This window comes from Leuresthes tenuis, unplaced genomic scaffold, assembly GCF_036924035.1.
Source record: "Leuresthes tenuis unplaced genomic scaffold, fLeuTen1.0.hap1 SCAF_19, whole genome shotgun sequence".
In the NCBI taxonomy this organism is placed as follows: Eukaryota; Metazoa; Chordata; class Actinopteri; order Atheriniformes; family Atherinopsidae; genus Leuresthes; species Leuresthes tenuis.
The window spans coordinates 27,578,989-27,705,178 of NW_027325373.1; the positions used below are offsets into that span (position 1 = coordinate 27,578,989).

Sequence of the window (126,190 nt, forward strand, 5' to 3'; positions counted from 1 at the left end):
AAAGTACATAGAGTTTTCTATTTAACTCACAGCATTTTCTGATTCTGTGTCTGCTAGCCTCTTGTTTAATGTAGTTTTCTGCTCTGACAGTCGAATCGAATCCATCTGCAAAACATATATCACACACACAAAAATCAAGAGTTACTTGAATCATGAAAAAAAAACATATGTGTTCACGACAAAACTAGACTAGTTCATTCTTAGATGCACACTAATATTTGAACAATTGACCTAATTCTGTGTAAGAAAATAATCTTATAGCTTTGCAGATAGGGCATTTAATTTAAATTCCTTTTACATGTTACAGAAGAAAGTCTGATAAATAACCATTCCCACATTACATACCCCTTTGCCACTGCATAGTTTGTGGTCAACCTAAGCCTTTATTATATCTTTATCAGTCAAAATATTAAACATTACTCAGGTTTCTCTTCACTAAGGGTGACTGCAGCTCAGGTCAGGACTGCAGTTATCTGTCATTCGTAAGGTCAGTATTTGTTATAGTTTTCTTTGAGTACCCAGACCTGATTGATGCGACATGGCACTTGAAGGGTCACCAATGTGAAATATGGCTCCAGTAGGTTCATAGGAAAACATTTGAAATGTCAACAAAGCACCAGTATGTCTGGACTTTTCCTATAGAAGTATTGCGGTGAAAACAACACAACCTGAGAGTATAAACAGGACCTGGTTTCTTTGTTTGGGGTCTTATATCCGACAAATGCGAGCTGTATGACCCTGTGTACACAGTATTAAAGAATATTTTCCATTAAAGACTCATTGATTCCAGCCTCATCTATTTTGACCCTTGGTCCTGGTGCCAACAGAATGACCCTCCTAACAAGTTCGATCCTCTAATTTCCTGCATCACATGTGGAAGTATCCTTGGGCAAGACACTGAACCCCATATTGTCTCTTTGAATGCATGTGATAGAGAAAACTAATTGTGTAGCCTATAACACTGCATAGATTAAAAAGTGCTGAATGAATGTGTATGTTAATGTGGCTTTTGTAGTGTAAAAGCACTTTCAGCAATCAACTAGACAACTAGCCCTATATAAATACAGTCCATTTTGGCACTCTGGAAAAGTTCTCTAAAGAGCTGTTCCAAAGTTTTGAAGAAAGTGATACGAGAGACCTACATAAGACCTACTTTCCTAATGCTGGAGTAGGAGATGGAATGAAGGCAAAGCATGGACTGAAGGTCACTTTCAGCTTCACAAATACTGTAGCGAACTCAAGTGTGGATCGAATGTGGAACCTAATCTTTGGGAGGCCCCATCAACATTCCTGTGTGTTATTGTTGATTCAAAGACACAGATGGGGGATTTCCACACCAGGAAGACACACAGTGGGTTTACATGATGAGATTAACTTGATTATATTATGCATTGGGTTATGCTCCTTATCTCCTTATCTGAGCAAGGGTAATTATCCTTTGTTACATGGCGAATCACTGGCACAAAGCATGCAATGCCACAGTAGCTAAGTGGCGCTGTACCCATTTTAACTATCGCTAATAGAGTCACTTCCTGTTGACGTCTTCACCACCAACAACAAACAAACTAAGGCATTCGAGAAAGATGGCGAACGAAGAGCAAGATGAAGCTACGTCCCTCTACATTTCTGGTGAGCTGGTTATGGCACAAACGCGATGCACAACGGCGCATTCTCCATCGCGTTGTTTATTTCTTTCTGACGGCGGCAACAACAACAGTAACATCGTCGTCTAATACTCCGGCACTGGTTTGTTTGTATTTTGGTGTTTGTTTATCTTTCAGAACCTAGGGGGGCATGTTGGGACCCGCCTCTACGTGGACCCCTGGGTTCCCGTTCTTCAGTTGGCACACTTGTTGTTTTATTAATCTCATCATCTGCCTGTACTTAAGGAATAGCTTCTGAACCCAGTCTCCCAGGCTTCCTACCCAAGCTCATGCTTGGCAGGGAAGTTCACCAACCACAAAAAATTCAGGCTGGCACTGCAGAGCTCAAGTCTGATCAAATGTATGTAGCTCCTGTACAATCTGAAGAAAGGACTTGAAAAGTATAAGATACTGCAAGAGGACTTGTCCGCACTGCAAAAGAACTGAGCCCCAGGCTTCAGGCAACTTGGAAAGTTTTATTCATTGTTTTGGTATACCATGGTCCTGTCCTTTGTGAAATTCAAGGATCAAAGTGCAGCAAGATAATACACCATGATAGGCTAAAACCATTCAACAGTGAAGTAATTCCAGTTTGGGTGAAACGTGAAAGGACAAAACAATGTTTTGTTGGTTCCCAAGCTGGCACTACAAGCAGACAAGGCTGAGGATCCAGCAGGCGCCTCTCTGCAGCCATTTGATGAAATGGAGACATCTTTGTCTGAGGCCCTAGGATGGCAGCAAGGACAAAGTTGACAAGTCAAAGACATTCCAGATAAGATTGTTAAAACAAGAAAATTGCAGAAGCTCCGAATATTTTGTACATATTTTGTGCATATTTTGTATATTGTTGAGAAACTATACTGCTTGTGTGAGTTCTCTTGGAGGAGTTGTTTACAAACGGAAGCAGCTTTTTGAGCTTTCCAAAAGCCAAGTAATATACAAGAAACTATTCCTTGCTGAACTGAAGAGAAGGGCTGGAGCAAGACGGAGAAATAGACAGAGAAGGTTTAAACAATCTCTTCTCATAATGGGTAAGTTAGCAAATGAGATAGATGAGCTAGGCGCGCTTGTGAGGACACAGCAGAAAAATTATGAGGATTCCTGCTGACCTTTCACCAGAAATTGGCTTCAGGAGTATATACCAGCTCTTCGACTATACTGACAGAAAGAAACATCAGAAGTAGTGGGAAATGTATATATGGAGGTATTATAGTGCTAGTTAACAAAAGACTGTGTAACCCTGGACATGTCACTCTGATGGGAGAAGATCTATGCCTGGGACATTGAGCTGATAGCTGTGAGTTTCTGTGCATATAATCCACTGAGAGAGTTCACCTGTGTCAAGTACCAACACATATTTTACCCTGTGCTGCTGTCTCCACTATTTGTGATGTCAGCAACTTAACTATGGCCAGGTTACAAACACAGCACCCTAATGCATTCGTGGCAGTGTCTGGAGATTTTAACTACGTCTTCCTCTCTGCTACAACAGTTTTCCACCTGCTCTACCACAGAAAATAAAACTTCAAATTTGTTCTATGCAAATGTGAGAGATACATGCAGCTCTTCTACTCATTCTCCCTGAAGAAAATTTGACCATCCATGAAGAAAATCAGACTTTTTGCCTCTACCTATATATCGATTGTTTAACCGGTGATCAAAACACTTTTGGAGAGATAGCTTCAGAACAACACTCATGCAACAACACTCCCTATCTGCCTCCAGCTACATGGATCTTACACATTCCCTGGAGCCACAGCTTTCCTGTCACAGCTCCACAGTGTCACCTGCACATCAGGCATGGATCTTAACATAGCCTCACCAACATCTCCCATTTGGGTCTCCAACAGTGAGGTGAAGAGTCCCTAAAAATAAAGGGGACTCTATTTTCAATCCAGGTGCTTGCCTCCACAAGCGCCTTGATTACTGACTACCTGACAAACAGACCACTATTTGTGAGACTGAAGGGTTGTGTGTTTAAGAAGGTGGTCAGGAGCACCACAGGAGATTTAAGTCTCTTGGCTTCTCTTCTCTCTGTACACCTTCCACTAGAACTCAGTCTTGTCATCTTCAGAAATAGTCAGAAGGCTCTTCAATTGTGGGTGTGTTATAAGCCTCTTTCACACATTGGCTGCACCTTATCGGCAGAGAAACGGCATCTTGGTTAACCCACTACTGTAATTCAAAATTCACACATACCAACCAAATTTCACCACAAAAGTCAAGTTGTTGTCGTGGATTCAGCAGAGTGACGAAAACATTGTTTCTTAAGAGTTCCGCAGTGCTGGCTTGACGTGAATAGGCACATGAGGCAGGATTGTTTCGCATCTGTTACTACTCTCCGACGACTGCTCAGAGCCATATCAGTGGCGGATCAACTCTGACCCCCTGTTCTACCTCTGTACTTCACACATTATACATTGCAAAATAAAGGCACAGTCTTGGCGTGAAAAGTTATATGTGAAATATGCAAGTGATGGACGAGAGGCTGAGCACAGGGAACAACTCAACCACTATGTGCCATGGTATGGGACCAATCACCTCATCTTGAAAGTAAACTAGACAAAGGAGATTATTGTGGATTTAGTAGGACCAGGAACAAGCGAAACACAATTTTTATCCTCGGGGTAGAGGAGGTCAAGAACAACAAATATGAGTGTTTACTTGGACAACAGACCCGGTAGCAGCGCTGAGATTGAAAAGTGGCCAGTGGTATGCCACTTTTGCTGTAGTAGCAACACTTTTCACCTTGATCCAATGCAGTTTCCTGTTTGGAAAACCTGGATCCTTGGATATGGATTTCACTTTGACACCTACCCACACATTCTGGAGACCAAGCCATACAGTATGACAACACTACTCCCCTAACGAGCAGCTTTCTGTCACGGTTTATTTTCCTGTTTTATTTTGAAAATTCACTAATCTTGTCCTCTCGTTTCAAGTGACTTGCCCTTCCTCCCGTGTCAAGCGTCTGATTGTCTTCCCTAATTCCAAGTGTTTTCACCTGTTCCCCTTGGTCCCTCGTGTGCTCAAATAGTCTGCGTTTCCCTTGTCTTGTGCCAGTATGTTGTCTCTGTTCGAGCGTCATTACCAGCCACCTTGTCTTGTCTCCACAGATTCCACGAGCTTGCAGCGAGCGACTCTCCTGCAGTGCAATCTTGCTTTGTAATTTATTCCACAGCCATAGCCTTAGATATTTATTATAACGGTAAGTTTCATAGCTTTGTTTTTCCTCCATTTTTTAGGAGTGATTTTTCATTCTTACTTGTTATAGTCGCCTCCGTTAAAGGAGAGCTTTTAGTTAAAGTTAAAGTTTCATAGAGCCTCTGTTCTTGTAAAGAGTGCCTTTGTTTTATTCCGCCTCACTTTGAGAGCGTGACTTTGTTTTGTTAAGAGTTCATAGCTTTTGGTTTTCCTCCCGTTGTGGAGAGATTTTACGTTTGTTAATTTTCATAGCCGCGCTCCTCCTCCACCTTAGTTACGCAGGAGAGCATTTAGGAGTTTTGTAGCCTTTTCGTTTGCATTGCTGGGAGAGCACCCTGCAGTGCCGTGTTCTGTCTTGTGTTTGGTTATTTAAATAAACCACCTTGAAACCACGACCCTGCACCTGCGTCCTGAATCCCTCTCTGGTAACTGACACTTTCCACAGAGGGACAGCAATGAGCCTTGCAAAAACAGGATAGGAAGGGCTTAAAAGCATGTCAAAAAGCCTAAGGTCTTCCCCTGTCCTCTAAACTCTCCAGATACCAATCTGAAGGGATCTGATATCGTCTGTGGGAAGCAAGCCCAATATACAAAGACCCTCCACACATACCACAGGTCCCAAAGCATTCTTTGTTTAAGTCCTGGTACAAAACACCCGAAGACACCTTCAAATGTTCCTTGACCATCCCTTGACTGGTCGAAGCTCCTTTGGCAGGATGTAGAGAGCACACTCGATATTAGGCAGATGGTCATAATGTTATGATTGAATGGTGTCATCAACTTGTGTTTCTCTTTTTCCTTTTTTTTCATCCACAGCAGATATATTTGGCCTGGTTGTCATGATCCATGTTGTATTGATGTTTTTTGATTGTTTTACATGCTGTTTCTTGTTTGGGATCTGTTACTTCCTAACTTGTTTCCTCAGTCTCTCTTCAGCCAGTCATCAGCTGCATACCCTTCACCTGTGTTCACTTATCTTCAGCTTCACTCATTCACCAATCACTCTCCCCACAGTATTTAGTCTCCCTGTTGTTTCACAGCATTTGTCAGATCCTCACCGTTACTCTCTGTTATAATGCCCGAACGGCCATGGAGACAATAAGGAGAATTCCAAGATTGATGATCCAGATACATTTATTTTTCTTACCAATAATTCCCAATACCTACATCAACACAGACATTTTCAGACTGACTACCTATATACCTCCTGGCCCAGATAATGAGCTGGACTATACCATTTAACCCAGGTAAAATCAGAGACACACACATACATACCTATATCTACAGCAATATTTACATAACTCATCACTAGAAAATATATATAATCTTAACCACCATCAACACACCCACAGTAAACCTAATAAACACCCACATATATTTTACATCAGTTAAATGCATATTTACACACCATGAAACTCCCCTCTATCTATTTCCCACTTGTCCTACTTCCTCCCGGATCTAATAAGGTGTGCGTGCCCCCCAGGGAATTCTTTTGCCCAAACTTCTTGGGAGACAGGACGACAAGCAGAGGTAAGTTTATGCTAATCCACAATCAGTACAACTAATACGCATTGCGTTAGCCTTTATTCACTTCTACCGCTATCGGTTTATCAATACACGGTGTCTCATTCACAGGTGAACTACGAGGTGTGTCAGCCCCGTGTCCCTCCCCGTGATGTGATTATTTCCGGCCTGTAATGTACCACGCTAAATCAATAAATACATTTTCACCTGTGTGTTCCGTCTGTGCAATCTTCAAACTAGTGAATTGTTCAAGAGTCTTTTAAGTAACACTCATCTGGTGAGCTAGTGATGGCGGTGCGTCGTCACACTCTCCCTCATGCTCCTCCTAGTTCCTTGTTTCTATTTGGTCAGTCTGTTCGTTCTTGTTATTCAGTGTTTTGATTTTGTTTTCCGTGATTTAGTTTTATGTATTTCCAGCTTTGCCGCACCTTTATTTCAAAATAAATAGTTTTGTTTCATTTTTGCCTCCTGGCCGTCGTCTGTGTCTGCACCTGGGTCCTCCCTCGTCTCCACCATTGAAACGTTACGCTGCTGTTATGATGCTTGTTGACCCCTCTTTCCTGTCCTCTCAAGCTGTTCTTGCTCAGGATGGAGATTGAATAGACTAAAAGATTCAACGCAGTCCATTGCTTTCCTTACTGAGGCAACTAGTGGTCAAATGATGACACTCAGCTAAAAATGTCATCATTCGTCAGATTTGGCTGGGGTCCAAGAGAGAAAATTCTTGACATTGTTTAGGCAAAGTTACTGGCAGACGCAACATTAACCTTCTTGACCTCCAACTGGGGTAACCGATTGTCATTACTGCCAATGTGAAAAAGAATCTTACTGTATGTATGTTTATTCAGGGCCAGCAGTTTCAAAGAGGATTCCACCTCACCAACGCTCCTGGAATTCAGTCTCAGGTCTCAAAAGGGGGGGTGGAGGGCTCATGCCCTAGCTGGATCTGTTGCTGCTAGGGTCTAGCTGGGCTGCATAGGTCCTGCTGGGACTGGGGGGCAATCCAGAGCACTGGTGGAAACACACTAGCACCAGCTGTGATCCTGCCCGTCACTGGCTGTGGTCACTGGTTGATGAGTTGCTGAGTTAGTGTTGAAGGTCAACATCACTGTTTTATGTCTGACTGCTGAACAGCTTTATTTCGAGTGGATATGGGGGTTACTTACAGACCACAGCACAAACTTCCACACATTCATCTATACGCACCACAGTATCCCTGACACACACACCTGTCATTATCTGTCTTCTCTCTCTTGTCTTTATCTCTCCTGCCCTTTTGTGTTCTCCTGTTGGCGATTCTAGTCCTCTCTGACTAAATCAAGGTTTTGTGAATGTTTGGTTCACCCCGGAGCTCCGCCAGCTCAAAGCCACTAGTTTGTCAGCTTGATCCTCTTCCCACCTCCCTTGTCAAAGCCTGTCTGCCGTCCATTTCTCCCATGATCACCAACATAATTAACTCCTCCCTCACCACTGGTACTATACCCCCCACTCTCAAACTGGCTGCCATCACACCCATCCTGAAAAAACTTGGTGCTGACTCAGCTGTCCTTAACCATTACTGGCTCATCTCCAACCTCCCCTTCATCCCCAGAACACTTGAAAGGGTAGTGCCAATTACAATTACAATTACAGTCCCACCTTGACACTAACAACCTCCATGAACCCTTCCAATCCAGCTTCCGTCCAAAACATAGCACTGAAACAGCTCTGGTCAAAATCACAAACAACGTCCTCCGTGCAGCTGATTCCTGACTACTTACCATTCTCATCCTTCTCGACCTCAGCGCAGCATCTGATACCTCTGCTCCTGGAATGCCTGGCTGGCATTGGAATCACTGGTGCTGCACTATCCTGGTTCACTTCATACCTCACTGACCGCCAACAATTCGTGCAACTAAAGAACCACAAGTCTGGGTGTTTGGGTGTTTCACTGGATGTGCCCCAGGGGTCAGTCTTGGGTCCCCTCCTTTTCACCATTTACCTCCTCCCCCTGGGCACACTCCGTGGTCACCATAGGGTCCATTTTCATTGTTACGTTGACGACACACAGGTCTACATCTCCTCTAAACCGACCACTGCCATCCCTCCTACCTCCCTCATCACCTGCCTTGATGACATCCGGAGCTGGATGAGCAGGAACTTCCTAAAGCTAAACGGCAATAAAAACAAGGCCCTGTTCATCGGCTCCAAATCCATCATCACCAAATCACAACACCCTGCAGCTCCACCCATCATTGTCGACAGATTCCTTGTACCCTTCTCCCCCCAAGTCAAGAGCCTCGGCGTCATTCTGGACAGCATCCTTTCATTTGCACCCCGTATTCAAAACATCACCCACACTGCATTCTTCCACCTATCCAGAACCCAATCCTGCACCGAAATCCTGGTCCACCCACTTGTCACATCCTGCATTGACTACTGCAATGCCCTCCTCACCAAACTCCCCACCAAATTCATCAACAGACTGCAAATCATTCAGAACTCAGCCACCCGGATCATCACCTATCAAAATCATTGGACCACATCACCCGTTCTCATCCAACTTCACTGGCACATAATATTGCATCGACTACAAAAACCTTCTCCTCATCTATAAAGCTCTCTATAATGCAGTAGAACACATATTTTTATATATATATATATATATATATATAAAAATACAAATAAATTAGGAGGTGTTCAGTGGAAAAATTAGGTTTTTATTCTGAGAATTTTGAGAATAACACATTTTAGGCATTTCATTTTGATACCATGAAACTGCCATATTCTTTCTTAAGGTTATCAAACAGCAAGAATATCATACTGGCCCATGGCAAAGTGGAAACTGAAAAAACATGGGTCCATGTTGCAAACATGATCTATCAACTGCTATAAAAGAATGTTTGAAGCGAATTGTTAAAGAATATTGCTTTTTATTCATCAAGTCCATGCCTTAAAATATTTAAATTAGTCATAAAAGCCCTAAAAAGTAACAAAGTAAATAATTCTTTAAAATATATTTATAATTTTTGTCTATGATTGTATCTTAATTTTCATTCTTCATGTAGAGAAAATACATTAAAACAATTTCATCAAAATTTTCAGGTATGTTTTTCATCTATTTTAGCACAGTTGTACATACTGTACATAAGTTGATAAATCAGTTCCTTGTAAATGGCCTAGTCAAGATGTAACTATAATATGCATGGAAAGTGGTGTTTACTCAGTCTGACTAATAACATATGTGTGTCTGCATGTAGAGAATCACTTTTCATGATTTCTTTGTGAAAATCCTGAACATTCAGTTTATTATTCACTTTCCAAACTGTCCAACAAAACATTCATCTTATATACACAACACTTGGCTTACATACCACTAGGGACCAAAGGATGTGCAGTGTCCAGTTATAAGATTATGGATGAGTGGCCAATATGCAGTATTTTGAGTTTGCATACAGTACCTGGGATTCATATAGCTCTCTAAGAAGGTTCGGCAGAGTTTGGTTTGCTGACTCAAATGTCTCCAATTTCTGAAACAAATAGCTTCTTTTTATTGACCAAGACCAAAAATGCAGTGTGTGGGAGCTTCTTCAATAGAAAATAAATTGAGGGACAAACTGGCATGCAGTGTGTTATTTCTTCTGAAGCAGACTGAATCTTACAGGACAGATAAAGATAACAGATAAGTTAGTACTCACACTTCCACTTCCACTACCAATAGTGCAAGGTTTGGAAACAGATTCTTGGACAGCTGAGACTTGGTGAGCAGCTATGGCTCTGTAAACCTCAGGTTCCATCAGTTTCCTCAGCAAAGCATCTTTTTGCTGTTGCAAACTTTCCCTGTATAATCCATAAAGACAAGAAATAAACAAAAATGTTACAATCATCATACCAGGTTAGATACAATGGCTTTCATTTAGTTTTTCTTTTTCTTTATTTAGGGGGGTATTACTGAAGTCCTAGAAAGATAATACATAAGAAAAAATGTTTCCAGTGGGTAGACTATTTGTAGCGTGGATGGTTGTGTCTCGTTTGTCTCTGTGTGGCCCTCTGATGGACTAGCGACTTATCCAGGGTGTACCCTGCCTCTCGCCCAATGACAGTTGGGATAGGATCCACAACCCCTGTGACCCTGAGTTGGATTAAACACGTACAGAAAATGGGTGGATGGATGGATAGACTCTTTGTTAAAAATCTGAACATATGAGAAGTGGGACACTTAAGAGTTTGGAAGCTGTAACTTGCAATGTTTCTCGAGTAAAACTTTTAAAAAAACAACAGAAAGAATAAAGGTTCAGTGCTAAATATATACTACTATACTACTAAATATCTTCAACAATGAAATCAGGTTCAAGTAATGAAGATTTACTTTGCTCCAAATAAAACATGAGTAGAAAAATGTATTAAATTCTGTTGGACAGACGATCTGTCAGACATAAAACACAAAAGGAAATATGGTTCCAGAAAGCTTGACTCAATTATATATAATCATATATAATCATTTAATAAAACAAAAAAAGTTAAATAAACATTTTCTTTAACAGTATCTGCAGTTTTAAATCACACTTCTTTGCCTGGCCAAATGTTGGTGCTCAACTGAACTAAATAGAATCAAATTATGAAATTGTTTGAAACTATTTGGTGTCATATTTACTTTTTGCAGTCGGTACCCCCAAGCATCTTTTCTATGGATTGGCTTAACAGTGAATTCTCCCTCTCTGTCTCCTCCAGGTCCTTTGTCAAAAAAGCCAGCTCATCTACCTGCTCAACAATGACTCGTCGAGAGACACTCAGCTGTTCGGAAGTCATCTTGTCATGTGCATGTATGTAAAAGAGACCCCCCAGTGAGTAAAGCAGACTACATCTCTCCACAGTGAAAACAGCCAATTAAAATACCTCATTTTTAGGGAGCTAACTGCAGTCGGTGTGTTACTATTCCTCTTCTCATAATGACTCATTTGTCCTTGTGGTTCTTCCCCATTCTCTGATGTGAGATCAGTCAGTCGCACCACAGATTGGCAGTATCCACATTCTGGTTCTGTATTCTCAAGGCGGTATGTTGGCCCCTTGGTGCAAAATAAAGTCTTATTAACAGTTCAGCTATTTCACAGAGCTCCAGAGTCTTTTAAAATCTTGATGGATTAAACTTGAGTGCAGTTATCCTATATAATGCGTTACCTTCCATTTGTATGAAGCTTCCCTTGTGGAGGCCTTTCCTGATGGGATCCAAGGCACATGTGATTTGACCGTAGCAGTGGGACAAAGGTTGATCTTTGTCTTCCCCTTTAAAAAACAGGCATATCATTCCAGCCTGTGTGCCCTATCTATGCTGTAAAGCATTATACTGTACGAGAATCCATGTGTATTATTAAATTAGGCAAAATTAAACTTTTCATTTTTAACCAAATTATCAATGATAATAATACTGAATACAATCAAAGAACCATCTTTAAAAGGTGCACATTAAAATAAAAATAAAAAAATCTAACAGACTGAAACCATAAAAAACTACATGAAAGAAAATTCAAATATATGGAAATTAAGCTTGATGTCAAACCTGAGGTGTCATGGAAGGACTTGTCTTTTGACTCCAGACTGATGTGGCTCCATTGATGTGCACATGTATCGGAGGAGAACTTGTCTGGGTTCTTATTACTTTCCTCTGTGAAACAGGTGATAACTGTCACCAACCAATACAAATGCCCACATCAGAATTTACAATATCAGTTTTTTGAAGGTTGTGTCATAAAAATGTTTAAAACATAAAAAAATAAACTGCAGCTAACAACCCTGTTGGGAAAAAGCAATACCTATGACGTTAAAAAAGCACCAAGGTATTATGTAACTGAGATATACCACTAAAGCTAATCTGGGTGGACCTGATCTTACTGTAATACCACTTCATACTACTAGATGGGAAAGGAGTCATTGTAATTGTAATTGTCATTGTATTTTTCACTGTAGGACTAATCTCTCCTGGAGCCAACAGAAGAAGAAGAGGAAATGTAGCCGGTGTTGCAAGTAGCAAAACAACAAACTACCACTAACAGAAGATAGAGATGAGGAGAAATTATTTTTAATTTAATTATTTTTCTGTAATTACAACAATAGCAGAAACTTCTGGCAAGTGAACATTACCTTCACTACTATCTCTCAGGAAGAAACTGAGTTCAGCAGCAAAGACACGTAATGATAAAAAAAAGAGTTCAAACAAAAGTAAATATTGATCCTGGTTTCCTTTGCAGTAGATAGCTTTTAGGCAGAAAAGGAGTGAAATCTGATGCAGAACTTGCCACTTGTGTTCCTGAAAGGTAGAATTGGGGTTTGTATTGTTAAAGTTGTGGATGTAACTTATGTTGTACATAATGACATGCCTCTTCAATGTCGCATGGAGGTCTAAGTCAACGAAGTGAAGTGGCATACCAGTCCCATTTTTAAGAAAGGGGACTGGAAAATGTGTTCCAACTACAGGGGGATCCCACTACTCAGCTTCCCTGGGACAATTTATTTCAGGGTGTTGGAGAGGAGGCTCAGACCAATTGTCGAACCATGGATTTAGAAAGAGCAGTGTGGTTTTCACCCAGGTCATGGAACAGTGGACCAGATCCTTACCCTTGCAAAGTTGCTGAGTGGGTCATGGGAATTTGACCAGTCTGCAAGTGTTTTATAGACTTGGAAGAGACTCATTACCTCCTTCCCCAAGGGAATCTGTGGGGGGTGCTGAGGCAGTATGGGGTACCTGAGCCACTTTTAGAAGCTATCCAGTCCCTATACAACCAAGGCAAGAGCTGTGTCCGCATTCTTGGCACTAAGTTGAACTTGTTTACAGTGCGGATTGGACTCCACCAGAGCTGCCCCTTGTCACTGATTCTGTTTGTGATTTTCATGGACAGGATCTCAAGGCGTAGTCGTGAAGAGAAGGGTGTCTGGTTTGGGAACCTCGGGGTTGCATCTCTACTTTTTGCAGATGTTGTGGTTCTGTTGGCTTCCTCAAGGCAAGATCCTTGGCACTCACTGGAGTGGTCCGCAGCTGAGTATTGAAAAATCTGAAGCCATGGTTCACAATCGGAAAAAGGTGGAATGTTCTCTCTAGGTTGGGGATGATTCCCTACCTCAGGCAGAGGAGTTTGTATTGGGGCTTTGTATTGGGGCTTTGTATTGGGGCTTTGTATTGGGGCTTTGTCAGCAGTAATGAGAGTGCTTCTCTAGTCCGTTTCTCTAGGGAGCTGAGCCGGAAGTCAAAACTTTCAGTTTACTGGTCTTTCTTTGTTCTAACCCTTACCTACAGTCACGAGATCTGGGTAGTGACCAAAAAAACTAGATTACAGATACAAGTGGCTGAAATGGGTTTCCATCTGAGGATGGCTCAGTCTGAGGAACTTGGCCATCCGGGATGCATCCAAAACATAAAACAGCAGTTTATTAAAATTTTATGGCCATAAAATTTAAGAAATTCAAGTATTTACTAACTGTATTCACCTTCTTAAAAAAAAAAGTGAAAGAGTTTAGGACGTTCACAATTTCTGTGATAGTGCCATGATATGAGCACAGTAAATTGAGATCAAAGGTCAGCACTAAAACAAATATTTGTGAGAGTGCTGTAAAGCATTATCGCAATTTTTTTCCTGTTTCCCTTTTTTGTTATTATTGTAAGAATGCTGTAAAGCATTCCAGCTTTGACTTTTGGTGTTTTACTTTTATACTTTTTAAAATATTTAACATTTTATTCAAATTTCAACCCATCCTCCGCTTTTCAACCTAACTACTTCTGCATACTTTCATCGATTAACTATTTTGGTCTCAAAACATCTTTCAGGAGATTCCAGCTTTGAGTTTTGGTGTTTCTAACTTTTACACTTTTGAAAAAATTTTGTCTTTTCAACTAACTACTTCTAGTACTACTTCTATGTCTTAAAGACAAAGACCTGGATGACTCAGAACTGTCTGCTTCTAAATTCAGACAAAACTGAAGTTGTTCTCTTTGGACCTGAGCGCTTGTCAAGGACTTGGAAAGGTAGGACCCAGATGCAGCTCTCTTGGTTCACAAAAAGGTTTATTCCAAACAAAAACAGGGAGCACAGCAGGAACAAAAGGCGCGGCAGAGCCGGATTTAAAAAATACACAAGACTATGAGGCAGGAAAACCAGACTTATTTTTTGTGCAGCAAAGCATGGAGGGATAGTGAGGATTCTGCAATGAATGAAAGTAAACCAGGAAGCTAAATACTGTGAGGGGAGTGATCAGTGACATGAGGTGCAGCTGTGAACAATTAACCAGGTGACTTGAGTGAACTGAACGTGACAGGGGAAAAACATGACTAGAACATAACCTGAAAACATGATTAAACATAAACTGTGACATGACAAACTATTGCAGAACAGACTGTGACAGCGCTTCAGGGAGAAATTGTCTAGTTATATAGTTACTCTAGATGGTATTTCCTTGGCTTCTAGTTCTACTGTGAGGAACCTTGGAGTTATTTTCTTTCCTTCTTCTTTCTATTTCCTTCTTTCACCTTTGTAATATTGCTAAAATCAGGAACATCCTGTCTCAGGGTGATGCAGAGAAACTAGTTCATGCATTTGTTACTTCAAGATTGGACTACTGTAATTCCTTATTATTGGGCTGTCCCACATATTCTCTGAAAAGCCTCCAGCTGATCCAAAATGCTGCAGCCAGAGTTCTGATGAGAACTAACAGGAGAGATCATGTTTCTCCAGTTTTAGCTTCTCTTCATTGGCTCCCTGTTAAATTCAGAATAGAATTTAAGATTCTTCTTCTCACATATAAAGCTCTTAATGACTGAGCTCCATCATATCTTAAAGATCTCATTGTAAGATATTTTCCCAACAGAGCACTTTGCTCCCAAACTGCAGGTTTACTTGTGGTTCCTAGAATTTTTAAAAGTAGAATGGGAGGCAGAGATTAGGCTTAAAACTTTTCTTTTTGATAAAGCTTATAGTTAGGGATGGCTCAGGTAATCCTGAAACATCCCATAGTTAAGCTGCTATAGGCTTAGACTGCTGGGGGACCTCATCTGTCACACCTTTCCTCACTTTGCTCTCTTTTTCCCCCTGTTTAATTTCTCAATTGATTTTATGTCCATGTGACATTATTGTGGTTATTAACTTGTGTTTCCCTGTTCCAACAGATATCCTTTGAATGGCGTTATGGTGTTTTTCCCTCCTCTTTTCCCTCTTTTCTGTCTTCTCAAACCCCAGCTGGTCGAGGCGGATGGCCACCCTTCCTGAGTCTGGTTCTGCCAGAGGTTTCTTCCTGTTAAAAGGGAGTCGTTCCTTTCCACAGTCCCTCAGGCTCAGGACGGGAGATTGGACTGAAGACAAGTTTCGGTGCAAACTGTTGGTTTCCTTAGCTAGGATATTATTTTTTGAATTGGCTCTATATGAATGAATTTGATTATTTTGAAATTAATTGATTGGATTTCATTGGATTATGATTACAATGAATTGAATTCCAATTGGCTTGAATTGGACTATATTATTTAAGTGCCTTGAGATGACAATTGTATAAATAAATTGAATTGAATTCTACATACTTTCAGCTAGAGACACCATTAAAATGTTTCACAAGACATTCAGCTATTACCAAATGGTTCACTTTTTTCAAATATTAAGCCAATTTTGAAATGTGTCAGCTTCAAAAACATGAAAAATACTTTAGTCCCTTTCTTCAAATCTTCCGTTTTTTCCAACAGGTTTAGATTATTCCACTATTGTTATCTCAACTTCAAATTCCTTCAACCAAGACTTCAGCTACTGGTTTTTCAACAATTGAAAGTTTTTCCCCTTTTTAGCATTGTCAGCTATCCCCATTCAACTTCATCAGCATTCTCACTGCTGTTTCACAGCTTTTTCCAGTTAATATATATATTACAAAAACTGCTTCAGATACTTTGTCTATTGCAATCTTGTCATAATGTTACATGAAAATGATGCAATTTAGTAGAGTTAATATTATTATTTTATTATGCTTTATTACCATGTTATCACAGGCTACTTATCCTCATCATCCTGTCCTCATATTTCTCCACATGAATCACAGTTAATAGGACTGAATTAAAATACTCGAATGTTGCAATAAAAGCTGCAGCCCCAAAGAATTGTGAGACGAAATTATCTCAGGGAGATGGCGGTGAAGTCTCATTGAACATGGTACAAGATCCTCAACTGAGAAGACAGCATACTTCACTCAGTGTCAGGATTTAGGTTTTGTTTCATGTCTTGTCACTTCCTGTTTTATTTTGAATGTTAACGTCTCCTCTCGTTTCAGATAACTTGCCCTTCCTCCCGTGTCCTTTGTCTGCGTGTCTCCCCTGATTACCCAAGTGTTTCCACCTGTTCCCCTTGGATCCTCATGTGTATATAGTCTTTGTCTTCCCTTGTCTCATTGCCAGTGTGTCATACTTTCAGTCTTACACTCTAGCCTCTGAACCGCAAGCTTTTAAAATCCTGTGAATTTGAATCTTTAAAATCTGTCTTGTCGAGCATATCTCCTTCAGAGTTTTGTTTCTGGCTGAAGTTTTTGATTAGTATTCCAGTTTAGCCGTTTGTAACATTTTGTAGCCGTCTTGGTTTCCTCCATTTTTCGAGTGACCTTTTGTTTGTAACTTTGATAGCACCTCCGTTATAGGAGTAGTTGCGTGATCTCGTTCCTTTGTTTAATTCTTTAGATGCTCCATTAGACGGAGAGTTTTTCTTTGTTACGCCTCGTTTAAAGAGAGCAACGAAATTTAAGTTATAATCTTTTATAGTCTTTCGTTTTCCTCCTGGAGTGGATGTTTAGTTTGATAAAGTTTTATACCAGCACTTGGCTCTGCTTTAGTGATTGAGATCTGTGCCTTAGAAGTTTCATAATTCTTATTTTCTCTGTTGGAAGCATTTATTAAGAAGTTAAAGAAATAAATCTTCTTATTTTGAAATTGATCCTGCGCCTGTGTCCTGCCGGTTCTTGACAGTACACTCTGGCCAGTAAGGATGCAGCAGGATCAGAACGCCACAGAAAGGATCTAGCCAACAATGGAACCAGCATGGCTCTCCAGAGCCGATTCAGAGATTTGACCCATCGTGTGGCCGAGGGGGCCAACAAGTACGTCCAGTGGAAGACCGCTGGTTCTGTCCTGGACATGTTTCGGACAGGGCTGGTTCAGGCAAACGTCGCACTCTGGGGAGTTTGGGACTTGACTCAGGAAGAGTATTTAGTGGCTTTAATAGACCTATTCGGAGCGAACTCGACCGAGGTATCGGTCGCGCTTCAGGAGACATTCATTTCTCTTTTTGCCTCCCCAGTGACTGCTCCTGTGACGTTTTCTCCACCAGTCTACCTTCACGTCCAAGCCGAACTCCACCAAAGCACAGCCCGCTGACTCCGCCAAGACTCCACCGGCCTTCTTCCAGCCGGTCTTCACCTCGTCCGAGCCGGCCTTTCCGCCGGGCTCCTCCTCCAAGCCTGCGACCACGACCATAGCTCCTGTTGCCACGACCATAGCTCCTGTTGCCACGACCATAGTTCCCACCCACCCACCCCAATTCGGGGACGTCTGGATGCCGTTCCTCAAGGAGGAAGCTGTGGGTGTCGCCGGTGGTGGGCCGGGTGGGCACAGTTTCCTTCTCGCCTGTGCCTATGGAAGCCCAGGTGGGCTCATCGTTGTCTTTGCCCGCACTTATGGAAGCCCAGGTGGGCGCAGGCTTGTCCTCGCCCTCGGCCACGGAGGCCCAAGGGGGCGCAGCCTTGTCCTCGCTGTCGCCTGCAGAAACTCAGGTGAGCGCACCGTCACTAGTGGGAGTCCAGGTGGACTCATGCCTGTTCTCCCTGCCACCAGGGGGTGTCTGGACTATTACAGAAAGAACTTCACCGCGCATCGCTGCCCTGAAGGGACTGGGTCACCAGAAGTCGGGACCCGGCCCTTCAGAGCCCCTTCCTCCCACCCTCTGTTGATGTCTGGAAGCCTTGAGGGGAGGTTCTGTCAGGATTTAGTTTTTTTTTTTTTAATGTCTTGTCACTTCCTCTTTTATTTTGAATGTTAACTTCTCCCCTCGTTTCAGATAACTTGCCCTTCCTCCCGTGGGTTTACATGACGAGATTAACTCGATTATAGCTATAGTTGGGTTATGCTCTATATCTGACCAAGGGTAATTATCCTTTGTTACATGGCGGTGAATGTATCGAATCACTGGCACAAAGCATGCAATACCATAAGTGGTGCTGTACCCATGTCAACTATCGCTAATAGAGCCACTTCCGGTTGACATCTTCACCACCACCAACAACAAAACTAAGGCATTTGAGAAAGATGGCGAACGAAGGGCAAGATGAAGCATGAGCTGGTTATGGCACAAACGTGATGCACAACAGCATGTTCTCCATCACGTTGTTTGTTTCTTTCTGATGTCGGCGACAACAACAGTAATATCATTTCCTTCGACTTCCGGGTGACGATAGCAGGAAAAAATCTCAAGCATGCGCAGAACGCCTGATCCTATCCACTTTCATCTCCAGGCACATTAAGTGGGCAATCGGATCGAGTTACTTAATTCGATTGCAAATAACCTGATCTGATTCAATTTCTTGTCAGATTAAGCTTGTTACATTAGCTGAATAACTCAATCTTATTGTAATTTAGCCATTAATCCGATCCGATTGTCCGCATGTAACCGCACTGATTGAAAAGCCCAAATCTGAAGAATACAAAGAAATCTTTGGATTACCAAGGTGAGATTTTCAGCAGAGTCCTCCTGAAAGTCATTTACGATCTAACTTGTGAGTTTGATGCTCGTGACGAGCATTTTCAGGCCATTGACTGGCAGCTGAAAGAAAACAGAGGCTGTTGTCAACATTAAAGAGATGGCCGTGCTTTTATTGATGTACGGCGTGTAACTGAATAACCAAGAGAAAAAAAAATCATTGTTTTAATTCAAAGGTATACTCAGCCTCAGCGGCTTGTTACAGTTTCCACATGTACTTAAGCAATTTTTAGGATCAATACTTTTGACTGAAGCTAGTAGATATTTTGTTCTCACAGCATCTTGCTCTGTATACATAATTATAGGCATTGAGCCTTAAAGATATTACTTTCTTATTTTTGGTGGTTGTTAATTTATTTGAAAGTCATTCTATGACAATACTCCTGCACCAGTTCTAAGGATTGTTTAAGCTACTCTAATGCTATTGTCTTTACTTGCGCTAAATGTTAGAGGTTTAAGAAATAGCACTAAGCACAAGGCTATTTTTCTTTACTTTAAGGAGTAACGCAGAGTTCATTTTCTTTTCTTGCAAGGGACTCACTCCACCGACAGTGATGTTACTCTTTGGAAATCTCAGTGGGAAAAGTAGCTGCCTATTTTTTTTTTTTCACATTGTACCCCACATTCAGCAGGTGTTGCCATTTCTTAGAACTATCATGATGGCTAGGTTTTTGAGCATAATGTAGGTCACTGGCTTTCTGTTATTGTTGAAATGAATGACTGTAAATTTATTTTGGTGAATATTTATGGCTTTAACAACTATGCAAGTTAGGCACTATGATCAACCATTATAGAGTATCTACTTTACTGATCGTTGCTGTTGGCAGAGACTTTTGATTTTTACCCAGACAAATGGCAAGATAGATTGTCCTCTCAGTTCCATGTATTGTTTTTCAGTCCTGCAATCTCTGACTTTCAAATATATCTTGATCTTTTTATAATTTGGCAAAAAATGTAACACAACATAACATAAAAAAATATGAAATTTGTCCCTCCCCTCTAACAGACCATTGAGCTCTTTCTGTCTCAGTTTCTACTAGCACTGATCAACCAGAACCAAGACATCTTCATTGAAAATTTACCAGGATCCTTTTTAAAAACCACCTTCTGTTGTACAATTCTATCCCTTGTAGAAGGTCAGATTGCTTAAGGATTCAACTTCTATTCAAAGTAAACACAAGAAACTTCCTACAAAAGAAAATGGACGAGGCTCAGTGAATAATTCCCTAAATTCGACAATTAACCTTCTAATACTGGCTCAGTACCCAATAAAGAACCTCCTGAACCCTATAATCCCTATAGAGACCAGTGAGCAGTGCTGACCAACGTGTCATTGGGGTCATCAGGTGGGAACGTCCGTTCATCGTGATTATTTATTAATTAATTTAGCCTTTATTTATTCATAAATAAATAGAAGTGGTTTAAATTTAATGCTTGAAGAATTGCCATTTAAGAAGGCAAGAAACTTGCAAATTTGAGAAGACAAAAACAATTGGATATAATTTCCAAAATAATTTTTTTGTTATCAGTCTTTTCTTGGCAAAGAAGATCAATTTGAACTCTCTGTTACAGTCAAAGCTTGATGAGCTTTACACTTAAAAAGCTAATGGTGCATTCATTTGCTCAAGGGCCTGATGGATTGAAGAGTGTGAGAAAAACTCTTCGTATTTCTTTAATTTGAAAAAAACTAGGCAGGGCAAAAAGGTGATTAATAAACTTTTTATTGAAGATCAGGACAAGATTGCTAATCATATCACTGGTTTTTACAGTTCTACTTGTAGATGGAGTTTTTATACAAATACAATGAAAGCCTTTTTAAATAAAAGAAAAAATTAAAGACCAGACAGAAAATTGCTGAAAGCTTCAAAGCTCAAAGAGATTTGATTAGTTTGACTAATACTAATTTGGAAAAGCCTCATTATGACTTCACTGATTGTAAAATTTTACAATTATGTTTGGACTAAAATCAGTGATTTAATTTTTCAGGCTTTTATAGACTGCATTGGAAAAATGCAGTTTTAATGTATGTAATGTACATAATGTATGTATTTAATCTATGCTGTCACTGTAGCCGAATCCTTGCTTTTTCTTCCGGTCACAGTTAACAACAGTAAACGATGGCAACCGAGGTGGAGCAGCTGTATTTGCAGCTGGAACTCATCAATACTGAGGAACTAATGCTTAAATTGCAAATGTTGATGCGCAGGCGACAGAGAAGACGTTTGCGGTGGTGGTCTGTAAGACCGGCTGAGGCTGGGAACGCCACGCATGGCATACATCAATACGTGCGTCTCCACGATGCCTCGATGGGCATTACTTTTATTGTTCAAAAGTGTTACCGTGGCAACGCTAGGCCGAAAACCGGAAAAAGGGTCAAATTTGCGCGCTTATCGCTCGGCTATACTTTACCGTAGAGACATCGTTCAAACTTTCAAAGACTCAGGCTGATGGGTACTAAGCGCCCGTACAACCCCATTATGCAAATTATTACGCTTTTTGAGATTTTGAACTTTTGATTTTTAAAAACCGTCATTTTGACTTTGGCCACTTGTTGCTAGACAACAGGTTGTCATAGAGACATCATTAATATATTCCACGACTCGCCCCACTGTGGTCTACAACATATTCAAATCTTATGAAGCTGTGATAAAAAAATTATATTTAATTTTTTTTTTTTGTCAAGTCATCCCAATGCATTTCTATGAGGATTCTGAACATTTTGTTCCCACGAAAATGAAAAAAATTAATCTGTTAATTCGGCCCGAACCGAAACTCGCAACCCACGTAATGCATACGTCATTACGTGCATCTCCATCGTGCCTCGATGGGCCTTACTCTTCTCAATCAAAAGCGTTTCCATGGTAACGGTAGAAGCCAGGAAGCGAAGAAATTTGGACGCTTATTGCCTGGCCGAACTTTATCGTGGAGACATCATTCGTGCGTTCAAACACTTGGGTCGCTTCGTACTAAATGGTCATTAAGCCTCGTTACGCTAGGTGCTCCGGTTTTTTCAAAGTTTAAATTTCTAAAAAACTGTAAATCTGATTTTGGACCCTTGTTGCTAGGCAACAGGTCATTGTAGAAAAATCATTAAAATGTTCCCCAACCCGAAAAATTTCTGTGAAATTTAACGTTAAAATTTGCCCAACCGTTAACATGAGGCTTGTTACCGTGGCAACACAAATCCTATGCATTCCTAAGGGAGAGCCTCAGAGTGAATGCAATATAACCAGAGCCACCTCAGACATAACCAGAACCAACTTAGACAGAACCAGCAGATGCTAACATCATGCTAAAATGCTAACATACTAGCATCATTAGCATTTTGCAGGGAAGCCTAAAATGCTAATGTTACATCACGTATCCATCCATCCATCCATCATCTGCCGCTTATCCGGGGGTCGGGTCGCGGGGGCAGCAGCTTGAGCAGAGAAACCCAGACGTCTCTGTCCCCAGCCACTTCCTCCAGCTCTTCCGGGGGGACCCCGAGGCGTTCCCAGGCCAGCCGAGAGACATAGTCTCTGCAACTTGTCCTGGGTCTCCCCCGGGGTCTCCTCCCAGTGGGACGTGCCCGGAACACCTCCCCAGGGAGGCGTCCAGGGGGCATCCTAACCAGATTCCCGAGCCACCTCATCTGACTCCTCTCAATGCGGAGGAGCAGCGGTTCTACTCCGAGCCCCTCCCGGATGACTGAGCTTCTCACCCTATCTCTAAAGGAGAGCCCAGACACCCTGCGGAGGAAACCCATTTCGGCCGCTTGTATTCACGATCTTGTTCTTTCGGTCACTACCCACAACTCGTGACCATAGGTGAGGATGGGAACGTAGATTGACCAGTAAGTAGAGAGCTTCGCCTTCTGGCTCAGCTCCCTCTTCACAACGACGGGTCGGTGCAGAGCCCGCAACACTGCAGACGCCGCACCGATCCGTCCGTCAATCTCCCGCTCCATTCGTCCCTCACTCATGAACAAGACCCCGAGATACTTGAACTCCTCCACTTGGGGAAGGATCTCATTCCCGACCCGGAGAGAGCATGCCACCCTTTTCCGGCTGAGAACCATGGTCTCGGATTTGGAGGTGCTGATTCTCATCCCAGCCGCTTCACACTCGGCTGCGAATCGCTCCAGTGAGAGCTGAAGGTCGGGGCCTGACGACGCTAACAGAACCACATCATCTGCAAAAAGCAGAGACCCGATTCTGAGGTCGCCAAATCGGACACCTTCAATGCCCTGGCTCCGCCTAGAAATTCTGTCCATAAAAGTTAGGAAAAGAATCGGTGACAAAGGGCAGCCCTGACGGAGTCCAACTATCACCGGAAACGTATCCGACTTACTGCCGGCAATGCGGACCAAACTCTGGCACCGGTCATACAGAGACCGAACGGCCCCAATCAAGGGGTCCGGCACTCCATATTCCCGGAGCACCCCCCACAGGACTCCACGAGGGACACGGTCGAACGCTTTCTCCAAGTCCACAAAACACATGTAGACTGGTTGGGTGAACTCCCATGCACCCTCCAGGATCCTGCCGAGGGTATAGAGCTGGTCCACTGTTCCACGGCCAGGACGAAAGCCACACTGCATCTCCTGAATCCAAGGCTCGATTATCCGACGGATCCTCCTCTCCAACACCCCCGAATAGACCTTACCAGGGAGGCTGAGGAGTGTGATACCCCTATAGTTGGAACACACCCTCCGGTCCACCCACCGACTCACAACTTCCCTAGTTGAGGTCAGCAAAGCCCCGTCCCCACTGTAAACAGTGTTGACTGTGAGCCGCTTCCCCCCCCTGAGACGCCGGATGGTGGACCAGAATCTCTTCGAGGCCGTCCGGAAATCGCTCTCCATGGTCTCACCGAACTCCTCCCAGGCCCGAGTTTTTGCCTCAGCAACCGCCGAAGCCGTGGCCCGTCTGGCCTGTCGGTACCTATCAGCTGCTTCCAGGGTCCCACTGGCCAAAAAGGCTTGATAGAACTCCTTCTTCAGCTTGACGGCTTCCCTCACCACTGGTGTCCACCAGCAGGTTCGAGGGTTGCCGCCACGACAGGCACCGACCACCTTACGGCCACAACTCCAATCAGCTGCCTCGGCAATGGAGTCACGGAACATGGCCCATTCGGACTCAATGTCCCCCACCTCCCCCGGGATATGGTTGAAGCTCTGCCGGAGGTGGGAGTTAAAGCTCCTTCTGACGGGGGATTCTGACAAACGCTCCCAGCAGACCCTCACAATACGTTTGGGCCTGCCAGGTCTGATCGGCATCCTCCCCCACCAGCAGAGCCAACTCACCACCAGGTGGTGATCAGTTGACAGCTCCGCCCCTCTCTTCACCCAAGTGTCCAGGACATACGGCCGCAAGTCCGATGATACAACCACAAAGTCGATCATCGAACTGCAGCCAAGGGTGTCCTGGTGCCAAGTGCACATATGGACACCCTTATGCCTGAACATGGTGTTCGTTATGGACAGTCCATGACTGGCACAGAAGTCCAACAACATAACACCACTCTGGTTCAGATCGGGGGGGCCGTTCCTCCCAATCACACCCCTCCAGGTCTCACTGTCATTGCCCACGTGAGCATTGAAGTCCCCCAGCAGAACGAGGGAGTCTCCGGTAGGAGCACTCTCCAGTGCCTCCCCCAGAGACTCCAAAAAGGGTGGGTACTCTGAACTGCTGTTTGGCGCATAGGCACAAACAGGACTCGTCCCCCCACCCGAAGGCGGAGGGAGGCTACCCTCTCGTTCACTGGGGTAAACCCCAATGTACTGGCACACAGCCGGGGGGCAATAAGTATGCCCACACCTGCTCTGCGCCTCTCACCACGGGCAACTCCAGAGTGGAAGAGAGTCCAACCCCTCTCAAGAGGACTGGTTCCAGAGCCCAAGCCGTGCGTCGAGGTGAGTCCGACTATATCTAGCCGGAACCGCTCAGCCTCGCGCACCAGCTCCGGCTTCTTCCCCAACAGAGAGGTGACATTCCACGTCCCAAGAGCTAGCTTCAGTAGCCAAGGATCAGACCGCCAAGGCCTCCGCCTTTGGCTGCTACCCAGCTCACATAGCACCCGACCCCCTTGGCCCCTCGCACGGGTGGTGAGCCCGTCGGAAGGGGGACCCACGTCATCGTTTCGGGCTATGCCCGACCGAGCCCCATGGGCACAGGCCCGGCCACCAGGCGCCCGCTGCCGGGCCCCACCCCCGGGCCTGGCTCCGGGGGGAGGCCCCGGTGTCCAATATCCGGGCAAGGGATCACGAGGTCCAAATTTTTTTGTTCATCATAGGGAGTCTTTTGAGCTGTTCTTTGTCTGGTCCCTCATCTAGGATCTGTTTGCCTTGGGTGACCCTACCAGGGGCTTGAAGCCCCGGGCAACATAGCTCCCAGACTCATTGGGGCACGCAAACTCCCCCACCACGATAAGGTGACAGCTCAGGGGGGACTACAAAAAGGGTGGGTACTCTGAACTGCTGTTTGGCGCATAGGCACAAACAACAGTCAGGACTCGTCCCCCCACCCGAAGGCGGAGGGAGGCTACCCTCTCGTTCACTGGGGTAAACCCCAATGTACTGGCACACAGCCGGGGGGCAATAAGTATGCCCACACCTGCTCTGCGCCTCTCACCACGGGCAATTCCAGAGTGGAAGAGAGTCCAACCCCTCTCAAGAGGACTGGTTCCAGAGCCCAAGCCGTGCGTCGAGGTGAGTCTACTTCACGTAGACATGCTCTATTAGCTGATGATATGAGGTTATTATGACGATTTTTGGAGGACTTTTGCTCGGCCGCAGTATAACGTAGAGACATCGTTCAAATGTTCAAACACACGGGACGCTTTGGACTACAACATGTTAGCGTCTTGTTATGCTGGCTACTACGGTTTTTGAGATGTGACACTTTAAATTGGTCATAATTTTAATGCTAATGATTGACATGCTGATTTTGGAGAGGCTTTTCTCGGCCAAACTTTATCGTACAGACATCGTTCAAACTTTTAAAGACTCGGGAAGGTTTGGACTACAACATCCTAAAGTCTCATTGGGGTGGCATTTACAATTTTTGAGAATTTTCTACGTTAATTCTATCGTAACTTTAACGCTAATGAACACACATGCTGATTTCGGAAGCCTTTTGCTCGGCCATAGTTTATCGTACACACATCGTTCAAACATTTAAAGACTCGGGACGATTTGGACAACAACATATTGTAACCTCATAATCAAAGCAGCAAGGGGGCAGAAATGGGCAGTAGGGCATGCCCATATCAAAATTTCCACACATTTTCTAGTTATTGTTGTTATTGTTCTAATATACAATCATTGTAAACATTAAAAAATATATATATATTTTTGAGCTACTTGACTAATTTTGAATTTCCCCCACTGGGGGATGAATAAAATATTTTTCCATTCTATTTCTATTCTATCCTATTAATAATGTTGATTGTACATTGCAACACTGTTAAGAGGCAGGATCCAATCCAATCCAAGTTAGAAGTTAAGAATCACAACCCTGTCTGTCATAGTTTATGTTTTAATATTCTTTTTCTATTTTCAGGTCATTTGTTATTTTTTCAGTTTTCCAAGATTGTGACTCAAGCTGGAAACTAAATGCTGTGGGGAAGTGATTGGTGATGATGTGCAGCTGTGAAACGGAAAACAGGTGACACGAGTGAAGCTAACGTGACAGGGGAAAAAACATGACCTGAAACTTAAAAACATAACAAATGACTTGAAAATAAGAATATTAAAACATAAACTGTGACACTGTCAAGATAATGATAATTTAGTTGGCTCAGATAGTTTACTAGATTTGAATTATACACAAATGCAGAATTGTACAGTACTTGATACCTTTGTCCACATTTAGATTGCAAAAAACAACATACTTTTAGGTGCGGATATTGATACAACTCCATCTCCTCAAAGTATAAATAATAATTACTGTAATCATGATGACACAACATCTCTATGAAGCCCAATCTATGCCCAAGCATAAGGTTTTTGTTTTGTACACAGGCCAGATCGTGTTTAATTTCTCAAGTAGCCTAAATATGGTCAGGTTTATATAGGTCAATCATCACTACAATTATTCGTTGTTCACTTGCTAAATAAATGTGTCACGCCTACCTAGTTAAACAGGGATAAAAGGCAAAGAATTTAAATTCTGAGATCATTTTAATTAATAGATAAATAGGCTATTTAACTGTACTGTAGTCTATATGTAGGTGAGAGATAACAGGGAACACAAAAAGTATAATCGAAATGCATTAAATCAGCCAAGTTGTTGAAATCGACACAAAGGATCATTTTAGGATTTCATTTAAAATGATTACAGAATCGGAAAACAACTTAAACGTTGTGAGTGAAAGGCGGAACCAAAGGGTCAACAGACGAGCAAAGACTACACTTCACTGGGATTAACCTTAATAGCAAACCTTGAAAGCTGCGTTTGTAGCCTTCCTACAATTAAGGAACAAATTTTTCAACTTACCATGAGAGAAACTAAAAGAGAAACTCGTCTAAATCATAAAGAATATTTAGTTAGCACGACAGTATAGATTCTTTAACGGGTTTAGGAGCTGAGTTAACGTAAGAAAAAAAAAAAGAAGTCGGTTGGAATGAAAGCTAGATAAACTTCCAGAGGTAGTAAAGCAAACGTCTTTGTGGTTGGTCAGTCTCGAGCATGTGACGTAATTCTCCCCCAGTAATTGGACCAGAGTCAAGCGTCTCATGTCCCTTAGCAACACACTTCGTGTTTGCTGTGGTGGTATAATAGATATGGAGGACTGAAATGACCATAATCCAGTATAAATACAAAAATATATAAATGGCTAAATACATATGTTTATATGATAATAAACGTTATGTCATGTTCTAATTTTATCTTAAACTGCATTCATCTGTTGCATCAAAGACCATGGATAACACTCGATTCACAAACTATTTTGTGTAATAACCATTTGTGGGCTCTGAAATAAATTTTGACTTAATGGCCAAGTCTGTGAGGGAGTAGATGTTGTAACAGTTTATCAGTCTTCACAACTAAAATATTATAAAGGTTTAAAATTGACTTCATTATTGAAAATTATGTAGTTCAAAATATGTTGTTTGCAGCAGCTGGAGGACAGGAATTAGGCCATTGTTTAACACCAATCATGGTTTGGAATTCCTTCATTCTTTCAAAATAAAATGGTGTGGTTTAGTTCACAGCTATAGTAGTAAGTTCAGCAGAGTAGTAGCATGTTCTTCTCGGTGTGTTTTACTTACAAATACAGTACATATAATAATTTAGGTCTCTGATAAATTATGTACTGATATAGAAACTCTTTCTTATTGTGAGTGATGGGTTAGAAGGGACAGATTGTGATTGATAGCTATTCTTGCTTGCAAGTGCTAAATTGACATTTCAGTAGATATATATATATAGACAGACAAGTTGACACTTTCCTAGTCCCTACAGGAATACTAGTTTCATGATATGTTCCATGCATTGCTTTTCCAAAATGCAAAAAAAAAAAAAAAATCACAATTTGAAAATGATGTGATCGTCTGTCTGATCGTCACATGGATCATATTTGGTTATCCTGAATTCTTTTAAAAAGAGAACAGCAACCATGGTGCTTGGGTATTATTCCCCCTCCCAGTAAATACATGAACCAGTCTTTTTATGATGCCAGATCTTCTTTTATTGACTCCATCTGGCAACACACAGAAAAACAAAACAGGATACTGGATACATTAATTATTATTTTTAGGATTGGAGAGTGAGGACACACTAGTCTTTGGCACTCTCTATTCTAAATAGAACGTGCTAGTTACAGATATTTTTTTTTATTTTCAGCTGAAATATTCAAAATCCCTTGAAAGTTTGTCACAGAATAATAACAATAATCAAGTCACATGTTTCTATAAAGACGGGTTGCACCCATTTATTTATATATATTTTCAAAATGTTTTTATTTTATTTTAATACATGTTTCAAAGTAGAAAAAGGTAGAAAAGAACATTGCATTTCTTGAGCAGACAACATGATTGGTCAGTTGGCAGTTACTAGTGATTTGTTCCCCAGAGACATAGTCTGCATTCTCTATTGTTCTCTACATGGAAAAGCTGTATTTTGGCTTGTACATCCATGTAAAAAAAAACCAACAACTTATTTTTGTGTGCAGGTGGATTCTTTTCTTGGTTATGCAGGGTGTATATAAATTTGGTCTCACCAGATCATACCCTGATGTTGGCTTTAAAAGAGAAACAAAACAATGTATGCTTCTCTGTTTTTAAAAAAAAATGTTATTAATGTATTGATAGCAGATGAAAGAAGATCCTTCCACATATTTCTGTTAAGGATCTTCACAGAAGCAGTTGGAAAGATTACAATTTATATTTAAGTTTGTTCATTTTTATGGCCTAGGTTCTGTAAAGTTTGCATTACATATATAAGAGATCCTTAAAATCTTAATAGCCTGCAAACCATTTCATGTAGCAAAAGAGAAATGAATGCCTCATATTGTTTGAGTGATGTTTCATTTTAGGTCTGCCACAGTCTCTACCCTGCATAACGATTCAGAATTCTGCAGTAATCATGAAATGGAGCATGTATACACATACTTTGGTTGGTTTGGTTCTTCAAGTTGTTATCTTGTTCGCAAATTATGTTTGGTTGTGAGTATCTTGATAACCTGTACCTTCTTTTCATACCATCTTTTTGTTACAAGTGATCTAGCATGGTCTATCTGGTTTACATGAGAAGGTATTTTGTTTTCCAAAGTTTTTATCTCAGTCACATAAGTTATCTTCATCATACAATTTCATATCTTTTCTGGTCATGCCAGTAATACAAAATTTTGAGCACTATATGTTTCACTATATTATTTGTTCTATGTTCACAAGAAATAATTAATTTCTTGTTCAAACAACTTATCTTATGTCACGTGTCCTCCTGATTTTGTATGTACAGGTTAACATATGTTCATACAAGTCATATTGGGCGGCCGTGGCTCAGTGGTTAGAGTGGGTTGTCCAATAACCGGAAGGCAGTTCGATTCCCACTCTCGCCACTCAAAAAGAATGACAGCTGGAGGGGTGTCAGTCCACCTCCCTGTCAAGGCTGAGGTGCCATTGAGCAAGGCATAATACCCCCCATGCTCCCCGGGCGCGTGAATGGCTGCCCACCGCTCCAGTGTACGGCATCTGTCTCTGTGAGTGTGACCCTGTGCATGTGTGCCAACCCAGATGGGTTAAAAGCAGAGGACAAATTTCGTGTGTATGACTGTTTTCATGACAATAAATCTGATCTTAAATTCATCATTTTAAAAAGTGAATTATGTGCAGACAAAATTATTAATTTATCGTACAAGCCATTCAAAATAAATTCATACTATTAACCATTGCCGCTTAGCAGATGTAAAAGTGAAAACAGCTTCCCAAAAGCTTCAGGCAGTAACTCATACAATGTTTATCATGCTTTAAATAAGTGCTAGTCTGTGGAAAACAAACAACTTATTGAATACAAATGCAGTTTGTTTGCATTCTTGATCCCACTGTTTCTTTGTTGTAAATTAATGAACAGGTTATATAAAATAATCAACAGATTGCATTCACAGTCAATTTTTAAAATATTACACACAGGAGACATTACGACAGCTAACGTTCTCACAAACAGAAACAGAAAGACTCATTTAATTTTTTCTATTCAGTAATATGTTATAAACCTATTAACATTAGCTTTAGATGGGTAAAGGGGCAACAAGATTTTTTTTAACCTCATTCCTCTGTTCTGGCATCCAAACTAATCATTTTTTGTTTTATGTAATTCAACATGTTGCTGTCTTCTTAACAACAGGAATCATGCTTGGGACATTTCAGACGGAAGTTGTTAAAAACTTAACAAGAGTTGAACAGTTCTTACAAGATTAACAAAGTGGAGGCCTACAATTTCATAATAGGCACAATGCAAGGGAAGATATGCAGTAATATTACAGTGAAAATATACAAATTAAGAAAGAGATTTCTTCCAAGACAGAAATAATTTGAAAAAAAACAGTGGTACCTTCCTCTGCCTCTACTCAAGACCTTGGAAAGTTGGAATGCAACATTAAAAAATGGCCAAAGAAAAAAATGGCCTCTCACATTTTTATTTTAACTTTTTTCAAATTATTATTTCACTACCCATTATAGACATACACATCTGTGCAAAAACATCACTATACATCATGTTTACATTTACTCTACCAATGGCAATACATAAAGTAAACAATACATTTGGTGTTACCCAATTTTAAAACTCAGTCATGTTGCTAGTTCTGGCATTTCTGCTTTATTTGAACATTTTGGTCGAGGAGTAAACTATCAGCTTGTTTCAGTCTGATCATCACAACAATAACCTGCGTAATCAATCACTTCAACAGTTATCAGAAATAAATCTCCCACAGCAAAACTATGTAGGAATTCTGAGATTTGACTTGCTTTAGCCTGTTTTCTCTTTAGGATAGTATAAAATATGAAGCATAGTTTGAAATCTATGCGATCATCTCCAGTTTAAGTAGAAGCAAAATCAGCGCGGTGGTTAGCACTGTTGCCTGGCAGAAAGAAGGTTGCCATTTCAGATTTTGTCAAGGGCCTTTCTCTGTGGAGTTTGCGTGTTGCCTTTTTGCTTACGTGAGCTCTCTGAGTATTCTGACTCCTATCCACAGTCCAAAAACATGCATTTTAGGCTAACTGGTGATTCTAAATTGGCGCTCACAGTGAGTGTGAGCATGTATGATTATTTGTCTCGGTGTTGGCTCTCTGATAGATTGGCAACTTTTCTGGGGTGTGCCCTGCCTCTCTCCCATTGGTAGCTGGAATAGGTTTGCAACCCCTTCAAACTTGTATAAGTAGCAGCAAGTAAGGAAAATTAATTAATAGAAGACCAATAATAGTGATTGAAATATTGGAAGTTACTAGTATATTTACAACTTAACTCTCAGTTCTATCACAATCCTAAAATTACCCAACAAAGACCAAAAAGCAATTAATTTAGCTTCTCTTCATTGGGTCCCTGTGAAATTCAGAATGGAATTTAAGATTATTCTCCTCACATATAAAGCTTTTAATGGCAAAGCTCCATCGTATCTTAAATATCTCCCTCTTAGATATTTTCCCAAGAGAGCACTTCGCTCTCAGACTGCAGGTTTATCTGTGGTTCCCAGAGTTTCTAAAAGTAGAATGGGAGGCAGAGCCTTCAGTTATCAGGTCTCTCTCTTGTGGAACCAGCTTTCATTATATGTCCGGGAAGCAAACACCCTCTATAACTTTAGGATTAGGCCTAAAACTTTCCTTTGTGATGAAGTTTATTGTTAAGGATGGCTCAGGTGACCCTGAAACATCCCATAGTTAAGCTGCTATAGGCTTAGACTGCTGGGGGACCTCATCTGTCACACCTTTCCTCACTTTGCTCTCTTTTTTCCGCCCCGTTTAATTTCTCATAAGACATTATGTACATTTGGCGTAATTGTTGTTATTAACTTGTGTTTCCCTGTTCCAACAGGTATCCTTTGAATGGCGTTATGGTGTTTTTCCCCCCTCTTTTCAAACCCCAGCTGGTCGAGGCGGATGGCCACCCTTCCTGGTTCTGGTTCTGCCAGAGGTTTCTTCCTGTTAAAAGGGAGTCGTTCCTTTCCACAGTCCCTCAGGCTCAGGACGGGAGATTGGACAGAAAAGAAGTTTTGGTGCAATCTGTTGGTTTCCTTAGCTCGGAAATTGTTTTTGAATTGGCTCTATATGAATGAATTGGATTAAGTTTGAATTTAATAAATTGGATTGTGATTACAATGAATTGGACTCTATCATTGAAGTGCCTTGAGATGACATTTGTTGTGATTTGGCACTATATAAATCAAACTGAATTGAATTAATTTATGTACTAGTGAGTGTATTAAAGTTGGACATAGATTTTTTTTTAAAACAAACACTTGGTGATATACTCCTTCAATATCACAAACAAATGTGCTGTATTCTAGATTACCTGAATGCCTAATGCAACATCCTCCAGCTGGAAATATTGAGAACAGCGCCAAAAATTATGACAATTGCTCCTGCCAAATTAAATTTACTTTTGCATTGCGGTAACAAACAATAGGCTGGAGTCTGGCCATATAAATTCTTGCTAATATCATAAGCTGCTTTATTTAATTATTATTATTCTTTTATGATGGTGCATCAGCTTCTTGAGGGAAAATAATTTTTTTTGTGGGTAATATTTTAACTGCTTAGGCTAGGACAGGCAGTACAGGATGGAGACATATTGGGTAATCTATTGCTAATACTGGTCTTTTTAGTAAGACAATGATGACATAAAACAACAACAGCCTTATCTTTTAAACAAGAGGGTATTTCATGTAAGTCTTTAAATTACAACCTGTTTGTACAAAGCCAACTCTGTGATGCTTTTAATTCTTCTAGTGTTTCTAAAATATCTTCAGTAAGCTAAGAGGAGACTGACATCAGTTGTGATGCGAGTAGACAGAAACAAGCAAAGATTTAATTTTGGCACCAGTTTGCAACAGACCTCTGCAGATCATTGAAACAATTTTCAAAATAAAATGTGTATGAAGGAAATAGAGTATGTTTCTTGCTAGCTAGAACTAGTTAAAAGTTAGAAGATGGTTAAAGTTAAACATATGTTTATACTTCTATACTTCGTTGACTGGATGTGTGAGACAGGCAGAGCCAGCTCTTGGCATAGATGGTTCTCTAGGCAAACATCCACTGGACGGGGTGCTGATGCAAGCCCTGCAAAAAAAAAAAGCAACTCTCTTATGACTCATAATTAGTTTTCCTCACTCAGCATATCCTTATCATAATGTCTAGTGTATTGTACCATACACAATCGAGAAGCTTGTGTTTTCTACTTTCAGAAACCTTTTGAATTTTTTTCACTGAACCAACCATTTCAGAGTCATGGTAATGAGAAGTACGCATGCTAAATCCCGTCGTTGGTGACAGGATGGTCGTATAACGGTTAAACCCTTTCCTCACTTTCTGTCTGTCTTGAGATTGAGAAAAATTAAAATATCCCCTCACCCCCCACCAAAGGAGATGGAACAAATGATTAGCAAATTTTATGAAATAACATTTGATTCAAAATTGAACACAGAAAAAAATTTGAAAATGCGACAATTTAATATTTTGTGAAAAATAAGAGCTCTCCTTGAATTTGGTGTCAGCAATATGTCTCAAAGAGTTAGGACAGGGTCTACACAAGTCTAGAAAAATAATTTGTTCTAAAAAGAGACAGCTTGAACAACTAACGTGACGTCTGTTAGTTTTGTTATGTTTTAGGTTCCTGGTTTAGTCTTTAGTTTTAGTTTCTCTGCCATCAGCTTCACTCACATCACCTGTGCTTTCCCCCTCAGCTGCACTCCATCACCAATCACCCTCCTCAATATTTAGTTTCCAGGTTTCCTCATGCCCTTTGCCATATCAGAATATCGTTCCTCAAAACAAAATTCCATATCCCATCATCTACAGTACAAAATATTATTAAAACATTCTGGAGACATCTCTGTGGGCAAGGGACACAAATCAAATGTATTTTAATGCCTGTGATCTTCAGGCCCTCTGGCAGCACTGCCTTAAAAAACAAACCAAAAAAAAAACGGTCGGATTTTTGTCATGGAATTCCATGCATGGACTCAGGAATACCTAGATGTTGAACACAGTTTGTGAAGCCATCCACAAATGCAGGTTTAAGGGCTATCATTCAAAGAACAAATAATGAGATCCAGAAACACCACTGTCTTTTCTGGGCTGTTCTGTGGTCAGACAAAGCAAATCTGGACAGCAGACGTAAGGAAACGCAAGACTGAGGCACAATACAAGAACGGAAAGAGCAGACTGCTTCTTGAGGAAGCTTAGATCCTTTGATGTCTGCACCAAGATATGCAACTTGAAGACATACACAATAAAGGCATTCTATTCTATGTCTGTTGCCCCAAACCATCAACTAAGGCTGGTCTAAGTTGCATGTGCCTAAGTGCTGTCGGTGTCGTGGAAATATCCAATAAACCACATTCTGTGGTAAGCAATGCTACTTTAAAAATGCTCAAGCCATATATAAAGGAGGAGACCTGCTATTTTCTCCAGAGTGAGTGTTGAATAGGGTGGCACACGGTTTAGAGGGCATAAAGCCTCGACTCCAGTGAAGAGTCCAAATGTAGCGTTTTGCCACTATGGCAGTAAGGGCCTTGAGGGGCTCACTGTACAAGCTTAACAGTTAGATCTTAACCAACTAGAAGTATATAGGCATTTAAGATTAGGGTAAGTTAGTTAGCTTTTTTAATAAAAAAAAAAAAGTGAGCAGATGATATGAAGCATAGCTGTGCTTGGATCATTAACAGCAGATCCAGGTTGTTTTCTACAACACAATACTTATAAGGTATGCAAATGAGGAATGACTTACTTGAGCTTGATTGTATTTTACTTCAGTGAAATATAACAACAATTTTACACTAAGGGATATTTTGAATAACTTAGTGACTTAAGTTGATGAATAATAATTTGTGTGCACATAAAGTCTGTGCATATGAGGTTTGGTTACACGGGAGACACTGTGCTTGGTGGATAAAGACCCACCTGCAAGCTAGCCATGATTTCACAGTTCTCTATCCTTCAGCGTTTATGTATTCTTTACTCAATAAACAATAATAATTTGTTTTAAAAAAATACCAACCATCAATGCCAATATATTAGAGATTAATAAAACTGAAGAACTGAATATTTATATTAGATTTATGCTTCCTGTTACCCCCATCACAACAGTGTGCGTCAAACTTGATGTCACAGTAGCTGGTGCTCTGGACAATTTGGAGTCATTTCCACCCACCAAGCACCTCCTTTGTTTTGGTAACCTGGCACGATTTTGCAATTGACACACTTTTGAAAACCAGGAAAAGCTTCAGTGAAAAGTTTGTGAGATGGTCCATCTCTCAAGGCACCATCAAAACCAAATAAGATACAACTATTATAAATGCTGCAAAAACATCAAAAGCTTGATGATTTAAAGAGAAGCTGAAACTTAACAGTTATGTTTGTATATGCATATTGTATTTTCTGTACATTTTCTTCTAAAGCGATTCCTCCAGTGTTGTGGCTCTACTTTCTCAGTAGCCACCCCTGGTGTTTAGAAATAAAACTGCCATGAGTCCAGTGTGCCTGAAGCACCAGTATAAATGTTTATGGTACTGTGTTGATGTCATAATTTTCCTCGTCGAGCATTATCACAGAATTATGAGCAGCCTGTCATTTGTTTATGAGTCACAGCAAGCAATCCATTAGCATTAAAATTGGGGAATGTATACTACATCAAATTATCTTGCTTGTCAATTTGAACGTACATTTGCTTCCACAGGTGGCAGTTAAATAAAGTATGGGAACTTGTGTTTGTTGGAGAAATGATTTGATTTACATTTTAAAAAATATATAGAAAAATGATCTGTGAGGACTGTGTTAGTTGAGTCTGCATGCGCATATGTCATTTTGCCCTGTTTGAAGAGGTTAGTAGGCTTCCAGTGAATCATCCCAAAATAAGCTCTGCACATCCAGCATGGTAGCCAGCTCTAAAATGTGCTTCTGTAGAATACTGCTCTCCACTGTGTCGAGTTTCGGGAGCTCAGGGTATGACTCCGGGAAGCTCCGAGATTCCTGCAAGCACAACAAATGATCCAAGTTATTTTTCTTCTTTTTTTTGTTTCCATATTCCACAATCAAGTGTTATAGTATAGATAGGAAAAAAGTATCTTTGCAAAACTAAGGCTATGGTGGTTATGGACTTTCCTCAAGTTTTTTTCATATTAATAGGGACAAAATTCTTTGACAGCAACTTAGTTCACTGACCTGTGTGCCAACCAGAGGAAACGTCAAACTTACTTTCTGATAAGAGTTAATTATAGTTTCCTCCCCAAATGTCTGCTCTTTCTGGGTAGTGCTGTCTTCAGGTCAAGGGCTCTTTTGTTGCAATTTCGCATGTAAATAAAGTGCAACAACCATCACAGGAAATTATAAAACATTTCAAAATCGATTGACCGACAAGGCAGTCCAGTCTTTTGTTATTCGAATTAAGGTTGCTGCTCTCTTGATACATTTGTTACTAATTGTTTTAATCATCCTTACTGGTTTATAATCAGTCACTAACTTGTTTAATCATTCTAAGCCTTTGGCTTTCCTGTAGAAGACAGGTCACAATACACTGGAGGTTAAAACTAGATAAATTCCTGGTTATCAGTTCTTGAAAAATTTAAGCTCCTGAAACTTTCAGTGGAACTGTACCCCTCCCAACTGGGCAAAAAATCTGTTAAAACCTACTTTTGTCTTCTAGGGGAAGGCTACAGAAGGCATTCTGTTGGCCAAAAAATTTGGTAGAAATCAGATTTATTGTCTTAGATTGACTTTGATGGCAATCAGATTGATATTTCCACCCAATTGTATGGCCTTCTTTCAGCATTAAGCAATTCAAGCAGTTTCAACTTAAATTGATATTTTGGGTTGGGTCAAAATAATGCATAAAGTTTCATTTGACTTGGGCTTTGTGTAATGTTTTTGGGTTGGTAGATCCAATGTTACAATGGTTATTGAATGAACTGATATAGGGATTTAATCAGATCACTCTTACTGTTTCAATTGTTTTAATTTATTCAACAACACTGACACAAGTACGTAATACAAAGTACTGGTTCAAGATTCAATATCATTTTAGTGGTATGTAACTGATGTAGAGTGAATTCAAACAGATGCGTATTTAGTGAAAAGAGAATTGGGGATGTAGTATAAAGACAAATGTTTGAAGTGTTTGTATTACACAATTGATAATTGATAAAGAAGATTAATCATCCTAAAAGGTTAGATATTTAATTCCCACCTTCAACATTCTTTATAACCAATAAAAAATGTTTAAAAAAAATCAAAGCCTTAATGATTGTTCTGAAATAGAAGTTCAAATAAAGTTAAGAAAATGAATCTTTCAATGTGCATGCCATTGCCTGTGCAGGCTTGGTGGACGGAAAGTTTGTAGATGAAAGGCTTTCAGGAAAAAAGGTTTGGAGCCCCCCGTTTTCACTCAACTCACCAGCTAGTGCGATCACAGCATCTCTCTTCCTTTCAGCAGCATACATCAAGTCTATGAGACTATACGAGGGAGGAGGGGGCAACTTTGAACTTTTTAGGCAGTAAAAATTGTAATTTACTATACCTTTATGTCATGTGTTTTTACTAGTCAGAGGAGTATGTAGCGCTGAAAAATCAAATCTTTGCTTTAAGAAACGGAACAAGAGAAACCATTTGTGTCCTTTTAAATACCACTCTGCACCCTGAGGATGTGATGTGATCTACACACGTGGACAAAATTGTTGGTACCCCTCAGTTAAAGAAGGAAAAACCCACAATTCTCACTGAAATCACTTGAAACTTACAAAAGTAACAATAAATGAAAATTTATTGAAAATTAAATAATCAAAATCAGCCATTACTTTTGAAATGTTGATTAACATAATTATTAAAAAAAAAAAAAAACTAATGAAATAGGGCTGGACAAAAATGATGGTACCTATAACTTAATATTTTGTTGCACAACCTTTTGAGGCAATCACTGCAATTAAACGGTTTCTGTATTTGTCAATGAGCGTTCTGCTGCTGTCAACAGGTATTTTGGCCCACTCCTCATGAGCAAACTGCTCCAGTTGTCTCAGGTTTGATGGGTGTCTTCTCCAAATGGCACGTTTCAGCTCCTTCCACAGATGTTCAATGGGATTCAGATCTGGGCTCATGGAAGGCCACTTTAGAATAGTCCAACGCTTTTCTCTCAGCCATTCTTGGGTGTTTTTGGCTGTGTGTTTTGGATCGTTGTCCTGTTGGAAGACCCATGACCTGCGACTGAGACCAAGCTTTCTGACACTAGGCAGCACATTTCTCTCCAGAATGCCTTGATAGTCGTCAGATTTCATTTTACCTTGCACACATTCAAGACACCCTGTGCCAGATGCAGCAAAGCAGCCCCAAAACATTGCTGAGCCTCCTCCATGTTTCACCGTAGGGACAGTGTTCTTTTCTTCGTATGCTTGGTTTTTGAGTCTATGAACATAGAGTGGATGTGCCTTACCAAAAAGCTCCAGTTTGGTCTCATCTGTCCAAAGGACATTCTCCCAGAAGCTTTGTGGCTTGTCAACATGCATTTTTGCAAATTCCAGTCTCGCTTTTTTATGATTTTTTTTCAGCAGTGGTGTCCTCCTTGGTCGTCTCCCATGAAGTCCACTTTGGCTCAAACAACGACGAATGGTGCGATCTGACACCGATGTACCTTGGCCTTGGAGTTCACCTTTCATTTCTTTGGAGGTTGTCCTGGGCTCTTTGGATACAATTCGAACGATCTGTCTCTTCAATCTGTCATCAATTTTCCTGGTTACTGTCCCGTGGGTCTTGAACTTCTGAATAATATGAGCCACTGTTGTCACATGAACTTCAAGCTGTTTAGAGATGGTCTTATAGCCTGCACCTTTAAGATGTTTGTCTATCATTTTTTTTCGGATGTCCTGGGACAATTCTCTCCTCCGCTTTCTGTTGTCCATGTTCAGTGTGGTACACACCTTTTCACCAAACAGCAGTGACTACTTGTCTCCCTTTAAATAGGCAGACTGACTGATTATGAGTTTGGAAACACCTGTGATGTCAATGAAAGGACACACCTGAGTTAATCATGTCACTCTGGTCAAATAGTTTTCAATCTTTTATAGAGGTACCATCATTTTTGTCCAGCCCTATTTCATTAGTTTGTTTTTTTTTAATAATTATGTTAACCAACATTTCAAAAGTAATGGCTGATTTTGATTATTTAATTTTCAATAAATTTTCATTTATTGTTACTTTTGTAAGTTTCAAGTGCTTTCAGTGAGAATTGTGGGTTTTTCCTTCTTTAACTGAGGGGTACCAACAATTTTGTCCACGTGTGTAGGTCAGAGAACAAGCTTATAGATGTATAACCAGATGATGAATTGCAGCAAACTGTGATTAATTGTGGGATGTATTAACCTCTGAATGGATGCTCTTAAGTATGAAAACAAACATGCATCACATGTTCATTGTGTGGTTAAATAAGACAGATAGTAAATTAACATGGCATCAGTGTTTGAGAACACTGGTTCTTTACTTTATGATGTATTTTGGCAATTCAATAGAATATCTAACATCCTTTGGAGAACAACAGCAGCACCAACTTACCCGAAAAAGCTTATGCAGTCTCAGTACCGCCGAACAGAACACAAAGCGGATCAGAAGCAGCCGGAGAAACTCATCACCAAAAAACTGCAAAAAGGCTTGATCTGCAGAGACAATAATACACAATGAGTTATTAAACAAACAGCTATTACATTACTAAGTTGATAATGAGAAATCTCTGCAGCAATGAGATATCAGGAGACCTTAAACAGAACATGGAAAATTAAGTGTCTTATTTCTTAGAACATTACTAATCTTTGGTGTTGTGCTGCTGATGAGACCATACAGGCTATACCAGAATACACCCTTAGCCTCTGATAATTAATTATAGGTATTTTACATCACTTTCTAGGACATTACCGACCAACAGATAAATAAATTCTGCCAATATTAAACTCAAATAAAATAATCACAATAACAATTCGAAAACTAACTGAAAAGAAAAAATAAGCACTTATTTATTCAAAGACAACCGAGTTTAAGTGTAAAAAATATAGGAAAAGACATGAATCAAAATGCCTCTTCAGACCTAGTGTTAGCAATGACCAGAATTAAATACAGGTGTTAAACCACTCTGTACGGCTTGAGGTAACATTAAGGGCCCATTCATATTTGTTAATATCATGCAAGCTAGGTGATGCAATCTCAAGAAGAAAACTCCAAGTGTGTGTGTGTTCACACCTGGCATATTTAAATGCCAGGTATGCCAGGTGTGAAAGATTCTCAGGTTCTCATATTCCATTATTGCTGATGGCAGTGGCTCAGATTATTTTAGCTGTTGGTCATGTACTTGGTGATCAGTAATGAATTCATGAGGAGAAGTTAAAGCCAATATTTCAGTTGCTGTTTCTTTATTTATTTCATTTAAGATATTTGTCCAATTCACCAATTTCTATGATATCCATAACTTTAGCTTCTTCCGGAGGTCCCTTAAGTTTGATGAAAACATTACAGTCAGCTGTCCACGTTGATTGCATTTTGTTTTATCTTTTCAGTATGTGTTTTTGCCTTGCTATGTCTGCATTTTTCTCAGTTAGATGTTTATTGATTTAAACATTGGTTCCCTTCAGCTTTCTTCCTTGCCTGAGGAGTGCCTTTTTTTGGTTTTCTATTCACAAAGCATATCATTATAGGTTCACTTTTATTTTTTTCAAGGAAGAGGATGATAAGCCTCAATGTCTTTACTGTCTAGTTATTCCCTTGCCCCAGTGAGTCTGTATCAGCTTTAGTAGGCTCTCTGCCTTCCCTTGCTTTTGCATATAGCCTGAGTATCGTCTCCAGCCCATTGATAATCAGGTAATTCAAGCATGTGTACTGCACCAAATCTGCCACATGGGATTCCAATAGGGCTATCTTTTTGGTCTTTTCAGCTTTTCTTTTGGCTCTTTTATCTACCCCATCGTGTAGTAATACGCTTTTATGTTCATGTTTATGCATAGGCAGACAAATACCTCCTACTGGAGGTAGTACCTTTCATACAAGGGATTTGAACCCTGGTCTCCCACACAAAAGGTGGAAATCATACCACTACACTATCCATTCCAGCTTTTACTGTTTGGAGATATTTGCAATCTCTCCAGACATGTAATAGAGTGACTTCTTTATTTCCTCCACTTCCTTCTCTATCAGTGTAGCCTTTACTGGTTGTATTATAAGCAGTGACGGCTTGTGGTGACATTGAATGGGTGGGCAAATGTATTATAAAAGCCAAGTAGTTGTATTTCAACATGAAAGGTGTCCTGTTAGAATTTAAGTTTAAACTATCACAACAGCACGGGCCTTTCCAAAAAACCACCAAAACACTATTTAGAAGAATGCACTGATGGAAAATATACCATCTACCTATCTTACTGTAAATACAAATACTTTCACACCATAAAAGGTTTTAAAAAAAAGGTCAACCCCGACTTGTGCTAAAAAATTGGTTTCAACTATAGCCTATTGCAATTTGCTTTGGAACACAATAAACCAAACATCAGCACAAAACTAAAATAGTAACTCCAGAAAAACAATGAACGTTAAGAGAGCCTTAAAAGAAATACTCCACAAAATGTGCCATCTGTGTGACATGAATGGGGAGTCTACCTTATTTGAAGAGAAGCTTCAAGAGGCCGTTAGCTGTTAGCTGTTAGCCGTCAGCCAGTCCTTTCTCTCAAACAAAGTTATACAAAAGCTACGATTTTGGCGCTTTTCTTTCTGTATAATTTGGATATCCTTTGGACGATGTGCCCCTACTTTTTCACCTAAGGACATTGAAGAAAACGGATTCGAAAGTAAATAATCCACTCTGTTAACGCCGATGCCTGCCATTGTCACAGTTTCGCCCTACACACGCAATCAAGTAGAGTCGTCTGTGATTGGCCCAAATCTGCTGGCTTTGGGCTGCACAGATTTAGCCCAAATAAGCCGCAAATGGAGGGGGCGGTACTTGCAACCTGTCACTCAAATGTTGAAGAAAAGTCAAGTGTAACCGAGTTGCTTCGCTTGGGCTGTAGATAATTAGCCCGTTTTCACGGGTTTCAGTTCAGATTTTGCTCTGCCTCTGATCAAAAATTAAAAAACAATTTGTTTAAAGTTTTTATTGAATTATTTATATATTATATTCTCATTTTTATTGAATAATGTAGGGAGGGCTGAGCCCTGTTAGCCCAATTATACCAGCCGTTCCTGATTATAAGTATCTGGTATTGCCAATGACATGGGCCAGGATGAGCCAAAAGTTATCTCAAGAAAAATTCTAAATAACGATTTAGCACGCACAACCAAGTGGCACAAATAGGAATTTATTCCTTGAACCAGCACTCAAGCCGGGACAGAATTGTTACCAGAGGATGCTGCAGAGGTGTGTATGTTACCAAAGGACAGGTAGTATAGCTCCAGCTCAGGTAGCGTAGCTCAGCTCAGCTCAAGTAGTGTAGCTCCAGCTCAGGTAGCGTAGCTCAGCTCAGGCAGCGTAGCTCAGCTAAGGTAGCATAACTCCAGATCAGGCAGCATAGCTCCAGTTGATGTCCATTTATTAATTAGTACATTTATCTCTCAGTAAAAAAGCTCCAGGACTAGATGGTTTTCCAGCTGTTAGGATATTTGGGTCTTCCTACGTTTTTGTTTTCTTCTTTGACTTTTTTTTTCCCTCCTGTGCCTACCTTCCACTTCCAGCCCTTTACAACAGAGCGCTTTACATCAGATAATAAATAAAGAAAAGAGTGGCTTGGTTGCTCATCTGACACTGGGATTCCACAGTACCTCTTCAACCTTATCATAAGTCAGAAGATAGTTCTAGTGCGGTTGAAGACACCCTGTTTTGTGCCAGAACCTAAAATAAAGAAACTTATCATACATCTGCACCCCTACATTACAGAAGTCATGGGGAGACAGTTCTTAGCTTTTTTCAAAACTATCTGAAGTTGAAGATCATGCTCTTTGATTTCTTCCATACCTTTAACACAATTATGCTTGCACTGATTCATGACTACCTCTAGAAAATGGAAGTGTAAGCCTCCACAATCACCTGGATTATTGATCACCTAAAAATCAGACAACAATTTGTGAGATTGAACGGCTCTGTGGCTGAGAGAGGTCACTAGTATAAAAGCCCCACAAGGGACTGTGCTCTCACAATATCTCTTCATTTTGCAAACTAAGACCTCCAGTACAACTGAAGACTTGTCATCTGCAGAAATACTCAAGAACAAGAGGACAAATACAAGAAAGTAGTCAACGACTTGAATCACCAGTTAACTTAATGTGAACATACAGTATGTGTTGGGATTTGAACTAGGAATCCTCTTGCTGTGAGCCAATAGTGCCAACCTCCTCACCACCATGCTGCCCTACCAAACAATCAGGGTTGTCAACTCTATCCCCTTAGCTAACAAAATTTGTGTCTAATCAGATATTGATTTGCAACAGCATTTCTACCAATTTTGATATCTTCGTTGCCTCCACTGATACAACTTATTCTACAGAATCTGCAGACAATTATACTGGAACAAACTCAGAACAAGAGCTGTTGTCTGCATCAAACTAACAGTTTTTTATTGTTTTAAGGACTTTTAGGTGATGGTGCAACTGTATTTTAAAGTGGCGCCAGGGCAACTCTAAACTATGCCCCAATTCATTTTTTTATCGCCAATTGTCTTCATACTTGTTTTCTGCAACATCAAGAGGGAGAGAGAAACCAGAGTATTGACGACTACCTGTCTCACAGTCATTACAACACAGCTGAGAACAATTAAAAACTGCATGGCTTGCCATCTACTTGTGTGCTTTTAGTCCTCTCATTTTGGTCAACACTTTGAGCTATCGATTCATTTTTCAAGGAAACTAGCATTCAGAGCCTCCTGCAACATGACAGTCCTAAGCTGAAAACAGATTTGACTCAAAACTATTTTTTCAAAGAATAATTGTATGGCTTTGTAAAACAGACCTAAAAAAACATGCTCTTTACAGATCAATTACAGGAAAAAATTATGGAATTACTCAATCAGTCATCATGGAATCATACTACACCTCTAATCTCCTACGTCTCCTATGTCTCCTGGTCATTCTGTGAAAATTTGCTTGTTTTCTTCAAGCATCCATCCATCTATCCATTCATTATCTTTCGCTTATCCAAGTTCATGTGGCAGGGGCAACAGGCCAGGAGGGAAACCCAAACATCCCTTTCCCAGGCTAGATCGGCCATGCAAAGGGAGGCGACCAGAAGGCATTGTAATCAGATGCCCGGTTCAGGCAGGAGGAGTCAGTCGAAAGGAGTCAGATGAGGGGATGCAGAGGGGCAGGGGCTCTACTCTGAGCTCCCGGCGGATGGTCAAGTTTCTCACCTTATCTCTAAGGGTGGGCCTGCAAACGAATTTAAGCTGCTTGTAACTGTGAAATCAGTCTTTCAGCCACAACCCAGATCTTGTGACCATAAAAGAGGGTTGGAACAAAGATGGACCAGTAAATCGAAAGCTTTACCTTTCATCTCAGCTCTTTCTTCAATACAACGGACTGGAGTGTCCTCATACATGCTGATGAAGCTCCAATCTGTTCATCTCTCTCTCCAACTTGCCATCACTCATTAACAGGAACCCGAGATACTTAAACTCCTCCACTTCAGGCAGTGACGGATCCCTGACCCGAAGGGAGCACGCTACCTTTTTCTGGTTAAGAACCATGGCCTTAGATTTGGAAGAGCTGACTTTCATCCAACCCGCTTCACACTCAGCTGCGAACCACTCCAGTGCTCAATGAAAAAAAAAAAAAAGCCAACAGAACCCCGTTGTAGCTCTCTCCACAACTGACACAGACTTGGTCCTCTTTAACTGGCATTTATTTTGTCTCTCATTGTTCATGCCGTGAGTACTGTTAGTACAGTAATACAAATATGTCAGCTCAGCAATATAACGATGTAGCGACAAGTCTGCCGTAGCAGCACACAAGCAATAAACATCTGTTCTGGGCCAAATACAATGACACTAATATAATGAACTTGGGAAATGAGTGATTAACTCATATTTTAACTTAACTACTCATTCAGCCACATTTATATAAATTATTTAACAACATGAAATAGGATTATTTTAACACAAATACAACAACACTTACACACATCATCTGCAAAGAGTAGAGATACGACCCTGGGGTTCCCAAGCAAGACACCCTCCTCTCCCCGACAATGTTTGTTCCGATCCTGTCTGTGAAAATCACAAACAGGATTGTGATAAGGTGCGGCCCTTGTGGAGTCCAACACGCGCCGTAAATGAGCTTGACTTTCTGCTAGGAATGTGGTCATAGCTCTTGCTTCGGTTATACAGGGACAGAATAGCCCGCAAAAACAAGTACAGTTCACAGTATTCAAGGAGCACCTCCCACAGAATCCCTCGAGCGATACGGTTGTAAGCCTTTTCCAAGCATACAAAACACATGTAGTAGCAGTAACACTGCAAAGGTGTTTCACTGTTCCATGACCTGGGTGAAAAACCACACAGCAAGGCTTGTTTACTAATGGGAGAAGCTTATTGAGCTTTCCAAATGCCAACTAAAGACCGAAAAAAAGACATTAAATCCCCATCACTTTGCAAAGGAAATGTCATGGATGTTGGGCAGGAGCTAGACAGAAAAAAAGATGGAAGACGACATACAGAACAGGTATGACGCTTTATGTAGGCTGTACGCTGGTTGCTAATCCTCGCTGTCATTGGGTGAGAGGCCTCTCCATCACAGGGCCACACAGAGACAAACAAGACAAACAACCACCCACACTCCTAGGGTCAATTTAGAGTCATCAATTTATCCAACATGTATGTATTGGGCAGTGAAAGGCAGCCAGAGTATCCGGAGAGAACCTATGTGTACACAGGGAGAACATGCAAACTCAACACAGAAAGGCCCCAGCCGGAATTCAAACCAGGAACTCTCTTGCTGTGAGGTGATAGTGCTAACCACCACACCACTGTGCAGCTTCCGTTGGTATTGATGGGAAATATCAGATTGCTGGCAAAACACATGGATTAGGTTGGATCGCTCAGAAGGTCACAGGCAGAATATCGAGAATGCAGTATTATGTATTTCACTAAGATATGGCTACAGGAGCATATTCTGAACTCTTTTACTTATTCTATGCTACAATTTATACAGTCACAGTATGAATTTAAAAAAAATTCTCATGAGAGTGAAGAGATGGATGAGCTGAGAACCACAGAGCATGAAATAAGGGAGTTCTTGGCAGTACACTGGATTCGGCTCTGCAGTTGCACACACACTCCATGCACCATGTATGTGAACAACTACATGGTGCATGGTAGTGCATGGATACTCAGCTGTACTTATTTATGAAACCAGATGAAACCAATAGGTTGGTCAGACTACAAGCCTGTCTTAAAGACATAAAGACCTGGATGACTCAGAACTGTCTGCTTTTAAATTCAGACAAAACTGAAGTTGTTCTCTTTGGACCTGAGCGCTTCAGGGAGAAATTGTCTAGTTATATAGTTACTCTAGATGGTATTTCCTTGGCTTCTAGTTCTACAGTGAGGAACCTTGGAGTTATTTTTGACCAGAATTTATCATTTGACGCACATATAAAACTGGTTTCTAGGACTGCCTTCTTTCACCTTCGTAATATTGCTAAAATCAGGAACATCCTGTCTCAGGGTGATGCAGAGAAACTAGTTCATGCATTTGTTACTTCAAGATTGGACTACTGTAATTCCTTATTATTGGGCTGTCCCACATATTCTCTGAAAAGCCTCCAGCTGATCCAAAATGCTGCAGCCAGAGTTCTGATGAGATCTAACAGAAGAGATCATGTTTCTCCAGTTTTAGCTTCTCTTCATTGGCTCCCTGTTAAATTCAGAATAGAATTTAAGATTCTTCTCCTCACATATAAAGCTCTTAATGACTGAGCTCCATCATATCTTAAAGATCTAATTGTAAGATATTTTCCTAACAGAGCACTTCGCTCCCAAACTGCAGGTTTACTTGTTGTTCCCAGAGTTTTTAAAAGCAGAATGGGAGGCAGAGCCTTCAGTTATCAGGCCCCTCTCTTGTGGAATAAGCTGACAGTAAATGTCCAGGAAGCAGACACCCTTTCCACTTTTAAGATTAGGCTTAAAACTTTCCTTTTCGATAAAGCTTATAGTTAGGGATGGCTCAGGTAATCCTGAAACATCCCATAGTTAAGCTGCTATAGGCTTAGACTGCTGGGGGACCTCATCTGTCACACCTTTCCTCACTTTGCTCTCTTTTCCCCCTGTTTAATTTCTCAATTGATTTTATGTACATGTGACATTATTGTGGTTATTAACTTGTTTCCCTGTTCCAACAGGTATCCTTTGAATGGTGTTATGGTGTTTTTCCCCCCTCTTTTCCCTCTTTTCTGTCTTCTCAAACCCCAGCTGGTCGAGGCGGATGGCCACCCTTCCTGAGTCTGGTTCTGCCAGAGGTTTCTTCCTGGTTCTGCCAGAGGTTTCTTCCTGTTAAAGGGAGTCGTTCCTTTCCACAGTCCCTCAGGCTCAGGACGGGAGATTGGACTGAAGACACATTTCGGTGCAATCTGTTGGTTTCCTTAGCTAGGATATTATTTTTGAATTGGCTCTATATGAATTAATTGGATTACTTTGAAAGTAATTCATTGGATTTAATTGGATTGAGTTACTATAAATTGAATTCCAATTGGCTTGAATTGGACTATATTATTTAAGTGCCTTGAGATGACAATTGTTGCAATTTGGCGCAATATAAATAAAATTGAATTGAATTGAACAACAGATGGTGTTCACATCGCTGGATGTACAGGCAGTTGGAAAACATTGTTCTGCTGACATTGAACTGTTGATGGAGTGCTGGCCCTTTTATCAACCAAGGTAGTTCAGTGTTGTGTATCTTTTATGTTCCACTGCGGGCAAATAACATGACAGTACTTAGGGCACTGCACGATGTCATCAGCTGACATGCATCCTGATGCTGACTTCATTGTGGCTGCTGACTTCAACCACTGCAACCTGAGGAACATCCTCCCCAAACACTACCTGCATGTACATTTTCCAACAAGGGAGCATAACATTCTCCCCAGCTTTGATCAGTCCGACCACCTGTCTGTGTTTCTGTACCCAGCCCACAGACAAATACTCAAGAGAGCACCAACGATTAAGTAAAACAATACAAATGTATGGATTGAAGAAACTGGGCAAATTATTCAAAACTGCTTTGAGAGTACAAACTGGCGTGTCTTTAGAATGACTTATTTGAGGGGAGACTCCTCTGTTGACCTGGCGGAGTATGCTGCTGCTGTAATTGAGTATATCAGTACATGTACTGAAAACATCATTGCAACAACTGGCCAGGCCACGCTGCCAGATGAGCTCAACGAGTTCTATGCTTGTTTCGAGGCATTTAAACAACCATCACCATGAAGAGCCGCCAGTCACAGAGGGCACGCATGACACACCGCTGTCAGTGATACCTGCAGAGGTGTGTCAGATCCTGAGCTGGATCAACCCTCCAAAGGCAGCAGGCCCCAACACCATCGCTGACAGCCTGCTCATCAAAGCTGGCCAAGGTCCTCACAGACATATTCAACCTGTCCCTGGAGCAAGCGTCTGAGGTCTCCTGTTTCAAGATTAGGTGTGCTCCTCCCAAAGAAATGCCCAGTAAGTTTTAACAAATATCATCCCATTGCACTCACCCCTATTGTGATGAAATGCTTTGAGAGGATAGTCATGGCACACAGCACAGCAACCCTTGACCCCTTCCGATACTCTTGTTTTCAGAATAGGTCCACTGACGACACAATCAATACCACCATCCACACAGTCCTCACATATCTGGAGGGCAGGGACACATGCAATAATGCTGTTATTGATTACAGCTCAGCATTCAATACAGTTGTCCTATAGAAACATTTGTAATTTGCTCCTCTCTCTCTGAGTTGGGTTCCTCGCTGACAGAACCAAAGTTAAAAGCCAGACATCAGGCATAGGAACAATCAGCACCAGCTGACCCAAGGCTGTGTGTTGAGTGTGAAGCTCTACTCCTTGAAAACAGACAAAATCAAGGAAATTATTATTGACTCAAGCAAGAGGCAGCACATTCCCATTCACTTTGGAGAGGCTGCAGAGTTAAAAACTTTAAATTTCTTGGAACCCATATTTCTGAGAATCTTACCTGGTCTCACAATACTCAACCACTCATCAGCCAAACACACAAAACACTGTATTTTATAAGCAAGCTGAAGAAAGTTGGCATGCCAACCAAAATCCTCACCAATTTCTACAAGGGTACAGTAGAGAGCATTACTGCCTGCTCCATCACAGTGTGGCACAGAAACTACACTGTACAAGAGAGGGAGGTGCTCCAAACTGCACAGTACATGTCTGAAGCAACCTTCCCTTCTCTACAGGACATTTACACCATCAGGATCATCACGAGGGCCCACAATATGATTCAAGACAATACAAACCCTCAACACACTTCTTCACACTACTTCCCTCAGGGATGAGTGTGGAATCACAGACCACAAGATTAACTAACAGTTTTTACCTCACAAGCCATTAGAATTCTGAATAATGTTAAAATTTCATTTAACCCCAACCCAAAACTTTAGCCACATATTACCACTGTATGTCACCAGGCAGTGTACATTTTATCATGCAACTGCGACTTTTTTTTACTTTCTTTATTCATTTAATGCTATTTATTTATCCTAGTGCTGTCTTTGCATAGGTAATTTGAATCCATATAATGGAATGCACTCTTAGCTAAATTGAGATTATATCAATGCCATGATAGAGTGTGAGACAGATTACATCTTCCTCTGTGTGGAGAGTCTTATTCCCACAAGGACAATAAGGTGCCTTCCAAATAATAAACCCTGGATCACCAGTGATCTGAAAATGCTGTTGAACATCAAAAAGAAAGCCTTCAGAGGGCGACAGGGTGTTACTGAGGACTGTTCAAAAACAGATAATCCTAGAATACATATCACATCAATTTTTCATGCGACTCCAGCTAAATAAAAGAGAATGGAAGGATATGTCTCTAGAAAAAGGTTGTGTGAGGGAAAAGAAATACAGCGTTATGAATGACTGGACCCAAGTAGGATGTACAACAACAGAACTTGTTAAAAACCTCAAGAGGTGTGGCTTCAGTGCTGAGACCATAAATGTACGGTTGCTGAGTTTTAGGGCCATCTAGTCTTTTAAGGTGCAGTTTGAACAATATCCGATTTGTGATTATAAAACTTCCTACGTTTGAATTTTGATTCAGCAGGGGTAAAAAAATCTCATGTATTGTTGTAGTTTTTAAAATCTCTTTTTGGCTTTTTTATGGAGATGAAGAGTCTAACACTATATTCTCCCATAAATAGAGTCCAAGTTTATCAAATGTACCCCCACAGCTGTGGACAAATTGTTATTTTTCAGTCAAAAATGACAAAAACGTCAGGTTTAACTTGTTTTGACCCTTGGGCTGTCACTGAAGTAGTAGTAACAAACTCTGTTATTGCAGTGGAATATATGACTATCAATTTAAACAAACAACTCTCACAAGTCTTTACTATGAACGTAAAAAAAAACAGGCAATATTGCTTTATAACACACTGTCACATATGTAAGAATCTCTAGGAGTTAAGCTACCTATGGTCCGTGATCGAGTTATCATCTGCCCGATGTCACGGAAGACTTTGCGAAGAAATTCTTGTGCCCTTTCCCACAGTCCTCGTCGCACACTGTTCAAGCCACACACAGAGGAGAAAGCCAAGAGTGGGCTGTAGAGGAACAAAGTGAAGAGACTCCCCCGCTGAGACTGATCTAAATAGTTAAATAGAGAAATTGCACAGATAAGCGATGAGAACATGAGACATACTCCATGTTCACAAGAATGTGGTGCCAGATAACCTTGTCAAAGCAGCATCTTCATCATCTCCTACAACTGCATAAAAAGGTTTTAATAATAAACAGTAATAAAAGTGCTTTATAAACACAGGAAAATGTAAAGAGATACAGACATAGTAGCAGCATATATTGAGAGATCAAGGAAATTCAATTCATTCAAAGATAGGTTACATTTTTTTTTCTTGTCTCAAACGAGTACTGGCACTCATATTGAGAACAACATTTTCACAACAAAAATTCCCCTACTTCTGCACATTGGTTTCATTGGTTGTCCTGGCTAACAGCGTTTTAGAAGAAAGATCTATCTGTCTATTTTTTTTTTCAGAAATTAATATGAGGGACTTCAGCAGTTTCTTTATATAAACAATAAGAATATTGCTCAATGTTAGTCTTTTATGTACATCATTTTTTGGTTTACCCTAATTTACCTCCCACATCCGGCGCCGGTGCGAGCAGGACGCTGATCCAGTAGCTCCGTAGGTGTAGTGTTGTTTTACCGTTTAGAGTGTTTATTTGTATTTTTTAATATTTTTTTAACCACACTCGCTGTGCGGTACTTTATATATCCTATGGATACGATGTCTTCTTATCAGCAATACAGCGGCGGACAACTTCTTTATTCAAGGGAGAAGCTGCTTGCACTCCAAACAATGGGACGAGCCGGCATTGTTCACCCCATACCCGAGGAGCTGAGGAGGAGGCGACGAGGCCACAGAGCCGGGGCCAAGGTGAAGGCTAGACTTGCGGCTAAACGGTGGAAATACAAGCCCTCGGTTCCCTCGTTTATCATGGGAAATGTTAACCGTCTGACCAACAAGACAGACGAGCTGGCTGCCCTTGTGAGGACCGACAGGACATTGAGGGCGTCTCACTGAAACTTGGCTCACCCAGAACACACCGGACACTAATATGGATGTACCTGGATTCACGACGGTGAGAGCGGACAGGGACTGTAGATGCAGCGGCAAACACAAAGGTGGGGGACTCGCCCTGTTTATTAACAACAGATGGTGCAGCCCGGGGCATGTTACGGTGAAGGAGACTGAGTGCAACAGAGACATTGAGCTGCTGGCGGTAGGACTCAGACCGTAACAACCTGAGGGAGGTCTGGGATGGCATGAAAACCATCACAGGCTGCAAGAAGAAGGGCAGCAGCACAGACGAGGGGGATGCTGGGAGAGCAAACCAGCTAAACCTGTTTTTCAACAGGTTTGACACTCCAGCTCACACAGACAGTGACTGCCCACTTCACACCCCTATCACGTCCATCATCACCTCAGATTGCAGAGCACCCCCACCTGCCACACCCATGAACAGTTCAACCCCCCACCCCACCACAACAGACATTTCAACCGCCCTCCCCTTCACTATCACCAAGGAGCAGGTGAGCAGAGAGCTGAGGAGGCTGCGCCCAAGGAAAGCAGCAGGCCCGGACAAACTGTGTCCTAGGATGCTCAAGGCCTGTTCTGCTGAACTGGGGGAGCCGCTTCAGCACGTGTTCAACCTGAGCCTGCAGCTGGGGAGGGTCCCCGTGCTCTGGAAGACTTCATGTCTCATCCCTGTTCCAAAGAGGAGGTGGGTGACTTCAGACCAGTGGCACTAACATCACACATCATGAAGACTTTCGAACGGCTGGTGCTCCATCTCCTCAGACCCCAGGTCCTCCACGCACAGGATCCACTGCAGTTTGGATACCAGGAGAAGGTGGGCGTGGAGGATGCCATCCTCAATCTGCTACACAGGGCTTACTCTCATCTGGACAAGGAGAGCAGTGCTGTGAGAATCATGTTCTTTAATTCTTGGACTTCAGAAGGAAGAAACCAAAGCTCCAACCTGTGTCCATCAAGGGGGTTGATGTGGAGGTGGTCAGGACATACAAACATCTGGGGCTGCAGCTGGATGACAGATTGGACTGGAGATAGACTTTGTTCACAGGAAAGGACAGAGCCATCTCTACTTCCTGAGAAGGCTGGGGTCCTTCAACATCTGCAAAAAACTTCTGCAGATGTTTTATCAGTCGGTGGTGGCCAGCGTCCTCTTCTACGCTGTGGTTTGCTGGGGAGCAAGAAGAGGGACTATGCCCGACTGGACAGACTGGTGAGGAGAGCTGGCTCAGTGGTGGGCACAGAGCTGGACTCTCTGGTGACAGTGGCAGAGAGAAGGACTCTTAACAAACTGCTGTCCATACTGGACACCCTCTATACAACACCTTCATCAGGCAGAGGAGTGTATTCAGTGGCAGCCTGCTGTCCATACTGGACAACACCCACCACCCTCTATACAACACCTTCATCAGGCAGAGGAGTGTGTTCAGTGACAGCCTGCTGTCCATACTGGACAACACCCACCACCCACTATACAACACCTTCATCAGGCAGAGGAGTGTGTTCAGTGGCAGCCTGCTGTCCATACTGGACAACACCCACCATCCTCTATACAACACCTTCATCAGGCAGAGGAGTGTGTTCAGTGGCAGGCTGCTGTCCATACTGGACAACACCCACCACCCTCTATACAACACCTTCATCAGGCAGAGGAGTGTATTCAGTGGCAGCCTGCTGTCCATACTGGACAACACCCACCACCCTCTATACAACACCTTCATCAGGCAGAGGAGTGTATTCAGTGGCAGCCTGCTGTCCATACTGGACAACACCCACCACCCTCTATACGACACCTTCATCAGGCAGAGGAGTGTGTTCAGTGACAGCCTGCTGTCCATACTGAACAACACCCACCACCCTCTATACAACACCTTCATCAGGCAGAGGAGTGTGTTCAGTGACAGCCTGCTGTCCATACTGGACAACACCCACCACCCTCTATACAACACCTTCATCAGGCAGAGGAGTGTGTTCAGTGACAGCCTGCTGTCCATACTGGACAACACCCACCACCCACTATACAACACCTTCATCAGGCAGAGGAGTGTGTTCAGTGGCAGGCTGCTGTCCATACTGGACAACACCCACCACCCACTATACAACACCTTCATCAGGCAGAGGAGTGTGTTCAGTGGAAGGCTGCTGTCCATACTGGACAACACCCACCACCCTCTGCACAACACCTTCATCAGGCAGAGGAGTGTATTCAGTGGCAGGCTGCTGTCCATACTGGACAACACCCACCACCCTCTATACAACACCTTCATCAGGCAGAGGAGTGTGTTCAGTGACAGGCTGCTGTCCATACTGGACAACACCCACCACCCTCTATACAACGCCTTCATCAGGCAGAGGAGTGTGTTCAGTGGCAGCCTGCTGTCCATACTGGACAACACCCACCACCCTCTATACAACGCCTTCATCAGGCAGAGGAGTGTGTTCAGTGGCAGGCTGCTGTCCATACTGGACAACACCCACCACCCTCTATACAACACCTTCATCAGGCAGAGGAGTGTGTTCAGTGGCAGGCTGCTGTCCATACTGGACAACACCCACCACCCTCTATACAACGCCTTCATCAGGCAGAGGAGTGTGTTCAGTGGCAGGCTGCTGTCCATACTGGACAACACCCACCACCCTCTATACAATACCTTCATCAGGCAGAGGAGTGTGTTCAGTGGCAGCCTGCTGTCCATACTGAACAACACCCACCACCCTCTATACAACACCTTCATCAGGCAGAGGAGTGTGTTCAGTGACAGCCTGCTGTCCATACTGAACAACACCCACCACCCTCTATACAACGCCTTCATCAGGCAGAGGAGTGTGTTCAGTGACAGCCAGCTGTCCATACTGGACAACACCCACCACCCTCTATACAACACCTTCATCAGGCAGAGGAGTGTGTTCAGTGGCAGCCTGCTGTCCATACTGAACAACACCCACCACCCTCTATACAACACCTTCATCAGGCAGAGGAGTGTGTTCAGTGGCAGGCTGCTGTCCATACTGGACAACACCCACCACCCTCTATACAACACCTTCATCAGGCAGAGGAGTGTGTTCAGTGGCAGGCTGCTGTCCATACTGGACAACACCCACCACCCTCTATACAACACCTTCATCAGGCAGAGGAGTGTGTTCAGTGACAGGCTGCTGTCCATACTGGACAACACCCACCACCCTCTATACAACACCTTCATCAGGCAGAGGAGTGTGTTCAGTGGCAGGCTGCTGTCCATACTGGACAACACCCACCACCCTCTATACAACACCTTCATCAGGCAGAGGAGTGTGTTCAGTGGCAGGCTGCTGTCCATACTGGACAACACCCACCACCCTCTATACAACACCTTCATCAGGCAGAGGAGTGTGTTCAGTGACAGGCTGCTGTCCATACTGAACAACACCCACCACCCTCTATACAACACCTTCATCAGGCAGAGGAGTGTGTTCAGTGGCAGCCTGCTGTCCATACTGGACAACACCCACCACCCTCTATACAACACCTTCATCAGGCAGAGGAGTGTGTTCAGTGACAGGCTGCTGTCCATACTGGACAACACCCACCACCCTCTATACAACACCTTCATTAGGAAGAGGAGTGTGTTCAGTGACAGGCTGCTGTCCATACTGAACAACACCCACCACCCTCTATACAACACCTTCATCAGGCAGAGGAGTGTGTTCAGTAGCAGGCTGCTGTCCATACTGGACAACACCCACCACCCTCTATACAACACCTTCATCAGGCAGAGGAGTGTGTTCAGTGGCAGCCTGCTGTCCATACTGGACAACACCCACCACCCTCTATACAACACCTTCATCAGGCAGAGGAGTGTGTTCAGTGGCAGCCTGCTGTCCATACTGGACAACACCCACCACCCTCTATACAACACCTTCATCAGGCAGAGGAGTGTGTTCAGTGGAAGGCTGCTGTCCATACTGGACAACACCCACCACCCTCTGCACAACACCTTCATCAGGCAGAGGAGTGTGTTCAGTGGCAGCCTGCTGTCCATACTGAACAACACCCACCACCCTCTATACAACACCTTCATCAGGCAGAGGAGTGTGTTCAGTGACAGCCAGCTGTCCATACTGGACAACACCCACCACCCTCTATACAACACCTTCATCAGGCAGAGGAGTGTGTTCAGTGGCAGGCTGCTGTCCATACTGAACAACACCCACCACCCTCTATACAACACCTTCATCAGGCAGAGGAGTGTGTTCAGTGGCAGCCTGCTGTCCATACTGGACAACACCCACCACCCTCTATACAACACCTTCATCAGGCAGAGGAGTGTGTTCAGTGACAGGCTGCTGTCCATACTGGACAACACCCACCACCCTCTATACAACACCTTCATCAGGCAGAGGAGTGTGTTCAGTGACAGGCTGCTGTCCATACTGAACAACACCCACCACCCTCTATACAACACCTTCATCAGGCAGAGGAGTGTGTTCAGTGGCAGGCTGCTGTCCATACTGGACAACACCCACCACCCTCTATACAACACCTTCATCAGGCAGAGGAGTGTGTTCAGTGGCAGCCTGCTGTCCATACTGGACAACACCCACCACCCTCTATACAACACCTTCATCAGGCAGAGGAGTGTGTTCAGTGGCAGCCTGCTGTCCATACTGGACAACACCCACCACCCTCTATACAACACCTTCATCAGGCAGAGGAGTGTGTTCAGTGGAAGGCTGCTGTCCATACTGGACAACACCCACCACCCTCTGCACAACACCTTCATCAGGCAGAGGAGTGTGTTCAGTGGCAGCCTGCTGTCCATACTGAACAACACCCACCACCCTCTATACAACACCTTCATCAGGCAGAGGAGTGTGTTCAGTGACAGCCAGCTGTCCATACTGGACAACACCCACCACCCTCTATACAACGCCTTCATCAGGCAGAGGAGTGTGTTCAGTGGCAGGCTGCTGTCCATACTGGACAACACCCACCACCCTCTATACAACACCTTCATCAGGCAGAGGAGTGTGTTCAGTGGCAGGCTGCTGTCCATACTGGACAACACCCACCACCCTCTATACAACACCTTCATCAGGCAGAGGAGTGTGTTCAGTGGCAGCCAGCTGTCCATACTGGACAACACCCACCACCCTCTATACAACACCTTCATCAGGCAGAGGAGTGTGTTCAGTGGCAGCCTGCTGTCCATACTGGACAACACCCACCACCCTCTATACAACACCTTCATCAGGCAGAGGAGTGTGTTCAGTGGAAGGCTGCTGTCCATACTGGACAACACCCACCACCCTCTATACAACACCTTCATCAGGCAGAGGAGTGTGTTCAGTGACAGGCTGCTGTCCATACTGAACAACACCCACCACCCTCTATACAACACCTTCATCAGGCAGAGGAGTGTGTTCAGTGGCAGGCTGCTGTCCATACTGGACAACACCCACCACCCTCTGCACAACACCTTCATCAGGCAGAGGAGTGTGTTCAGTGGCAGCCTGCTGTCCATACTGAACAACACCCACCACCCTCTATACAACACCTTCATCAGGCAGAGGAGTGTGTTCAGTGACAGCCAGCTGTCCATACTGGACAACACCCACCACCCTCTATACAACGCCTTCATCAGGCAGAGGAGTGTGTTCAGTGGCAGGCTGCTGTCCATACTGGACAACACCCACCACCCTCTATACAACACCTTCATCAGGCAGAGGAGTGTGTTCAGTGGCAGGCTGCTGTCCATACTGGACAACACCCACCACCCTCTATACAACACCTTCATCAGGCAGAGGAGTGTGTTCAGTGGCAGCCAGCTGTCCATACTGGACAACACCCACCACCCTCTATACAACACCTTCATCAGGCAGAGGAGTGTGTTCAGTGGCAGCCTGCTGTCCATACTGGACAACACCCACCACCCTCTATACAACACCTTCATCAGGCAGAGGAGTGTGTTCAGTGGAAGGCTGCTGTCCATACTGGACAACACCCACCACCCTCTGCACAACACCTTCATCAGGCAGAGGAGTGTGTTCAGTGGCAGCCTGCTGTCCATACTGAACAACACCCACCACCCTCTATACAACACCTTCATCAGGCAGAGGAGTGTGTTCAGTGACAGCCAGCTGTCCATACTGGACAACACCCACCACCCTCTATACAACGCCTTCATCAGGCAGAGGAGTGTGTTCAGTGGCAGCCTGCTGTCCATACTGGACAACACCCACCACCCTCTATACAACACCTTCATCAGGCAGAGGAGTGTGTTCAGTGGCAGGCTGCTGTGTCAATCCTGCTCCACCAACAGACTCAAGAACTCTTTTGTCCCTCTTGCCATCAGGCTGTACAACAGCTCTCAGTGATGGTACTTCTGGTAGTTCTACGGTCACTTTATATTTGTAAATAATTTCCACAGTATGTAACAGTTGTACAAAACATTTATAGTTCTACAAAATATTTTATTTCTACAGTTACATCTTAGTTTTTTAACAGTTTTTGTATAGATCCTAATGTATGTTGAATGTATGTTATGTTACTTTTTTGCTACTGGATGCTTGAATTTCCTTCGGAATCAATAAAGTAAGTAAGTAAGTAAGTATTTATATAATCTATTTATCTATCTATCTATCGAATCTTAGTTAATTCAGTTAATTGCATACTCTTTAAATACTATTAATTTAACAGTACCAGAGAGAGCCATGGACAGTGTAAGAATGTTAAAAAGTGTAGAGGTGTTTTAGTCCCACACCGAGTAACACACACCTGGTACACTCTTGGGATATACTGCAGGTGATAGTAGGCACACCAGAGGCTGGCCAAACAGATTTGTGAAATTCTATTCATAAAAATGAAAGACAGAAAGCATCATATTAATCCTGAGCACACACAGATGATGTAGTATGGTAACATCATACACTTCAACAAAACAAGTTTTTCTTAGGCACTTTCATGTCTTCTTATACCTTGTAGGCTGTGCTGTTTGAAGAATCCACAATGATAAAAAGTGGCTTCCGAGTGAAAGGGAACAAGTCCCCTGGATGAAGGCTGCAACAATGTGAACAAGAATACATCAGAAATCTAGTTGGGTACCTCAGCAAACAACAAAAATCTGTAGTTTTCATTTTGTACGGGTAGCTTTTCAGTTGGCTACAACACACACACACATGCACACATGCACATTTGGATGGTTGTACACGCATATTTAGAGTTTCAAAACATCAAAGCAATGTAACATACCAGTAGGAAGCAGTAAGATACCAGATTTAGACAAATGTATTAGACAAATCCAAAATACTACCGTAAATTCCAGACTATAAGCTGCTACTTTTTTCCCAGGCTTTGCGCACCGCGGCTTAAGCTAGATTTATACTCTTATACTCTATAAATGCTTAAATTGCAAATGTTGAAGCCAGGCGACAGAGAAGAGTCTGGTCTGATGAAGGGTGGTCTGTATGTCCGGCCGAGGCTGGGAGCGGGTGAATTTACAACACTGGTTGTGAATTCACTGATGTGAATTTACAACCTGGATGAACAAATGGACTTTAGATAATTTCGAATGTCAACGAGCTTCTTCAGCATATACAGCCATTAAGACCGGAAAAGGCAACTGCCGGAAATTACGTTCTGAGCGGACCAATCACAGCCCTTATGGCCCGCGTCTACGCAATGTGTAGTTATAATCTTTTGGAGGTGCACGTCAGGCTACGGCGGAGGGGGTCCACGTCGACAACGTCGCTACTTAGTACCAACGTCGTCGACATGACGTTAAAGCATACTATGACTTACAGGCACTGTTAGAAAAAAAGCATTTACGCCACGTATTTGTGCGTTACCGATAGGTATTTAAGTTAAAACCATCGGTGTTACAGGCACTGTTCGAACAAAAAAAGTATTTACACCACATATTTGTGCGTTACTGATGGGTATTTAAGTTAAAACCATCGGTAATACAGGCACTGTTTGGGGAAAAAAAGCATTTACGCCACATATTTGTGCGTTACCGATGGGTATTTAAGTTAAAATCATTGGTGTCACAGGCACTGTTCGAACAAAAAAGCATTTACACCACATATTTGTGTGTTAACGATAGGTATTTAAGTTAAAATCATCGGTGTTACAGGCACTGTTCGAACAAAAAAAGTTTTTACACCACGTATTTGTGTGTTAACGATAGGTATTTAAGTTAAAACTATCGGTGATACAGGCACTGTTCGAACAAAAAAAGTATTTACACCACGTATTTGTGCATTAACGATAGGTATTTAAGTTAAAACCATCGGTAATACAGGCACTGTTTGGGGAAAAAAAGCATTTACGCCACATATTTGTGCGTTACCGATGGGTATTTAAGTTAAAATCATTGGTGTCACAGGCACTGTTCGAACAAAATAGTATTTACACCACATATTTGTGTGTTAACGATAGGTATTTAAGTTAAAACTATCGGTGATACAGGCACTGTTCGAACAAAAAAAGTATTTACACCACGTATTTGTGCATTAACGATAGGTATTTAAGTTAAAACCATCGGTGATACAGGCACTGTTTGGGGAAAAAAAGCATTTACACCACATATTTGTGTGTTAACGATAGGTATTTAAGTTAAAATCATTGGTGTCACAGGCACTGTTCGAACAAAATAGTATTTACGCCACGTATTTGTGCATTAACGATAGACACTTAAGTAAAACCATCTGTGTTACAGGCACTGTTAGAAAAAAAAGCATTTACACCATGTATTTGTGCATTAACGATAGGTATTTAAGTTAAAACCATCGGTGTTACAGGCACTGTTCGAACAAAATAGTATTTACGCCACGTATTTGTGCCTTACCGATAGATACTTAAGTAAAACCATCGGTGTTACAGGCACTGTTAGAACAAAAAAGCATTTACGCCACATATTTGTGCATTAACAATAGGTATTTAAGTTAAAACCATTGGTGTTACAGGCACTGTTAGAACAAAAAAGCATTTACGCCATGTATTTGTGCGTTAACGATAGGTATTTAAGTTAAAACCATCGGTGATACAGGCACTGTTTGGGAAAAAAGTATTTACGCCACGTATTTGTGCGTTACCAATGGGTATTTAATTTAAAACCATCAGTGTCACAGGCACTGTTCGGGAAAAAAAACATTTGCATTATATATTTGTTTATGTTACCATAGGCATTTAATTAAAAGTTTAAAAATCCTCACATGTAACATCTTTCTGTGTAAATATCTCATATTACAATGTGGACACCTGCGGCTTATAATCCGGTGCAGCCTATACAAGAACAAAATGGATTTTCTTTTTAAAATTAGAGGGTGCGGCTTATATTCAAGTGCACTCCATAGTCCGGGATTTACGGTAACTAGTTTCACTTATTTCTTGGGTTAGATCGGGTAACAGCCAGCTAACTGAACACAAAAAGCATAAGACTATGCGGGGCCCACTCTCATGTCAACTTAAAGTGAAATTCCCTCTGTTAAACAATCTGAAATATTTGAGTTTTGGCCTTTCCAAAAGTCTGGACCATTCAATCATTAATATGTTAGATTAACTCACCAATGCATTTCTTTCAGGGCCTGATTCTTCTTCTGCACTGTTTCTCCATTCACCACATCACGATTTGTGTTTGTGAGAACACCTCCAAAATCATATGGTCCCGCTGGAAATAAAATTATTCATTGGTTTACCTTGAAAAGAAACACTGTCACATTGATTATAAATATTACTAAAGCTCTTTGCTAGTGGTAATTTTTTGATTAGGATTGGTTTTGAACACAGATCAAAACAACAATAATAATAACATCTTAACGTCTTTCACAAAATATTTATCCTTAACATTTAATAAAATCCCTCTCTAGAGTCGAGCAATTTCATATCTAAAAAAAAAAAAACACGCACAAGAAGCCAAAAATATCTACAAATGACTCAATGTGAATGTGAATATGAATTCTAAAACTTAAAAATGGTAGATTTAGACATGCTCGCTCAGTTAACATTCATATTGAACACCAGAATAGGGATACAATTAGATAATTGTGACTTTAGCCATGGCATGATTGCTTGGAGAGTTTTTGCAGATACTCCAATGATTTACAAACCGTCTTAGAAACAAAGATCATTACTCAACCAGAAGTTCTGTAACCAGAAACCAGTTGGAGCACATGGAAACTGTTACCACTACAACACAGTTAGCAGAAAAGCTTTCCACATCTAAATTCAAAACGGACAGGATACAAAAGCAAAAGACCCCTGCAATCTAGTCGGCACAAAGCATTTAAACCTCAGCTTGGTCTGATGGCTCAATTTCTGCTGAGGTTCAGAATTTGGTGTCAATATCATGAATATATTGACACAACCTGCCTTGTGTCCACAGACAAGGCTGCTGCTGGTACTATAATGTTGATTAATGCCCTTAGCACTTACCTGTCAAGGTTGGAATACCACAGGCTGTCAGCATTCATCTACTATTATAACACTCATAAGCATTTTTATATCAAATGGAAAGATAAGGAAAATGGAAAGGCATAATACTCTTCATCATACCTTCATAATCTGACTGCCCAGTGGGGAAGACACCAGTGGCTGATAAGTATACAAGCAGGACACTGTTGGCAGGCAATTCCTGTAAATAATAGCAGTGGGGGAAAAAAAAATTACAGACCAAGTTAATACATCCACAAAATTCAGAGATTCATGTACTAGAAATGCAAAAACAAAATTATTCAAAATTAGTCTGGTGGGGAATTTAAAAAAACCTCAAAGTTGGTATGTGGATGAACCCTTTACACCACTAATATTTTTGTGCCTCACTACAAATCTTGACTTCCCAACTAAGAAAAAAAAACAAAAAAAAAAAAAACATGCATAGATCAACGGAAAGCTGAGAATAAAAAGTAACAAAATCACAATTACTTATAATTTTGAAGGATGACAGATACTGTATATTGGACACAAATGCACAACCTGGCAAATACAATACAGAATAATCAACTGAAGTGACAATTAACCCTGAGGCTATAATTTAAATGAATACTGACCTTAAAAGAGGCAGACAAGAAAGTAAAAAGCTGGCTGAATGTTGGCTTGTACAGTAAATATTTGTGAGGGTTTTCTCTTTTCGTTGGCTTCTCATTGGGTTCCTGTGGAGAAACATTGTATATAAAAACGGTTCCTATTTCAGTTAATTTTAGTACAATAGTCACCTAGGGGGTGCATTTATTGAACCATAATGTTTAAATTGTTCAAACTGAATGCACACAGAAAACGCGTATCAAACAAAGAATAAAAAATAAATAAATGAATGGTTCATTTTGGATCTCTGATGCTAAACAAATTGTTGAGGTGTAACCTTGCTAATGCAAAGAAGGACTCTGGCTCTTTCCACCTTTGTTTAAATACAGAACTACAGGGGCATTGGGTTGCTCAATTACTAAATCCTCATTGCGGCAGGCTCTGATTTTAGTCCTAGAAAATGGCCCTTTGCTGTATGTCATCATCCTCTTTCTGCCTACCTACCTGTCTTTCTACTGTAAAATAAAAATGAATGCTTTGTCATGTTCTTAGAGCCCTTCTACTTCTACTGGAGGAGTACGCTGATGCACAATGGCACGATGAATCATCAGCACAGCCTTGCATGTGCAAGGATGGGATGGAAATGTATCTTAACGATGGTGGTGTTGCATCCCAAACCGTAGGTAAAGCCGAAGAGCAAAAGTTGCCAGACTACCTAGTGTTACTTTCGGAAAGATTCATTCTGCATGTTTTCTACATATGTCAAATAAATCTCTTTTCATTTAGTTAACAAATCTAAACATCTGTTTAAATTAAACAATAATTAGATGATTATATGTGTGACTGATCTGGAAAAATGTTTAGACAGTTGGAAAAAGTCAAAGCAAAATTTCCTGTGAATGCCAGGATGCAGGGTTTCCCAACAGAGTATTGCGTTGTAACAAGATAACCAGTGTTACTGACTCTACTTAATAGTAGTATAACACTATTTCTGACCGGTGGAAATTGGTATTACATTTATAAAGGAAGAAAGAGCACATCTCACATATACTATACAATACATTAACACAATTTTTACAGAGAAAGGCATACTTGATGGGGTGGAGTTTGATGGGTGCAAATACGAAAGTGAGATAAAATTTTCCCCTTTCACAGAGTCTGCATTCTTCTTACATCATTGTAACATTTTTGGTTTATACACTTGTCAGTAACAACACATTATTATTAAAGTATTAAAAAGTGTATAATAGTGTATAATATAATAATAGTAGCAGTGTATATTTTTTATACTGTTTAACTGCAGTACATTTTTATTTACAGTGTCCCAACTTAATTGGAAGGTGGGGTTGTACTTTTTACAATTAATAAACCGATTAATTGGTTAACTAGTATGAGCCTATACATGGCTTCATAATTATAGCAACAAAAAATGTAGGACTATTTTCAGTATTTAAGAGCACACGGTTTTTGTCAAATATCTACAGAGTTTTATGCATCTGGCCCCAGGTCTTGTGGAAAAATAACTGCTAAGGCACCAGAAAGTTGGTTGCCGAGTGGCAAGAGTTGCATCACCACAACACCCCTGACAACAGCCACACCATCATCAGACAGAGCACTCACCAACGTTCCTTGTTTTGAGGTTTGTGTGGCCAGGTTCACAGGTTCCCTCTCCAAAGCTTGAAGCATGCGGAACATATCAATGGTCAACTCACTGAACTTGACCTAAAAATAAAGACAACACTTTTGTCAATTAAGCTGATCTATTACCAAACACAGAAAACTGCAGGCTAACAAAATTAGAGCTCACAAAGACAAATCAGAGATGCCATGATGGCTGAAAGTGGTTAATGATAACACAATCATTCAGTAAATAATTTGACACTGATTTCACCTTTTCTGGTTGGTGAAGAGTAACACCCAGGGGAGGGTTCTGCAAACACCAGTAACCAGTGCAGAGTACAAGCCAAAAGGAGGCATATTCAAATATGAATTTAGAAAAGACTTATAGAGCTTTGATGCAATCTTCACTGTTATCCTTTGAATGGCTAGAGTCCTTGGAACTGTTTAACTGTCACTGTCCAATGTCATGGATTTCAGCAAACATTATTCCCACACAAACTTCCAAAACAGTTTTGAGGCTTGAAATGAAAAATTCTGTTTCTAATTAGTGCGTTTTGACAACTTACTTGTTGTGTACTATGACTTGTAACTTGTAAAAATACACTGACACACACAAAATCACGCACAGATCTGCTTTATATGGTTATAAGGAATCTCAATTGACACAATGACAACTAGCCCTTAACCTTCTCTATCTCTTTCACCTTCCCACTCTTGCGTTCTCTAAATGTTAAGTCTGTCAACCCAAAAACATCAATTCAAATAAAAACACCAGAACATGTGCTAAAAAATAGTAAACAAAGTAAACTCAAATCCCTTGGTATAGAAAATAGTTTCCTAGAACCAATTCCATGTCAAAATCAACTCTCAAAACAAATTTAACACCAAATCGCTAAAAACAGTTGTACACAGGACTAGCCTCAGCAGTTGATCAACCTGAGGGACCTCCAAAGGCAAGATTGTTTGCTGTGAGAAAGTTGAAAAGCTTGTTGGCCCCGTTGTTCACCACTGACGACCAGGTCAGACATTTGAACCTACAGCAGTACAGCAGCCTTTTACACACAATTAGAAAGTCATCACCTCATTTAAAATACATGGGGAAGAAAAGTGACGCCAATGGCCTTTGGTAGAATGTTTTTTAGAAATTAAATTATTAATATTTGTTTCATTATTACCAGTTTAATCTTTTTTTTAATCTTTACAGGAGGGGCCAGAGTCATCTCTTCTTCCTGAAACGGCTCAGGTCCTTCAGTGTCTGCAGTGACAATGATATGTTGTATCACATCATCACTGAGAGTGCACTGTTCTATGCTGTTGTCTGCTGGGGGAGTTGCACTACAGACAAAAACTGGGTCCCTGGACAAACTGGTCAGTTCTGTAGTAGCCAGAAGGCAAGACCCTCTCAGTGCTGTGGTGGAGTACCAAATGAGGAGGAAATTATATTCTGTTTTGGAGAACAATAAACATCCTCTCCACAACATCCTGGCAGGTCAGAGGAGCAGCTGCAGTGAGAGGCTGCAGGACTGAGAGGTTCAGGAGGTCCTTTGTCCCCACAGCCACAAGACTTTTTAACAGTGACTGCTGACATGTTCTTCTCAAATGTATTTATTTAGTCATTGATTATTATAATTATTGTTGTTGTTATTGTTCTAATATACAATCATTGCAAATATTTCAATGTTTTGAGCTACTTGACTAATTTGAATTTCCCCTGGGGGATGAATAAAGTATTTTTCTATTCTATTCTATTCTATTCTATTCTATTCTATTCTATTCTATTCTATGACAATCCCCAGTGTAAAGGATGAAGACGACACTAAGGACATAACTAAATAAGTTGAAAATGATTAGAGAGATGGGAGGGCAAACTCTATGGTGACTGATACAGCCTTTAACTACTAAAAATTAAGAAAAAATAGAACATCACTTTCTATCATCACTTGTGCAAGAGAAACACTAAATCAAGGTACAGTTAAAGCCTGACTTACCCTATTAACTGAACCACCATCCTTGTCCCAGTAGACACCTTTGTATAAGGAAGCAATTCCAACTTTCTCTGTGAGAGATCACCTTACATGTACATACTGCCAAAAATCACTGCATAAACATCGTCTTTGGGTTGCTTGAATGGTGGTTTTGTTGGATGATCGTGAAGTTATAGTTTGTACTGGAAGAATGTGTGAGGGACTGCACAGTGGTGTGGTGGTTAGCACTGTCACCTCACAGCAAAAGGGTTCCTAGTTCAAATCCCAGCTGTGACCTCTCTATGCGGAGTTTTCCCCATGCACAGATTCTCTCCGGAATACAAAAACATGTAAGTTTAACTGCTGATTCTAAATTAACCCTAGGAGTAAATGTGAGCATGCATGTTTGTGAGACCCTGTGACAGACTGGCGACCTATCCAGAGTGTATCCCACCTCTTGGCCAATGTCAGATGGGATAGACTCTAGCCCCCCTGCAACCCTGAACTGGATTAAGTGTCAAAACATTCTAATAATGTACAGATTACACACTGAGCCACTGTCTCATGGAGTGAGACTGAAGGTTTTGCAATTTTGGCCATTTCACAATGAAATCTTAACAAGGCAGTGAGACAGAACTAGTGCATATACCTCATGAAGATAGAAGCGAACAAAACATTTTAAGATTCAAGAGTAATGGAGATGGTGTGGAAAAACTCTTTTCATGGTTTTCACGAGTCTCTCTGACAAAACTTTATACAGCTTTTCATTGTTAAAGTATATTCAAATAGTGTGTGGAAGTTTCTTATGAAGTAAGATATAAATAACATTTCCATCATTAACTGTCATAGGCAATTCGTGGTTTGTGTGTCCACCTGACAGTGAGACCTGTGTGACATAAATTCTGTCATCTCCACTCGTCTGCAAGGGTCAACTGGGTTTCTCTGTGGCTGGATATGGGCAACCCAAATATTTGTAAGAGTTCAGACTGAGCGTGCAAACTACGTGCCGACATGGATGCTTGTTCTGAATTAAGACTTTACAGGGGTATTGTGGCTAACCAGTTCTCCAAAAGGTACTTTACACTGATTCCATACCATTGCGAAGCTTATTGGAAATGTAGTACATACAGGAACACTTGCATGTTTGCGCAGTCCAAATCAGTTTGCACCGGGTGACATGGAAAGCATGAATCCCCGTTTAGACTTTCAGATTTAGAGGCTACTGTATAACATTACGAAAAGACAACATCATACTAAATATGTAAACTAGGTAAGGCAGAGAATGCCACTAGTAAACCATGTGAGCAATGCAGACAACTTGTTTTAACTTAAAACAACACCACAGAAATATGTGAAAATGAAAAAGGTATGTTTCTGACTAATTTTGAAGTACCCCCACTTTCATTATACACTTCTCCAGAACTGAAACTATGCTTGAGCACTCGGGGTCGTAAAACACTAGTGTAGAAGCGCAGGTTTAGAATCAATGGAAAAATATGATAATTCTTCCTCTACTCACCTTGCATTTTGAATCAAAGCCAACATTTTGCTTTGTGGTACCACATAACATGCTGAAACTAGACAATATATTAACATATTTTAGCCAAAAATAATATTAAAAATAAAACATACAAAGAATACATCTTTGCCATAATCAATATCATGGAATACAATGATTTTTTTATGTAATTATAATGACGAACTACAAAACAAACGCACTGTAGCTTGTGCAGCGAGATCCAAGACAATGCTCTAAGTCAACTCTGTTGCGTTGTGTTTGCTTGGCTTGGCATAGTGTTAAACTTACAATTGCGTGGATTTCCAATCATTAAAAGATCAATTACTTCATCTCCTCTGCTGTAAATCTAGGAGGTTAAAGCAGTGTTTTTTTTCCTATAATAAAGTACTGAAACATATTTCTATACTCCAGACATTTACTTTAGGGCTCTGTATCACGACTAATAGAAAATACACAACCTTACAACAGCAGCATGTTCATCACTGTCATTTACAGTATTAGAGATTGATATGCAAGTTATGACCTTGCCATTTTTGTCCCTGCCTCACAGAAGATACCTCTGTTAGCCATCTCAGTCCTGTTTCAGACACCATGCAAATAAGTTTACAGCCTTTCAAATTTCTCTGCTTTTGTTTTTCTTATGGCACTGTAACTCACTTCTACCGATCATACATTTACCAGATTCAAATGTTTTAAAATGTAAATCACAAAAACTTAGGCCCCATGTATCTTTACGATGGTGGTGTTGCATCTCTAGAGCTGAAGAGCAAAACTTGCAAGACTATCTAGTGTTACTTTAGGAAGGATGCATTCCACATGTTTTTTGTAAATGTCAAATAAATCTATTTTTATTTTAGTTGATGTTGGTACCAAATATAAACATCTGTTTAAATCAAATGATAATTCTTTACTCAAATCAAGAAATACATACTGTATATGAGTGCTTTCGTGAATTCAGTTGATATCTCAGGGGTTATTGTAAATTAAGAAAACTCCATGTGTTCTCTTGACCTATTCCTCCCTTCAGAGGCAACTTAAGACTGATCCTTACTATTCTTCTGGTTACTGCATGAAGCCTAGTATCCCAAGAGGAAGAAAATGGCAGTAAACTTTCCATTTTAAATATTGCACTGCTATCTAAAAATAGTAGTTAACTTACACATTTCATGCATATCACACACATGCAAAATATCTTAAAATTCTGATTATGACACATTACAGAAAATTTGTAGGCATAGCAACAAATTATATATTGAAAAGTCAATATTTAAACATTATCCAGTAAGACTGGTCAACAACTGTGCTGATTATCATGTTTTAAGGAAAGCCAAAGAGAATTAGTGGGTTAGAACCTGGTTGTTACAGTTGCCGATGATTAGTGCGTCAGCAAGAACAAGCTGCCCAACCACCATGCCTTGTTCCAGTGGAGGCACACTTCCATCCTGCAGCCTATTGCTGGTGATGACCACAGAATTGTTGTCGTTCACAACTACCACTGGATCTGCCTGTTTTATACAAGCAAATGGAGAGGAACAGCAGTGAGAGTTCATCTCGACTGACAGACAGTACACAACTTTTATTATTGTTCAGTGCTACATTATGCAAATAAGTTACCTCCACAAAAGCTGCCACTTCTTGTAGAACCAGGTTCCATTCCAATTGGTCCTCTGTGTTGAATCGCTGTGTGTAGTCTTCAATTTCCTCAGATAACTCCTGAAGGAAATATACCACAGTAACAGAAATCACCACTAGGGAATACTGACGGAACAGTTTCTGTTGTTTATGAAAGACTTCAAACATATTGTGCTGTTGATAGTCACAAAGTATCATTTCTAACTTCAGTGACTTCTGTTATTTTAGAGTAACTCGTTTTATTATACACATAAAATGTTTTTACTTTTATTGAAATATGTGTTAATTACATTTGAGTGTAGCCCTTAAAAAAAATCTCAGCCTATGGGTCCTGTTATGACCCTGGGTCATATTAATATTCTCCCATCTTGGTGTTGTGCAGTGGTATATGTTTGCTTTTTGATTTGTTTTTCATGTCGGTTGGCGATTGAACAGAACATTGATGGAGGCTGCCTTAAATGGGCTCCTGTCTGTGCTGGCCTTTGGGCTCCTCCTCCTTCGGGGCCTAACCAGATGATGCCAATGAGGCTGCTTCTGTTTAGAGCAAAGAGTGAAAAAAGAGCATGAAACAAACCACCTTAGAGCAAGCCGCGTAGTGGTAGGGGAGAGAACCCGCCTCTTTTCAAAATATCTTCTCCTGTTTAAGGTCAGGGAGGTAGGTAAGATCCCATTGTCTTTTTTGGTTTTCTTTTGTTAAAGGGAAGTTATTTTCCCTTATTCGTTAGCTTGTTCTGTTTGTTGTTATGGCTATGCTCACCCTGAAGATTAAAACTACCCTTTGTTTAATAAAATTCAGAAACTTATGTGCCACTGGTCATCCTTGCGAGAGGTTACAGGCCAGAAAGGCCCCTCTCTTCAACCTCCACCTCTATCTCAAAAATAATCAGGACACCCTTGCTCTAGATGAGAAATGATAAAATAGAAGGGTGAGGCCAAGTATAGGGACAAGAGGTAAAATGGAACTGAACCTGAACTGAGCAAAAAAAATACTTACATACAGTATTTCCTCAACCAGAAGCAAAGGCTTTTATTTAATTCAAGGTACCTAATTAATTTAAGACACCAGACATGTAAAGGCCCACCTTATTTATATACATGTATATTCTCATTCAGTATGTAGTGTTAGAAGCGCTTTGAGTGGTCAGACTAGAAAAGCGCTATACAAGTACAAGTCCATTTACCATTTATAGTTATATGTGCGGTTAAGTCAGGTTATGGTCAAAAGTTTGACTGGGCCGTTTAATTGGACCACTATCCTTGTCCCTGTATGCATCCCAGGATGTCCAATGCAGTCCTGTCATCCATCACTGAATACAACTTTTATCCATTTGTTTTTATCTTTTGATACGCATTCTATTTTCTTTGCTTACTACTTAGAATTTGTTGTCCGTATGATCTATTTCTTGGTTGACCTGTATGCTTCCCTTCTACAACTTTTACCAATTTGATGGTACTTGGTCCAAATTTTAAACACAGTTGACAGGGAACAATCAGAACCTTTTGCCACACTCGTTACCATGTTTCCTGCCAATTAGCCAGGTGTAAAAGCTCATTAAGATGTGCAGGTACTCTTAACTGCAAACTAATTTGCATATTTAGACTTGTGCAGGTACCTGTTTTAGAATGCAAATACAGGGATTCCATATGTTTTCCCCTCACGCTTCTACAAGTTATTGCTTCTACCTCATTTGACAAATAGTTTTGTTTTAAAATTCTATCAAATTTTCAAACATGTTTCATGAAGCCAGAATGTTCTACTATTAAATAAATGCTTTTTTTGTATGTATCTATGTGTCCTATCTGTTTTCTGAACAAAACAAAAAAAAAAGAGAAATCAATATTAACATTCTCCCAATGTGGTGACTGCATAATTGTTTGAGAACTTTAATTTAATACACAATTTTGGTCAAATCAACAAGCTTGAATGTATTTTATGTGCTTCTTAATGCCTCAAATTTAAATCTGGAACAGTGTACAAAACTCCCGTAATGAAACTAAATTAAATTACATGAACATTGAAATGAAAAAATACTTAACTTATCCCAAAGTAAATTTTTATTGTTGCAGTTTTTTTAAGTGACATTATAAGCTTTCATTATGACTGGTTATTGCTGTTGGCAAGAACTGAACCTCCCGTGTCATTCTTCTTATTGAACTAACTGTGTTGCTTCAACACAACGTTATGTCGAGGGTGTTCATTGTTGTTCTTTGTGTTCATTAACTTGTGCAGCCTTCTTATTTGTACAATCAGGTCTGGGGGGTTCCAGAGCAGTCCCTCCACAGGACCAGTCTTCTTTAGCAGTTTGTTCTGTTTTTCTGCCTCCACACATCATACTAATAGAAAATATGTAGCATTGTGGTGCAGACAATGAACCACCTACGCTTTCTTCACAAGTACAGTCCGTTATGTCCCTTCTTTAAGACTGCCCCAGTGTTGTATTCCATTCAAGTCTGCTGTCCACCTAAACTCCCAGGTATCTGTATTCCCTAACCTCCTCTACCTCTTCTACTAGGATGGAGATAGAATTTGGCTTATTCCTTGTCCTCCTAAAATCCATTTTTTTGTTTGTGTTTGAGAATAGTCTATTGTTTCCACACAATGTCACAAAGTGATTGACCAATTCCCTGCACTCAGCCTCTTGTACATCACTGATAAGCGATTGTGGACGAATCCACCTGTATTAATCTCCAGCAGGTGAGCAAAAATCTGCCATTGGTATTTTATCCTCCAGAACTTGCCTCAATTATGTTGATTTTTTTCTAGGAAGTTGAATGAACAAAGTATCAAACAGAAGATGTTTTGTCTTGCTTTGTTAGCCTGTGTTTTGTGTGTAGTTTGTGACTACACATGAACCATTTCACCTATGATATCCAATTAAAATACTTTCTGAATTCAACTGGATAAAAACTTTCCTATTCTTAGCAGGGCTTTTATTGTGAAGGATGCACAAATAAGACATGTACAATAGCTTTCATGACTCATTCAAAGCATTTCAGAAAGAAAGAATCAAGTGGCTACTTCAACAAATCTTTAATCCAGGTCAACTGAATGCTAAAAACAGCAAGGCTATTTTACTGTATTAATTAAGAAAAAGTGGTATAATCACTGTGGCCAATCATCATACATGGAAATTTAGAGAAAATTTCAGTACAAACGTGGTCTCTGAAGGAGATATATCATGGGAAAAAAAAGTCACTATTTTCTGTGCTTGAGAGCATATATTTGGGTGTCTGAAGTCACTACCCAATTAAAAATCTCTGAAAAAAAAATACAAGCTTGGTATTTTGACGTGGGTCATGCATGTGTATTTCAAATGAAAAAAATTTGAAACTGTTTTTCACCTCATTTAATGAAAACCAAATACAGCATATCTCAACACACACCTCGTGTTATTGGTAAGGAACGAGGGAGTCAGGGCAATGATTTTGGCTTGTTCTTGCATTCTCTGCTTAAAAAATTAACACTGTATACCAAGGCTATTCAACGAAAAACTCAAACATGTCCAGTTAGAGAAAATGTTCTCAAGCAAAGGTCCAGAACATCATAATGTCTAACTTAAGTTATTATTTTGTGTGATATATATTGAAGTTGTTGTTTCAACGTCTGCATCGAATCAACAACTCACTGTCAAATCAAATAAAGAAAGAACAATTTAAAAACATTTCGACAATATTCATTGTCACTGAACATGTATAATATTGTAGATATGTATTATTTTCTTCTCTCTTTAAAGGCAGGGGGGGTGTACGCACCCCGAATTCAAATATATTAGTGTAGAAGAGCTGGGAAAGGGATTTTTACATAATATGTTCCCTTTAAGGAAAAGAAGAGCTCCATTTGAAAATAGTGACAATAAATAAAATAGCATTTTAAAAATTGTGCATCATAAAATAAGTGTAGCAGCAGATTGAGTTTTCCCTTTTTCTTTGTTTATGTTTCACATCTCAACAGTTTCAACTAGTTTTACCACAGGTAGATCTCAACACATCTTAACAATTAAACAGTTTTACAGTTTCTCCTCCTGTCCCTCTTATTTTCCACTCCCCCACTTTCTGTTGTTCAGTGAGAGAATTGAGCTCTAGCTTGTCCTGCCAGGATTCTAAATCTGGGCTAGAATGGTGTCATGGACATTCTCATACACACGGGCAGATGCTCATTGGTGAGCCTGGAATGATATTGAGTTTTAATCATGGTCATTGTAGAGAAAGCTGCCTCACAGCTGTATGTGGAGCCAAACATGGTCAAGATGTACAAGGCTACTTTCCTCAGGCCTGAGAAAGCTGTCTCAGAGACCATTTGGAGCCAGAAAGTGGCAGTGGCAGTTCTTCCAAACCACTATTTTGGGGCCACATCTGTTTGGAGATTAATTGGTTGCATCTCGAGGGGTCCACCATTTGCCCAATTGAAGTTCTGTGGGACTTCCTTTGAGAACCTACTGATGTGTGATGAGAAATAGGTTCTGAATGAACATGGTGAACTGCTGTCATAACGTCTGCAGAAGTTTACAATCAGCTTATCAATCCAGTCAACAAAAGAAGACATCTTTCTGTTCTGACGTCCACTTGTACTGGTCTGAGGGAGAGTTCCAACTAACAGGTATTCACAGAACTCTTTCTGGTCTTTGTTGAAGAACCTTACATAAATGAACAAACACATCAGTGGACTCATCTACAGCTAAGCCTAAACATGGTACCTTATGAATGGCTTCATTCACGTGTTAAGTGCCTTTGAGTGTGCAAAAAAGCGCTATAGAAGTTTGAGGTTTATTATTATTATCATTGTTATTATTATTACATTATTATTCGTCCAGCTGAGCCAGCTGAATGTTGATCCTGGAATAAGATTACATTTTTCTTTGTGGCTGATGATGTTACTCGCTTTATTTCGTCACAAAGCTCCTTTTTAGTGCTTAAGTAAGGTTTTGGCTATTGCACTCATCTGTCTGTATTGTGAGTCGCAATATTTGATGCCTGGAATGAACAGATTTGATTGGCTGTGTATCACCATGTGGGATGGCTTAACTTCTATGCAATTGGTCAGTGGATCCACTAAACCAGTACCATAAAGTTTAGAAAAGTTGCTCTGTCAAATCTAATACTTAAAAATACTTGAATAATGAATTGACTCTAAGTACAGGTCAGTGTAGGATAGCGTCTGGGTCCGCAGAGGATTTAGTGTCCTTGATTCCCAAAAATTCAATTTGTCTGACTCCAGAACAGTTTTCCACTTTGTCTCAGTCCATATTTAAATGAGTTTTGACCAGGAGAAGATTGGTGGCATGTCTGGATCACATTCATAGGTGGCTTGTTCTGGATCACATTCACAGGTGGCTTGTTCTTAAATGATAGAGCTTCCATGTGAATTTGTGGATGGTATAGGGAAAGTGTGTTCACAATGCCATCCAAAGTGTTCCTAAGTCCACACAGTGATTTCCTGGACAGAATTAAGCCTGTTTTTAGGGCCAGAAGATTACTGGCATCCAGTACAGATTTTTGGCCATCTCCCATGCACACAGATGTCTCAAGATTCTTGGAATCTTTGGATTATATTATCCCAGCACTTACCTTGTACTTCCCTCCCCCCTCTATCTCTGCACTTTATCTTTCTGCACTTCCTTCTATGCCTGCACCCTATCTCTACTCTGTCCCCTCTGACAGAGTCGGACTCCTGGGTTCCTTCTATGTAGTTTATTGTTAGCTTTTTATAAAGCTGTTATATCTTCATTTGTAAGTCGCTTTGGATAAAAGCGTCTGATAAATACAGGAACAGAAACATGTATTATTCAAAGTCTTTGCAATTTTACATTGAGGAAGATTATTCTGAAATTTCTCAATAATTTGTAGACAGATGTCTGCAGATTGTGGAATCTTTTAGAGAGACACTGCATGGTGCTCTTTTATACTTGGTCATGTTACTGACCTGGTGTAAAGTAACGTAATCAATTGCAATATATTCATCCAGTTGTTTCTTTTTAGTGACACTTTTAGTTCCAACTTTTTTGATGTGCTGAAGCCATAAAATGCAAGATGAGCTGGTATTTTTCATTAAATAGTGAAATGTCTAACTTTCAATGTTGGATATGCTTTATATGTTCTACTGTGAATAAAAAAAAATAGTTTATGAGATTGCAAATCACAGCATTCTGTTTTTAATTTACACTTTACACAGCATCCCAACTTTTGAGAAAGAATAAAGTTCCACTGACCCTGGAACTGCTTCTGCATGTTGGCTTAGTTTTCATCTAAGGTTGTGTTCTCCTAAATTTAAGACCAGACGATTTTTTTCCATTTTTTATTATGACCTGGTGAATTCAATCTTGGAATTGAAAGGTGTATTTTCTTTTTCACATACTACTGTATTCCTGTTCAGATTGGTGGGGTGACTGCTTTAATGCTTGTCAGTAAATCAGTGTTGAACGACAAAAATGTTTCTTCCATACCTTCACCAACACTTTGACCAGGTCCATCTTGTTAAGCAGTAAACAGACAACTATGTAGCGGGCGTAATATCGAAGCTTCTTTACTACTAATTCAGGCCTGGTAAAAATAAGAGAAGAAAATGCAAGTTTATAAAGTCAAACAAATACACATAAAGCACAATCATTTCTTAAGCCTGGATCATCAAGATACAGTCAGCATGTTTATATTTTCCTTTTCTTTTTTCTAGATTGGATTAATGTACCTCTCCAAAAAGGAACTTGTTCAGTGGCTCACTTTTAGATAACAACATCATAGTAAATAAAATATACCGCTTTTAATTATAAATATTCCAACAGTTTATAATGTACCAAGCAAAAAATCTACTTTCTCAGATGACAACTTGAGATATTTTGATAAATTAGGCATTTAGCTTACCTGTCCTCTTTGTTGACCTGAAAGTAATAGGATCGTTGACGGATGGCTGAGTAGAATGAAAAGGCCTCATTCAGATAACTTGTTTCTGAGGTACGAAGGCTAACAAGGAAGAGTGAGAAAAGTAGAATCACTTTATGGATGGAGAACACTTCAAATTTGAAATTTTAATGTGTATCCAATTCTTTTTTTTTTTAAACCTCACCAAATGTGAAAAAAAAATTTGGTGAGACATAATCATTTAATATATCATCATAACAAGCTGAATGCTTTTCTTTTTCAAACTTTTGGTTTTGACTTTGGAAATTGTAAGCAGACCACTACACAATACGTCTAAAGTCATAATAAAGCACCAAATAAAGAAAATCTTTAAAAAAAAAGAAGAAAGGAAAATGGAAAATCGGTGCTTTATGTGATCAAAGATCTAAGGACTGGGCTGATGTGGTGCACTTTTCTGGGAGTAGTTAGGGCTCTAAATAAGTAGCCCCCTTTATTACATAAAGCAGATTTTGTAACTATCTTTACATAACTATCAAAAAAAAAAATATATATATATATATATACACTGCACCTAAAGTTCTGGATCATTTCAATCCTTTAAATTTGGTTCTAAAAACTGTATTTGGGTTATCTGCATAATTAAGGATGTTACCGAAATATTTTGTGACTTACTAATAGTGGTAATAAAGTTGTCCGATTTTGGATGCAACTTCCCCAATCTGCCATCTCTTCAAGCCATACCTAGTATCCAGAACCTGCCTGTTAATAAAAAGAAGATAGAACACTAAGAACTTGACAGACTTTGATGTTCTCATAACTCACAATTGTTGAGTTTGATCAAACATTGTTGAAGTTATCATAGATGAACTGAGGAACATATGCAACTATACAATTCAAAGTCTATTTACGGAAATGTCATTTAATTGTATCATTTGCCGAGTGTTTTGGATAAAAATGCATTTAAATAAAATGTGACAGCTGAAATAAACATTTGCAAAACCTCATTTCTTTGAGCCACTATACTATACGAAACACAGCACTCTTCTTTGACCTGTTCAAATAGTACAAGATGAAAATGACCTGTGTTGCTGCTGGAATTTCCACAGTTTAGTGTAGACATCAAAAGTCCTACCGAAGTAGGATTGCCACTGCTTGTGTCCATACTGAGGGAGGTCTCTGTGACAAATAATATGAAGGGCCAGAGAGAGAAAAAAATGATAAAAACTATCACATACACGGTTGTGAAAGCATCAGTGAGAACGAAATTAAACAAGCAACTGCATATTTCCAGAAATACACTTGCTAATAGTCTTAAGTTTTATCCAGTTACTGTCCACACAGGCACATCGCAATGGGAGGCTTTCTTCTAGAGTTGGGCTTTCCCGGCTGGAAATGAGAGAGAGGAGGTGCAGAGAAATGTCTACAGTTGACAGGATGCAGCATGTGGTGCAGAAATTATAATGTGGAAATCGCCGTGTTTTCTTTACATCATGTTGAGAATCCCTTATTGTGTTGATATGATGCTGCGTGTATCTGCATGTGCCCACAGTAGCTGGGAGTAAGCAGCATACCGGAGAGAAGAAAGGACAAACTCTCACCAGCACACACAAACGCTTGCTCGCACAGTGACAGCAAATATTTGCCGACACATTTATACACATTTGCCGCTTAATCCGTCGGTCAGGTAGCGGGGGGGCTGGAGCCTATCCCAGCGGTCATCGGGCGAGAGGCGGGGTGCACCCTGGACAGGTCGGCATCACAGGGCCACACAGACACGAATGAGACAAACAACCACACACACGCTCACACTCACTCCTAAGGAGGATTTAAACCTAACATGCATGTCTTTGGACGGTGGGAGGAAGGATTACCCGGAGAGAACCCACGCATACACGGGGAGAACATGCAGACTCCACACAGAAAGAACCAGCCGGGATCGAACCTGGAACCCTCTTGCTGTGAGGTGACGGTGCTAACCCTGATCAGAAATCCAATTTTGAAATAAAGTCTGAAAATCATGAACATAGACTCCTTTCGACTTAAAAGTGAAGATGTCATCCAGGCCAGGTAGCTGTTGATTTGTGATGTTTCAATGATTCTATGCAGGGCTTTTTTATCTGCCATAGAGCTGAAACCATACCACACCAGGATACTTTGTGTGGGGACATTCAATAGAATGACACCAATAGCCGTTGTCACAGTTTCACCTTCCTGAGTGTTCTCAGAAAGTACAGTCACTCCTGTGCATTCTTGACTTGTGCCATGGTGTGAGCAGAAGTTCTACATCCTTCGTCATCCACGGGGAGAGGTGGGAGATAGAAGGGGATCTCACTGATAAATACTCCAGGTCAGGCAAGCAGTAAGTGTCAGTCATCACAGCGTTTGTGTGCCAGTTGTTGTTTGTGTAAACCCACAATCCCCCTTCTCAGCTATGCGGCCTGTTAGCTCAATAGTCCTCGTCGGAATAGTTGTGTTGAGCCAGCCATATATCGCTATATGTTACCATAACACAACAGTCCTGGATGTTTTTTCTGCTAGGAAATGGTCATTTCCAGCTCCTGGATCTTGTTGAGAGACGATCTTGCATTTGTGCCAAAGACTCTCTGAAGAGAAGACTTTTGAGGGTCATTAGCCTGACTTGTATCCCAGCTTGGTAACCCTGCTTCTGCTTCCTCTCTCTGCACACCAATGTCACCTAAAAGAGGTTAATCCACTGAGATGGCCTGACATGAATGAATGTCACGCCTGAGGTCTTCCTGACTGAAAATGCAGCTGCAAGGCATTGAACCAGTGACAAGTAGTTTGTGCCGGCTGTATTTTCCATATGCCAGTGCATATGTGACACTCAATAAAAAGTAAACTGCCAGTAAACTAACTAAAGAGTACAGATATTTGGAGTTCTGAGGCTACATGTTAAGATTAAGATCAGATTTATTGTCATGTACAGGGAAATGCACGAAATTTCTCCTCCGCATTTAACCCATACATGCAACTCATCTTGAGATACATGCAACTCATCTTGAGATACATGCAACTCATCTTGAGATACATGCAACTCATCAAATTCAAGCTGAGCTATTTACTTTTCAACATTTTATGTGCTTTATTTTTTTTCATTGTGAATAAATCATCCATTTTTTATACCCACAGGGGTTGTGGAGCCTATCCCAGTTGTCATTGGGCGAGCAGCAGGGTACACTTGGACAACCATGCACGCTCACACTCACTCCTAAGGACAATTTAGAGTCCCCAATTAACCTAACATGCATGTTTTGTGATGGGAGGAACCATCCGAGTACCCAGACAGAACCCCCGCATACACAGGGAGAGTATGCAGGAAGGCCCCAGCCAGGAATTGAACCTGGAGCTTTCTTGCTTTGAAGCGATGGGGCTACCCACCACACCACCCTGCAGCCCAATAAAAAGATTTGCAAATCATTGTATCTGTCTTTATTTACATTTTAAAACAGCGTCTTAACTTTTTTGGAATTGGTGATGTACTACAAACTTAGCAATATTTTATATATATTTTATATAATATATTTTTGGAAGAGCTAAAGTCTTGGTCTTCCTCTTCACATTCAATTCCCCATGGATTCCCACTTGACTCTGCCATCTCTACATAATCTCCACATCTCCACCATGGTTAGTATCATAGTTTTGATGTTATTCCAACTATGGTTATGCTGTTTTCTTGTAGTTTTCAGAAAGCCTCCTTTTAAACATTTGGGTTTCAAGGGTCCAATGAAGAACAACAGAGATGAAATAGATATTATTTTCTTTTTTTTAGTGATCATGCTAATCCAGATAATAATTTTGCAGTCATAAAACAGCCCTCTGCACACCCACTGAATACTCTACAAACTAAGGCCACTCTACAAATGAATTGCTGCTAAACTGTCCAAGGCACACATATATCTGACATATTCTAGGCTTATACAATTACTTTTCATTACATTCATATATTCATGTTTGATAACAAAATGTATTCCAACAGAGAGAAAACAAAAGACTAAGTTTTAACTGACCGTAGCCCATTGAAGAGTTGTTTAGACTTGTCCAGCAGGTAGCAAAAATCAGTGACAGTCTTTCTTTCGCCTAATGGAACATCATCCTCGGTCTCAGCTCCAGTCATGACACTGACTTTTCACACCTAATTACAAACAAGATAAAATTAAGAAATACTATATATAAACAGTGAAGATGTATTGTATTAATGATATTGAAAAAGGTTACACAAAAGTAACAGTAAATAAACAATCTATTAGCTATCAGACCAAAGACTTGCACTTGCACCAAGGTTAACTTACGACTTCCTAATACATTGAATCAAAGTCATATTTCATATATTTTAAACAGTATAAAGAAATAAAATCTTGACATCCACAACACACAAAAAAAAACTTACAGTAGCAGAAATCAAAATGTGAAAAGGTGCCCTACTTGAATATATGAATAGACATAAGATACTATGAAAGAAATACGTCACATGGTCACCTTTTTTAGGTTGACCCAGGCTGTCCCAGATTTTATTCTCACAGCAGTGGAAACTTTCAATATCTTAAGATGGATGTGCAATCAGGTCAAGCACCACACTCAGGTAAATGTTCAGCTCATGCTGTGCCTTGTTGAAATCATTTGTAGTGACTGAGAAGTATATTCTAATCAAAAAACATCTGACTATTGCCTTATAGCTACCGGAATTTCCATGGTGGGGTGTCTGTATGTATCTATATGGAGGACTGTGCAAAAGTATGAGATAGTTTATTTCTACTCCTGATTTCTACTCCTACCCTTAAACTTTAAGACCACTTCTCCTTTAAAATAGGTTGACTTTATTCAAATAAGTTATTTTGTACAGATTAAAGGCTAACAAGCTCTTTCCACCTTCTACAAAACCCTTAAAGAGGCATTACAAGCGAAGTGATTACAGCTCCTAGCCTATCACTAAAAAGGTTATTCTGTCTTAAAATGGCTTGATTTAATTCAAGAGTTATATTGTACAGCTTATTTGTCAAGTAGTTCTTTCAACCCTCTACCATAACTTTAAAAGGGGCTCAAAAAGCCTACTACATTTTTTCACCTGCCAAAACGTTTTTCCAGCCATCTCCTCGTTGAGCTGTTGATTCTGCCTTTAATTGATTTGACCCAAGATAGTTGTATTATAGAAACTGCAGCCCAACTACATCTTTCCACCCTATTATCGTGATTAATTTAAAACAATACAGTATAATGACAACTGATGTCAATCTTCTTAAGGTCTCTCTTCTGTTTGACCCTCATTAATATGAAAAACTATATTCACACAGTTTTAAAAAACACCCTTACCATATCTGTTGATTGAGCATTATTTCTGTTAACAATGTTATAAATATCATTTGGTTTTTTTCTTCACATTGGTTAGGTGCTGCTTTAGGAAATCAATTGTAGAACTGCAATGAGTAGTGAAAAATGGCCACACGTTAGTTGATCAGTCAAGGAATAATTGAAGTCAGAAGCACCTCTTAAACAAATTGAGAACCTTGTCATTTTGTCTCCTGCACCTCAGAAAAGTTGTAATTCAAATACAACTGAAGAAAAGTTTGGGCATGGCAGTGTTACAAATAAATTCAAAATACTGTTGATTGAACAGTACATATGTATGAATAAAAATGTGTATATTAAAAATACATATTAAAATAATATTTTCATGTGATAAATAATAACAATAATATGAGAAAATTATTTTAATGTTCTTTTTTTTCTGAGAACAGGGCAAGAGAAAGTAGCTCTCAAAAACCATCCCATCCCTATTTACCTTCTTTCAATAAGTTTACAATTCACATATATATATATGCCATTCACATTGGGTTATAGGTTAAAAATAGAATGTAGAGTACAGTTCAATATTCAATAGCATTAGAATGAAAATTATGAATCTAGCATGACTTAATTTTGTGACACACACACACACACACACACACACACACACACACACACACACACACACACACACACACACACACACACACACACACACACACACACACACACACACACACACACACACACACACACACACACACACACACACACACACACACACACACACACACACACACACACACACACACACACACACACACACACACAATAGACATCATCATCACAAATACTGGGCTAATGTCATCCTCTCACATAAAAGCAAATCTGCTCATTTTCTGATACTTGCTTCCCTGTCATTTCAGGAATCATGTTAATAATCATGGTTTTAGTATCATATGGTTACACTCACCCATGGATATTATGTTTCCATGTGGAGAATATTTCTGTCCCACTATCAACAAATTAATTGTTACAACTTGAGAATAAGCAACTCTGAAGTCGAACAGAACCCTTATCACAGTAACCGGTTGGTTTTATGAGACACAGAATGCGACATTACAGAAATGGTCACCTAACCCTAACCTTGCTGTGTGTGCTCACAAGTTAAACTAGCTGCTTCCTTTTATTTTTAAAACATAATATGTTGTATATCAGAGGCGAGGTATCTGCAAGACCCAAAACTGCATTGCGGCACAATTAGTGAGGTGAATACATGCAGGGCGATTTTGAGTCCAACAGGTCCAACTTCTATTATACTTGTCATGAATTCTCATAACAAATGTTCACTAAAACAAAACTTCATATGCAATACGGATTAGTTTGGAAACTTGTTAAAAGAAGGTAAAATAGGGAGGGGATGGTTGTTGAGACCTCTTTTCTTTCGCCCTGTCCACGGCTGTTCCTGTTGACCTGCAACAATACAAATATGACTGAATATATATAAAAAACTGCTCGCCCTGACCACACTCCACATTACAATTAAGTAATATCCATGGGTGACACACACAATACGGCATTGACCAGGACAGCTAAGAGGCCTCTTATGGTTTTCCAACAGCTGCTCTAGCTACCAGCAACTACCAACGCTTTGAGCTGAAGGCAAGTTATTGTGGATGTAGGTTAAACCGTAACACCCCTTATCCTAAATCAGTCTGAGGAAGTGGGGGACAACCTAAAGCAACAAAAGACAGCCCATTTGTCCATAAACCACAATCCTGCCAATTACCCAGAAACACTACCATGCACTGAGGTTAGGAATAGCTGGAAATTGTAATCTTTATCACGCAATGAAGTAATTTCTGCAAAGATGAAAGACAAATTATTTGGAATTATATTCGAAAGCATCCTCCCTGTACTTTAAATGTTTAACTTCACCGCAGTTAATGCTGAGAAGCTGCCACTGTCACCACTGAAAGTCAGTAGGTTACTCACCAACTCTGACATACATCATGTGTAGCTCTAAAACTAACACCTTTAGCTAACTAACATGTTACTTTTTAACTGCATGCAGACAATATGTGCCGAAATCTTACACAGAGGACACCATTATTTATCATACCATTTTGTAAAGATGGTATGACATTTGAGCAATAAAGACCTGGGGGGTTCTTTCATAGATGGGATTCCATAATATGCATAAAAACGCCATTCGGAGAGGGGCCGCCGATATAATAATTTATGCAAATGACTTGTTAGCCGACGTTGTGCCTTTCTGTGAGCTTAAATAGAACATAATATTCTATCATCATTGTTTAGTTTAGGACACCGCTCCACTGGTAACTCAATAAAATAAGCCATCTCTGAATAACAGATAACCACTGGTAACAAATGTGTGAGAGCAAATAAGTGGCAGGTCACGTGATGGTTGCAGCATCAATCGCATCTGCATTAGTATTTCAGACTTAAACTTACCTCGCCAGTCGTCTAGCGTTAGTGAACAGAAGCAACCACCACAAAGATGCCTCTGAAAAATCTACAAAAAAACCTCTTCAAGCTCCGTTGGTGATGGAACCTTCTTTCAATGTGTCTACGTGCCTCTATACCACCTTGTAACGAGTGCTATGATGCAAACAGCATTGACGTGACTGGAATATGTCACAGTCAAAACCTTAAATGAAAGGTTGCTGTCCTGTTACAAGCAAGAAGACAGGAGAAAGGGTGAGGACCGTGCTCTGCTCCACTGCTAGCTACTTCCGGGTCAACGTATTCGAAATAAGTGCCCACGCGAACGAAGGTTTTTTTTCTGCTTGAGTGGGCGTACCAAGAGACATATAGAAATAGAGTTACGACACAGTTTGAACTAACCGACACACGGTCACGTGGTCAACGTATCCCTCAAAAGTTCCCAACATCTCAGCGATGTCAATCGGTTTGAACGGGCTGCAACGCAAAAACGACTATTTTCCCCCACAATTTTTGATAAATATTGACCAATAATATGCAATGATTACTACACAGACTGTATAGTCATAACAGAGACTCAATATGTATCACTGTTCTGCGTTTTAGAGGGAAGCGAGACTGCAAACGCATCATTGAAGACATTTACAGATTATATTTAATGCTTATATATTTCTTTTTCACCCATTTTCAGTCCAGTCCTTGTACCTGACCATTTTCAGAGGAATGTGTTTTTTCTTTGTTAAGCCACTTAACTCTGACCTATGAATCATTCAAACAGAAAAAAGGCTCCATGGATGAACCAGTGTTGTGTCTGCACAGACCACAAAGAAAATGAAATATATAAAGAAATGAGGGGTGGCTCAACACTTCTGCACAGTGCTGTATCAGCAAACATAATTCAGATTGCTTTAAATAATAATTTTATCTTAGTTTTAGTGTTCAATGTTCAGGGAAAAATAAGAGAAAACTTTATAGTGAAATTTATTTATTATATATTTATTTCTGCTGCCGTCTCTGAGGCATTGCCTGTCAAAGGATATATAACTCGAACTAAATTAACCATAATGTCAGTCTCAATACTTAATTCATTACAGAGCAGTCAGCTAATGCCTCACAATGCCAATTTTTTAAAAATTGAATCAATTTGCCAGAGAAAATACTTCAGAAACACCAAGGATGCTGGAACTGCTGGTGCTTGGAACTATCAGCAGCTCCATGACCCACAGGATTTCCGCATTCATTTCTTTCTATAGAAGTCTATCAGAGTGTCGCCGCTCTCTTTTTTACACCATTCTGGGTGTACCTATTTTTGTTTTGAATATGCTGACGATATTGGAACAGCAGTCTTCTGTTACGTGTGTCTGTGCTACCCCTGTTGTTGCTCTCCTCCCCTCCTTGTATGTTTTCTCCTCCCTCCTAGGGGCCGGTCCCGGACTCTGGCAGCTACTGCAGGGCACACCTGAAACTCATCCATTAATTACCCCCTGCTCTTCATTCACCCATGGCCAGGTCTTTACAGTTCACCACGTGGTAATTTACCCGGCTCACTCGCCATAGTTTTTTGGTGGTTTCCTTGTGCTCCTTGCTTCCCGGATTATTTTTTGACCCTCTCCTACAGTTCCTCAGACCTCCTGCCCTGCGTTTCCCTGCCACTCTGGACCCACTCCTCTTCCAGATCCTCTTCTCATTGTGTTCTGGCCTCTCAAGTCTGTACATACATGAACACATATGTACAGATTTGGATAACTGGCGTTTCTAAATTGACAACAGCATGCCTGGTTTGTCTCGGTGTGGCCCTGTGATCGACATATATACATATAGATATATATATAAATATAGATATACAAATATAGAGAGATGCACAGTCGTATGCACAGTAATTACAATTTACAGAGCATTCGATACAGTAACAATTTGGCCACAGAAACAATATTATAAAAGAGAATAACCTAATTATTTTTAATTAGTTTATTTACTTTTTGTGATTGAAAAACTTTAACTTTCCTGCATTTTACGCATCCCAATTTCTTATTCTTTTCCTCAAGTAAAGAGTTTGTCCTGATCTCTCTTCCAGCAGTCAAGTAAGTTCTCAGCAGTAGCTCTTATATGCCAAGCCCCTGATCCCCCCCCTTTCACGGTCTCCTGTGCTCCTCACATCTCCTGCATTGTCTCCTCTGCTCCTCACATCTCCTGCATAGTATACTCTGCTCCTCACATCTCCTGCATTGTCTCCTCTGCTCCTCACATCTCCTGCATAGTATACTCTGCTCCTCCCATCTCCTGCATTGTCTCCTCTGCTCCTCACATCTCCTGCATAGTATACTCTGCTCCTCCCATCTCCTGCATTGTCTCCTCTGCTCCTCACATCTCCTGCATAGTATACTCTGCTCCTCCCATCTCCTGCATTGTCTCCTCTGCTCCTCACATCTCCTGCATAGTATACTCTGCTCCTCCCATCTCCTGCATTGTCTCCTCTGCTCCTCACATCTCCTGCATAGTATACTCTGCTCCTCCCATCTCCTGCATTGTCTCCTCTACTCCTCACATCTCTTGCATAGTATACTCTGCTCCTCCCATCTCCTGCATTGTCTCCTCTGCTCCTCACATCTCCTGCATTGTCTCCTCTGCTCCTCCCATCTCCTGCATTGTCTCCTCTGCTCCTCCCATCTCCTGCATTGTCTCCTCTGCTCCTCCCATCTCCTGCATTGTCTCCTCTGCTCCTCCCATCTCCTGCATTGTCTCCTCTACTCCTCCCATCTCCTACATTGTCTCCTCTGCTCCTCCCATCTCCTGCATTGTCTCCTCTGCTCCTCCCATCTACTGCATTGTCTCCTCTACTCCTCACATCTCTTGCATAGTATACTCTGCTCCTCCCATCTCCTGCATTGTCTCCTCTGCTCCTCACATCTCCTGCATTGTCTCCTCTGCTCCTCACATCTCCTGCATTGTCTCCTCTGCTCCTCCCATCTCCTGCATTGTCTCCTCTACTCCTCACATCTCTTGCATAGTATACTCTGCTCCTCCCATCTCCTGCATTGTCTCCTCTGCTCCTCACATCTCCTGCATAGTATGCTCTGCTCCTCCCATCTCCTGCATTGTCTCCTCTACTCCTCACATCTCCTGCATTGTCTCCTCTACTCCTCACATCTCTTGCATAGTATACTCTGCTCCTCCCATCTCCTGCATTGTCTCCTCTGCTCCTCCCATCTCCTGCATAGTATACTCTTCTCCTCCCATCTCCTGCATTGTCTCCTCTACTCCTCCCATCTCCTGCATTGTCTCCTCTGCTCCTCACATCTCCTGCATTGTCTCCTCTGCTCCTCCCATCTCCTGCATTGTCTCCTCTGCTCCTCCCATCTCCTGCATTGTCTCCTCTGCTCCTCACATCTCCTGCATTGTCTCCTCTGCTCCTCCCATCTCCTGCATAGTATACTCTTCTCCTCCCATCTCCTGCATTGTCTCCTCTACTCCTCCCATCTCCTGCATTGTCTCCTCTACTCCTCCCATCTCCTGCATTGTCTCCTCTGCTCCTCCCATCTCCTGCATTGTCTCCTCTACTCCTCACATCTCTTGCATAGTATACTCTGCTCCTCACATCTCCTGCATTGTCTCCTCTGCTCCTCACATCTCCTGCATTGTCTCCTCTGCTCCTCCCATCTCCTGCATTGTCTCCTCTGCTCCTCCCATCTCCTGCATTGTCTCCTCTGCTCCTCCCATCTCCTGCATTGTCTCCTCTACTCCTCCCATCTCCTACATTGTCTCCTCTGCTCCTCCCATCTCCTGCATTGTCTCCTCTGCTCCTCCCATCTCCTGCATTGTCTCCTCTGCTCCTCCCATCTCCTGCATTGTCTCCTCTACTCCTCACATCTCTTGCATAGTATACTCTGCTCCTCCCATCTCCTGCATTGTCTCCTCTGCTCCTCACATCTCCTGCATTGTCTCCTCTGCTCCTCACATTTCCTGCATTGTCTCCTCTGCTCCTCCCATCTCCTGCATAGTATACTCTGCTCCTCCCATCTCCTGCATTGTCTCCTCTACTCCTCCCATCTCCTGCATTGTCTCCTCTGCTCCTCCCATCTCCTGCATTGTCTCCTCTGCTCCTCCCATCTCCTGCATTGTCTCCTCTACTCCTCACATCTCTTGCATAGTATACTCTGCTCCTCCCATCTCCTGCATTGTCTCCTCTGCTCCTCACATCTCCTGCATAGTATACTCTGCTCCTCCCATCTCCTGCATTGTCTCCTCTACTCCTCACATCTCCTGCATTGTCTCCTCTACTCCTCACATCTCTTGCATAGTATACTCTGCTCCTCCCATCTCCTGCATTGTCTCCTCTGCTCCTCACATCTCCTGCATTGTCTCCTCTGCTCCTCACATCTCCTGCATTGTCTCCTCTGCTCCTCCCATCTCCTGCATAGTATACTCTGCTCCTCCCATCTCCTGCATTGTCTCCTCTACTCCTCCCATCTCCTGCATTGTCTCCTCTACTCCTCCCATCTCCTGCATTGTCTCCTCTGCTCCTCCCATCTCCTGCATTGTCTCCTCTACTCCTCACATCTCTTGCATAGTATACTCTGCTCCTCACATCTCCTGCATTGTCTCCTCTGCTCCTCACATCTCCTGCATAGTATACTCTGCTCCTCCCATCTCCTGCATTGTCTCCTCTACTCCTCCCATCTCCTGCATTGTCTCCTCTGCTCCTCCCATCTCCTGCATTGTCTCCTCTACTCCTCACATCTCTTGCATAGTATACTCTGCTCCTCCCATCTCCTGCATTGTCTCCTCTACTCCTCACATCTCTTGCATAGTATACTCTGCTCCTCCCATCTCCTGCATTGTCTCCTCTACTCCTCACATCTCTTGCATAGTATACTCTGCTCCTCCCATCTCCTGCATTGTCTCCTCTACTCCTCACATCTCTTGCATAGTATACTCTGCTCCTCCCATCTCCTGCATTGTCTCCTCTGCTCCTCACATCTCCTGCATTGTCTCCTCTGCTCCTCACATCTCCTGCATTGTCTCCTCTGCTCCTCCCATCTCCTGTATAGTATACTCTGCTCCTCCCATCTCCTGCATTGTCTCCTCTGCTCCTCCCATCTCCTGCATTGTCTCCTCTGCTCCTCCCATCTCCTGCATTGTCTCCTCTACTCCTCCCATCTCCTACATTGTCTCCTCTGCTCCTCACATCTCCTGCATTGTCTCCTCTGCTCCTCCCATCTCCTGCATTGTCTCCTCTGCTCCTCCCATCTCCTGCATTGTCTCCTCTGCTCCTCACATCTCTTGCATAGTATACTCTGCTCCTCCCATCTCCTGCATTGTCTCCTCTGCTCCTCACATCTCCTGCATAGTATACTCTGCTCCTCCCATCTCCTGCATTGTCTCCTCTGCTCCTCCCATCTCCTGCATAGTATACTCTGCTCCTCCCATCTCCTGCATTGTCTCCTCTACTCCTCCCATCTCCTGCATTGTCTCCTCTGCTCCTCCCATCTCCTGCATTGTCTCCTCTGCTCCTCCCATCTCCTGCATTGTCTCCTCTGCTCCTCACATCTCCTGCATAGTATACTCTGCTCCTCCCATCTCCTGCATTGTCTCCTCTGCTCCTCACATCTCCTGCATAGTATACTCTGCTCCTCCCATCTCCTGCATTGTCTCCTCTGCTCCTCCCATCTCCTGCATAGTATACTCTGCTCCTCCCATCTCCTGCATTGTCTCCTCTGCTCCTCACATCTCCTGCATAGTATACTCTGCTCCTCCCATCTCCTGCATTGTCTCCTCTACTCCTCACATCTCTTGCATAGTATACTCTGCTCCTCCCATCTCCTGCATTGTCTCCTCTGCTCCTCCCATCTCCTGCATAGTATACTCTGCTCCTCCCATCTCCTGCATTGTCTCCTCTGCTCCTCCCATCTCCTGCATTGTCTCCTCTGCTCCTCCCATCTCCTGCATTGTCTCCTCTACTCCTCACATCTCCTGCATAGTCTCCTCTGCTCCTCCCATCTCCTGCATTGTCTCCTCTGCTCCTCCCATCTCCTGCATTGTCTCCTCTGCTCCTCACATCTCTTGCATAGTATACTCTGCTCCTCCCATCTCCTGCATTGTCTCCTCTGCTCCTCACATCTCCTGCATTGTCTCCTCTGCTCCTCACATCTCCTGCATTGTCTCCTCTGCTCCTCCCATCTCCTGCATTGTCTCCTCTGCTCCTCCCATCTCCTGCATTGTCTCCTCTGCTCCTCCCATCTCCTGCATTGTCTCCTCTACTCCTCCCATCTCCTACATTGTCTCCTCTGCTCCTCCCATCTCCTGCATTGTCTCCTCTGCTCCTCCCATCTCCTGCATTGTCTCCTCTGCTCCTCACATCTCCTGCATTGTCTCCTCTGCTCCTCACATCTCCTGCATTGTCTCCTCTGCTCCTCACATCTCCTGCATTGTCTCCTCTGCTCCTCCCATCTCCTGCATTGTCTCCTCTGCTCCTCACATCTCTTGCATAGTATACTCTGCTCCTCCCATCTCCTGCATTGTCTCCTCTGCTCCTCCCATCTCCTGCATTGTCTCCTCTGCTCCTCCCATCTCCTGCATTGTCTCCTCTGCTCCTCCCATCTCCTGCATTGTCTCCTCTACTCCTCCCATCTCCTACATTGTCTCCTCTGCTCCTCCCATCTCCTGCATTGTCTCCTCTGCTCCTCCCATCTCCTGCATTGTCTCCTCTACTCCTCCCATCTCCTACATTGTCTCCTCTGCTCCTCCCATCTCCTGCATTGTCTCCTCTGCTCCTCCCATCTCCTGCATTGTCTCCTCTACTCCTCACATCTCTTGCATAGTATACTCTGCTCCTCCCATCTCCTGCATTGTCTCCTCTGCTCCTCCCATCTCCTGCATTGTCTCCTCTGCTCCTCCCATCTCCTGCATTGTCTCCTCTGCTCCTCCCATCTCCTGCATTGTCTCCTCTACTCCTCCCATCTCCTACATTGTCTCCTCTGCTCCTCCCATCTCCTGCATTGTCTCCTCTGCTCCTCCCATCTCCTGCATTGTCTCCTCTACTCCTCCCATCTCCTACATTGTCTCCTCTGCTCCTCCCATCTCCTGCATTGTCTCCTCTGCTCCTCCCATCTCCTGCATTGTCTCCTCTACTCCTCCCATCTCCTACATTGTCTCCTCTGCTCCTCCCATCTCCTGCATTGTCTCCTCTGCTCCTCCCATCTCCTGCATTGTCTCCTCTACTCCTCACATCTCTTGCATAGTATACTCTGCTCCTCCCATCTCCTGCATTGTCTCCTCTGCTCCTCACATCTCCTGCATTGTCTCCTCTGCTCCTCACATCTCCTGCATTGTCTCCTCTGCTCCTCCCATCTCCTGCATAGTATACTCTGCTCCTCCCATCTCCTGCATTGTCTCCTCTACTCCTCCCATCTCCTGCATTGTCTCCTCTACTCCTCCCATCTCCTGCATTGTCTCCTCTGCTCCTCCCATCTCCTGCATTGTCTCCTCTACTCCTCACATCTCTTGCATAGTATACTCTGCTCCTCCCATCTCCTGCATTGTCTCCTCTGCTCCTCCCATCTCCTGCATTGTCTCCTCTGCTCCTCCCATCTCCTGCATTGTCTCCTCTGCTCCTCCCATCTCCTGCATTGTCTCCTCTACTCCTCCCATCTCCTACATTGTCTCCTCTGCTCCTCCCATCTCCTGCATTGTCTCCTCTGCTCCTCCCATCTCCTGCATTGTCTCCTCTGCTCCTCCCATCTCCTGCATTGTCTCCTCTACTCCTCACATCTCTTGCATAGTATACTCTGCTCCTCCCATCTCCTGCATTGTCTCCTCTGCTCCTCACATCTCCTGCATTGTCTCCTCTGCTCCTCCCATCTCCTACATTGTCTCCTCTGCTCCTCCCATCTCCTGCATTGTCTCCTCTGCTCCTCCCATCTCCTGCATAGTATACTCTGCTCCTCCCATCTCCTGCATTGTCTCCTCTACTCCTCCCATCTCCTGCATTGTCTCCTCTGCTCCTCCCATCTCCTGCATTGTCTCCTCTACTCCTCACATCTCTTGCATAGTATACTCTGCTCCTCCCATCTCCTGCATTGTCTCCTCTACTCCTCACATCTCCTGCATAGTATACTCTGCTCCTCACATCTCCTGCATTGTCTCCTCTGCTCCTCACATCTCCTGCATAGTATACTCTGCTCCTCCCATCTCCTGCATTGTCTCCTCTACTCCTCACATCTCTTGCATAGTATACTCTGCTCCTCCCATCTCCTGCATTGTCTCCTCTGCTCCTCACATCTCCTGCATTGTCTCCTCTGCTCCTCACATCTCCTGCATTGTCTCCTCTACTCCTCCCATCTCCTACATTGTCTCCTCTGCTCCTCCCATCTCCTGCATTGTCTCCTCTGCTCCTCCCATCTCCTGCATTGTCTCCTCTGCTCCTCCCATCTCCTGCATTGTCTCCTCTACTCCTCCCATCTCCTACATTGTCTCCTCTGCTCCTCCCATCTCCTGCATTGTCTCCTCTGCTCCTCCCATCTCGTGCATTGTCTCCTCTGCTCCTCCCATCTCCTGCATTGTCTCCTCTACTCTTCCCATCTCCTGCATTGTCTCCTCTACTCCTCACATCTCCTGCATTGTCTCCTCTGCTCCTCCCATCTCCTGCATTGTCTCCTCTACTCCTCACATCTCCTGCATTGTCTCCTCTACTCCTCCCATCTCCTGCATTGTCTCCTCTGCTCCTCCCATCTCCTGCATTGTCTCCTCTGCTCCTCACATCTCCTGCATTGTCTCCTCTGCTCCTCACATCTCCTGCATTGTCTCCTCTGCTCCTCACATCTCCTGCATAGTATACTCTGCTCCTCCCATCTCCTGCATTGTCTCCTCTACTCCTCACATCTCCTGCATTGTCTCCTCTGCTCCTCACATCTCCTGCATAGTATACTCTGCTCCTCCCATCTCCTGCATGGTCTCCTCTGCTCCTCCCATCTCCTGCATAGTCTCCTCTACTCCTCCCATTTCCTGCATTGTCTCCTCTGCTCCTCCCATCTCCTGCATTGTCTCCTCTGCTCCTCCCATCTCCTGCATTGTCTCCTCTGCTCCTCCCATCTCCTGCATAGTCTCCTCTGCTCCTCCCATCTCCTGCATTGTCTCCTCTACTCCTCCCATCTTCTGTATAGTATACTCTCTGCTCCTCCCATCTCCTGCATTGTCTCCTCTGCTCCTCACATGTCCTGCATTGTCTCCTGTACTCCTCCCATCTTCTGTAGTCTCCTCTGCTCCTCACATCTCCTGCATTGTCTCCTCTGCTCCTCCCATCTCCTGCATTGTCTCCTCTACTCCTCACATCTCCTGCATTGTCTCCTCTGCTCCTCACATCTCCTGCATTGTCTCCTCTGCTCCTCACATCTCCTGCATTGTCTCCTCTACTCCTCACATCTCCTGCATTGTCTCCTCTACTCCTCCCATCTCCTGCATTGTCTCCTCTGCTCCTCCCATCTCCTGCATTGTCTCCTCTGCTCCTCCCATCTCCTGCATTGTCTCCTCTACTCCTCACATCTCCTGCATTGTCTCCTCTGCTCCTCACATCTCCTGCATAGTATACTCTGCTCCTCCCATCTCCTGCATTGTCTCCTCTGCTCCTCACATCTCCTGCATTGTCTCCTCTACTCCTCCCATTTCCTGCATTGTCTCCTCTGCTCCTCACATCTCCTGCATGGTCTCCTCTGCTCCTCCCATCTCCTGCATAGTCTCCTCTACTCCTCCCATTTCCTGCATTGTCTCCTCTGCTCCTCCCATCTCCTGCAGTCTCCTCTACTCCTCACATCTCCTGCATTGTCTCCTCTGCTCCTCACATCTCCTGCATAGTATACTCTGCTCCTCCCATCTCCTGCATTGTCTCCTCTGCTCCTCACATCTCCTGCATTGTCTCCTCTGCTCCTCCCATCTCCTGCATTGTCTCCTCTACTCCTCACATCTCCTGCATTGTCTCCTCTGCTCCTCACATCTCCTGCATAGTATACTCTGCTCCTCCCATCTCCTGCATTGTCTCCTCTGCTCCTCCTATCTCCTGCAGTCTCCTCTACTCCTCCCATCTCCTGCATTGTCTCCCCTGCTCCTCCTATCTTCTGCAGTCTCCTCTACTCCTCCCATCTCCTACATTGTCTCCTCTGCTCCTCACATGTCCTGCATTGTCTCCTCTGCTCCTCCCATCTCCTGCATTGTCTCCTCTGCTCCTCACATGTCCTGCATTGTCTCCTCTGCTCCTCCCATCTCCTGCATTGTCTCCCCTGCTCCTCCCATCTCCTGCATTGTCTCCCCTGCTCCTCCTATCTCCTGCAGTCTCCTCTACTCCTCACATGCCCTGCAGTCTCCTCTGCTCCTCCCATCTCCTGGATTGTCTCCTCTACTCCTCACATCTCCTGCATTGTCTCCTCTGCTCCTCCCATTTCCTGCATAGTCTCCTCTACTCCTCCCATCTCCTGCATTGTCTCCTCTGCTCCTCCCATCTCCTGCATTGTCTCCTCTGCTCCTCCCATCTCCTGCATAGTCTCCTCTGCTCCTCCCATTTCCTGCATTGTCTCCTCTACTCCTCCCATCTCCTGCATTGTCTCCTCTACTCCTCCCATCTCCTGCATTGTCTCCTCTGCTCCTCCCATCTCCTGCATAGTCTCCTCTGCTCCTCCCATCTCCTGCATAGTCTCCTCTGCTCCTCCCATCTCCTGCATTGTCTCCTCTGCTCCTCCCATCTCCTGCAGTCTCCTCTACTCCTCCCATCTCCTGTAGTCTCCTCTGCTCCTCACATCTCCTGCATTGTCTCCTCTGCTCCTCCCATCTCCTGGATTGTCTCCTCTACTCCTCCCATCTCCTACATTGTCTCCTCTGCTCCTCACATCTCCTGCATTGTCTCCTCTGCTCCTCCCATCTCCTGCATTGTCTCCTCTACTCCTCACATCTCCTGCATTGTCTCCTCTACTCCTCACATCTCTTGCATTGTCTCCTCTGCTCCTCCCATCTCCTGCATAGTATACTCTGCTCCTCCCATCTCCTGCATTGTCTCCTCTACTCCTCCCATCTCCTGCATTGTCTCCTCTGCTCCTCCCATCTCCTGCATTGTCTCCTCTACTCCTCACATCTCTTGCATAGTATACTCTGCTCCTCCCATCTCCTGCATTGTCTCCTCTGCTCCTCACATCTCCTGCATTGTCTCCTCTGCTCCTCCCATCTCCTACATTGTCTCCTCTGCTCCTCCCATCTCCTGCATTGTCTCCTCTGCTCCTCCCATCTCCTGCATAGTATACTCTGCTCCTCCCATCTCCTGCATTGTCTCCTCTACTCCTCCCATCTCCTGCATTGTCTCCTCTGCTCCTCCCATCTCCTGCATTGTCTCCTCTACTCCTCACATCTCTTGCATAGTATACTCTGCTCCTCCCATCTCCTGCATTGTCTCCTCTACTCCTCACATCTCCTGCATAGTATACTCTGCTCCTCACATCTCCTGCATTGTCTCCTCTGCTCCTCACATCTCCTGCATAGTATACTCTGCTCCTCCCATCTCCTGCATTGTCTCCTCTACTCCTCACATCTCTTGCATAGTATACTCTGCTCCTCCCATCTCCTGCATTGTCTCCTCTGCTCCTCACATCTCCTGCATTGTCTCCTCTGCTCCTCACATCTCCTGCATTGTCTCCTCTACTCCTCCCATCTCCTACATTGTCTCCTCTGCTCCTCCCATCTCCTGCATTGTCTCCTCTGCTCCTCCCATCTCCTGCATTGTCTCCTCTGCTCCTCCCATCTCCTGCATTGTCTCCTCTACTCCTCCCATCTCCTACATTGTCTCCTCTGCTCCTCCCATCTCCTGCATTGTCTCCTCTGCTCCTCCCATCTCGTGCATTGTCTCCTCTGCTCCTCCCATCTCCTGCATTGTCTCCTCTACTCTTCCCATCTCCTGCATTGTCTCCTCTACTCCTCACATCTCTTGCATAGTATACTCTGCTCCTCCCATCTCCTGCATTGTCTCCTCTGCTCCTCCCATCTCCTGCAGTCTCCTCTGCTCCTCACATCTCTTGCATAGTATACTCTGCTCCTCCCATCTCCTGCATTGTCTCCTCTGCTCCTCCCATCTCCTGCATTGTCTCCTCTGCTCCTCCCATCTCCTGCATTGTCTCCTCTACTCCTCACATCTCCTGCATTGTCTCCTCTACTCCTCCCATCTCCTGCATTGTCTCCTCTGCTCCTCCCATCTCCTGCATTGTCTCCTCTGCTCCTCACATCTCCTGCATTGTCTCCTCTGCTCCTCACATCTCCTGCATTGTCTCCTCTGCTCCTCACATCTCCTGCATAGTATACTCTGCTCCTCCCATCTCCTGCATTGTCTCCTCTACTCCTCACATCTCCTGCATTGTCTCCTCTGCTCCTCACATCTCCTGCATAGTATACTCTGCTCCTCCCATCTCCTGCATGGTCTCCTCTGCTCCTCCCATCTCCTGCATAGTCTCCTCTACTCCTCCCATTTCCTGCATTGTCTCCTCTGCTCCTCCCATCTCCTGCATTGTCTCCTCTGCTCCTCCCATCTCCTGCATTGTCTCCTCTGCTCCTCCCATCTCCTGCATAGTCTCCTCTGCTCCTCCCATCTCCTGCATTGTCTCCTCTACTCCTCCCATCTTCTGTATAGTATACTCTCTGCTCCTCCCATCTCCTGCATTGTCTCCTCTGCTCCTCACATGTCCTGCATTGTCTCCTCTGCTCCTCACATGTCCTGCATTGTCTCCTGTACTCCTCCCATCTTCTGTAGTCTCCTCTGCTCCTCACATCTCCTGCATTGTCTCCTCTGCTCCTCCCATCTCCTGCATTGTCTCCTCTACTCCTCACATCTCCTGCATTGTCTCCTCTGCTCCTCACATCTCCTGCATTGTCTCCTCTGCTCCTCACATCTCCTGCATTGTCTCCTCTGCTCCTCACATCTCCTGCATTGTCTCCTCTGCTCCTCACATCTCCTGCATTGTCTCCTCTACTCCTCACATCTCCTGCATTGTCTCCTCTACTCCTCCCATCTCCTGCATTGACTCCTCTGCTCCTCCCATCTCCTGCATTGTCTCCTCTGCTCCTCCCATCTCCTGCATTGTCTCCTCTACTCCTCACATCTCCTGCATTGTCTCCTCTGCTCCTCACATCTCCTGCATAGTATACTCTGCTCCTCCCATCTCCTGCATTGTCTCCTCTGCTCCTCACATCTCCTGCATTGTCTCCTCTACTCCTCCCATTTCCTGCATTGTCTCCTCTGCTCCTCACATCTCCTGCATGGTCTCCTCTGCTCCTCCCATCTCCTGCATAGTCTCCTCTACTCCTCCCATTTCCTGCATTGTCTCCTCTGCTTCTCCCATCTCCTGCAGTCTCCTCTACTCCTCACATCTCCTGCATTGTCTCCTCTGCTCCTCACATCTCCTGCATAGTATACTCTGCTCCTCCCATCTCCTGCATTGTCTCCTCTGCTCCTCACATCTCCTGCATTGTCTCCTCTGCTCCTCCCATCTCCTGCATTGTCTCCTCTACTCCTCACATCTCCTGCATTGTCTCCTCTGCTCCTCACATCTCCTGCATAGTATACTCTGCTCCTCCCATCTCCTGCATTGTCTCCTCTGCTCCTCCTATCTCCTGCAGTCTCCTCTACTCCTCCCATCTCCTGCATTGTCTCCCCTGCTCCTCCTATCTTCTGCAGTCTCCTCTACTCCTCCCATCTCCTACATTGTCTCCTCTGCTCCTCACATGTCCTGCATTGTCTCCTCTGCTCCTCCCATCTCCTGCATTGTCTCCTCTGCTCCTCACATGTCCTGCATTGTCTCCTCTGCTCCTCCCATCTCCTGCATTGTCTCCCCTGCTCCTCCCATCTCCTGCATTGTCTCCCCTGCTCCTCCTATCTCCTGCAGTCTCCTCTACTCCTCACATGCCCTGCAGTCTCCTCTGCTCCTCCCATCTCCTGGATTGTCTCCTCTACTCCTCACATCTCCTGCATTGTCTCCTCTGCTCCTCCCATCTCCTGCATTGTCTCCTCTGCTCCTCACATGTCCTGCATTGTCTCCTCTGCTCCTCCCATCTCCTGCATTGTCTCCTCTGCTCCTCCCATCTCCTGCATTGTCTCCTCTGCTCCTCCCATCTCCTGCATAGTCTCCTCTGCTCCTCCCATTTCCTGCATAGTCTCCTCTACTCCTCCCATCTCCTGCATTGTCTCCTCTACTCCTCCCATCTCCTGCATTGTCTCCTCTGCTCCTCCCATCTCCTGCATTGTCTCCTCTGCTCCTCCCATCTCCTGCATAGTCTCCTCTGCTCCTCCCATCTCCTGCATTGTCTCCTCTGCTCCTCCCATCTCCTGCAGTCTCCTCTACTCCTCCCATCTCCTGTAGTCTCCTCTGCTCCTCACATCTCCTGCATTGTCTCCTCTGCTCCTCCCATCTTCTGTAGTCTCCTCTGCTCCTCACATCTCCTGCATTGTCTCCTCTGCTCCTCCCATCTCCTGCATTGTCTCCTCTACTCCTCACATCTCCTGCATTGTCTCCTCTGCTCCTCCCATCTCCTGCATTGTCTCCTCTGCTCCTCCCATCTCCTGCATTGTCTCCTCTGCTCCTCCCATCTCCTGCATTGTCTCCTCTGCTCCTCCTATCTCCTGCAGTCTCCTCTACTCCTCCCATCTCCTGCATTGTCTCCCCTGCTCCTCCTATCTTCTGCAGTCTCCTCTACTCCTCCCATCTCCTACATTGTCTCCTCTGCTCCTCACATGTCCTGCATTGTCTCCTCTGCTCCTCCCATCTCCTGCATTGTCTCCTCTGCTCCTCACATGTCCTGCATTGTCTCCTCTGCTCCTCCCATCTCCTGCATTGTCTCCCCTGCTCCTCCCATCTCCTGCATTGTCTCCCCTGCTCCTCCTATCTCCTGCAGTCTCCTCTACTCCTCACATGCCCTGCAGTCTCCTCTGCTCCTCCCATCTCCTGGATTGTCTCCTCTACTCCTCACATCTCCTGCATTGTCTCCTCTGCTCCTCCCATTTCCTGCATAGTCTCCTCTACTCCTCCCATCTCCTGCATTGTCTCCTCTGCTCCTCCCATCTCCTGCATTGTCTCCTCTGCTCCTCCCATTTCCTGCATAGTCTCCTCTACTCCTCCCATCTCCTGCATTGTCTCCTCTACTCCTCCCATCTCCTGCATTGTCTCCTCTGCTCCTCCCATCTCCTGCATTGTCTCCTCTGCTCCTCCCATCTCCTGCATAGTCTCCTCTGCTCCTCCCATCTCCTGCATTGTCTCCTCTGCTCCTCCCATCTCCTGCAGTCTCCTCTACTCCTCCCATCTCCTGCATTGTCTCCTCTGCTCCTCCCATCTCCTGCATAGTCTCCTCTGCTCCTCCTATCTCCTGCAGTCTCCTCTGCTCCTCCCATCTCCTGCATTGTCTCCTCTGCTCCTCCTATCTCCTGCAGTCTCCTCTACTCCTCCCATCTCCTGCATTGTCTCCTCTGCTCCTCCCATCTCCTGCATAGTCTCCTCTGCTCCTCCCATCTCCTGCATTGTCTCCTCTGCTCCTCCCATCTCCTGCAGTCTCCTCTGCTCCTCCCATCTCCTACATTGTCTCCTCTGCTCCTCCTATCTCCTGCAGTCTCCTCTACTCCTCCCATCTCCTGCATTGTCTCCTCTGCTCCTCCCATCTCCTGCAGTCTCCTCTGCTCCTCCCATCTCCTGCATTGTCTCCTCTGCTCCTCCTATCTCCTGCAGTCTCCTCTACTCCTCCCATCTCCTGCATTGTCTCCTCTGCTCCTCCCATCTCCTGCAGTCTCCTCTGCTCCTCCCATCTCCTGCATTGTCTCCTCTGCTCCTCCTATCTCCTGCAGTCTCCTCTACTCCTCCCATCTCCTGCAGTCTCCTCTGCTCCTCCTATCTCCTGCAGTCTCCTCTGCTCCTCCTATCTCCTGCAGTCTCCTCTGCTCCTCCTATCTCCTGCAGTCTCCTCTACTCCTCCCATCTCCTGCATTGTCTCCTCTGCTCTCTTGAACATCTCCCCTCTTTCCTCATAATTTCCCTGTTCTGGTCATTCTGCATTCACATGAGGAGAAAACTGTGTGGACAGTTAAATGAGGCTCTGAGCAGATAAAGGCAAACGCTGGTTTGTTTTCACACTTAATGCCAAGCCATGCTGATACAACAGGGCTTTGACATATAGTCTTGCTGAAATAAAAAAAGCCCATCCGGAATAAGATGTCATCTTGTTATTTGACAGCATAAATTGCTCCAAAATGTCATGTAATGTCGTGTCTGCTTGTTGTTTAAATGAGAACCTCCACTTGACATTATACCTATTTCCTTATTCCAAAATGTTTTAATTGTAGGGGCTGCACAGTGGTGTGGTGGTCAGCACAGCTGCCTCACAGCAACAGGATTCCCAGCTGGGGCCTACAATGTATACATGGGTTCTCTTCAGGTACTCCTGCTTCCTCCCACTGTGCATGTCAGGTTAAATGGAGACTGTAAAACTGACCCTCTAAAAGTGTGAATGGTTGTTTGTCTTGTTTATTTCTATGTGGCCCTGTGATGGACTAGTGACCTGGGTGTACCCTGCCTCTCGCCCATTCATAGGCTCCAGCCCTCCAATAACCCTGAGTCGGATTGAGCGGGTCTAGAAAATAGATCTATAGTTTTTAATTGTATCAATCCATATCCTCAAAATAACCACCAACTGTTCGATCTGTGGTTCTGTTCCTACCTATTTCAAACAATCTGCTGTTCAATCACTTCTCAAAAACAAACAAAAATCTCGATCCTTGCTTGCCACGTGAGGGCCCATTTCCAAGTTACCATCTTAAATAGTAAACTCCTTTAGCACTTTTCTAGTCTACTTTTACACTACATACCACATTTGCCCATTCACTCACACTCAGCACACCTTAGTCTACAGAGCTACGCAGTGCTTTCTTCTACATTCACACACCTGAACGCAAAGGTAAGCAACGTGGGGTTCAGAGTCTTGCCCAGAGACACTTCAACACGTGGCCCAGAGAAGCCGGGCAAATGACCTATTTATGCAAGATGATGCAGGAGAATGTTGTTTCCTGGTGTTGCTTAATCTCACTTCTGCACTATAGATTTAACTACAGTTAAAGGTGTACCCCATCACTGTTTCATGGATGACATTAGTTAAACAGAAAAAACTGAGGTGCTCATTTCTGCCAAAAGTGATGGAAAATCTTCATTTTCTATCATATTTAGCCAAATCATCTTTGCATAATCGACATGTTTCTATGAGCAAGGGTTTGAGCTTCGAAATGGAAACGATTGTCCATGTTTTTGTGAAATCTCTGGATTACTGTAATTCCCATTTCATATGCCTGAGCAATTAATCTCTGCACAACCTATTGTTGGTCTGGAATGCTGCCAGGCTGCTGACAAAGACGTTCAAAAGGTCCAATTTAACACAAGTTTTGATTTCTTTATATTGGCCCCCATCAGGTACAGAATCCAGTTTAAATGTTTGTATGATCAAGCTCCTACAACAATAGGTCCATGAGGTCATCTGATCAGGAGTTGTTGGTTGTACCTAAATCCAGACTCAGAATAAAGTGAGACAGTGCTTTTCATATTGTTGGGCCTAAACTTTGTAATTCTCTCCTTTTGGACTTAAAATATGTGAACCCATTTGTTTGAACCGAGTTCAGTTTAATTGTACTTAGTTTGTCTTGACTGCTTTTTATTTCTATTGCCTCATTGATCTTTTTCTCTTTCTCTTCATTTTCATCTTTGTGGAACACTGTGACATTTGTTCTTGAAAGGTGTTATATGAATATTTCACTTACTGAAATCCATTAAATGTTTTTATTTGCTGATTTGTAAATCAATGCTTTGTTTTGGTTACATTTTACACAGCATTCAAAACTTTTTGAGATACATCTATGTAAAAACCTATTAATTACCTCAGCTGAACAGAGTTTCAAAATTAACTGTTTTTTTCCCCAGCGAAATAGTTTCTGTGACTGAGTAGATTGTAATAACTGCATCACTGCACTTTACCGTTATTTCACTTCTGTAACTGGACACTGGAACTAATTTAGAAAGAGCGGTGTCCAAAGATCAGGGAGCAAACTAAAAACTTTTGTTTTCATGTTAACACGTAAAAAAGATTGTCAAAGTGTGAAGATTTAGAAACAAAAAAGGCATGGGACATAAATTAAAACATATTTCAGATTTTGTTATTTCTCGGTTAACGGTTCAACTGAAGCAAATTAGTGGCATTTACACTGTGAACTCCTTTGAACAGAAGACCAGTCCCAAGAGCTGCATCTTTACATCGAAGGCAAATTTTTTTTTTAAAGTCTGATGAATCCGTCTTATCCGTTGTTCAAGTAGATCGATTTGCAGCAAGTGTTCATTTGTTTTAAATACAGCAGCGCTTCAAATTTCCAGTAGAGCATGTGCCTTTTGGAGCTGAAATAGTAGGTACATGCAGGCATTGTCATGGTTCAGTACCAGGACATAAAGCAACTTCATTATTAATCCTTGTGTTAAGCAAGTATTTAATGTTAAAATGGCTAATGTGGGAGGTATTTATTTATTATAAGGTATTTTGCTTACAGGGTAGGACAGAGATGTTGGGAAATATGTCATCAGAACAACCTGATCATTGCTGTCATGTCACAGTTACCAATCAGTTCTTTCAGGAGCCTTTTTATCATATCAGTCCATTGTAGTTCGGTCAGTGACTGCCATTTACAAGACTGAATGAATAAAATTTTATTAAAAATAAAAAAGAGAATCAAGGTCAAAACTTCTTTCTGCTACAATGAGAGTGCAGATTTGTTGGCACAGTAATACTCCAATGAGAACTAAATGAACATTGCTTACAAATTTTTCTGTTAGGGCAAGAGTTCATCACACTAGACACACCGAGGAGAAAAAGGCTGAATTAAATAGCATTTTTATGACAGACAGGTGTTTACGTAAAATGAGACAGCTTGAGCTGCCAAGGGCTGTCATGATATTAAAATTTAGAAGTCCAAAATTATCCCAAGAAAAATATTTAAAAAAAAATCAATCCAGTTTGATACTGCAGAGGAAACCAAACCCACCTATGCATATTTCCCGGTTGTAATGTACAATACTTAAAGCAAACAGTAGGAACTCTGTGCTGGGTCTTCTGGGCCCAGCTACTCTGTGGGGATGGGTTGAGAAAAGGTTATCCGTCAGTGGAGGCAGTGAAGATACTAGATACTACATTTTGGTATTGACAAGTGTGGACAATTTTTTTGACAGTCCTATTCCAGAAATGCATGACATTTAAAAATGAATAATTTAAAAAAATTAAATCTAAAAAAGTTACCAGCACTTAAGGCAGAATGTTGTAGGATGGGCTCAGCAGCCTTTACAGCACAGTACAAAATAGATTTGAAGTATTCAAAGACCAACAAAACCTTGAAGTAAAATATAATCATACAAAGAGGAGAAAAAGATTTTTACTTAAGACAACCATTAAATCAAATTGCTACACTTGAAACACATCTATCTTTACTTTATGTTGTTTTCCCTAAAAGCACGAAGCGAGCTTAGTTCAAACAAAACACAGTCTTGGAATAAACCCTTCCATGCTGAAAATACTCTGAAACACATGTTTTTGCTGTGGATTATTTTAGGTAAAATGCATATAAATAAGTTTTGAAAGCCAAGACCCCCCAGAAGATGAAGCTGAGAGAAAATGGCTCTTGTAATTAAAGGAAGTAGGGGGTAGTCGTCCGGGGAGGCACGACACGCTCAGAATCAGGGACGGCACGAAACAGCTTGGGCTCTCGTCTGTTGACATCCTTGAACACCATGATGGAGGCGATGTTGCCACAGCGATAGCAGTAGTTGGGTGCTGACCACACAGTCACCAGCTTCTCGTCAAACATAAACTTGTAACCTTCATGAACCAGCTGGTGTGCACGGCAGATGAGTTTCAAGTTGTTGATGTGAACAAACTAAAACATAAAATATGAGGATTACTTTCTTATATGCAAGGGTCAAATTATATTGTTATTGTCATTTTCGAGTGATTCGGTTTACCTCATTAGTGACCTTGGAGCCAAACAGCCAACCAGCGCCTCGAGGACTGATTGCCCAGGTGTCCACATCCTCTGGGTCTGACCACACAAGATCACAGAAGGCACCCTTATGAGGAATCTCCTGGTTGCGTTCAATGGTTCGCACCTGATCCAAAGTCTTGATGTCGGGTGAAAGACCACCATGGACACACAGAACCTGCTCATCTATCAACTGGAGTTAAACAGAAAATAATGCCGTTATCAAACTGCTACATAAGCCAATAAGTACAAGTGGGGGGGAATAATAATTTTAAAGCTGATTAATGACTCAGGTCTTATATATGTGATGCTCATGAAATGTGGTCACATTTTATGTAGTTTTGTTTGTTTTATTTTGAAAATATTATTTCTATGAAAGAAATATGTTAATATGTGCCACAATGGTCAATTATTACCTCTTGTAAGAGCAAAGAGTTATTCCGTGTTACCAGTAGGAGGCAGTGTGACCGGTTGCTTCTCCGCTCAGACTCTCCTTGTGAACAGACTTTTGTTTACTTTCCTCATTCTACTGAGCGAAGCTGCGCTGAACGGAAACAAACTCTTTCTTTCTCCTGTTTTACAGGTTGGTGGCGTTTTAAAACATGTATACCTACGTGTGTTATACATTCAAATGGGATGTTAGAGCAAACTCAGGGTACTGGAAATGTTTTAAGGGTGTCTGAACAAGTGGCAAGACAGGCTGTTCCCGCCGTGACTCAAGGTGGCGCCGCTGTATACTTTTTTCCCCACGTGTGACCAAACCATGTCGTAGTTTCTGGCTCCCGCACATTTCATTTTGGGTTCAAAACTATTCTTTTGAGTACAGTATTGTGTTACATGTGTAAATTAATCGAATGTTACAGTTACAGAGAGGAATATGTATTTTGTTAATATTGTAAGCAGTTAAAATTGTGCAAGTCTTCAGCTCAGGCATTTATCTTGAATCAACACTCATTTAAGAGCAAAATGCTAGTTTCTTTTTATTTGCACTACGAGTGAGGTTAAATAAGGGAACCTGTATGTTTTATATCTCGTTGTTTTATTTTCAGTAGTTGTGAACTAAATGGTAGCTCAGTTAATTGACTGAATACGGGTGCATAAATGCAGTGGTCCGCTCAATTCAGGATTACTCTTAATGAAGAATTTGAAAATGTGAGTTTTATTTGGGAAACAAGGATTATGCTGCAACTACCCTATATGTATTTTTTGTTTCTGATATTTATAAATTGATAAATTAATTCTACTGAGCAAAGCAGCACTGAACAGAAGCAAACAGTCGCCCGTCTCATTATTTCTCCTGTTTTACAGGAACCTTATCTGTGTACAGGTACTCCGCTTGGGACCGGTTACATATACAGAACATGTATTATGAATGAACTTGAATACTGAGAAATACCTGAGCTTCTAGTTCTACAGGAATTTTGCAGAATACAGAATAAAATTCGGAATAAAAGCAGAATTTTAATTCTGCAGTGCTCTCACAATAAAGCCATTTGTTGCTGTACAAATATATCATTCTGATAACTTACCTACAACACAGGGGATGATAAATAACATTCTACATATCTCAACTCAGGTTAAGGTGCAGATTGTACTACTGCAATCCAGGTACGCATATTATACACTACTTTGAAAATGTCAGCGATTACCTACCACAAAAGCATTGTACTGTATGCTAGCATGGTTTAAACACAATCTTTAGCAGTTCTGCAAGATTGCTGCAATGATAAAAATGTGTTTTGTTTATGTGGCTCTTTGTTATGCTCAGTGCACACGAATCCCAATAGTACTGTTGCCATTTGATTATAAGACAACTTAACTTCTAAGTACTTCTAAGTAAAATTGATTTTACAACTGCAGATGTTTTCTCCATTGACAGTACATGTGAGCACATTACTGCAGCTTCTTTAAAGTGAACCTGCTCTTTAAGAGTTGTAGGATTTATGTTAATGATATAACTTAAGGATCATTCAAGATGTCATTCAAATTAAAGCTAAAAGACTACTTACTCCTTTTAGTGCCAGTATTTATTAAAGCATCCAGCCAGATATAAAGTATTAGGGTATTATTTACAAAGTTGCTTGCAATGCTTCTCAAGTGACTGAATGATATCATTGGAATGTTACTTCAAGGTGCCCATTCACCAACGGACCACGCAGAAAAAAAATATTTTAGAAAAATACGCTAAACAAGTTCAAGATATCTGTCCAGGGTGTACCCCGCCTTTCGCCCGATGACTGCTGGGATAGGCTCCAGCCCACCTGCTACCCGACCGGCGGATTGACGGTATAGAAAATGGATGGATGGAAGTTCAAAATATGCAATTAAGAAAAGAACAAGTTGTAAGAACACAACGTTTAGTGGGGCAGATTGCGCACAACCACTGCTATGATGCAAAGCATCACAAGAGAATTTTGTTTTATTTTAGTGACCCATCATTGTGGGATTTTTAAAGCAACTGTCGTAAAAACAAATGTACGCCTGAGCCCTGCATACGCACAGCCATACAGGTGAATTTTTTTGTCACGCTAAAAAGGATTATAAGACACCTTTAGAGGACATCAAAAATTTCAAGCACCAGTATAGAGTGGTTACAGAACATAACAAGACTATATATATACACACTAGGATGAATGTGATGAAACAGTAAAGCAGTTTCAGGCCCAGAAATGTTAATTCCAAAGGTTAGGATACTTTAGAAAGAGTCAGAAGTGCAGGATTTCAAGGTTTCCAATTCTCTGGTGTTGCATTAAGATCTTTGAGTGGTTGCTTTGGAATAACAAAAACCAATTATTTTCATAACTAGTTAAAAGTACCAATTATATTAATGTAATCTATGGAAATAACATATAAAAGGCACAGCGAACTAATCTCATGCAAAGAATGTGAAGGTTCATAAATAAACTTACAGCTGCAACAGTCAGCATGTCAAACACTTTTGTGCAGTACCTCCAGGCATTAGCATTTCCATACTTTGTCTGACATTCGTCTAAATAAGAGGGAAAAAACAGAACAAAAGATGCCAATCTGATTTGAGTTTGGTTAAAAGAAAACAAACAACAAGCATAATCATAAAATACATACCGTAAAAGCCATATACTTGCGTTATCTGTCGACTTTCGTGGTTTCCTCGTAGGAGCGTGATACGATCTGGACACTTGGCTTTTAAAGCTAGTAGGTATGTGAATGTCTCCAAACTATAGTATCCTCGGTCTACAAAATCTCCCTATAAAACAAACAAAATAAAATAAAACACTGAATACCCAAAAACATCAGGAAGCCTTCTGAAAACATATCTGAAAACTCACCACAGCAAAATGCAACATTTTAAAATCAGTTGTTTGCCCTCAGCTTGATACATGTATATATATATATATATATATACACTATATTGCCAAGAGTACAAAGCTTTATGATAAACTATGATTCTACCTTATTATACTATCATGCAAATACATGCATGTAAATGCTGGTACCTTAAGCATATCCTTTAGCAGACGATTAACACCCCTGTAGTGTGTACTGTAACACAATTGCTGTCATAATGTTTAATACTAACATCAATTGATTTAGTACTGTCAATGTTGTCTCTCAATTAGAACATCAAAACCTTAATATCTGTGCAATTAACTTTTAAAATATTTGTATCATACTTTTGTAATTTATGCAGTTTTCATTTTTTTTAATGTTTTTATTCATGTTGTTTAATATACTAATGATTTCAACACAGGATCATTAAAGTTTTATCCTACATGGATTTGATCAATGACACACTTTAATGTCTGTGTAAATGAAGAAAGTACAATAGCCAAATGAGAACTGTTGAAAAGTATTCCCTCCTAAAGTAGACTTGAAAATTGAATAACGTACTGAAAAATAAGGTGTGGCCAACAGACTTAACATTGTTCTAATTATTTACAACTACTACTACAGATAATGCAACAGTGAGGAAGCGCAGTGTTGCATTTGAAACTTACCATGAAAATGTAATTTGTGTCCGGAACTTGGCCTCCAGTTCTGAAGAGCTCGCGAAGATCATAAAACTAGACATGAGCATAAAAAGAATGTGAAAAGAAAGAATTTTTCAAAAAAAACTTTATATCCATTCCTTCTTTCTCTCTTTTTTAAAAAAAAATGAACTTTTAATGTATGGAAATCATGAACTCAGTTAGACCTACCTGACCATGAATATCTCCACAAACCGTAACTGGAGTAGCAACCGGCTGAACGTTTGATTCTTCCAGCAGTAAATCACAAACATAATCACATAATCTCTATAAAGAGAGAAAACCATCCTGTCACAAAATATCAATGTTGCGGGATTTCTGATCAAATATTTTACTCTACGATAAGGAATACCAGTATTTATTATTTTGAGAATACAGAACGACACATCTAGCTAGTTACTTTAACTCCAAATACGAATATCAGATTCTCTTTTTTGAAACTATATTTGCTTTATGTTAAGCAGGGGTGAAAGTAGTTTTAAATTCTTGCTATTACATTCAATCAAACGTACCGATACCCATAGAAACCGCTGTGTTTCGGAAGTAGACGCGCATGCGCACTCACGTACTGCCGAGTGAAATCTCCGGTCGTTAGCTCATAAGCAGTTTCTTTTCCAAGCTGTTATGTATCGTTAAAATTGAACAAAATAACACGAAACACAACTGCTTACTCTCCTACTGATTTTAATTGGGACATTTTGCAACGAACGTAAAGACATTAAACGTTTCAAAGGCTAGGCGCAGAGGAGATAGAGGGGAGGGGAAGAGAAGCAGGGCAAGAGGCTCGATGAAGAGAGGGAGATGTCCGGCCAAAGCTCCGTCCAGCATGGACCAAACTTTCAAACACGGCACGGACCGTTAAGAAACAATTCGGAATGAGTTAAAATGATTTTTTAAACAGACAAAGTAGTTTTGCTACTGCATATTGCTACCGGAATCGTGACTGGTTCTGAATCAGGGCTTTATAGCTGGCAGCCGCACTCCCATCTTCCTGGTACGGCGTACCGCCAATTAATCTTTTAGTGGTACGCAGTACCGGACCGGACAGGCTTACTTTCACCCCTGCTGTTAAGGGTTTTAAGGAAACAGATCAGGCAAAATATTTCATTCGCACGGTTACTGTGCCTAGACCAACCTTTAGTCTAGGGCTAAACTTAAGGTGCCTAATGATTCTCGACCAATAGACAGGCAAAGAATTATGCTACAGTCTTCTCATTAAATTTACTGTGCACACATACATTTTCATCAGATTGTTCAGTGTAATGTGTCATACCAAATAAAGTACACCAAAGAAAACAACTCCTCCCTTCGGGGACTTACTGAATTAAGTTCCTAAACAATTTAGTTTAACAGACTTCGCACAGTCACGCCATTTGCTTTCATCGATACGTACAAATCTTTTTAGTTCAATCCGAGCTCCTTATACGCACCTTTAGATCGTTTTCCGGCAAATATTTGCAGTGTTTGGCAATTTCAACGTATTTATCAAGGTCTAAAGGTGCCATAATCAAAACGTTACAAAAGGAAAACAATTCAGATGGTTAGCCAGCTAGCAAGTTCCTGTTTCGCCTTCTTCTTCTTCTTCTTAATAGAAGCTGTATTCTACCGCCACCTCCTGGCCGGAGCTAACCAATCTGTTAGCCGATAAACCGATCAACTCGGTGATTGGTTGATTAAAGTCTTCACATGAGTAATTCTTGATCATTCTGGATTTAGATTCTTTAGATGATACTGGATTGTATTATTCTGAACATAATGTTTGTTGAAAATGACCTCTTCTTATCCTGACATTTCCGAATTTCTTTTGGTTAAAATTCTTTATCAGTGAAGTTGGTTGGGCAGAGTGCACTCGAAATCCCCACGTGCTTGTGCTCTAGCCAATGTCAGCATTAGTTTTTAAAGATGCCATGTCCAGAAAATCTAGAAAAATTTCATAAATTAAATAAAAACTTGAATTTGTAATTTATTAATTTATTTTAGCCTTTATTTAGCAGACACATGAATGCACTTAACAACTAGTTATATGCAGAAAATACATACAAATAACACATTTGATGCCAGCTACACACTTGTACAAAAGTTGGAAGTATATTTTCAAATTTTCAAACTTCTATCTCAACTTTAAGGTTAATTCATAACTCAATTTCCTGTAAATTAAGTTTGGTTTATTACTTTGATTTTTTTCGTTTATGTGTTTTTTTTTATTGTCTCTACAGAGAATATTTGAATTTGTATGCAAAATTACCTTGGTAATAATGCCACAGGAACAAGACTAAAATTTTACACAGTTCACAAACCTCAAGGACTGAAAGAGTTGCCACTAGGTAAGCTTTAGGTAAGCTTAATTAAAAATTGACACAGACTGACAGAAGGGATGTAAGTGATACAAATAAACAAGTCATACAAACACATAGTTTTCTAAATTGTTTTTTTAATTGTAGAGCAAAATATTCAAGGATGTCTCAAGTCCTAAAATACACATGGAAAAGAAAAGGATTGAAGAGAAAGGAGGCTTGTTGAAGGAGCTATGATTAAGGATACAACAGTGTATCCTTTGCTGGTTCTCGCTTTCTCTGCTTGCATATATGGTGGGAGGGACTAAAGAAACAACTAGAGGAGTCCAGTACAGTGTGTGCAAATTGAGAAATGAGATAAGGGGACACATTACTCTGGCTTCATGAAACTTTTGAAATTAGTGGTAATGTTGAGTATAGCTGGTGATACTGCTACATCTAGATTACATTATATTGACATTACAATATAATTATTGGGGAAAGTTTGAAGTTTTGTAGCTATCCCTGGAACTGTGTCAACTGTTCTGTAGGCAAAGGGATTGTAAAGGATTCCAAATTCCTGAAATACCATTGCCACCTCTACCATCTCCTGGGAAACACAAACATGATAAAATAAGCTATTTAAGGTAAGCAGGTAATTTGGTCAGAAGAATATCTCTGGTTATCATTATGGTAATAACCAACTAATACCCAGAATGGACCAAAAACTATTACATTTTCTTTCTTTTAGTTTTTGCAAACAATACTAATTCAAAAGTGTGCAACACCATCTTGCAAAGTGAATGAATAAAGATGTCAAAAGGTTTATTGTCAGGCTCATCACAATTGAAAATGGAAAGAACTAGCAAGTGGACCCAATTTTCATTTCAGGAAAATAAGTTTCTGAAACACAAATAGAAGGTAGTAAAACTGTCCAGCACTGGAAAAAGTTACCAATTATCTCTATAGGATTGTGCTGCTCAGCACGGCATTTTATATTGCAACATTCTAGACAGAGGATTGGACATGTTATTAGGAATAAAGGAACTGAATTTGGCTGGTTTAGTAATATTTATCTAAAAGGTTCCTGTTTTTTATGTAGAAAATTAGTCCTCCTCACATCCTAGATTGAGCCATGGAATTACTCAGGGTTCTGTACTTGGACTGGTACTTTCAGTGTCTACATGTTAACAACATATGCTGCAATCCTGGACATGCTGGACATCCTCCCTCACGAGGAGGAGATCTGTGTTCAGGACATTGAACTGTTGGCTGTGAATTTATGTTCATATCCAGAGTTCACCTTTGTTATTCTTGTAGTGGTGTATATCTTCCCCTGTGGTGCTGCAAACTCTGCCAGTGGTGTCATCAGCTGAGTTGTTGCCAGGCTTCAAACACAACATTCAAATGATATTTATAGTGATTTCTGAATGTTTCAACCATGTCTCCATCTCTGCTAAACTTCCAAATTTCAAACTATTTTTCAACTGCTCCACCAGAGAAAAACTGTTGGTTCTTTTTTCAATTTTTTTTTTATTTATATAGCGCCAGATTACAACAATTGTCATCTCAAGGCACTTAAGTAATATAGTCCAATTCAAGCCAATTGGAATTCAATTCATTGTAATCATAATCTAATTAATTCATATGGAGCCACATCAAAAATAATATCCTAGCTAAGGAAACCAACAGATTGCACCGAAACTTGTCTTCAGTCCAATCTCCCGTCCTGAGCCTGAGGGACTGTGGAAAGGAACAACTCCCTTTTAACAGGAAGAAACCTCTGGCAGAACCAGACTCAGGAAGGGTGGCCATCCGTCTCGACCAGTTGGGGTTTGAGAAGACAGAAAAGAGGGAAAAGAGGGGGGAAAAACACCATAACACCATTCAAAGGATACCTGTTGAGACAGGGAGACACAAGTTAATAACCACAATAATGTCACATGTACATAATATCATTTGAGAAATTAAACAGGGGGAAAAAGAGAGCAAAGTGAGGAAAGGTGTGACAGATGAGGTCCCCCAGCAGTCTAAGCCAGTAGCAGCTTATCCCATAGGATGTTTCAGGATTACCTGAGCCATCCCTAACTATAAGCTTTATCAAAAAGGAAAGTTTTAAGCCTATTCTTAAAAGTGGAAAGGGTGTCTGCTTCCCGGACATTTACTGGCAGCTTATTCCACAAGAGAGGGGCCTGATAACTGAAGGCTCTACCTCCCATTCTACTTTTAGAAACTCTGGGAACAACAAGTAAACCTGCAGTTTGGGAGCGAAGTGCTCTGTGAGGAAAATATCTTACAATGAGATCTTTAAGATATGATGGAGCTCAGTCATTAAGAGCTTTATATGTGAGGAGAAGAATCTTAAATTCTATTCTGAATTTAACAGAGAGCCAATGAAGAGAAGCTAAAACTGGAGAAACATGATCTGTCCTGTTAGTTCTCATCAGAACTCTGGCTGCAGTATTTTGGATCAACATATTTTCAGAGAATATGTGGGACAGCCCAATAATAAGGAATTACAGTAGTCCAATCTTGAAGTAACAAATGCATGAACTAGTTTCTCTGCATCACCCTGAGACAGGATGTTCCTGATTTTAGCAATGTTACGAAGGTGAAAGAAGGCAGTCCTAGAAACTAGTTTTATATGTGCGTCAAATGATAAATTCTGGTCAAAAATAACTCCAAGGTTCCTCACTGTAGAACTAGAAGCCAAGGAAATACCATCTAGAGTAACTATATAACTAGACAATTTATCCCTGAAGTACTCAGGTCCAAAGAGAACAACTTCAGTTTTGTCTGAATTTAAAAGCAGACAGTTCTGAGTCATCCAGGTCTTTATGTCTTTAAGACAGGCTTGTAGTCTGACCAACCTATTGGTTTCATCTGGTTTCATAGATAAGTACAGCTGAGTATCATCAGCATAACAATGGAAATTTATACCATGCTGTCTAATAATGTTACCTAATGGAAGCATGTACAAAGTAAAAATAAGTGGTCCAAGCACAGAGTGCCCTGAGGAACTCCATTACTTACTCTAATGTGTGAGGAAGATTTTTCACTTACAAGAACAAACTGGAATCTATCAGATAAATATGACTTAAACCAGCCTAATGCAGTTCCTTTTATCCCAATAACATGTTCAAGTCTCTTGAAAATGTAGCGTTCTAGCTATGATATTAATTCTTAAGACCTCGTTTAGAAATAGGGCACCACTTACCATTTACGCTGGCAGGAACGTCTGAACAAAACAGGTTTGACGTTGCGGGAGCCGGGTCTGTAGGAGAGGGTGAAATTGAACCTAGTGAAGAAGAGGACCCATCGTGCCTGTCGAGAATTGAGTCTCTTTGTGGTTCGAATGTACTCCAGGTTTTTGTGGTCCGACCAAACCAGGAAGGGCTGCTTGGTTCCCTCCAGCCAGTGCCGCCACTCCTCCAGGACCAGTTTAACAGCGAGGAGTTCCCGGTTACCAATGTCATAATTTCTCTCAGCTGGGGAAAGATGCCGAGAGAAAAAGGCACATGGGTGGATCTTCTGGTCAGTGGCTGCTCGCTGGGACAGCACAGCCCCTACACCCATGTCAGATGCATCCACCTCTACGATGAACTGCCGTTCGGCGTCAGGAACTTGGAGGATAGGTGCAGAACTGAAGCGGTCCCTCAGGGTCTGAAAGGCTGTATCTGCAGAATGGGACCATCGGAAGGAAGTCTTGGAGGATGTCAGGGCTGTGAGAGGGGCAGCGATGGAGCTATAGTTCCTGATGAAGCGTCTGTAAAAATTGGCAAAGCCCAGGAACTGCTGCAGCTTCTTACGGGTTTCAGGGACTGGCCAGCACCTAACTGCGTCCACTTTGGCAGGATCCATCTCCAGGTGACCCTGAGTCACAATGTAACCCAGGAATGACACAGTCTGTGAGTGAAACTCACACTTTTCAGCCTTCACGAAAAGGGAGTTCTCCAGCAAGCATTGGAGGACCGTCTGGACATGGTGGATATGTTCTTCACGGGACTTAGAAAAAATGAGGATGTCGTCCAAATAGACGAAAACATATTTGGCGATCATGTCTCTGAGGAGGTCGTTGACCAAGGCCTGGAAAACTGCCGGGGCATTGGTGAGGCCGAATGGCATCATCAAATATTCATAATGTCCGGTGGGCGTGTTAAAGGCAGTTTTCCATTCATCCCCCTCTCGGATCCGGACAAGGTGGTAGGCATTACGGAGGTCGAGCTTGGTGAAGATTATGGCTCCTTGAAGCAGCTCAACGGCTGAGGAGATGAGGGGAAGAGGGTACCGGTTCTTTATAGTGATGTCATTAAGTCCCCTGTAATCAATGCAGGGGCGCAGGGTATTGTCCTTCTCTACAAAGAAAAATCCTGCCCCAGCAGGAGACAACGAGGGTCGGATAATGCCGGCAGCCAGGGAGTCATTGATGTAAGACTCCATGAACTCCCGTTCAGGACCAGACAGGGAGTACAGACACCCCTTGGGAGGTGAAGTGCCAGGCATCAGGTCAATGGAACAGTCATAAGGCCGATGAGGGGGCAATGAAGTCGCCTTAGTCTTACTGAACACCTCCCGGAAGTCATGGTACTCGGCGGGAACTCTGGACAAGTCAGGGCAGGAACTGGAGTGCGTTGTCTGCTGGGGTACAGAGGCCTCTTTAAGGCAGACCTGGTGGCAGGAGTTCTTCCAACCGAGGATGCCCCCTGTGGCCCAGTCAATGTTGTCCGGGCTGTGTCGACATAGCCAAGGGTAGCCTAAGATCAGTGGAATGTTGGAAGATGACAGGAGGTGAAACTGGATGGTCTCATGGTGGTTACCGGAAAGTAGCATGTGGACAGGAGAAGTCTGGTGAGTGACAGTCTCCAGAAGATGGCCATCAAGGGCATGGGCAGGAATTGGGGTGTCAAGTGGAATCTTCTTAAGTCCTAGTTGTATGGCTAAGCTCTCGGCCATAATGTTGGCATCTGCACCAGAGTCTATAAAAGTGAGCAGGGTGTGTGCACCACCAGGAAGGGGGAGCTGAACTTGGAACAGAGGGCGTAAGCTTGAGGAGGAAGACTTTGCTGCCGTGTGACTCACCAGGACTTCCTCACTCACTGGTGAAGCCCTGACTTTTAACGGGCAGCGGGAGATAAAATGTCCAGCTTGTCCACAATACATACACAGATTCCCCTTACGGCGGCGTTCTCGCTCTTCGGATGTAAGCTTGGGGCGTCCCACCTGCATGGGCTCAGACTCTACACCATTATCCATAACGGGTAAAGAGGAACCGGAAGCAGATGAGTAACCTGGCCAGCAGGCTGGGTCGAGACGACCAGGAGTGTTCTGTCTCCTCTCCCTTCTCCGGGCCTGTATGCGGAGGTCCAGCCGAACAGTAAGTTCAATGAGACTGTCCAGTGTGGAAGGTAGAGGATAGGAAACCAGTTCATCCTTAATGTAGTCTGCCAAACCATGCAGAAAAGCATTGCGCAGAGCCGTAGTGTTCCAGTCGCTTCGACGGGCCCTGGTCCGGAAGTCGATGTAGAAGTCAGCCACTGACTGGTTCCCTTGGCGCAGGGAGAGCAGATCACGGGTGGCATCAGGTCCAGAAGCGCCCAACCCGAACACCTTGCGTAGTTCTTCAGAGAAGGCCTGGAATGATGCACAGACGGAAGCCCGCCTCTCCCACTCTGCTGTTCCCCAGAGGAGGGCTCTGCCGGTCAGGTTGCTAATTACGTATGCCACCCTGGCCTCCTCGGTGGCGAACGTGTATGGCTGCAGGCTGAAGAGTAAGGAGCAGGAGGTCAGGAATGAACCGCAGAGTTCAGGGTTTCCATCATATCGCTCAGGGGTTCCCACTCTGGGTTCGGAGATCATTCTGGGCTGGAGCAGGAGTTTCCGGTGTGGGGACTGGAACTGCAGGAGGGCGAGTGGACATCAGCTGTTGCAACTGGGCGGAGAGTGCTGCAAAGGCATTGGTGTTGGCCTTTGCAGCTCGTCTGGCGTATGCATCAACCTCCTCCATTCTCTGCTGATGTTGCATGAGCGCGTTCTCAATTCTCTCAAAAAAATAGAAAATTTATTTCACACATATTTATGGAACCACACAAAATTATTATGAATTTCTTTCTAAATGTTATACAGCTGTTCTTTAAGGGCTTAGGGATCAGGGGAAAAATAATCAAAGCTATAACTATGATTGCAAAGTCACCTGTTAACTGAATAGCAAATCTGGCTAACTAGCTAAGACACAGCACAGCAGAAAGTAGAACTAACTTTTGTTCATTTAACATTATTTGAATCGTGAGTGGTGGCACTGGAGCCCTAGCAGTAGCTTACCTCCTGTTGGGAAGATATTTTCAGTCTTTAGCCCAACCAACAATTTAAAATTGTTGCAAGCTATATGCTAGGCTATGTGGGCTCAGCGCGGGAAGAGGGTCAACAAGAGTAACAAGAGATACAGAAGAAGAGAGAGGTCCGCTGGGTGAGCGACATTTACTTTTAAGGGGAGAAAGAGAGGCGCACTGCACTGTCAAAGCTCGTCTACAGCAGAAGGCAATATAAACACAAATAAGTCAGGCAGGGATAATTTCCAACTCTATGTACGTTAGTAAGTATTATTTTTCCTATTAAATAGAGGTCCATCCTAATTTACTGTGGAAGCGAACCGTGACCAAAATTTAAATATAAATGCATTTGCAGAAAGGCTTTTTCATTTTAAGAATGTGGCTGCATTATTTGCATTATTTGAATGCATACATACTGCTACACCCCAGCGCAGTTGAGGGAGGGAGGATGTGTGGATGTGTGGATGTATGGGACGTGAAAGTGTGTGTGGTGATGATTGGGCCTGGGTCTGGGACTTGCTGTCGCCTGGCCTGCCTGTGCTTCTCCCAATGGGGGGGCGGCGTTGCCTCTCCCCGCTGCTCGCGACTTCACCGGGTTCTGTGCTCCGTGGGGGCTGCTGGTGGCCTGGGTCTTGTGGCCCTCTCTGCCTGCTTCTGATTGCTTGGGGGGGCTGTGGATTGTGGCCCTGTACACTTATACACTCATAACTAAGCACGGTTACCATGTAGGTCCTGTGCCATGGGTGTTGCATGTTCTCACACACACACACACACACACACATTTATTAGCCCAGTAGCATGGTCGCTAAGCAGTTGATGTATTATCATGTCGTCTCAGGTCATCTATATCCACAGCTGTGTTGTATGCGATTGCCGCTTCTTGTGCTTGTTTTTGTTTGTTTGTGTGTTTGTTTTTTCTCTGCTTGTCTGCTTTCAGGTGCTCCTGGTGGCGCTAAGGCTGGATTCCCCTCAGAGGCCATGGATTGTTGTCTGTTTTGTTTTTTACAGGTGTAGCAGCTGGTTGTCTGGTTTTTGTTTCTATTTTTGTTGTTTCCTCTTCTTTCCTCTTCTTCTTTCCTTGTCCCCCGGTCCGGTTCAGCTCTATTGCATGTTATATATTGTAAACAAAAATAAATAAATGGGCATCAAGGGGAGCTTTACATTTATAAAACTTCCCTTGGCAAAGCAAATCTGTTTGGCATAAAAGGTATTCAGACTACAATTCTGCTGCCATAAAGCTGAACAGGACAAGGGGAAAGAAAAAAAATAAATAAATAAAAATAAAGAATTAGCTGAGCAGGTAGAATCTATAAATATAGTATCGAGTATAATATAGAGTCTGATGCCCATGACTGAGTAGAACAAGTCATAGAGAGTTTGGCTGCATGCTCTGCCGTCACAGATTTACACATTAATGAGGTTGCCATAGTAAACCTCTGTTCAGTCCTGGAACGGCTGGATGCTGTGGAGCCTCAAATGAGGACGACAAACCATCAACATCCTGTTCGAGTCCATTGAAAGCTATTTATTAAATGGTTTAAAAATAAAGGAAATAGCGGAGCTGTTCGGCATAGGCCACCAGACCATCTGTCGGAGGATGCAAAGCAACGGATTGAGGTAACAGACTTCTTATGACTATTATTTATAAAGGGGCCGTGTTCACAACTAAACACATTTGTTGCCATTTGATGTTTTGTGCCAAATTTATTACCTGATCATTGTTGATGTGACTGCCACTAAAAATAACTTTTACAACGTAGATCAGCAGCACTCCCTTCATAAGCATAAACTACGCTATAAGCAACGTGTTCCCTTGACGCAGAACTTCGAATGCTCAATGATGACGTCACATTGACGCCATCAATGTTATGGAGGAGTATAAACTAGGACTAACGGGTAACGGATCATTTCTTCTACGCTTCATTTTAAAATGAATTGGATTTTGAATAGCCTGCATTAATTTATTTAATTAAATTTTTGGGATTTTAAATTTTACAAAGGAAATGTTTTATTTACTCGTCTTTATTGTGTGGGGAAAAAACACTGTAATTTTGTAATTGTTAGACTGCCATTTTTCAGCTCACGCCCCCCCCAACAATTTGGGAATCCCTGAAGTAGGGACTATAAACAACTCACTGTGATGTCATAAGGGATACAGTATTGTGAGCCATGATTATTGAAATAACAGGGGAATGGTTTCATTCTTGAATACTCTTAATCGAGTATTCAAGAGAGCTGTGTTTTAAGAATAATGAATACATAATATTTTAGCCAAAGTTATTGTTAATTTGCAATTGACAAAACGTGGACGTGATTAATTTAATCTTCCATGTCAACTCTGCAATGTGCAAACAACCACACCGAGTTCCCAAGTTGTGCACCTGACTTTAGCAGGTTCATGAAAAAAATCACATCAAAATGACTGCTGTGAAAATGGTCAATGAAACAAAAAATAACAACAAACCATCTTTCTTCCTCTTGCCAAGATAAATCTCAGAAATTGTTTTTTTTATTTGTTTAGAATGTCAGAAATGTATTCTGCACCAAGTGACGAAGAGCTGGATGCAGTCATTGCAGAAATCCACCAAAGTCACCCTAACACAGGATACAGGATGATGAAGTCATTCCTTCATGCCAGGGGACTGCTAGTGCAAAGTCAGTTTAATATGAAGTTTATCCCCATATGAATGCATTAAGTCCTCTGTAAACTCAGTGTACATTCTCTCAGTTTGACCTAAGTTATCATAATATAATAAACTTTATTTGTATAACTTTTCTAACAAATAAAAAAAATCTAATTCAAATCAAATCAAATGGATTTATATTGCAACTTTCATGCTTTAAAAGCAACACAAAGTAACTCACAGAGGCTAAAAACAACAACGATAACATGTCAACCCTCCCACCCCCATAAATACCCAGAGAGACACAAAGACAAACAGACACACACAAATGCACACACACACAAACGCACACACACACAAACTCAGACCCACTGCACCTATCAGACAGAGACATGGCCGGGCACCCAGACCTAAGGCAATGAAAGAGCTACCCTGGGGGGGGGGGTTTTGGATTTTTGGAATAAATCTTTTGAAATTGAAGTTCTGCATCTGGGTCCTATCTTCCTGCCCCTGCGTTTCCTGACACAGCCACCCGGGCCAGAGCAGTCCACAGGACAGCACCCCCCTCAGTGGACCAAAAGCAGCTCCCAGTGTGGTAGGCCCCCATGAGGAAACACTGGAATACTGAAATACTAAAACAATAAACTAAGATAAAAAGGTGTAAAATGAACTAAATAGATATATTTTAATATATCAATAAAAAGCTTTTCAACTTATATAGATAAATTATCTAGAGAGTTAAAACATGTAACTACAGCATAAAGTTAAAACCTCTAACTAAAACATGGAGTTTAAAACATAATTAAAATAATGTAGAACAAAAATTAAATATGATTTAAAAAAATTTGATTAAAAAGAATCAATGAAATCAAATAAAAGCCTGATTAAAAAGGTGAGTCTTTTATGGCTGCGATTTGGACCAAAAAGTTGCAGGGAGCCGGGAACCATTTCAGCTTCAAGGGTTTTAATATTAAATCCAATATGAACACAACTACTCATTGGAAGAGGAAGCAAGGCGGTGAAAGCAGAAGGCAGGCTGGTCGGGTAAGCACACTCATGGTCTCTGAGGGAATCATCTGGCAGAGTGGTGGAGTCTTGGCTGTGTATAAGTAGAGGGAGAGTGATTGCTGATAATAAGACCAGCCTGCCTCCTGTCACAACCTGAAAACACAACACAAAAAGGAGGAGGGAACAAAGAAAGAGAAGCAACAAAGAGTGTGAGAGTGAAGTCGAATCTTCCTAGGAAAAGTGCCCACCGTGCTTGACGAGAGTTCAGCCCTACCAGTGTAGGGTTATATGCAAGATTTTTATGATCAGTCCATACGATGAACGGTTGTACTGCACCTTCAAGCTAGTGTCTCCATTCCCGCAGGGCCAAGACGACTGCTAGCGACTCCCGGTTCCCCACATCATAATTTCGCTCAGCTGGAGAGAGGCGTCTGGAGAAGAAGGCACAGGGGTGTATTTTGTGGTCGTCTTGGGATCGCTGGGAGAATATGGCTCCCACTCCTGTGTCAGAGGCGTCGACCTCCACAATGAACTGCAGACTTGGGTCCGGGTATACTAGGACAGGGGCACTAGAAAACTTTTCCTTAAGATTGTTAAAGGCAGCTTGAGCTACTGAGGACCACACAAAAGCCTTCTTTATAGAAGTCAACTGAGTGAATGGGGCTGCCAACCTGGCATAGTTCTTAATAAATCGTCTGTAGAAGTTTGCAAACCCCAAGAACCTCTGGAGGAGTTTGCGAGTGGTGGGAACTGGCCACTCCATGACGGCTTTGATTTTAGTTGGGTTAGGTTTTAATTGGCCTTGCTCAATGACGAAACCCAGGAATGAAACAGCAGAAATGCTAAATTCACATTTTAATGTAAAGCTTGTTCTTCATTAACCTCTATAACAGTTTTAACATGCAACACATGTTCCTTTACACTTTCAGAGAAAATCAAAATGTCATAGAGATAAACAAACAAATCTATTCAACATGTCTCTGAGAACATAATTTATCAAGGCTTGAAACACTGCAGGAGCATTAGTTAGTCCAAAAGGCATTACCCGGTACTCAAAGTGGCCATGGTGAGTATCAAAAGCAGTCTTCCACTCACCCCCCTTCCTAATCCTCACCAGGTGGTATGCATTTCTCAAGTCTAACTTTGTGAAGACCACAGAGTCATGGAGGGGGTAAAAGCTGAGTCAATTAGTGGCAGAGGGTACATGTTCTTCACTCAGTGGGTTTACATGATGAGATTACCTCGATTATAGCTATAGTTGGGTTATGCTCCTTATCTGAGCAAGGGTAATTATCCTTTGTTACATGGTGGTGAATGAATCGAATCACTTGCACGAAGCATGCAATACCGCAGTATGATAGGTGACGCTGTACCCATTTCAACTATCGCCAATAGAGCCACTTCCGGTTGACGTCTTCACCACCAACAACAACACAACTAAGGCATTCGAGAAAGATGGCGAACAAAGAGCAAGATGAAGCTACATCCCTCCATCCTACATTTCTGATGAACGTGGTTATGGCACAAATGCGATGCACAACGGCGCATTCTCAATCGCGTTGTTTGTTTCTTTCTGACAGCGGCGACAACAACAATAATAATATCGTCTCCTTCGACTTCCGGGTGACAATCGCGGGAAAAAATATTGAGCATGCGCGGAACGCTCGATCCGATCCACTGTCGTCTCCAGGCACGTTAAGTGGGCAATAAAACTCAATCTTATTGTAATTTAGCCATTATTCCGATCCGATTGCCCGCATGTAACCTCGATGATTGAGATTTCATTCAAACCTGTGTAGTCTATACAAGGACGCAGGGATCCGTCCTTCTTTTGAACAAAGAAAGATCCAGCCCCCACAGGTGAGGATGACGGGCGGATGAGGCTGGTTGCCAGAGAATCTTGGATGTATTTCCTTCTCAGGCTTGGAGAGGTTATTGAGCTTCTTTAAAGGGAGAGGAGAACCAGGGAGTAAGTCAATGGCACAATCATAATGTCTATGAGGGGGCAGAGAGAGTGCTTTGTCTTTGCTGAATACCTGCTTGAGGTCATGATACTCACTGGGGACAGCTGATTAATCAATCTCCTCTGGGGGGCTTGGAGAGCTGGAAACACTGGAGGGTATGGCTCAACATAGGCAGTTAGCATGGCAAAAAACACTTCAGTTAACTATAGAAGCAGTGGACCAGTCAATATGTGGATTAAGAATCTCAAGCCAAGGTAGCCCAACTACAACAGGGGAAATGGGTGAGGAAATTACATAACTCAATCAGCTTGTGGTGGTTGCCAGAGAGGGCTAGGGAAATGGGTTCAGTATGATGAGTAACTCTATATAACAGCTTTCCATCTATAGCTAGGACCTTAGCCTGGCCAACAAGTTCATCGTCAATGAAATTATCATCAGCACCAAAGTCTATCAAAACTTGAATGGGCAGGGTGTCATGTGACCAGCGTAGCATACCTTGGGCCTGGATCCTTTTGCTCTAGAGAGAGTTGAGGTTAGGGAAGTATGGCTCACCAACGCCCCCTGCTGGTTGATGAGCCTCCTCTTTTGGCCGAACTGGACACTTGGCGAAGGGATGTCCTTCCTGGCCACAGTAGAAGTGGTGGAGTCTTGGTTGTGTATAAGTAGAGGGAGAGTGATTGCTGGTAATGCTGGACAGGTGTGTGTCATCTGGGTGAGACCAGCCTGCCTCCTGCCACAACCTGAAAATACAACACAAAAAGGAGGGGGGAACAAAGAAACAGAAACAACAAATAACCACAACCATCACAGAGTCTTGAGCCTCTTTTTAAAAACATCAACAGTCTCTGCGGCCCTGAAGTTCTCCGGCAGGCTGTTCCACAATCAGGGGCCCGTGTGTTTTCAGTCGAACACGTGGTATTGTTAAAAGGCCAGTGCTGGAAGACCTCAGCGTCCGTGAGGGTTGATATGGTAAAAGTAAGTCTGATAAATAAGAAGGCCTAAGACCATTAAGACATCTAGAAACGAGTAAAAGAACCTTAAAATTGATCCTGAAATGTACGGGGAGCCAATGGAGTAATTTTACTACTGGTGTAATGTGCTCCCGCCCTCTGGTCCTCGTCAGCACTTGTGCGGTTGAATTCTGGAGTAGCTGAAGATCAGAGATACTCTTGGAAGATCAGAGAGCAGGGCATTACAGTAATCTAAATGACGAGAGATAAAAGCATGCATCAGCACCTCCGTGCTGGGCTGAGAGAGAAACGGGCGGACTCTGACTATATTCTTAAGATGGTAAAAACCTATCTTTGTTATGTTTTTAATATGTGGAATAAAACTAAGCTCAGAGACAAAAATCACGGTTAGATTTTTTACAGTTTTTGTTGGTTTAAGATTTTGTAATTTTGGTAAAAGTTTCTCTGTCTGGCCGCCAGGACCAATGACTAAAACCTCAGTTTTGTCCTGGTTGAGCTGTAGGAAGTCAGCTGCCATCCATGAATTGATATTTAAAATGCAGTTAAAAAGGGCATCAAGTGGCCCTTTGTCATCAGGAGACACAGCAATGTACAGTTGCGTATCATCAGCATAGTTATGAAAGCTGATGCCGTGCCTCCTGATGACATCCCCGAGAGGAAGCATGTACAGATTAAAAAGAATTGGACCTAAAATTGACCCCTGGGGAACCCCACACTTGATCTCATCGGTTCCTGAGGAACATGTATCCATACTTACAAAGAAGTATCGATCTGTAAGGTAGGAAGCAAACCAGTTAAGAACAGTACCAGAGAGGCCGACCAGGTTCCTCAGTCTGTTTAATAAAATGTGATGTTCTATTGTATCGAAGGCGGCGGTAAGATCCAGTTGTACCAGGACTATAAGTTTATGATTATCTAAGTTGCACCTGGTATCATTCAAAATCTTTAAGAGGGCTGTCTCTGTACAGTGATTCCTCCTAAAACCAGACTGCTATTTCTCTAAAATGTTGTTCATGTTTAAAAAATCATTTACTTGGTTAAAAAACAGTTTTTCTAGTATTTTACTTAAAAATAGTAAGTTGGTTACAGGCCGGTAATTGTTAAGAATGTTAGGGTCTAAATTGCTCTTCTTCAGAGGGGGCTTCACCACCGCTGTTTTAAAAGAGGTGGGGAAGACACCCGTCTGTAGAGAGCAATTCACAATGTTTAAAATCTATTCCTCAAAGAATCAGATCGCCAAAACTGAAGGGTTCTCACCGATGTGTCAACAGTCCCAGAATTATCACTCCCAAACGGAATAGACACCAAGTGTCACAACGGTACTCTGTTTACACCTGGAGTGGCTAAGTCGTAGAGGCCATCTACAAGCTCCAAACCTTCTAGAACTGAAGAACTTTGTAACTCAGGACAAGTACACCCCTGAGATACCTGTGGAGAAGGTTGAGAACAACCCAGCAACACAAACCGGGCTACGCTATCCAGAGTGGGCCTGATTTCCCCAAAAAATACAGAATTTTTTTAAACAGTAGTCAAAAGAAAATGTTTTCATGCTTGTTAGTAGTTTTGGATGGTTTTTTTTGTTTGTTTTTTTTAGTCTATGAAGATGAAAGGTTTTACGTTGAGCGTAAAAATCTTCTTTCATGCAGTTTTTCTTCTTTAAGTAAACTTGGAATTTTTTAGTTTAAGGAGAAACAAAAGTTAAGGGGAAGGAGTAGTGTAAATATACTGCGACTGCCCAGAGTGGTTATTCTGTGACGCTAAGTTAGGTTGTTCAACAGTGAATGGTGTGCATAGTGTAAAGTATAAGATGTACTCCTCCACAAACAGTCCGTTCTCCGTCAGTTATTTGTTCACACCTTAGAATATGACAATGACCATTCATATATGTTTTAATCAGCAGCTTTTACTCACCCGAACATCCTGCATCTAGAAATTAAGCAACTTACTATTTAAAAAATCACTCCTGGAGAAATGATCACTGCCCTAGTCACCATATC

At 42.1% G+C, this 126,190-nt stretch overlaps 3 protein-coding genes across 4 annotated transcripts in view; all 3 read right to left on the bottom strand.

The window, feature by feature from the left end:
* Nucleotides 1-13,738, bottom strand: part of odf2a (outer dense fiber of sperm tails 2a) — a 42,861-nt gene extending 29,123 nt beyond the window's left edge. Inside the window, exons 1-10 of the mRNA XM_072371554.1 lie at nt 13,677-13,738; nt 13,178-13,364; nt 12,963-13,070; nt 11,908-12,012; nt 11,529-11,633; nt 11,213-11,416; nt 11,005-11,159; nt 10,023-10,190; nt 9,812-9,908; nt 31-105 (exon numbers count right to left, since the gene is read on the bottom strand). Coding sequence (XP_072227655.1) covers nt 31-105; nt 9,812-9,908; nt 10,023-10,190; nt 11,005-11,159; nt 11,213-11,416; nt 11,529-11,633; nt 11,908-12,012; nt 12,963-13,070; nt 13,178-13,364; nt 13,677-13,738 — 1,266 coding nt within the window. The remainder of the gene's footprint in view (nt 1-30; nt 106-9,811; nt 9,909-10,022; nt 10,191-11,004; nt 11,160-11,212; nt 11,417-11,528; nt 11,634-11,907; nt 12,013-12,962; nt 13,071-13,177; nt 13,365-13,676) is intronic.
* Nucleotides 13,739-35,311: 21,573 nt separating this feature from the next.
* On the bottom strand, nt 35,312-85,246 carry scai (suppressor of cancer cell invasion). Of its 2 annotated transcripts, XM_072371602.1 has the most exons (17): nt 84,968-85,246; nt 81,220-81,344; nt 78,272-78,367; nt 77,864-77,950; nt 77,195-77,293; nt 76,780-76,876; nt 70,322-70,420; nt 70,060-70,212; nt 65,225-65,326; nt 63,631-63,732; nt 63,137-63,215; nt 62,150-62,252; nt 59,560-59,641; nt 59,360-59,432; nt 51,461-51,634; nt 40,347-40,447; nt 35,312-36,782 (listed from the first exon to the last, which is right to left on the bottom strand). In XM_072371602.1, the coding sequence occupies exons 2-17, from the start codon at nt 81,324-81,326 to the stop codon at nt 36,636-36,638; spliced, it is 1,701 nt and encodes a 566-aa protein (XP_072227703.1). In that variant the 5' UTR covers nt 81,327-81,344; nt 84,968-85,246; the 3' UTR covers nt 35,312-36,635. The 2 variants fall into 2 exon arrangements, with proteins under 2 accessions (XP_072227703.1, XP_072227704.1); XM_072371603.1 differs by lacking the exon at nt 51,461-51,634.
* Nucleotides 85,247-103,685: 18,439 nt separating this feature from the next.
* Nucleotides 103,686-110,609, bottom strand: LOC140277101 (serine/threonine-protein phosphatase 6 catalytic subunit-like). Its single transcript, XM_072372002.1, has 7 exons — nt 110,458-110,609; nt 109,199-109,294; nt 108,998-109,063; nt 108,105-108,246; nt 107,930-108,009; nt 105,004-105,213; nt 103,686-104,918 (listed from the first exon to the last, which is right to left on the bottom strand). Exons 1-7 carry the CDS (start codon nt 110,530-110,532, stop codon nt 104,670-104,672), a joined length of 918 nt encoding a protein of 305 aa, XP_072228103.1. The 5' UTR covers nt 110,533-110,609; the 3' UTR covers nt 103,686-104,669.
* Between the last annotated feature and the right edge of the window lie 15,581 nt (nt 110,610-126,190).

Excerpts from the sequence above, each read along its gene's own strand:
- scai (XM_072371602.1), bottom strand. The coding sequence starts at position 81,326 with ATGACTGGAGCTGAGACCGAGGATGATGTTCCATTAGGCGAAAGAAAG. Across the intron at positions 70,421-76,779 it reads TGGTCAAAGTGTTGGTGAAG|GAGTTATCTGAGGAAATTGA; the intron begins GTATGGAAGAAA and ends TATTTCCTTCAG. Across the intron at positions 36,783-40,346 it reads GACTGCATAAGCTTTTTCGG|GAATCTCGGAGCTTCCCGGA; the intron begins GTAAGTTGGTGC and ends TTGTGCTTGCAG.
- LOC140277101 (XM_072372002.1), bottom strand. The coding sequence starts at position 110,532 with ATGGCACCTTTAGACCTTGATAAATACGTTGAAATTGCCAAACACTGC. Across the intron at positions 109,295-110,457 it reads TGCCGGAAAACGATCTAAAG|AGATTATGTGATTATGTTTG; the intron begins GTGCGTATAAGG and ends CTCTCTTTATAG. Across the intron at positions 104,919-105,003 it reads GCTCCAAGGTCACTAATGAG|TTTGTTCACATCAACAACTT; the intron begins GTAAACCGAATC and ends TTTATGTTTTAG.